The sequence below is a fragment of the Ursus arctos genome, unplaced genomic scaffold, assembly GCF_023065955.2.
Source record: "Ursus arctos isolate Adak ecotype North America unplaced genomic scaffold, UrsArc2.0 scaffold_6, whole genome shotgun sequence".
Taxonomy (NCBI): Eukaryota; Metazoa; Chordata; class Mammalia; order Carnivora; family Ursidae; genus Ursus; species Ursus arctos.
Window position 1 is genome coordinate 55,065,589 of NW_026623078.1, and position 144,179 is coordinate 55,209,767.

At 37.5% G+C, this 144,179-nt stretch overlaps 1 protein-coding gene and 1 long non-coding RNA gene across 3 annotated transcripts; one reads left to right on the forward strand and one right to left on the reverse strand.

The window, feature by feature from the left end:
* Nucleotides 1-3,522: 3,522 nt before the first annotated feature.
* LRP12 (LDL receptor related protein 12) lies at nt 3,523-75,653 on the reverse strand. Of its 2 annotated transcripts, XM_026495584.4 has the most exons (7): nt 75,461-75,653; nt 41,086-41,142; nt 22,605-22,740; nt 13,969-14,171; nt 11,166-12,270; nt 9,492-9,624; nt 3,523-5,804 (listed from the first exon to the last, which is right to left on the reverse strand). In XM_026495584.4, the coding sequence occupies exons 1-7, from the start codon at nt 75,537-75,539 to the stop codon at nt 4,938-4,940; spliced, it is 2,580 nt and encodes an 859-aa protein (XP_026351369.1). In that variant the 5' UTR covers nt 75,540-75,653; the 3' UTR covers nt 3,523-4,937. The 2 variants fall into 2 exon arrangements, with proteins under 2 accessions (XP_026351369.1, XP_044238589.1); XM_044382654.3 differs by lacking the exon at nt 41,086-41,142 and having other exon boundaries at nt 75,461-75,648.
* Nucleotides 75,654-75,783: 130 nt separating this feature from the next.
* Nucleotides 75,784-78,814, forward strand: LOC130542893 (uncharacterized). The gene is made up of 2 exons (XR_008957765.1): nt 75,784-76,479; nt 77,285-78,814. It is a non-coding gene; the product is annotated as an uncharacterized LOC130542893 (long non-coding RNA).
* The last annotated feature ends 65,365 nt before the right edge of the window (nt 78,815-144,179 follow it).

Consider the following 144,179-nt stretch of genomic DNA (forward strand, 5'->3'; position numbering starts at 1 on the left):
AAGAATGACTTTTTAAAAAAAAACCTGTAATATCACATAATGGTTAAACCATGTACGCATATATGGTTTATTAGATACAAATACATATTTCATTAAAGTTGAAAACATTCTTGATTAGTCAGCTATGTCTGCTACTTCCTTTTTATTTTTATTATTTATTTTAGTTACTTCCTTTCTAAAGATTCCTTCCAGTTCTAAAATTTTGTGAATTTTACTGCCTCATTCTACCTTGAATGTTGACGACCTTAGAAAAAAATGTAATCAGCCAACATTCAACCCATGCCAATATCCACAAGCAATTTGTAATTTGTATGCTATTTCTGAACAAGGGTGCACTTATTCTGAGAACCAGGCTTTTTCTCTACTGCCTGCTTCTCTTAATGCTGTCATCTTCTCCCTCCCTTGAAGTTCAGGAGCAAGGCTGTGAAGGAACGAGCAAGCAGCTAGAAAGGAGCAGCGGGTAAACTCTTATAAACATCACTGGGTTTGTGGTAGGTACTCAACGAATACCTAGCATATTGAATGTACAGTACTCTTCTTACCCTGTCTTGCCCATTTATTTCCAGCTTAACAGGAGATGATGGTGGTTAGCAGTGGTAGACTAAAACCTCAATAGCTTGTAGAAAGACTCCCCTTCATCCTATGCTTATGGTCTCAGTCCTGGCTGATAACATGAGGGCTGGGGCCTAAGGCAGGGCTGGGGTCCACAGAACCCTAACACAGCCTCTTTGGTTTCTAGTCTCTTCCAAACTAATTCTGGAGCTCTGATAGACTGAGACAAGACAAAGTACTGTGGAGAAGATCTAAACAACATGATAAATTAGTAATATCTACTAAGATCTGTATCCTGTAAACAGAGAATACACTTTTTAAAAAAGTGTTGCTGGAACATTTAAAAAATTGAGAAGGTACAATAAACTCAAATCTCCCCAAATAATACACATAACATTTTCTGATCTTGATGCCATAAAAATGAAAATTAATGTTAAGAATCAGAAAACAAAACTACTCACACCAAAAATCCCATTATCTGAGAGAAAAAAAGCAAAGAAAAGAAAAAAGGAAAAAACTTTCCTCTGTAAAATAACTTTTGGATTAAAGAGGAAATAAATACTGAAACTTCACAACACCTAGAATATAAAAGTAATGGCAACACTAATATATCTAACTGATTCAGCTTAAGCAGTGCTTAAAATTAAGTCTATATCTTAAATCTCATATTAATAATTAGGAAATAAAAATGAATGAATGAAGTTCTAACTCAAGGAGTTAGGGGAAAAAAACAGCAAATGAACTAAGAAAAGCAAAAAGTAGGAAATTTATTAAAGTGAAAGTCAGTTAAGTGGAAAACAGAAGAATTATAGGAGAGACATTCAAAACATACCACTCTGGAAGAAACAAACAAATAATGTTTTAAAAGGTCAACTGTTAGCTATCTTAATTAAGAAAATAAAGGAGCAAACATAATACACAAGTGAGAGCCATATGCACAAAGAGATAACTCTGCTCAACTCTAGGCAACTAAATTTGAAAATCTGGGTGAAATGGATGACTTATGATCTCAGCTAAGATAGAAAAACTACACAGACCAATTACCACAGAAGATACTGACAAAGTTGTCAAAGAGCTCCTTGCCAAACATCCATCAGACCCAGGTAATCTCACTGAAATTTTAAGGAACGTTCATTCCATTGCAATTTAAACTGTTCCAGAGCAAAGGAAAAGAAGGAAAGTTTGTGAATTCTCCAGCATAAAACAACTAGACCTCATAAAGACAACACACACACGCGTGCGCACACACACACACACAAACTATAGACTCATCTCATTGATGGATACAGCTGCAAATATCCGAAATAAAATATAATCTACCAATATATTAAAAAAATACACATGGTCAAGTAGTTTATTTCAGGAATGAAAGAATGGTTCAAAATTACAAGTATATTAATAAAATTCATATTAAAATATCAAAGGAGAAAAATCGTATGATCATCTCCATAGTGATAAGGCATGTGATAAGATTCAACATGCATTCTTGTTTTTTTTTTTTAAAACATAGGGATCAATGGATACTCCTTAACATGGTTAACTATATATTTAACATGATTCTAGAAGTACTAGACAGTGCAATTAAAATGTAAAGACGTATGCAAACTGAAGATATAATTGTGTAACTGGAAAACGCGAAAGAATTAAATAATATTACTAACTATAAGAGATTGGCAGTCTGGTAGCTGGGTAGAAAATTAATTAACAGAATGGACTCCCTTAATATTGGTATCAAATCCAATGAGATTCCAAAGATTAAACTCTTGAGAATGTATAAGAGCTCTATAAAGTGAAATGTGAAACATGTCTGAAGGAAATGACAATAAAAAAAGGCTTGAACAAATGGGCACCATTTTTTGATAGGCACCATGATTAAGAAGCTTTAACATGATAGATGTCAAATTTTCCTAGGTTAATCTGTAAAATTAAAACTGTCCCCCCGCCCAAAGTACTGATGGATTTGTTTTGTGAAACTCAGTAGGTGAATTCTAAAGTTCAAATAGAAAAATAAGCAAGAATGTATGAAATATTTAAACGTTAGTTATTAACGGTGTAGGACTAGTATAAAAAAAGAAGGTAGATCAATTGAAGAGGAGTCTAGAAATATATCCAAGAGATATGTAAATTATCATATGATAAAAGGGTCATTTCAAATAGTAAGGAAAGAATGAATTATTTAATAAAGAGCTTCAGGATAAAATTAACTGGGAGAAAAATGGAGCCTTAAAATCAGGATAGACTGTGATTTAAATGGGAAAAATCAAGTAACAGAAATACCCAACTTTAGTTTTAATATTCCAACTCAAATAGATACATTTTTCCCTTAAAAAAAGGTGCAAAAAAAGTATGCATAGTATGTTACATTTGTATTACCATATATGGCATTTATATATATGGATACATTTATGTATCTACCTGGTATCTATCTCTGGAGGGGTATACAGAATCTGGTATGGTACTTATCTCTTTGGAAAGGAACTAAAGGATGGGTGTCAGGGATAGGGGAGAGACTTACTTTTTACTGTTTGAACTAGGAAGATGTATTAGCTACTTAAAAAAAGAAATTAAGACGCATGTCAAAAAACAAAACCAAGAAATGTATATAATATAGTATATTATTAGTAGGACCTAAACAAGATTAATTAGGTAATGCAAATTCTGCCAGGAAAATATTCTATAGGGGTCTGAAAAGCATCTGAAAATCATATAAAAAGAGAACCGATTGAGTTATTGCATCTTCTAAGAAACATTAAGAAGCAGCGTTTTCTAAGGCAAATTTATTCAGTTCCTTAGGAAGTTTTACCCTCGATTGCTGGTGTAACCTACTGTTTTACTACAAAGTGGTTAAAGAAGACTATCCGCCCTTTTTCCTCTAGACACACTGCATATCTTACAGCTTGAATCTGTTATCTGTACTAAAATGCAACAAAAATAAAGAGCAACTCTGATTTAAAAAGTACCTCAAGGCAATACAAAAAAAGTGATTTTAATTTTTGATACATATTAAAACATTTCAGTCAGTTCTTCCTGACAGCATAACACGACAAATACACAAGACCTCAAACATGCTTTAAAATGACATTCGGCAAAGTATTGGAAATTTAATAAATAGCAATAATCACACACAAATACATTTTTCATACTCAATCATTAAGCTACTAAAACAGACAGCTAAGGAATAAATAAACAAGAACTGACAATAAAAAAATATGTGGGGTTTGCAATTCATTCTACTTAAAAAAGGGGGTGGATCTGAATGATTTCTTAATTTGCTTTTCGACATGTAGCACGATCCCCCCCATGAATAAAATATATTGAAAATCACTCTTACAATAATGCAGTCTTTAAATACGACAAATAAATATGAAACCAGCAAAGCAATTTCAAGTTGTAATAAAAATGCCCCCCCCCCAAGCTATGGAAATATATAGTCATTGTGATAGCAAATGACAGTATTTAAAGTGATAGTGCTTGTGCACTAAACTCATCTGTGACCTTGATATGATTTTAGTGCAAATCCCTAGGGTCCAATACAAGCATAACCCTGTACCAGGGAAGGACATTACCAGTTGGAACTTATCTTGTACAATTTTTGTACATATTTTATAAAGTTCAAGATTTAATGCATAGTAGAGTATCTTCATCTGTTTAATTCTGTCCCTAAATAGAGATGAAAAAAAGAAATGACTTGGGATTTTTACCATTTGGCTTGTACCATATTAGAGTATTAAAGTCAACATTAGAAAATCTATAAAAGTTTTGTTTTTGCCATTAATTTATCTAACTCTACCTAAATTTCACATCACTGAATGTTAAACGTAAGAGAAAAATTTTTAGACAAGGTTTTTCCCTTTGACAAGTGCATGTTATGATGAAATCCAATAATATTTAGATAAATGTTACATAAATAAACACACAGGTGAATATAAGGGGCCTTTTTTTGTACATTAACAACCCTAACATCTGGTATATTAAGTTGCAAGATGTATTGGCAAAAAGCATAAAGGGTTCAATTAAAAGAAGGTATTATTTTGTACAAACAAATGTTTTAACATAGGAGAGAGAAACTGACAGTTGAATGAGTTTCAGCAGCCATACTTCTACCGTGAACTACAGTACCAGGATAAAAACAATTAGAAACAAACGGAAGAACATTATTGAACAATATGAATACATAATGCAATTTTAGCTGCTAAAATAGTAAACTCTAAAGTTCATAGAGTTACAAGTTGTTTAATTTAACCATGCAGGCTAAGATATGATAATAAGAAATCACCCTGCATCTTTTTTGTTTTTAAATTAAAACGAGTTTAATTGTGAAGTTACAAAACAACGAATGGATATTGCTCCAACTCATACACAATCTCCCTCGCTGCGATTCGTACCTAACAAAGTAACAAAGCCTCGTCATCACTCGTCTCCTGTTTCAGTGTTGCTTCCAAGCAACTGTCCGGTATCTGGGCAGTGTGGACAATACCACAGCGCTCACAGGGGCCGTCTCGATTACTTGGCCTTACTCCAGGGTTTGTGGCGCTGTATGGCTGTCTAAACCCTTGTCCTTGATCTGAGGCAAGATCGAGAAGAGGTCTGGAGCAGTCGTTCACATCAAAGTCTGAAGTTCCATCAGAAACTGGAATCAGCATTTCGACATCATCATCTTCTTCTCTTCCATGTGCCCCATTATCAAGCTGTCTCAAAGGACTCTGGTTCTGATTTACGGAGCTGGATCGTCCTAACGTAAAACGTACCCAGCGCAGCCCCTGAGTCATTCGACTGAGTGCGCTTGTGAGCTGGTGACGAGCCGGACTCACACCCGGGGGCTCCACACTTGTCGCATCCCTTCCGTTCTCTGTGTGGCCACCTCGCGTACTCGGAGTTGAGGAACTTCCACTGGCTCCCACTGTTGCTTCTACTGCTGTCGTGGGAGGGACTTTCTGGGGCAAAGGAGCTGCAACCCCCCCAGATGCTCCTGCCGTATCTCTTCTCTCATTTTCTGTGTCTGTGTCGTCGGACTCCACGGAAAACAAACTTCTGTGGGTATGATTTCTTTCAGGTTCTCTGCTGGTACTCTGACTGGGGACAACCTCATCCCCATCTGCTGAGACCAAAGCCAATGACCCCGAATGACGTGATCTTGCAAAGTTAAAAATACGATTCCAAATGTTGCTGGATCTGCCTGCCATCGGAAGCCTGATTGAAGTAAATCCAAGCTGAGATCGTACTGCTAGCCTCAGGTTTTCCAAAACAGAAGCCTACAAAAAATAAGAAAAGATCTTAAGATAGCTAACGATGAAGTATGAAAATAAAAAACACCCTCTGAATAAGAATGTGTTGTGGTTAAAGATGCTATTATTGATTGTTAGGGTCCACGAAGGATGAAGTAAATTCTCTCATCTATACAGGTTCACCCTACTACAGAATCTAATCTGTAACTTATACCATTGTTCACCTGCTTTAGATTTTCTGGACACTTCACTTTAAAATGATGTTCAGTATCAATTACAACAACTATTTCATTTTAAAACTGCCCACTGTAATCCAATCTAAAAGCGTACCGAAGCTGAAAAATAAAATTATTTGATACTTCTCTAGCTAGGAATGGAAACTAGGCCCTTCATCTGTTTTATGCTTTTTTTTTTTTTAAAAACATAGAACAAGTGAGATTTGATTTACAAAACTGAAACTTTCTAAAACATGTGAAAGTTACATTTCACAGTTGGTTCTCAAGGATTTGCTGAATGAATGGACAATGAAGATTGATTTTTATTGTCATAAATAAAATTATTAATTAATTTGTAATACAGCAGAGGAAACGAGCTAAAAACCTTAATTTGCTTATAGCAGTACACAATGGTAGTTGAGACATTTGGACTCTTCTCAGTCTTTAAAGTTTTATCTTCTACAGCTTAGCGTTAAGCATAAATTATCATATCCTTGTTCTTTGAAAATTTACTTTTTCCTAGATGAATACATTTATGGATTATTTTTAGGACATACAACATTTATTTAAAACAGTCTTTAGGCTCCATCTAGTGGTTATAAAAAGGAGCATTCAAACTTGGAACAGACACAGTTTTCAGTTGTGGCATTTGGTATTTAAAACACAGTATTTCCAGGAAAGAATGGTAAGTTGATGTACTCCCTTTTCAATGATGATATAAATTCCCTCTGCCAAAATGAATAGCTCCTGCCTTTACTCTCACAGAAGAAATGAGGGAAAGGAAAGATGTGATAGCATGTGCTCTTTATCTTTCTTCAAGATGGGTATTAAGTTTACTTGTAAAACATAAACTCAGTAATATAATTCAGAGAAAGCAAGGAAACTACTTTCATAGGAATATTTAATAACCTAGCCTTAGTAAAGCACAGATTGTCAATAAGAAATCTGAATATCAGCATCACAGATTTGCTATACAAATGAGTCAAGATGTTCCACCAAGTACCTAATTATAAACTGAAAAACAAAATGGTTCATATCCTTAAGGAACTTCTCCATAGATGTGGTCCTCACCATTCGGCATCTGAGTTCTAAGGCTTTTGTGTGAGCACCAAGTTAATCCAGCCACGAACAGAAGGCTCTGCAGCTAAGCTTCCCTTCTATGCAGCTATCTCCCATCAAGATCCACAATGCCGACTTTCACATTACAGTCAGTCATAGCGAGGTGAAGCTCTCTACCTAGTTATAAGTCTGTTTAATTAAAATTAATTTAACATTAGATTCTATAAGGGGATCTCATGAATGTTTTAGGAATAATTTTATATACTTCCTCAGTTTATGATGCAGAAGAAAGCATTCTTTAGAATACATTTCTATTTTTGAATGGGATAGTAATTTAGAATATTGTTTTTCTTTTTAAAAATTCTTATGAAAATTTGAGAATTTGTTACCAAAAGTTTTAAACTTGAAAGTTTAACCTCATAAACTGAATAAAATCCACCTTACAATTCATAAACGTACTTTTAAAACTTTGTTGAAGTAGAATTCCCTCCTAAGGGTAACATAAACCTAAAGGATGGTGTAGTATGTAGTAAAGAATTAAACCGTACCGCAGTGAGGTCTGACTTTTGCCCTCTACTTCTGGGATGTGATCTCTAAGCTCTTACAATGTCTTCTATGACAGGGGTGTCCCTGCCTGGGGCCTTGGGGCAGCCAGATACAGAGAACACTGTGTCTGAGGGGGAGACTGGAAGCCACACCAGCAATGTGATGCAGGGTGGGTGCTCTGGGTCAGCGCTATCAGTCAAACTCTGCAGGGGCTGGGGACTGAGATCAGCCACATGTACAGTCATCATTCCTATGTGATGGAGCCCCAGTAAAAACTCTGGAGGCCAAGTCCTGGGTGAGCTTCCCTCCTTGGCAATATTCTGTGCACACTGTCATACACCTGTGTTGAGAGAGTAACACTGTCTTGACTTTATGGGGAGAGGAGAACTAGAAGATCTGTGTTTGCTACCCTCTTGAACCCTGTTCTATGTGTCTTTTCCTTTGGCTGATTTAATCTAGGTCCTTCCTTGTAATAAACCATAACCATGAGTATAATAGCTTTTAATGGGTTCTGAGTCCATGCAGTGAATTGTCAAAACTGAAAATCATTTTGGGAACCCCTGAACTTATAATTTCTATAAAGATCAGAGCTGCCTTATGTAGACTGTGCTTCCTCTAACTAGACAATTGGCTAAACTCTTGAAGGCAGCCTTAGGGTAAAGGGGTGGTGGGTGGCAGATGGTGGAGTGGGTGGGTGGGTGGAATTAACCACTTTTTGAGTTCCTATCTAAAAAGAAACCTTCCACATGGCAGGGTCAATAGACTATAGCTTTTTCCTATTTTGGACACAAAATTCCAACCAGTGGAACTTCTGAATTGTTTACTAACAAAGTAACAATCCAGAGAAATGTTTTTAAAACTATAAATTCTCACCAAATATTTCCTAAAAGTCAAATAAAGGTGACAGACTGTAATCAGTAATCTTATTTACCAGAAATTAGATCACTGGGAAAACAATGTTTATCAAGTTTTATAAATATTTCTGGATGAATTTACATTTTTAAATGTATACATCCTTATGCCTTTATTTTTTAAAGATTTTATTTATTTTATTTTATTTTATTTTATTTTATTTTATTTTATTTCTTTAAAGTAGGCTCCAAGCCCAGCATGGAGCACAATGTGGGGCTTAAACTTATGACCCTGAGATCAAGACCTGAGCTGAGATCAAGAGTTGGACACTTAACTGACTGAGCCACCCACCCAGTCGTTCTTGAAAAAGAAATTTTTTAAAAAGTGCTAATAGAAATTTAAAGAATTCAGAAACATTAATAAAGAATGAGTTACTATTTAAAGAAATGATATGAATTCTTAAACACTATAAAATCTAGCTGTGAAGAAGTTTTCCCTCAAGTCAGGTGGAAATGTTAACTTCATTGCAATTACTTTTATCATTAACTAGTTAACCAGCATGTTACTAATATGTAACCAGTTACTATTTAAAATACTATGAATTCTGAAACACTATAAAATCTAGCTATGAAGTTTTCCCTCAAAGTCAGGTGGAAATGTTACTTAGTTGCAATTGCTTTTACTTATTAACTAGTTAATCTAGCATGTTACTAATATATTACTAGCATACTAATTTTAACATTCATTCTTAATCTTTTAGATGTTTAGTTCAAATAGAAAATAACTTACCAAACTTGACTTCTGAATTTTAATACGCCAAATGATCCTAAACAGTAAAATGCTTAAGAATCACATAACTAAATCAGAAGAATGAAAAACTGATTTTGTAGCATTTGTTAAAATACAACGAAACAATTAAAATTTCAAATCCTCCATATATTTAATCCTTGACTTGACTGCAAAAATTATGACAAAGGTCCTTTATCATATATACAAATATAGAATTCATTTTATGAGACAGAAATCATAAACTGCAACATACCTGATTAGGTGAACAAACAGGAAAATCTTCAACTGGTGGAATTAAACCCTGAGCAATCAATTGTCCATAAGAGGGAGGAGCTTCTCTTCTTAGCAATTCTGCTTCCACTCTTGACAACTGTGTTTCAAATGACCTTTGAGAGAAAACAGGGTGATAAAAAGGGTTCAAAAAAAAAAAAAAAGGCAAGACAAACTAATGATTTTTGAATCAAGAATTAAAACAATCTGAACCTTAATATATTTGACCATTTTTAAAGCTTAGTCAACCAACATTTATTGAATATCTATACCATTCCTACACTGAGAATACCAAGATGAAGAAGACAGTCTGTCCTCATGGGGCTTTATATTAGAAGCCTGGATCACTAAGTTCTAATGAATTAGAAATCCCCATAAGAGGTAAAGGTATGAGATTTTTAAACCCCTAAGAACATAAGGGGCTTTGGATTTTAGGTGGAAGTAATCATCCAGTTCAACACATTTAGTTTACAGATGAGGAAAAGAGTGAAATGAGTTGCTAATGTACTTTCTTGCATAGCTTGTTCCTAAACTCAAGACCTCGGACTCTTCATTAAGCTCTTACGCTGCAATGTAGTAAAAAATCTTCTGGCCATTTATACTTGCCCAAAGACAAGATGCAGCATGATTACATTGATTCTGTGCATCTATTAGCTTAGTTGTCTGGGACATGAAGTTCCTTGTTGAATCTATTATTTGTAACTCTCCTGGAATGTAGGGTCACTGTCTCCACGACAGCCTCCTAAGGGACCTCTCTCTGCCATCAGCTTCTCCCAGGTCCAGTCTATCCTGCACCACGTGGAAGAAAACCTTCCTGCAGGTCACCCTTTAATACTTAACCATTTCTTACGTAACTGAGAACTCTGACACATGGCTCTTATGGTCCTCCACAACACGACACTAGCCCATGTCCCAAGCTTCACCTTTCAGCCCTTCATATGTACCTTAGGCTCTAGACATCCTGAACTATGTGCTACTTTTCCAAACAATGCTGGGGATTCCTACTTCTATGCATTTTCCCAGGCTAATTTTTTCAACTACAAGACCTTTTTCCTGTCTACATTCTGCTTACAGATTTCAAATGGCACTTCTTCAATAAAAGCCCTTCCATAATCCCCTCATCAAATTAGGCATCTTTTGACTTTTATACCACTTTGTTTTATAGTTCTTACAGCATTTGTATTTTCGTCATCTTATTCCACCCACCAATGACTTCCTCCTAACTCTAAAGTGCCTGCGAAATTATGCCTTATTCATTTTCTACTCATCTGTATAGTGCTTTGAACATAGTAGGTTCTCAAATATTTGCAACTGTCGAATTCCTATTTATAAAAACACGGGTTAAAACATTACAACTGAGAACTGCAGCTTGCAAAGTTCCTATAAAACAGATTAATCTGAAAACAGAAACTGGCAAATACAGATTGCCTTTTCTCACCTCATAACTCTAAGTATTTATTAGTTTTTAAAATGTGTTTAGCCTCTTGGGTCTTAATCTTTTCACACTAATTTCATAAATCATGAAAGACAGTTATCTATTTCCAAAAATGGTATAAAACCAAAGTCTAACACTGATGACGCTAAAGTTCTGCTGCAAACACTGGGACCATGTGTATTGCAGAAGGCACAACCACTACAGTTTTGTCTTGATACTGACCTTCGTTCAAACATTCTCAGAGAATAGAGCTTACAGGTACATCCCAGGGCAATGACCAGTAACAGGCCACAGATAAGGCTCCCTATGACGGCTGCAGTTATGACTCTCGTCGGCACAATGACAGGGCAATTCTCCTCATCGCTGCCGTCACCGCAGTCATCCTGAGAATCACACACCCAGCTTTCAAACACACAACGATTGTTTTTACAGTGAAAATTTCCTGGCTGGCAAAAAAAGCAGTTTTTTTCATCTGAGCCGTTTGGGCAATGATTCTGGTAGTTGCAGCGATCAGAACGAGGATAACAGACACCGTTTCGGGAACAGGGGAATTCTTCCTTCTGGCACATGGTGCAGTTTATTTCATCCCTTCCGTTTGGGCAATGCCAATACCCATCACAGCGCTGCTGTTCTGTGTAACACCCCCAGTTACCCCCACAGGGTATTTCCCAAGGCAAACAGAAGCCATCTACTTGGTAAGTGGCATTAAATCCCCTTGCAGCGTTCACTTTGTCAGCGCAAAAATGGACCCTGATCTGCCCGGAAGAAGAAACAACCGTAAGAGGTGCATGAGAATCAAAAGCCGTTAAGACACGCAAAAGCTTGTGTGGATTCTCCTCTAACCCATCGTATATTTTGACGTAATCGCCATAACCAGTACCATCGAGTTTAAAGTCGGTGAAGCGTAAAATGACTTTACGATGATCACCAGTGTCTATTAACCAGGTGCAGTTGCTTCCAGGAGGATAGAAATCCGGGTAATTGGGAGAATTGAAAGTACCGTAGAAATATTTTAGCCACTGCCCACAGGTCGGCATGTCACAGTCGATCTCGTCTCCGAGGTCCAGGCAGTCAATGTTGCCATCGCATTTCAGAGATTCGGGGAGACACGTGTAAACCTTGGTGAACCGAGACAGACACTGGAACTGGTTGTAGGCACAGGGCTGAAAGGAAGCGGATGTCGGGGGGTCGGCTTCTCGGGCGCAGACCTCCTCGTCAGAGCCGTCTCCGCACTCGTCCATGCTGTTGCATTTCCAGGCTTCAGGTATACACTTGCCATTGCCACAGCGGAACTGATCGCAAGCACAGTTGGGTTCTTCGGATTTCCCTGGGAGGGCGTGGGGAGGACGGAGATGGAGAGGCAGGGAGAAAAAAAACCATACTCTTTAAAAGATACAGAACAGCAAGTGGTATTTTTATAATAAACATTAAGCCCAAGCGATAGGGGTTTAAAAAAATCTTATTTTAAAAAACAGATTAGGTTCTAATGGCAAATTAATATTGGCTCAACACATTAATATTGGCTCAAGAATTCGATTTATTAAACACCTATTGCTTGTTCCATGAAGACCTTTGTATTTTGACCTAAAGCAAAGAGAACACAAACCGGGGTTGCCAGAAGGGAGGTAGGTGGGGGGGATGGGATGGAATAATGGGTGATGGGTATCAAGGAGGGTAATTGCTGTGATGAGCACTGGGTGTTGTATGTAAGTGATAATTCACTAAATTCTCCTCCTAAACCCAATATTATGCTGTGTGTTACTGGAATTGAAATAAAATCATGGAAAAAACAAAAGGGAGGAGAACAGTTCTGCTTTTGTAGAGAGCTGTTTTACTGCAGAACATTTAGTAATCTAAGATACATGAGCCAATAGACGATATTGCCTAAAATTTTTAAATAGTTTACTGTATAAACATCATTAGAATGACAGACGTATTGAAATAAAGAAAAATTCACCCACAAAAATCACCTTTCCAAATCAATTCTTTTCATATTTTTTGTGTTCTTTTCTAGTTCGTTTTTATATATACAATATTTTGCTATATGTGTCATATAGCATACACTATTTTGTAATCCTATTATATAGACCCAAATTTCTGCTAAGCTTATAAGATTAGCTTTATATACAGTTGATAATATTTCATGTGATCATAACACAACACTTCCATTTTGTAATTCTACTGTTTAACACAAATGCAAAACACTGCATGAATCTGAGCTAAAGATATACATTTACTCATCAAAATAGTAGGGGGAAAGAGAGAAAAAACTTGAAATGCCTATAGAATTCCAATTATTGTAGTGTACCATCCTAAATATATATCAATGATGAGGTAGGGGAAGAAAATCAAACATGAGATCCTTACGGTCCCCAAAACGAACAATGTTTATGACAATACTTCTCCACTAACAACTTACTTATTGGTAAAGAGGTGACAGAGAATGTGCTTCAGAAGCTAAATAAGTATTACAAAGAAAAAGCAGTGTATTTGTTGAAAAGACGATGACAAATTTTAGAAGATGTAAAATGATTTTCAACAAAAGTATATAAAATTCTAATACTCTGAGTTATTCACATATGTATAATCTGGTCACACTTTTTGAAAGAAAAGATTCAGAATAGTAAAAGAAGACTTCTGATACTACAAACCATGGAGTGAAACGGAATGTCTTTTCTGCGAAGCTGTAAAGACAATGGTCATTCAGACACACAGAAACACATTCTGAGGCAACTTTCAGGTTCTCAGTAAACACCCGAGGGAAAAAATGTTACTTTTAAAATAAGCGTATTTAAATATTTAAAAAGAAAGTTGACCTTAGTTTATAAAATTGATCATTTTATTAGAATGTACAAAACACCTTTTTGAGACTGTGCCCTAGGGCACCTGAGCCTTCTTCAATCTCAATAGCCTTGAGGCTTAGTCAAAATTAAATGGGTATTGTTTTAGAAGACTAGCCCCAAACTGACTTGGTATATACTACAGAATTCTGCTCATTGTCTTTCTTCTTTTTTTGAAAACACACCTGAAAAATATGCCAGTCTGAAACCCTTTCTAGAGATACTGTCATCGGAATGGAACCTGATCCAGACGTGGTCTTGGGAAGAAATATATGGTGGTGGAACTGTCGAACCACAAGCTCTGTAACTTTCAATGTTCTTATATGTTTCTATCGTCAACCAGTCCAAACTGCATCTTCTGGACCCTTGAATATCAAAATCCTGAAAACTAGAAATAAAAAGTCAGAAAAGGCTATTAATAAGGGTAATTTTAGAAAAAAATTTTCAGAATAATACAATATAACTGAGGACTTTATTGTAAGCCTCCATATTCGCTGATTCTCCTGGGTTTTCCAGGCATACTGTCATCAGCAAACAATAACACTGTTTCTATGTTTCTAATGTTTATACCTCTTTCCCAGATTCTCAAACAATACTTCTTAAGTAATACCAGATTCCAAAATAATGCTAAAAAAACCCTAGGTAATAGTTGGCACCTTGTTTCTTTTTCTTCTGTTTGTGTGTGTTTAGGAAGGACTACTTCTAAATCAGAATATCCTAATTGTCCTGTATTTGAACTAGAAACACCACTCCATAATCTGATAAACTGAAGTACACACAGAGAATGTCAGTCTCCTCTTAGATTAGACTGCTTCATTTTCTTGCTTAGTGAAAAGTTTACAGCTTACATTTTCAGGTGAGCAAATAGCACAAATCCAAGGAAAGTAACAAAAAGTAAAAACAAACAAAAAATCTTTATCAGTGAAAAATCCCTAAGATTGGGAATACTTTTTTTTTTTTTTAACAGAAGTTACGTTATAGTCAAAGACTATCTTGTCGTTCACAAAATATGGGCATGCAAAAAGGGCAAAAAAGTCAAAAGCACATATAAAATTAACTACTGCTATGAAAAAAGAGAAACTAAAGCACTATTTTCCAATAACATGTCTCCACCAAGCAGGGAATATCTGACTTTATCTCCATGCCTCTGCCTCAAATTGTGAAAATGAAATTAATTATTCAAGGATTTTTACATCAGGATATTTCCTGTTTAAATAGTCTGAGTAACTATAAGAAAAACTGACAGATAATCTGATTGTTACCAGTTTTTCACTATTCTGAACAATGCTTTAAAGAACTCTTGTATGTATCTCTGCATGAGCAAATATTTCTATAGGACAAATTTTTCTAGAAGTAGAATTGCTAGGCAAAAGACAAAATTCCACTTTAAATTTGACAGACACTGACAGAAATATTTATACTAACTAATTTCCATTGAGTTTTATGAAAGAACCTTATACTCCATGACTCTGGAAAATTGGGATATTCTGTTTTTTAAAAAAACTTTTACCAACTATTTTGCAATTCCTTATTTACGGAGATTGAAACACTTTTTCCTATGTTTACTTCTTATGTTTATTTCTTTTCCTATGAATTGCTTTGTTCTATCATCCTTCATCAGAAATTTTTCTTATTCACTTAAAAATTCTCTATGTAGTAAAAACATGTACCTATTTAGGGGTCTGTCTATAATGCAAGATATAGGTACAGATATCTGTACCCACATTCTCTCCAATAGCTGATGTCAGTCATTGGTTGGCACGAACTGACATCTCTCACTGGGTTTTATGTGCACTTTCCTGAAGACTAATGATGTTGAACATCTTTTCATGTGCTTATTGGCCATTCTTACATCTGTGAAGTGTATGTTCAAGTCTTTTGCCCATTTAAAAAATTGAGTTGTTTCTCAAGTTATTCAATGTTCTCAGAGACAGGTCAAGATTTTTACACCTACTTGGTTTTATCATGCATGGAACATTCTCGTCTGGTCATCCTGCACTTGTGGAGGTTTGGTTCAGCTTTGCCCTTAGTCTTAGGTGAATTCTTAATTTTAGGACATTGTGTTTACTTATAATGTATGACATTTCTGTGGCTTCCATAAAATCCCAGGGAATTTACCAAGCTCCTCAAACTCAGCAGGTTTCAGACTCCAAACGCTGCCTCAGCCACAGGGCACAGCTGCTGAAATCCTGGAGTAGCTTTTTCTACCAGGTTTCTTAGTGTCTCTTAAGCATGCACAGTTCAGAAAAGAGCAAAGAATTTGAGAATGCAGATGTAAGGGCTTCCTACATTGGGGCTCTCTCCTTTCCAGGACTTGCCTTTTCAATTTCCAGCTACTCTGACAGGCTCAACACCACCGTGATACCACCTCAAGCCCACGAGACTGTGGTGGTCTGTCTGTTTGAGTTCCAGTTACTCCGCTCTGCCTGGGGAGCTAACAGGAAGCAAATGTATCTCACCAGTGTGGGTCCTTTCTTTCAAGGGTTTAGTTCCCTTTAGCTTCTGCCATTTCTATTTACTTTCTAGAACCTTTGAATAGTTTTAAAAAAATTTTTATCCAAAGTTGATCATTATTTATGGGTGGGCTAGTCAGACTCAGCTAAGGAATCCCTTAATACACTTTTACCCACTAAAATGTTTAAGATTGAGGAAAGCAGGATCCTTGCCCAGAACAAAAGAAATGATCAATCAATATCTATTCATGTATACACTCTTGGATTTGGTTTGCTAATATTTCATTTAGGATTATTAAAATACATTTAAAAGTAAAATTAGGTTTCAGGTTTTCTTTTTTTATGATTCATCGTAGTTTATAGAACAAAGATGCTGATCACATACCTGTGCCCTGTGCCTGTTTAAAGTATAGATCTAGGGTAGAAATTTTCAATTTCTTCATGTTTTTTGGTTTAATCAGCTTTCCCTAAACTTTTGAGCCACCTTTGATAATTTAAATTTTTGTAGAAATCATTTTATTATTAAGATAAAATTTTACTATCAAGGTAAAATTTGTTACAAAGCTGAAACAGTACTTTCTTACACTAAAAATTTTTTTCATATCTGTGGGCTTTATATTTGCCTGGATTTTCTATAGAGATGAGCATAGTATTAGCAAACATGGAGAGTTTCATCTCTTCCTTCCCATTTTTCCTATTACTCATTTCTATTTATTGTCTTTTTGCATTGACTCAGGGTTTCTAGTATAAGCAGTGAAAGCATGCATCCTCATCCTCGTCCTTGGTACTAAAATTAACTTCAATATTAAGTTTGATTGAAACACTTTTTAACAGATACCTTTTATCAAGTTAAGGAATTCCTTATCTATTCATTTAGTAACACCTGCCTAAACTATTTGGTTTTAGAATTTTTATCTGAATGTTGATTCAATTTCTTTAGTGAAGAATCAATTCTTGAATCAATTTTGGTAATGTACAATTTCTAGAAAATGGTCCAATTTATCTAATTGTATAACAGTGTTACCATAAACTATTCATAATATTCCCTTATGACTTTAGAAGCCTCTATTATTGTATTTATAATTTTAGACACTTTTGCTCATTCTTACTTGTACCTTTTCTCTTTTTTCTTCAGTCTTGCTTTGAGACTTGTTTATTTTCCCGAGGTTTCCAGTTTGTTTGTTTTATTGAATCTTATTGTTTATTCCCTCTATTTAATTATTTTCTGGTCTTATCTTACTGTAATGGGCACCTGGGTGGCTCAGTCAGTTAAGTGTCTGCCTTCGGCTCCAGTCATGATCTCTGGGTCCTGGGATCCAGCCCTGTGTTGGGCTCCCTGCTCAGTAGGGAGTCTGCTTCTTTCTCTCTCTCCCTCTGCCCCACCCCACTGCTCATTCTCTGTCTCTCAAATAAATAAATAAAATCTTAAAAAAATTTACCCTGTAGTTTTCCTTCTATACTTTTAAGAAAATGCTGAGCTTGTTTATTTCCCATTCTGCTTATTTTTAAGTCAAGGCATTCAAGCTGTAAATTTTTCGCTAAGTAGTCCATCAATGTGTTCCAACAGATTTAATAAGTTAATACTTTCATTATGGTTATTTTCAAAATATTTCATGAGTTCCAGTGTGATTTTCAGCATTAGTGCAGGAGTTTTTTAGGCATATGCTTTCAAACATATGGGTTTTGTTGTTATTTCCCCCCAGTTTTTTATTGTGGTTTCTAATTTAACTGCATTGTGGTCAGAGAACACAATCTGAATAATGCAAAGTCTTAGAAATGGAATTCAGAATTCCTCTGTGTTTAATACATAATTTTTTTGTAAATATTCCATATGTTTTTGAAAACAATGCATATTCTCTATTCACTGAATATAAACATATATAGTGTTCCTACTGGATCAAGCTTGTTAATTTTTATCAAATCTTCTATCTTTACTATTTTTGTTTAATCTATTGAATTCTGATTAAAGGTATGTTTATTAACTTCCACTAACTGGATCAAACTTGGTAATTCTTCATATTCTGCTGCTTTGCATGTATTTTAGGCTTTGTTATGAGGTACACAAAATTTACCATGATTCCATCTTCCTAGTGGATTATTTCATTTGTTACTAATATTTTGTGTCTTAAGCTAAATTACATCTACTGTTAATCTTCCTACACTAGCTTTCTCTATATCAGTATTTCCAAAGCTTATCTTTTTCTATCACCCCTTCCTAAGCTGTGTTTGTTTTAGGTATGTTCTTAGAAGCCCTTTATAGGAGGGTCACACCAATCAACAAACCAATAAACCTGATCAGACTGTCTTTAAAAGGTTAAATGAATTTTTTATTGAACACCCCTTCTATTGAGGGAGATGTTTCATTTTCCTCCTTTCCTGTGTTCTTTTGTATTCATAGGTTTTTTTTTAAATTTCTTTTACTTTACCAGATACTCAAGATTGCTATCTATTTTTTCAGTAGTTATCTTTAGATGTTGTAATTCAAATACTAAAACATACTTTTGTTCTAATTAAGGCCAAGTAAGAGTATTCGGTGTTTCTATTCTCTTTTCAAATTCTCAGATTTGGTGGAAAAATTTACAACCTTATTTTCACTAATCTCTAACTGAAATTTGGCATTTCACTTATAAATATAAACAACAAACCATGATAGTATTTACAGTACCTGTCACTCTGTCGTCAGCAGAAATCACAGATAATTACATTTCAGTTTAAATATCTAGAATAACTATTTACACTCAAAATCACCTTGAAATTACAGTAGCTGTTAGAATCATCACTTACTAATAGGTTAATAGCATATATTACTATATTACAAACTTGTAAAAATGTTCCGATAGCTATACCTCAATATAATTGGTTCCCTTTGTAATAATATGTAGTATGACTTATGAGTTTAAAAACATTTAGAAAAGAATCTATACATGTCACTAACTACCAAAGTGTTCACAGCATAAAAAAGGTTAAGGAAAAAAATCCTGATGCACTTGTGATGAGCAGTGGGTGATGTGAAGAATTGTTGAATCACTATATTGTACACCTGAAACTAATATAACACTGTATGTTAACTATACTAGAATTAAAATAAACAAAAACAAAACAGTGAGGGTTATCATGTCTGGAGTAAATTTGTGTTTGGATTTTGTTGGCTGTTTCTGTTAGTATTAATATTTTCCATACATTCTGGAAATAATGCTCATTCTGTAGAAGCTTTTCTGGTTTTCTCTCTCTCCTTTTAACCCACTCTCTTTCTGTATTCTCCTGTCTGTGTTTTGTAGCTACGTCCACCTGCGTCCATTCCAGAACAATCTTAATATGGTGGTTCAGAGGATTACAGATCCTGTTGTGGAGTCAGTAGGTAGCCTGGTTAAATTCCTCTTTGTAAGGGTATGTCCTCCCACCTCTCTAAGTTTTCAGCCCCATACAAGTTCAGGCAGTGGTTAGTGATTAATGCAAGTTTTCTTCAGTCTTCTTTTTTTTTTTAAATTAAAAACAAAATTTTTAATTTTTATTTAAATTTAATTAACATATAGTGTATTACTAGTTTCAGAGACAGAGCTCAGTGATTCATCAGTCTTATATAATACCAGTACTCATTACATCATGTGCCCTCCTTAATGTCCATCACCCAGTTACCTTATCTCCCCCCCCCCAAGCCTTCTTTCTTGAGCAAAACACCCTGACTCTAGTCCTTGGCTTCAAGCAGGGAATTAAAATCCAATCCTCTATCTCTTCTTGTTAAGATGGCCTTTGTTGATTTTGGTAAGTTTCAAGGGAGAGGAGTAAGGTAAAAATGCCTTCATGTTACCTCTTTAATCAGTTTTATAAGGAGAGCTCTAAGTACTACTTATACATTGTTCATATAACTTTAGTTTCCCTTTTTTATCAGATTTTAATTTTATTTTAAACTCAGGAATGAATGTTTTCTTTTTATCAAAATGCTTTAATTTTTTAAAAGATATTTATTTATTTATTTATTTATTTATTTATTTGACAGAGAGAGAGAGAGCGAGAGCACGCACAAGTAGGCAGAGGGGCAAGCACAGGGTGACAAAGAAGCAAGCTCCCCACTGAGCAGAGAGCCCGATGCAGGGGTTGATCCCAGAACCCTGGGATCATGGCCTGAGCTGAAGGCAGATGCTTAACTAACTCAGCTACCCAAGTGCCCTATCAAAATGCTTTAAAGCGTCTGTCTATTCTAGATAATCATATACTTTTTCTTTGACTTGTTAATATAGTAAATTAATTTAGAATTTTCTAATAGTGACTCACTTTTATGTCTAAATGAGCTGCATTTGATCATGGTATAAATTTCTTTTGAACAATTTAAGATTACACCAATATTCACAAGTGAAACTTGACTGTGTGTGTGTGTGTATGTGATCTTTTTAAGGTTTGGTATTAAATGATAATGATTTCAGTAAGAACTAGGACAATTGCTTTCTGATCTCATTAGGCTGTATAAATCCAAATTCATTAACCTCTTCTGGAATTTAGGAAATTTTCCTTTAAATATATGGCTTATCTCTAATTTTGTTCTGCATTTCAGTACTGTGCTTGGTTTTAGTGTTTCTTTGTAAAATCTCAAGGGTCCAACACATGATCAGAACCAAATGGCAGTATTTCACGTAGCCTCCTCCGTGCTGGGAAGAATTTCCAAGTTTTATGGAACTGAGCTGGTAGGTGGCAAATTTAATTTTGGGGTTGGATTTTTAGGTTAAAGATAAAAATCTCCAAAAACTCTAGTTTTATGTTGAAAGAAATCCAGTACATGGAATCCCACGGTAAAATGCTATTTTGTAAACATGTTTATACTTAGTCGTATTATAAGTAACAGAAAATAGGCACATTGTCCAGGTTCCAACACTGGCACTGTTGCAGAAGGATAATCTTAATGGCACATGCTACCAATCCATCAGGCAAGAGAATCACACTTCTCAGAGAGAACAGTTTCTATTCAAGCTCAGCTTCAGCGTTCCAGAAGAAGTGGCCTGGGGCAGAAGGGACCAGAGCAAAACAAACCAGATGGCCCCTGTTTTATGGCTTCCACAGAAAAAAGGGGGACTGAACACAGCTGTGCTTCTCCAGAGACACTGGTTGTCTCATTAGTTAAGGGATATAAATAAGGAAGATGGATGAAATAGATGAAGGGGATTAAGAGGTACAAACTTCCAGTTGTAAAATAAATAAGTCACAGAGATGAAAAGTACAGCATAGGGAACATAGTCAATATATTACAGTAACATCATATGGTGACAGATGGTGACTACCTTATCATGGTGAGTACTGAATAATGTAGAGAATTGTTGATCAGTATGTTGTGTGCCTGAACTAACATCACACTGTACGTTAATTATATTTCAAAAACCCCCGCAAAAGTAGGCTAAACTTACAATCTTATTTTTAAAAAATGTAAGAAGGGATTTGAGTCTGTGATCTGCCAGGTCTCTTCTAAATCTAAAATCCCATACTTTTTACCTATAAAAATGTTACTAATGAAAGAATGTTGAAGATGCCTTTGTGCTGTTGCAGACACTGCCTCTGAGATAGGCATGACTTTCTGATTTGTGTTTCAGTTCCCACTACAGCTCTTTGTTGAGGCACAGTATTTTTTTCTTTTTCTTTCCTTCAGGCAAATTTTTTTTCTAATAGCCTTGACATAACTTCCTTAAGCGAGAGCGTTATCTAGTTCCACTGAATCTTTTCTCCTTAGCATCTTATTCCCATAGTGCTTTTCCGCAATTTTAAATGTTTTTAAAATGAATCTAATCTTTCTTATTTATATTTATTAGAATCTTAAACTTTTGTTTATTTCTCCTAGGAATCTCTTTTATTTTGTATTCTTAACAAAAGTTCTTTTGTTTCAAAGTTATATAAAAAAGAGATTTTTCTAGACACATTATCAGCTTGTTTCAAGTTTTATATACATATATATACACAGGTAAACACTACAATCATGTTTTAGCTTGTTAAGACAGAGGACTCTACTAATGAGACTAAGGTTATGGGCTAGATCTCCAAGTGATTAGTGAGTTTTGTTTATTTGTCCCACAGCCAAAGATTATACCTTTGATCCTAATAAGCTATTTTGCAAATGTGCACCTTTTGTTAAAAAGGTGATCTAGAAGAATATGGATGGCTCAGTGGAAATCCATTACCACCATCAGAAAATATTCAAAACACATGCCCTTACAGTAAGGCAAAGGATGGGCCATTATTCCCACCCTTAATATGGTACTGGTAACTATAGCTTATTACATTTTTAGAAAATTGTCTTTTTATATAACTGCATGCTGAGTGATGATACCTGGAAACTGAATTTATATCTTGTGATATTATACAGTAATTCAGAAAGGTATCAGCATTACCTTATAGTAATGATTTCCCCTGGGTTTGCCCGTATGAACCAGCTGCAGTTGATTTTGGCAGGATATTCGGAAGGCCAGCCTGGGCTTGTGATTATACCACTTGGTGCTCGAATTTGTTCTGGAGTCTCTCCACAAGCTGGAAGAAGCCAAAGCAATCCTAGCTAATTATTATACTTCAAGACAAAGCAGTAAGTCAGTGTTTACTTAAAAAAAAAACAAAAAACCCCACACTTCAGACATCAAATCATATACAATAAAATATGCTATCATCAACCTTAAAGATCTTTTATTACTCTAGTAAGATATTTTATTTTCTTCCCTTTTAGTCAAAGTATTTCTAATTAAGTTCATATTTTGGGGAGGCACAGAAGTTTTCAAATTAAGTTTACAAACTGAATAACAGTTTAAGAGTCAGGATTACTGATTCAGCTACCTTTTTTCTTTTAAATTCTACCTTTTTATCTTTTTCTTTTAAAATCTACCTTTTTATCTTTTAAATTCATTTTCTTTATTATAAACTAACTATAAAGCTCAACGTTTACTGAATTACTGTGTTTAGATCTTTAAGAGTACCATTTTGGTTTTTGGACACTTTAAATTAAAAGACTATTATATAAATAGTCTTCTGAACAAAATAATGAAGGGAAAGCACATATAAACGCAATAGTAAAATGATGGATTGTTACGAAGTTAGCAGATGACTGGATAAAGACAGCAAAGCACTATACTTCAAAATTACTGCAAAGTAGTTCTTTAATTTATTGTTAATATTTCTAAATTTTATTACAGGGAGATAAATGATTCCTAAATTATTTTAAAAATACAGGCTTGAAAAGGTGACTAAAATATCATTATGTGATTAGATATCTGAATATCATGAAGAAATACAGAACCAGCTTAAACTACTACCAACACTTTCCTGGTTCATTCTCCTTGCATTATCTTGAACTCTCAGAGTGAAACAGTTCACATCTTACCTATCCAGAGGTCAGCAGATAATGTGACAATTTATTCTCCCTCAATTTAAAAAAATAGTCATTGGGCTACAAAAAAAACACAGGATGAATGTTTTAAGCTTTCAGTAAAATTTAAAACCTTAGAACCTCTTATTTGATGTAATTTCAACATATTAGATTATTTGATTTTTAAAATAACAGCAGATTAGAAGCAGCAAATTAGAAGTGAGGAGAATAGCTGCCAGGAATACAGAGACAGTTCTCAGAAGTGATGGGGGCAATTTTCAGAGAAAAAAAAAAAAAAAGTATGTGCTGAACTTAAAAACCATGACAGCTCAGAACATGTATAATACTGCCTATTTTCCAAAAGGCAAGAGAAGACCCTCCTTTCATAATAATTAGTAGTCATACCTAGCTAAAAGAGTTACTGAGTGAATACATGAATCCTTGCATGCAAAGTGCTTGGTGTAATATGTGGCCTGAACTTCAATGCTTTTTGAGTTCTGCTGTTAGCTTAAAAATTAGTTCACCCAATTTGTAGATAGGCAAGTATCCCTATTACAATTATAATTTGTAAAAATGGCCTTTTTTTTTTTGATAACAGAGGTTACAGTCCATTCAATTAAGGTTAGAATGCTAAGAAGTGTACTACACAATTTTACACAGTTTTTATCTATAATGATCAAAATAAAGCTAGCTGTATTGCTGAGTCAATCCTTATTTCTATAGAATAACCCATTCCCCGAAGAAAAAATGCAATCCAGGTTTTAAAAGCACACTTTACTGAAGAAAAAATGTTCATGCCTAAAATGGGTCTACCCTGGAATTAGGTAGGGTACATTGCACCAAAGGGATCTTGTATTCAATCACTTTTAGAAAACAGACTCACAGAATACAAGGAGGTAATATATCAAGAACCTACTACACTTCTTATTGCCCACTCAGAGTCAAGGCTTCCAAATTTGTTTTGGTTACATTTCATTAAGAGTAAAATTTCTCGGGGCGCCTGGGTGGCACAGCGGTTAATCGTCTGCCTTCGGCTCAGGGCGTGATCCCGGCATTATGGGATCGAGTCCCACATCAGGCTCTTCCGCTATGAGCCTGCTTCTTCCTCTCCCACTCCCCCTGCTTGTGTTCCCTCTCTCGCTGGCTGTCTTTCTCTGTCGAATAAACAAATAAAATATTTAAAAAAAAAAAAAAAAGTAAAATTTCTCTTACAAAAAATTTTTTAAAATTTTGATAAATGATACTTTAGAAAAAGACAAAATTTACCTAAATGTGAGCTTATCGACAATGAAGTGCCAGAGGTTTGCTTTTAACTTTGCTCTAATGAGTTATCCTCATAATAAAGAAAAGAGATCTTTTTCTTTCTTCGTTATCTCTTCCCAAAGCATTCGGGAGTAGTACACGAAAGCAAAAACCAGGTAGGAATAACTTACGGCAAAGCAGACAATTTTTAGCCTTTAAATAAATGGATAGAATAGTTATAGGGGAAAAGCTAGGAAGAATTTCATTAGGTTTTATTAGGTTTTGTTTTAAATTTCTCCCCCCTGAATACCTGAGAAACCCATAGGTGGTGCTCTTATACCAAAAACTAAGTATGTTACGCTCTGATACGGATGCTCAAAAATACTATTGTGAATATTTTATTTTCATACAACTGCCCAAGGATAAGATACACCACCCATAAATAAGAATGGATATTTTAAGATTTAGTATTTTACATTCCTAATTCAATAAGTACTTTAAAAACAAAAGGATAGTATCATGTTTCTCCCTTAATTGGTTATGAACACGTATTTTGATTTAATTTTGCACATTTGCAACATGACTGAGTTAGGCATTTAGTTTCAAATCCAGCCGGTGGCTTTTTATCAACACATTTTTGCATGTGCAATACATTGGGCATGTAGATAAATATACTCTAGAACAACCATAACTTCTTCCTTTCTCTACATAAGAAAGAGTAAATTCAAATGCCAAAAGAGTAAGATTAACATTAGAAACCATTAAGAAAATTTTCTGTCCCTTTTCGGTTAAGAATTTGCATATATCTATATATCTGGGTAGATTTGGAATCTTAAGATCTAGATGCTATCTGTCCTACCTGCCATTTACTGGCTTTGTCATAGTGTAAACTACTAAACCCCTTTGGGTCTTGGCTTCCTTACATGTTAAAATAAGAAGCTGCTATTTGAATACCTCTAAGGTCTATTTTAGCCCTAAATCATGCCCACCCCCATCTCCCATCATCAAGATATATTTCTACTACATTTCTGATGGCTCGTCAGGATGGACTCATAAATTTTTCCTTATTTTCTCACTTTTCATTTTCTCTTTGGCCTACTGAAACCAGACTTCCAATTCTTAACTCCATAAAAACCTTGCTAGCAGGCAAAACCATCCTTGATCTCACTGCTGAATGGAAGGGATGCTCAGTCCCCATCCTACTTGATCTCTCTGGAGTATCTGAGAGGGATTTGTTTTTTCTTGATACTCTACCTTGACTTTGCTGACATCACGTCTGGCTCACCTTCTACCTCTGACTGTTCTGTGTCAGTTCTCTAGTTCTAGATCCTCCTCTTCAGCCGGCTTCTGGAAGGCTGGTGTTCGCAGTTCATTCCCAAGCCTTCTGCTCTCCTCACTCACTACAGAAGGTCTCACTACATCCTACAATTTCAATATGATCTACAGTTCATGGGTTTAAGATCTCTAACCCAGAGATTTTGCATAGTCAAATTCCCAATGGACGTTCCAACCTCAAATTCAACATGATCCGACAGTGTATTTCCCCAATCTTCCTTTTTATCCTATATTCTGAATCTTTATTGTCTTAGGCATCAGCTGGTTAAAGGAATAATCATTTTACCTAATTCAAATACAAAGGAAATTTAATATTACAGGCGATTCAAGGATTTCTAAGCATAGGAAATAAATCAGGACTTAACAGCGACTACAACTAGCAATTTCCAAATCAAACACTGAGACTGCTTTTATCACCTGTTACGCCTGCTTTATCTCCCAACATCTATCCCAATCTTCCAACTGACTTTCTCTGAGTCCTCTATTTTTTGTTATTTCAGTGTCTTCTAATGATTTCCCATTCTTAACTCATTGTAACCCTACAGAGCTCAAGTACTTACCATCAACTGTAATTTCAATTTTTCTTAGTTTCCTATATTGTTATTCATTTTATATCTTTTTATATGAAAGATTTGTGGTGAGTTATTGTTATAATCAATGATAACACTTAAGCCTCCATCCCTCACTTGTAAATAGGGATTAAAAGACTACCTACCACCTAGTGTTACAAAGGTTAAATACAACTATTATGGTAAACGACTTAGCACACTGCTTGGATTACAATAAACTGTCCATAAATAACACCACATGATATACCAAGCCAGACTGGTTTGTAGTAATGTCTGGAATGCTGTATTGAGATGTGTTCAGACTAAGTGGGAAAGAGCCAGTGACTATTCATTTAATATGTACCGGGCACCATTATGCTGTGGAAAGAATGAGAAATTATGCCACCAATTAACTCGTTATCTGACATGGGCAGAAGCCAGGGTAAGGATAAGGTTGTGGGATACCCACAAAACAATGCTTTAGGAAATGAATCTCTTTTTGTTTTGAACTAAACTGTTTATATAATTCTACTAGTCTGAACCTCATCCTTCTAGACTTTGACTATACACCCAATTTGTGATATACCAAACCTGACATTCTTTTACCTACATTTATTCTACCCATTCCTTCTCTATTGTGGATACATAATTAGTTTAGCTACATACAGTATGATTAATTCTCCAGTGAGAATTAGGTTATACATAACTGGCAGATAGAGAAATCTTGTCAGTATAATGCAAAGTTGTGAACAATTTTATTTTTGGCATGTAAATGATTTGAATAATCCAAAAGCAGGAGATTTCACAGCTTAAGAAAAAATACAAAAACCCTATAGGATGGCCTTCCTTTATTGTCGAGTGGTTACCTTACTAGCTTAAAGAACTGCTTGACTTTCCTCTATATTAATTTATCTTGGGAAGTCACGAGTACAGATGGGGATGTGAAGTCATTTCTCTGCCATAAAAACAAAACAAAACATTTTAATAAAGGGTATAATTCAGAGATAATACATATATCATCATCATCATTATTTTTTAAGATTTTTCCTTTTAGGGGTGCCTGGGTGGCTCAGTTGGTTAAGTGTGTGACACTTGGTTTCAGCTCAGGTCATGATCTCAGAATTGTGAGCTCTATGCGTTACGCTCTATGCTCAGTGGGGAGTTGGTTTAAGATTCTCTCCCTCTACTCCTCAGCTCACATGCACAGGCTCTCTCTCTAAAATACATAAATAAATCTTAAAAAATAAAATCTTTTAAAAATTTTTATTTTTAAGTAATCTCTACACCCAGTGTGGGGCTCGAATTCACAATCCTGAGATCGAGAGTGGCATGCTCCAGCAACTGGGTCAGTCAGGTGCCTTGAATTATATTTTTATTTTTGATTAAATTATTCTCCATTAGAAGCAAATGTCTTCAAGGAGTAAGTATGAAGCCCAGAAGATAAGAGATGCAAAGTCTGGACTGATTCTAGGTATAAATGTCAGGGGTACTTAACTGTGTTAGCATTTGGACTGCTATTTTGTCAGGGCTATCCTTACAAAGTTACATAGTTGTAAGTGAACTGTACCAATACGACTTTTCTCATAAGCCTTGTTAGTTTAGTGTTTAATTTTGCAGATTGTGAGATTTTCCAGAAATGATTATATTTTAGTCTTTGCTCATTTTGCCTCCTTAATAGACCTCTTAACAACCAGTATCAACTTTTGGTTCTTGGAATACAAACATCTACAAAAAATATATCTACCTAATTTACTCAGGTCAGTATCTTTACATATAAACAAGCATTCAAGTATTTTGGATGATGATAATCCATTATTTCTACTTTTGATAAATTTCCCATAACTCCAGAAACAGAAACTCCCAAGTTAAGGAGGGTCCAAATGTTCATTCAAAAGACAGCAACTTTCCACTTGGACAACATCTTCTCCATACAATTATGTAGTGATTAGGTTATCTGATTAGCTCTAAAAAGCCTATTTAATTCATAGTGGTTCTAAGAGGACAACTGGAATGAAAAAAAAAATGAAAGAAAATGGCATTATTAGAATGCTAGTGGTTAAGCTATACTCAAAGGCTAAACTAAACATATGCAATTTTGAACTTATCCTGTTTGTTATCAGTTAAGACAGGGAGAATTAACTGAGGAATAAACAGGTAGAGATCCTCTGCTGGTGTTCTCAGTAAGATTTTGATGTTAGGTTTCAGGTTTAGAATGCAAAGATCTCACTGCGTAGTTTAGAAAACAGCAAAACTGAGAAATACTCAAGACTTCTACATGTTTAACCGGATACTAATTCAATAATCTCAAAGAAAAGCAAAGAACTATGGCTTTAAACTAGATTAATGCACCATAACTATCAAATTTAAAGAAATCATTTAAAAAATAGGAAGTGTTCAAACAACCTCTATTTCACACGTGGCAGAAGGGAGGAGAGAATGACTTCAAAATAATGTCAAAGAAACTGCCCTTCGATCTGAGATTTCATGGTTTCAAAGACTGAGAAAAAAAAGAGGCAGGCAAGGAAACTTATGATTAGAACTGAACTACCTGTAAAATGGAAACAAAAATGACGATTTCCTGTTCTACAGATGACGAGCTGGACTTCCTTTCAAAACTGACAAGAGTTGACACTTTATGACTACAAGGAGTTTAGACTAAAAGTGACACGGAATCTTTGTGCCTTTGGTTTTAATAAGCCACAAAACTAGATGCAAAGAAAAATCAATGATGCTTTACTGACCACTGAAGTACATAAAATACATATGAAAGGCACCTGAAAAGAGCATGTAGAGAATTCATGCTCTCATGGAAATCACAGTTTTGTAATAATGATATGTTATTCACTTAATCCAAGAGATATATAAACAGTTACAAGAACATACAAGACAATACAGTCCTGAACAACATAATACCCTTTAAAGTAATTATAAACAATGCATCATATGGGCATATTAGGTATTATTAAACAGACACAAAGACCCACACATACAAAAAGCCTGCATTATATAAGTATAGAACAGGGAGGGCTTACCTGACTATTAACACAGCATTTCTTTCACAAAACAGAAGTAGGCAGAGCCAGAGTAAAGAAAGAGCACATTCCAAATCAGAAAAATTTAATGACCTAATTCCATAGACAGCAGTCAAGCCAACATAGGCTACTATGAAAAAAGTGATGTGATGCAAAGAAAGCAACTGGTGAGGCACAGAGGTCAGCTAAGAAGCCTGTCTAACCTGTAAAATTTTACTTCATGGAAATCTCACTATCTAACAAGAGCAAGAGCATGTTCAGTCCGTTTATAAGCAAAGGACGGCATTTATAGTCAGTGGTGGTCATTTTCATTTGGCTGTCTCATTTTTCAGAGTATGGTGTTTATAAAATTAACTCCATTATGGCTACAAAAGCAATTCCAAATGTTGAAAACACTAGCAAGAAGAAATTAATTCTAATGGAAATAGATGTACTTAAAAAAAAATGCCATCTCCTAGATAAAGAAGCAGTAGCAAACGGTGACTACTGAATGGCCACATAGGAGGCAAGAAAGAAGATTCTAAAGGCTGACGAGGAAATCACACGATATATGGAAAAGACTGCCTGCACGAGCAATACCAGGCATTGAGACTTGGAAAATTAGGATATGCAGACAGATGATTAGCATGAAAACCAGACTCCTACCGGTCCAGTTAATTTAGGAGAAGGGCAGCAGTTTGAAACTTAAAGGTTAAGTGTGGTGCACAAGGCTGAAGATGAGATTCTTGCTGCAAGTCACAGGTTTATGGCTTGTGAGTTGAAGGACCATGCATACAATCAAAGTATGGAGTGTGTGGTCAGGCCTGTGGATCCCATGACTAATGATAATGTTGCTGCCTGTCAGGTACTTCCTTCCTTTCTTCCTTTCTTCTTTTCTTTTTAAAGATTTATTTATTTTAAAGAGAGGGAGAGAGAGAGAGAGACTCTCAAGCAGACTCTGCACTGAGCACAGAGCCCAATGTGGGGCTCGATCTCATGACCCTGAGGTCATGACGTGAGCTGAAATCAAGAGCTGGATGCTTACCCGACTGAGCCACCCCAGCACCTCTCAGGCATTTCCTTTTAATTCCTAGTATTATTTAATTCTTAGTACTATTTAATTCTCTTTTTCTTTATTCCTATTTAATAGATAAGGAAAAAAATGGAGGCACAGAGAAATCAATTTTCTTAAGATCATAAAAAGCTAGTAAGTGTCACAACTGGGATTTGAACCCAGGCAATAGGCTTCCCAGGCTGCAGCCCTAGCCACTAAGACACACTACTGCCCAAGAGAGCTCCCTATGACACTTGGAATAATTATCAAGAAGACGGAGCTGCCGCAACAGAATTTCAGTAAAGATAAAAGTAGTTTATTTTGGAAAAATTTCTCTTAGTCCTGTATTAACACAGAGAGTAAAGGTTTTAAAACTTCTAAAGACTGATTCCTATTTGCTACCAATCCAGGTAGTGACTGAGGCAGGACTAATCTTCTTAGTTTTTTTGGAAGAGTATTTTAGGACCTACCTTTAATAAGATAAATGTACATACAGGAGTTAATTATAGGTAAGATGTTGAGGGCATGGGGTAGAATAGCAGCAATAAGGGGATGTAGTGAAGGCTGAGGAGGTATTTCAAAGGAAAGAGGAACAGAGAAGGGGAGAAGCAGGGAAGGCCGGAGGATTAACAGAAGATGATAATATTCTTAATGTTAGACGGCCAGAGTTTAGAAAGCAAGCATGTTGTGTACGAAGTCTGTGGGCCACTGAGAACACCAGGCAAGTCTCAAGTGAGCATCAGAATCCAAAGATAAATGAAGTTCAAGAGTGGCCCTCTGTCAGACTGTCCTCTATGACACAGCTAAGCCCTGGCAACCTCCATAGGAAACAAAAGAAGCCCATCGTTAGCCCGTCGTTAGGAAGAAACAACTTCAGTTTGAAAGTTATCTTCTTGCAACTTGACTGGGTTTGTTGCCCATCCCACTGTCTTGACTTCTTTGACCTATCGTTGCTCAGACTCCTTGAATACCTGGTATCTGAGCTGAGCTCTCACACGGTATAAATGTCAGAACAGCCAGCATACTGAGGGTGCTGGAAGGAGACAGAGATTGGACATGGGTAGTATTCCCTCAGATTTACTCCACATTTCATTCTAATTTTTTTCAGAAAGTCAGAAAACTGAACTTCCCCTTTTACAGAAACAATTACTAACACTCTAACAGCAATATTTACTAGTTTAAGATGGGAAGGTTTTAAATTGTTATTTAAAAGGTAAGATCAGTACAAGCCAAAAAATTTATATTAAATCCATCACTCACATTCAGGACTCTCATTATTTTCAAACCTATTACTAGAAATCACACATTTCTACTTTGAGCAGGAAATCCTACATCTAGCTGCTTATAATTAAATGAATATTCCTTTGCATTAGCACAGATACTTAAGAATGAATGCAGCAATGTATTTATTCCTATTATTTTAAATGTTTTTTGAGGACCAAAATATTTCATGTGGTCTTTAGCTCTAATCAAGGCAGGTAACTCCTTAGTTTCTTGAGGGTCAATAAAGTCCAGAACAAACAAACAAATAATGATCAAGGGCTACATGGCAGTAAAATAAAATATATTTTTAAAAAAGTCAAAAGAGGCATAAAGTATAGAAAAAGGAGAAAAAACAGAAAAAAAACCCATGCCAGGGTCATAGCACAATATGAATAAGATAAGAGTACCCTTAATAGAACCATCCAAGCAGCTTTATCCTAAAATTTCTAAGTAGTAAGAGTAATTCTGAATTTTGCCAGCAAAGCCTAAGATAAGGTAAATGGTGGAAGATTCAACCTTTTATACCTTTTTTTAAGGGCATAAAAGGGCAATTTTTTCCTGTAAGGGCATAAAAACTATTGATATGGTACGTATATTTCCCAATTTTAAGTACTATAGAAGACTAAAATGCTAAGCAAGCTACTATTTCTATTTCCTGAATGGGAAAAAATATTCATTTTGAAGTTTACTGTGATTCTTACTAGAAAAATAGAAAAGGCAAAGCAGAAATCAGCACCTAAGCAAACATAAATTTGCCTTGGTGCTCATGATTTTCTAAGCCATTTTTATCAGCTTTGACATAGTTTTTTTTTTTTTTAGCATACACACATCTTTTTCCAGGAGTGTTCTCATCTTAGTGTCTTGTCAAGAGTGATACCCAGGAATAAACATACTATCCAGACTGTGTTTAAAAGAGGAGTAAAGAAGAGCTTCGGGGATGCCTGGGTGGCTCGGTCAGTTAAGTGTCTGCCTTAGGCTCAGGTCATGATCCCAGGGTCCTGGGACTGAGCCCCGCATCAGGCTCTCCGCTCAGCAGGGAGTCTGCTTCTCCCTCTCCCTCTGCACCTCTCCCCACTTGTGCTCTTTCTCTCTCAAGTAAGTAAAATCTTAAAAAAAAAAAAAAAAAGAACATCTACTTTGTTCTGGATACTGTATTTCCAGCACTGCAGTTTAAGATCAAATCTGCTCTAACCGACACAGAGCTATTAGTCAAGTGAAATCCAAAGTCCACTCTGCTCATCTGCCAAGTGACTGGCTTTTGCACAACAGCTGCACAGTACATACAATTCAAATTCAGGCCTTAGCAAAATCACAGCTAACATGCTATCACACTTTGAAGAATTGTTCTCAAAGTAGAAAGAATTATTCTCCAAAGTTACAGCATAGAAAAGAAAATGTCAAATGTTTGAATGCAACGTGTTATACCTTCACTGGATCTGGCCCACTCACTCGAGTGGGTGAGTTTCCCTTCCACCATCTAAGCATCACACACTGCTGTCACGTTACAACCTGTCCTGTCGATGGTCCTGGTGTTCACACTTACTGTTCTGACGCTGAATTTATTTACTGCTTCTTATAATAATGTAATATATTATACTATATAATAATCTTGCTATAAATACGCAATTGTTCAATAAAGACTTGATAATACATGAAATATTATGATTATATAACACAGAACTATGCTTCACATAAAATATATTATTGTATAATAAAACACTGTAAGTAATATTTAATTATATACTATGTAATGCTACATATAAAAGTACAATACATAAAATTATAACACTACCATTACTTTCTTTTCTGAAAGCTTCAGGGAGTGCTCTACTCCAGAAGCTTAAGTGTCTCATAAATAAACTCTCTGATCACAGGCAATGCCTTTAAAAATTCATAGAATCTTAAACTATGTGTATTATTTTTTAAAAAACTTACTCTGTCTTGTATTCTCTACTCTATTCATTTGAAGGACAGTTTCTTGGCTTCACATTAAGTTCTACTTTTTTATATTTTGAAATCCTAAAAACCCTAATGGGTTCAGTATTACCTAAAATATAATAAACTTTATTCCCTTTCTTCCTTTAGAACATGGGTAAAAGACACACCATGTAATACTGGTCAAAAGAACTGGTGAAATTCTCTTTAGTAAGTTTAGTAGGAGGTCCAGTATTTGACTGAATAATTGAAAATAATATTAAAATCACATAGGAAAGGTACAAAGGACCACTTATACCTGCTGCTTTATTCATGCAAATTCTCTATATTTAAAAAATAATTGTAAACTGCTATAAAATAATTATAGTTTAGGCTTTACTTCCTTTCAGAAGATCTGAAAATTCTAGGATAATAAAAGTGTTATCAGACTGGATGATCTTCCAGGGAAACTTCAAAATGCCACATTATAGTATTTAGACCTAAAATAGTGGCTTAAAACAAAAGCTACTTTACTATAGTGCTCTACACTAATGCAAAATATTACTAATTAATTTGTAAGCAAAATAATTGCAATTTAGAAAATAATACATCCTAACTAAAAAGGCCACAACTAATAATTATTTGTTTAAAACTTTATAGGATCAGCAGTGTGCTAGGCCTTTGAGTACTAAAATACAAACTGTAAAATGCAAATACACAAACACAAAGGTGATGACTTTTTTTTTAAAGATTTATTTATTTATTTATTTATTTAACGGGGGGGGGGGGACGTGCACAACTGGGGGAGCAGTAGAGGAGAGGGAGAAGCAGGTTTCCCACTGAGCAGGGAGCCCGATTCAGGGCTCGATCCCAAGACCCTGGGATTATGGCCTAAGCTGAAGGCAGATGCTTAACCGACTGAGCCATCCAGGCGCTCCAATGACTTTTTTTTTTTTTGAAGATTATTTATTTTAGACAGAGAGAGCGCACGTGCATGGGCAAGTGGAGAGAGGGACAGAGGGAGAGAATCTCAAGCAGACTCCCAGCTGAGCAGGAAGCCCAACCTGGGGCATGATCCCAGGACCCATGAGATCATGACCCTGAGATCACAACCTGAGCTGAAACCATGAGTCAGAAGCTTAACTGACTGAGCCACCCAGGCGCCCTGGTGATGACTTTAATAGAATAAAAATTCTGACAAGACAAAGGGAGAACAATACTTAGAAACTACTTGAAGTACATTTTATATACTCTGCTAATTCAGTTAATATAAACAAGGATTAAGAAAGAAACTTCCTAACTTGATATTCTCTTTCTTAGCTCCCAGAAATGTGGCTTTGCCTGACAAAAAATTCCACATTAAATATAAAGTAGACTCAAGATCAAGCTAACCTCGCTATAGGTGTTATAAGGTAGGAACATTGAGAAGCTACATCACTGATGAATTGGGAAAAACATGTTAATTCTCATATGTAAAAGCTTTCTATTTGAGAAAGCAGCAAGATCCAACATCTGTTCCTATTAGCAAGCAGAAAATCTTTAAATTTCAGGGTAGTTTTGCCTAACTATAAAAGAAAGCCAATCTCATTCTCTTATTCTTTGCAATGTCACAACTCTAGACCATGAATAAAAAAGAGAAGTAAACAATTACATTTCTGAACAGTCTGGGGAAAATAAAAGGTTGGGACTTTAATAGAAACATAGTAAGAGAAAAGTTAAATGAGAAAAACATGATCATACCCAAGGAACGTGTTCTCACTCACTGCAGATAGCTGTGTAAACTGGTACAATCCTTTTTGAAAGCAATCTGTCAAAAGGTTCCTAAATTAAATTATTTATGACCTTTGATAGAGTAATTTCCACTTCTAGAAATTTATGCAAAAAAAAAAATCTTAGAAATAAAAAAAGGCTAGATATGTATTAATATGTCCCTTGTAACATGACTGAGACTAGGGAGAACCCATTGGAAACAACCCATTGATATGTTTAAGAACACTACAACATAGCCACTGAATGGAAACTTTATACAGGCATTAAAATACTGGTTATGAAAAAAATGTAGTCTATAAAATGTTAAATAGAGAGCGCAGAAGACAAAATTAGTTATAATTTAAATGCTTATACAATTATTTTTAAGGTATGCAGAGAAAAAGGACAAATAGATTATTATTATGAATTATATTAATAATGCAGGGTTAATGGGTAACTTTCCTAATCTTTTTGCTCTTTTTCCATGTTTTCTAAATGTTTAGTGAACGCTGTATAATAAATAAATAAAATTTGTGAAACAAATGAAAACCTTGATTTGAAAGTAATTAATAGGGAGTGCATAATCAAAATATTTCTAGAATTATAGATTCAAGTAAGTATCACAGATCATACAGTAAATTCAGTTTAAAGTAGATAAATTTAAAAAGTCAAATAGATTTGTTTAATTTATGCAAAGGTCTTGTTATAAATCAATCTAACCTAAAAAACGTCTCATTCTATGCAGCAGATGAGCAGTAACTTAGGTGTTTTAAAAGTTTAGACATTTAAAAAACATGAGACATTTGATTTAGACACTTTTTATAAAGAATGTTAAAATAGCCTTCCTACTCTCTCAACATGCACAATTAAATTACTTGGCAGTTTCTAGGATATAATTTCAAGATTTTCACATATTATTAGTTTTACAAAAATACCATTTGTCTTTTCTCCTTTATTGTATATATGAAAGCAGATTTAAAATTCGAAACAATGGAAAGTTCTAAATAAAAAACATATAGAAAGTAAAATTTTATCCAATAATTTTCCGTTTTAAAATCATCCAATATATACTTTTTGATAAGTTACGTTTTCTTTTTCTTTTTTTTTTTTTTAAAGATTTTATTTATTTATTTGACAGAGACAGCCAGCGAGAGAGGGAACACAAGCAGGGGGAGTGGGAGAGGAAGAGGCAGGCTCCTAGCGGAGGAGCCTGATGTGGGGCTCGATCCCAGAACGCCAGGATCACGCCCTGAGCCGAAGGCAGACGCTTAACGACTGCGCCACCCAGGCTCCCCAATAAGTTACGTTTTCTTATGCCAAAACCTGTAGCATAAGAACCAGCGAAAGGATTAAAACTTAACTCTTTCGGTAAAGACTGGAGGAGAAGGAGGACAAAAATGAATAGATTAGAAATAGAAATAAATTATCCTGAGCATAAAAGTCAAAAATATATTATCAATCAGAAATAATTCCCATAATTCACATGAATTCTCAGAATTCATATGAATAAATAAAACTAAGTACTTGGTGCTATTCATAATAAAATAAGAAAAATTAATACTGTCATTTACTACTCACTAAATACTGTAAATAGGCCTTTAAAAAATTCATCATCTTACTTAATATGCTTATTACTCATCATAAGATTTACCACATTAAGACAACATTAGAGGTACAGGTTGTACATCTCTATTTTCTCCATCAAATAAGTTCCTCGAGACAAGAATATTTTACTCATTGCTTATTCCCACCCTTCTTGGCATAAGGTCCACATCAGGTGCTTAACGCGTGCTAAGTGAATTTACTTCATTACAGATAGGGGGACTATATATTCTGCACTGTCCAGGACAGTCCTGGTTTTGTTGTAGTGCCAGAACAATTACAGTGTACCCTTTCACTTTGAAAGTGTCCCTGATCGGACAATAAACTACCTGGAAACACTAACTGTAGACAAGTTAGGATTATTTCTAAAATTGTCGGTACAATTTCCAAAATGCACCAAATGACTGGACAAGAGCACTGAGCACTGTCAGAGAGAGTCGCAGAGGTAAAAAGAGAGCAGGTGAGGAGCAGAAGCCACTTCTGCTGCTTGCTGGTCTCAAGAGAAAGCAAGTACTACATTTAGAGATTCTTCCAAAGGCTAGTTCTCCATTTAGATCAGCCCCCAAGGGGCTCGCATTTCAACTGGGGATGCACAGAATTCAGAGGGCTCCTACTGTATCCAGCATTACATGTTCTACAGCTGCATACTGTAACACCACCACAATGAATCTGTATATCTGAAAACACCTTTTGAGACTGTATCTATTTATTTTTTTAATGGTATAATTGGAATAGATTTCATATTATTCTTCTCCCTCCACAGAAGAAAGATTTTATAAGAATAACCTTCAGGAAAAAACAATAAGCCATAATTAAGGTTTCACTGACCTCTGAAATTAAGCATTTTATTGATGAATAAACATTTAATTAAAATATACGTTTTGTTATGGGCTGAACTGTGTGTGTCATTCCCAAAACTCCTATGTTAAAGTCCTAACCTCTTGTACCTCAGGATGTGACTGGATTTGGGGTCAGAGTCTTGAAAAAGGTAATTAAATTAAAATGAGGTCATATGGGTGGGACGTACTGACTGGTCCAATATGACTGGTGTCCTTATAAGAAGAGACTGGCACACAGAGACACACAAGGAAGACCTGTGAAGATACAGGGAGAAGACTGCCACCTGCAAGTCAAAGAGATACCTCAGAAGAAACCAGCTCTATCAACACACTGATCTCAGATTTTAGCCTCCAGACTTGTGAGAAAATAAACCTCTGTTAAGTCACCTGGTTTATGGTGCTTTGTTATGGCAACCCTAGCAAAGAATGCACATTTCTAAACATATGTCTGAAATGCAGAAGTAGAAAATCAAGATTAAAGAAAATAAACAGGATTAATATATTATATATTAATATATTATACATATTCTGCTAAATTTTTAAACTGAATTTTTTTTCAAATAGGAATCTATTTAACGGTAATTTTGACATTTAACAAACAGCAAAACTTAGTAGTTTTGTAGTCTAATTTCAAGCAAACATAAAAATTAAGAAGAATCTAATCTTGATGAGTTGAAGCAAAATTCCAAATTTAATACTAAATCTGTCCAAATTGTCATAACTCTCATACTCCATATAAACCTGCATAACTCAGAACACCCTTATTTTGTAAATTACTAAGGCATAAATAAAAAATGATGCATGGTTAAAAAAAATCCATCCCAAGGGCAAGAAAGGCCAACTGGGTTTTTATGTAACAGAGAGCAAAACGTTGACTAAAACGGTTTCAGATTCTACTCAAAACTAACTTTGAACTACAAATTATTGAATTTTGGTATAGTAGCGAAGAAGAATACTCACAATCATCTGAAAAGGCTACTAAAATACTCCTCCTTTTTTCAATTACGCATTAGTGTGGGACTAAATTGTCTTCATATATGTCAAACAAAATAACATATTACAAAAGACTGAATGCAGAAACAGATGTGAGAATCCAGCCATGTTCTTTTAAGCCATTCTTTAAAGACTGCAAAATTATAAAACAATGCCATTCTTCTTACTGATGGTTTTGTTTTGGAAAATTCATTTGTTAAAAATTATTTTATTGATGTAAACATGCAATAGATTCATCACTGTTATTTGCAAATAATACATTTTAGAACAATTTCTCAGTTTTAATTTCAAATATAGTGTCAGAAGCTATAACCTACATAAAAAAAATTCTTTGAAGTCCTTCTTATGAACTGAATTGGGTCCTCCCTCAAACTTATTTGTTGAAGCCCAATGTTATTGTATTTGGAAATAGGGGCTTTAAGGAGGTAAGTGAAGTTAAGTGAAGTCATAAGGGTAGGATCGAATCCTATAGGACTTAGTGTCCTTACAAGAAGGGTAAGAGACAGCAGGAACCTCTGCACACAGATGAAAGGCCATGTAAGGACACAGCAAGAAGGTGGCCCTTTGCAACCCAGGAAGAGAGATCTCACCAGAAACCAGCCCTGCTGGCACCTTGGTCTTGAACTTCTGGCCTCCTGAACTATGAGAAAATAAATATAACTGTTATGTATGCCACTCAGCCTATGGTATTTTGTTATGGAAGCCCAAGTAGATTAACATGGTCCTCAATATTTTAAAAGCTTAAAAGGGGTCCTTAGACTAAAATTTTTGAAAATCACTGAATTAGACAATATCATTTGATTATGTAAGTTAAAATGTTTGTACACAATCTTCTTACATCATAGTGACAACCTGGAAAAATAATCGTAATTCTCATTAGTTATTCAAGATTTAGAAAAAGGGAAAAAATTAAGGTTATCTTTCAAATAAGCTTATTTTTGCTTGATGTGTAGAATCACAAAACTAGAACAGAAGAGAACAGTGAGACAAACTGTGAAAGGGTCTAGGTGGGCTACGAAGGTACTTACTTCCATTTTCAGAAAACCACATCTGTCAGTGTGTTTGGCTGTGCAAATTAACTCTTAGAAGTTTTGTTAAGTCTATTAACTTTCTGAATACAAAGTCAGGCATAAAACAAGAGGAAACTCAGTTTTGCTTCACACGAGGAAAAAATAACCAAAGTACAAAATGACACGAAGAAATGAATCAATCAGTAGACTGATAAATGCACAAAGTGTAATTTTTTTAACCACATAAAACTTATCAAGACTAAAGGGAAATAACAACGTAATGGTAAGAAACTCTATTTCAGTATATGCAAAAATAAAAGATTTTGCTCCCCTAAGTAGTTATAGTTGATACAGCAAAAATGGAAACAAAGCTATGGAAGGCATTTTAAGAATGAAAATTATAATAGTTACAGGCATTTACATAATTATTAGGTTATAAATGCTTAGATGAGTGGAAAAAATGCATTTACTTCAAGTTTCTGAATTTCATGGATACAAATATGTATGTTTTTTAAATAACAAATTGTGCACTCAAGAACAATTTTATATATAGTACTCAAATCAAAAAATCAAGCAAAATGCTTAATTTCTAAGGCTCTAATACTAGAAATAGCATTCAAAATTACATTTTAATAAATTTCACTTCATAGAACTTTGTGAGAAGAGAAAGTACTAATTCAACTTGAGTTAACTTTTTTTTTTTTTTGGTTCGATGTTTGTATGAAAAAAATAATTATGCCGTCTGTTTGGAAGAGTATAATCAATCCTCGGGCATGCAAGTATCAATTTTATCTTATGAGAATTTCTCCATGTTCCAGTTACTTCATTCCTTATTACATGCTGCAAAAAGCAGTAATAATTTTTATAGCCAAATATCACTTTGTAAGATACCAGGTGGCTTTCAATATTTACCATATAAGTCATGCATGAAATTTAAACATTACAAAAAAATGACTTACCAGTTGACACTCCTGAAATATGCACATTTTCAGAACGTTCTGCAAGAGCACCATTTCCTAAAATTAAACATAATAATAAACTAATTTCCAAGATAAAATTTATAAAAGTTTTTCAGATTCTACCTTTAAAAGAAAAACTACATACAGCTACTTCATAATATTCAGAAACTAAAGTCTCTTATGACAACCTTCAAAACAATACAATAAAGCCCCAAATTATAGTAGTAGCAGAGATAACAAAACATTTTGGAAATCACAACAATGCAGTGTAATATATATGAAGATCAAATATATAGATCTGATTAATATCAGAAAAAAATTTGTTTCAAAAAAGAACTCCGAACTATTATTAGAAAAGAGAGAATCTCATAATTTTTTTTTTTTTTTAAAGAGGGAGAGTGTGTGTGGGAGCAGGGGGTGGGGCAGAGGGAGAGGGACCAGAATTTCAAGCAGGCTCCTCATCTAGCACAGAGCCTGGGGTGGGGCTTGATCTCATAACCTTGAGATCGTGACCTGAGCCGAAACTGAAGAGTCAGGTGCTTAATCAACTGAGCCACTCAGGGGCCTAGAGAATCACATACTTCTTAAAAACAGCATACCACTAAGAGCGTGCTGAATCAGTCCACAATGTGGTTACTGCTTAAGGGTTGTACATGTTGGTACTTGCTTAATCAGTCCACAATGTGGTTACTGCTTAAGGGTTATAAATGTTGGTACTTAAAACAAATAATGTCTTGCATTGTCTTCTAAGTCTTTCAACCTCTTCTCATCAACAACTCTAATAGTCTCAAGAGTAGGGACAGAATTATATTCTATTTTGGTATCTGCCAATTTCCTATACCTCTTACCACAAAGTTGGGGGCACATGGAAACATGAAAATAACAGAAATTTAAGTTACCAAGGGTCACCTCAAACTCCCACTTAAAGTGCTGAGGATATTTACTCCTTCAATTAATGTGAACAGTGTCCCTTCAGGTATTCTTTCTTTTCTTGTACAAACTGCTCATCTTTAGTTGTAAACTGTCTCCCTCCAATCATTGGGTGGGTTTGGCATTAAAACAGCTCAGGAATCCAGCTGGCAGAGAAAGAATTCTTGCAGTGGGGCAGGGGAGGAAGCTAGGTCTGGAGAAGCTTAGAGTGCTATGGCAGGCTTGTCTTTGATGGTTGCAAGAGCAGAGACAATAGCAAGCAAAGTTAAGGAACAACTTGTCTCTTACAACCATCACACTTCCATGACTGCTTGATTACTGTACAGCACACCCCTCCCCAATGCACTAGGCTCTAGGAAAGCAGAATCTGTGTTTACTTGGCTCACCCTTGCATGCACAGTTCCTAGACCAGGGCAGGTGCTCGGAAGAGCTGATGAATGAATAAATGAGGGAGGTCATGATGATGATGTCAAATCATGCCAATTAAGCACTTGATACAGTGCGTGGCACATAGCACTGGACAGTTATTAACTTTTCTAACTTTGTAAAATATGTTATTACCAAAGAAAAAAATAATAGTCATAAAACAACCTTTTAGTTCAACCACAGCCGTAGCCGTCAAAATGAAAACAAATGTTTCTCTCCATTAAAAATGATACAGTGGAAATGGTGACACAGGTGTAAGCTGTATTTCGTACATAAGTCGATTATTGTTATTTAAGTATTGTGCATTAATACTACAGAAGCCACAATTTATTTTTCCCAGCAATGTTAAATGCTATAGACATAGAATTGAAACTAGAAACCCCCACCTATTTCTGTAACACATACAACTTACAAAAATTGGTAGCATAAATAAAATGATGTAAAAACAGATTCAATAAAACAACTAACAAGATTTGCCACAAGGCGGTATAAACTGCCAAAAGTTTTGCTACTCAACAAGCAGACCAACAGTACCGGAGTCATCAGGAACTTATTAGAAATGCAGTCTCAGGCCCCACCCCAGATTATTGAATCAGAATGTACATTTTAACAAGATGCTTCCCCTACTCCCAGAGATTTGTATGCACATTAACATTTGACTAGCATTGGCTTAAACCTTTTACTTGTATATTAGACACAACCACAAATTACAGTTGTGTAATCTGTGACTCTAAGGTTTATAATATTCTTCAAGTAGCATATTAAATTATCCTCAGGTAAGTTTTAATATCAAACACATTTCATCCATTGATTTTTTTTTTTAATTCAGTAGATAGATTAAGGATAGTCAGAAGGAAAAAAATAACATAATGTAGAATTTAAGACTGAACTCTGGACTGGATTGCCAGGATTCTAATACCAGCTCCACTACTTACTTGCTATACAATTTAGGTCAAGTTTCCTAATTGTGTCTTAATTTCATCTCTAAAATGGAGACTATCTACCTTATAGTGCTTAGTAAAATTCACTAAAATAGAAAAAAAAATAGAATTTAATCTAAATCTCTATCAGCATGCAAACGAATAAACTAATATAGCCTTATAATAAAATATTCAACACACTGAATTCTGTATGTACTAACTTGGAAAGACATGCACTTTGAGTTACATGTTTCAGAGTAATATTAAAATATGATCTGATTAGAAATATGATCGAATTTTAACTTTAAAATGATGTATGCATAGTTAAATGCATATATTTATATAAGCACATGATATACATATATATAAATAAATATAATATATATATAGAGAGAAGAGTCTAAGGGTATATACATATTGTAGAAGAAAACCTCTGGAACTGGAATTAGAGAGGAACACCTGGTTTCTACACTTCAGCACTGACTGAATTTTTTTACAACACATGTGGATTTCTTCAAAAATTTTATTAATATTACTAAAAAAAATAGTTGAAGAGAATATAGTTCATTTCCCACTATTCTTTTTCCCCCTCACCATTCTAAATAAACAGAAGTCTGATATAGTGTGAAACAGTATAAAACATAATTTCATAAACGTAATATTAATGATTTTAAAAACTTTATAAACAATATCTGAAAACATAAAACACAATATTGCTTGTTTCCCATACATTTACTCTACCTCAAAAAAGATCCGATTTAGAAGTTAAAAAATCAATGATAATTTCTGTTAACATCAAACAACTATCCCCTTCCTTCCTTTTTTTTTTTAAAAAGATTTTATTTATTTGACAGAGAGAGAGCCAGCCAGCGAGAGAGGGAACACAAGCAGGGGGAGTGGGAGAGGAAGAAGCAGGCTCCCAGCGGAGCAGGGAGCCCTGAGCCGAAGGCAGATGCTTAACGACTGAGCCACCCAGGTGTCCCAACAATCCCCTTTCTTATAATAAGTATCAGATGAAGTTAAGTGAGTTACTTTATGTATACTGCCATTCCAAAAAGTATTTTTACAAAGATGACAGTTATATAGCAAAATTATTTCAATATTGTAAGCAGACTGTTCCCCTAAATCAAATTACATTCTCCCGAATGCCCCTCATCCAGCCCCCAAGAGAAGAAAATCCCACACATATGAGAATGTACACATATCATGTCCTTACTGTAAGTACAGCGTTCAAATGCAGCCATGCTAGATAGTCTTGCAGGAGTCCCCTTTAGAGTAACATGTATTGGGAAAACATATAGTCTGGTAAAACATTAATCTATGACTATACATTAGTAGCTGATGAATTAATGGATCAGCAAATTAAGTAGAACTCCTAAAAAAACAGTTTTCAAGTAAGAAAAAGTTTTAATTATCACCTAAATCAGGAAAAATGCATTACAACTTAAATTTTTTTTAGTCCCACTAACCAAATACCAAAGGTGGTCAATCTCCCCCATTTATTTTATTATTTTTCTTTCCAAAACGCAAGATGGTTTTCAGTTTTTGACTGCAACCAAATGAGAGAGAAAGAATCTTCCAAAAGAGATACTATTTTAGAAAAGAGGCCACATAGAATGGTGATCAGACTCTGGCACCAGACTCCGCGGAATCATCCCCAGCTCTACTACTTATTTAGTCATGAACCTTAATTAAACTACTTCTCCTAAGATATGGTTTACTCACCTGAATAATCAGGATCTCATCATTAAGAGAATGCCTAAATTTATGGACTGCATCCCTATTACTTTGTAACATTCTGTTTATTTGTTCTTTTTATTTGAGAACTGAAGTTCTTAAAAAATAGCTAATAAATACAGCGAAGATTCGATAAATACGTGCCAGCCAAATCCAAAGTGCTTTACAAGCCTTCCCTCAGCTTACGCTTATAAGAACAGTTCATTTTAGAAACAAGAAAACCAAAAACTTCTAGCAATTTAGTTATTTTTTCAAAAAGCTAGTAATTGGATGAATTGAAAATTCAAACCCACAGACACTAAGAAGTTTGTGTTCCTTACTTTTTTAAAAGAATTCAGATTGAATATATTTCTTGTTTACAAAAGCTATTAATAGTTTTCAGAGTTCAAGGCCACTTGCCACAGCCATTACAATTTGTAAGTGGGAAAGTCATTGGTTTAGAAGTTAATGAGCAGCATTTACAATTACTTATGTACTCAGCATCCTACAATCTCATTTTCTATGTGCCGTGAGAACAGTTATCACACATCAATACATATCTACACACAAAAGCAAACGTCATTTCTGTTTTGCTACTATACTAAAGGGAAAAGTCCAAAATCCTAATAGGGCTTGCCAGACTCTCCACACTCTAGTTCTTCCTAACTAATTCAAAAGCTCCATCTCTTGTGACCCACTTTTCTACTCTATTTCTTCTTTCCAGATACAATGGATTTCTTAGAAAAGTGTCAGCTGTCTCTCTTGTCTTTAGACTTTCCTATAATATTATTTCTTAGAGAGTTATCTCCTGATTTCCCCGTCCTGGGTTAGATCATTCTGTTATAGGCTCTTATAGTATCCAATACTGTCGCTTTTTGAAAATTTACCACACTTGTGTTATCTGTGTCATGTATTTCCCACCAGATCTTAATCTTGGCAGCAGGGTTTGGGGGGTGGTGTGATGGCGTGATGGGACATAGCCTGGGTTTGTTTTGCGCGTTACTACCACAGAACATAACACATAACGGGAAATACTTAGTCCATATCTGCTCAAATAAATGAATGGGAGGTCGGTACATAAGTAAGAGGCATAGTCCTTGTCCCAAAGAGTTGACAATCTATTGAGAAAATAATGAAAAATACATGAAACAGAAGCAAGCATTAAAAAATCAAAGTAAAATTAGCAAGCTTCTTATTCAGGTGGGAAGCCCTAGACTTTTCTACTAAAAATAGGAACGGAAGACAGGGGTACCCACTATAGTTATTACTATTAGCTAATGCAATTAGATCAATTATAAACATAAAAATTGGAAAAAAGGAGGTAAAACTGCATCTATCTGTAGATAATATAATTGTTTATCTATTTGGAAAACTGAAAACAGTCAACAGAAAAATAATTTAAGCAATATGAAAAATTAGTAATGTAGCAAGATATATAGTATACAGAAGTCAAAAAACCTTTGTGATTACAAACAAAAATCAACCAGAAGATAGACACCCATTTTAGTAGCACAAAAAATGATATTTAAGAACTCTGACACAGAACTCCTGCTGTTGTTCATGACAGAGTGATTGGTAATGGATCAGTAATTCTGCTATGAACTTAAAAAGTTGGAAAAAACATGTGAAAAAAATTCAGACCGCGGACAACAGGCAGTATAAGACTACGACTTCTGAGAGAAGTGAGAGAGATTAAGATGAGCCCCATTATTGCACTAGCTTTCTCCTGGAGATTTTCTGAACACTGGTACATTTCAGGAGAACCTAACTTCATTGTTACAGTGTCCAGACCAATTTTTCTAAATTGTGCAAAGGGTATAAGACAACTTGTTGGGCCCTTGTAGAAGTTAATAAGCATTTGTCTCCAACATTTCTACTAGTTTATCAACCAGAAAAGGAAATAGTTCCTCTAACCTTGTTCTTAGCAAATCCATATGACTTACAGATTTATTTCCTCTCCTATATGTTCTTCTATATCCTCCTATGTGCTACTGTCTATTTATAATCTTCCCTAGAGCACTATCAGTAGTTGCTGGTTTATGAAATTCTCATCCTTCTCACTCCCTGGTTTGGAAAATCAAAATTGCATTTCCTGTTTCCAGTCTTCTGACCTTTCTTTCCTTCTCTCATTCCTTGGAAGTATTTTAATATCTAAATCAGAACTCTTTTTCTACAATAATATTTTTTTATTATATTATGTTAGTCACCATATAGTACATCCCTGGTTTGTGATGTAAAGTTCCATGATTCATTAGTTGCATATAACACCCAGGGCACCATGCAATACGTGCCCTCCTTACTACCCATCATCAGAACTCTTAGAGTTGTTTAGAATGCCTGAATGGACTCCTACAATCTTTGCACCTGTGGCCTTCAAGAAGATTTTCAAAAATGGCTACTCTTAACCTTTTGGTTTGAAGAGCTTATGTTGACAGCAGAGACATAAACATTACCAGTAGTAACTATCTGCCCAAGCAATAGCTCTCCATACCCTTCTGTTAATTCTTTATCCTACAAATAAATGTTTCAAAGACCATTTTATTTTTCTTGGTATTTTTGCTCAACTCAATCCTGAATTTTCTCTACATTAGTAATATTTACAATCTATTCTTCGTTAAATATCCTTTCTATCTTGGGAATATGTTCTTCATTAGTCTGAAGTCATTGAGCAACCACTTAATTTCTTTAGATTTCTTCACCATTTCTTTTGGGATTGTTTGGAATTTTAATAACCAGAAATTATTTCTGAGATCTTAATAACCTCCCTGGACTATGTATCTTCCCAGATTTTCATGTTGTGAAGTCATATTAATATTTTTCTAAATTACTTTAGAAACTTTAGGTGTCAAGCTCTGATTGTGCCCAATCTCATCTTTTTTTTTTTTTTTTAAGATTTTATTTATTTATTCGACAGAGATAGAGAAAGCCAGCGAGAGAGGGAACACAAGCAGGGGGAGTGGGAGAGGAAGAAGCAGGCTCATAGCAGAGGAGCCTGATGTGGGGCTCGATCCCGTAACGCCGGGATCACGCCCTGAGCCGAAGGCAGACGCTTAACCGCTGTGCCACCCAGGCGCCCTTTTTTTTTCTTTTTAAGTAAACTTCACTGCTAACGTGGGACTCAAATTCATGACCCAAGATCAAGAGTCGCATGTTCTACTGACTGAGCCAGACAGGTGCGCCACTGTCCCCCCCCCTTTTTTTTAAATTAAAAAAAAAAAAAAAGCCATTACAACATAGTTTTCTTTTGGTCTGGTCAAAGTAAGGTATAGACTAGCACACTGTTTTAAAACTGAACTGTGTCACCCAAAATTCATATGTTAAAGCCCCAACCCCAATGTGACAAGGGAGATAACTATGGTTAAAAGAAGTCATAAAGTGGGGACCTAATCTAATAAGACTGATTTCCTGAAGAGATATAAGGAATCTCTCCGTCTGTACATATAAGAGGTCATGTGAGGACACAATGAAAAAGACACTGAAAGCGAGGAAGAGAAACCTCATCAGAAACCAACACTAATGGCACCTTGATCTTAGCCTTCTAACCTTCCAGAGCTGTGAGAAAATAAATTTGTGTTAAGCCCCCCAGTCTGTTGTGTTTTGTTATGTCAGCCCAAGCAGACTAATATACACACTTTTCCCAAATATTTGCTAGACCAAGATGTTTGTGAATTTCTTCAAAGTGTATGAAAAATTCAGTATATTCTTCTCAAGAGAGGCTCTGTAGTGTCTAACAAATACCTATAATGAGATATTTCATGGGAAAAAAGCTTAAGAAACTCCTGGGAGATTGAGGTATTTTTCTGCTTTCTTTAATTACTTGTATTTTGAAAGTATTACATCAATCTTTTTAATTGCAGCCATTCTTTATAGATTTAATAGTCTTTTATGAACTGGCCTGAACCTACCTGCCCCTTAAAATAAGAGTAACAATCATTTATAGCATTACTTTTTAGAAGAATATACTTTCTAATTTTCAAACCACTTTCTTCACAGACATTTGGGAGTTTGATGTTTCTATATGTTTAGACTTCTGTAGTATTATGTTAGTAAGGTTTTATGTTTGAAATATCTTCAAATAAGGGTATAACAACAATGAACTATTAGTCAAAGTACAAATACCAAAGTTCTCAGTATTCATAGAATGAATCAATCCCTTCAAGAACATGCAATATGGTTATGAATCCTACTGTTGAGAATCTCAGTGACACTGTTCATACAAATGGAAATAATTTTCTTTATTCTAAAATAGCTTGAACCACTCTGGTAGCAACTCACAAAATACACCAGAAAGGAACCCTAAAGACTATATTGAGTTTAAAGGTTCCTAGCTGTGACTCCTGTGGTTCACAAGAATCAATATGAAAATTTGAAGGAATTAAGAACTCCAGGAAAAAAAAAAAAAACAAAAGAGAAGAAATTATAGGCCTATACTTCTTATAAGAGACTGAGATATATCCATATACCATAAAATTCACCTTTTTAAAGTGGTTTTTAGTATGTTCAAAAGTTGTGCAACCATTACCATTATCACATGCCTGACTGTTTTCCTTACCCCAAAAAAGAAGCTTATACCTATTAGCAGTTATTCCTCTTTTCTGTCCTCCTCTAGTCCCTAACAACAACTAGTTTCTGGCTCTATCTCTATGGGTTTGCTTATTCCGGACGTTTAATAAAAATGGGATCATACAATATGTGATCTTATGTGTCTGGCTTTTTTCACTTAGCTTAATGTTTTCATGGTTCATCCCTATTGTACCATGAATCAATACGGCACTCCATTTTATGGTCAAGTACTATTCTATTGTAGGGATAAACCACGTTTGCTTATCCACTCATCAGCTGACAAACATCTGGGTTGTTTCCATTTTTTTGTGAATAATGAAGCTATAAATATCTGTGTACAGGGGCGCCCGGGTGGCACAGTGGTTAAGCGTCTGCCTTCGGCTCAGGGCGTGATCCTGGCGTTGTGGGTTCGAGCCCCGCATCAGGCTCTTCCGCAATGAGCCTGCTTCTTCCTCTCCCACTCCCCCTGCTTGTGTTCCCTCTCTCACTGGCTGTCTCTATCTCTGTCAAATAAATAAATAAAATCTTTAAAAAAAAAAAAAGTTATGTTTATAAAAAAAAATATCTGTGTACAAGTTTTTGTGTGGACATACATTTTTAGTTCTTGAGTATACACACAGAATGGAATTGCTTAGTCTTCTGGTAACTCTACATTTCCCTTTATGAGGAAATGCCAAATTGTTTTCCAAATGGCTGTACACTCCCACCAGCAATGTGTAAGAGTTCCAATTTCTCTACACCTTCACCAATACTTGTTACAGCCTATCTTTCTATCTTAGGTATCCTTATGGGCATGACATGGTATCACTGTGGTTTTGATGTGCATTTCCTTAATTTAGAGTAATGATGTTGAGGCTCTTTTTGTGTGGTTACAGTTTTTGTATATTCGTTGGAGAAATGTCTACTTCATAATTGACTGGATTTGTCTTTTGTTTTTGTTGAGTTGTAAGAATTCTTTATATATTGTGGATATTAACTTCTTATCAGATATATGATTTGCAAATATTTTCTCCCATTCTGTAGTTTGACTTTTCCCTTTCTTGATAGTGTCCTTTGAAGCACAATGTTGTTGTTTTTTATTTGAACCAGTCCAATTCACCTATTTCTAATTTTGTTGCTTGTGCTTTGCTGTCACAGCTAAGCATCCATTTCCTAATCCAAGGTCACAAAGATGTACTCCTATGTTTTCTTCTAAGAGTTTTATAGTTTTAGCACTTATATTTGGTCGTTGGTCCATTTGGAGTTAAGTGTTGTATGCAGTTGAGGAAGGGGTCAAATTTCACTCTTTTGCATATGATTAACCAGTTGTCTCATCGCAATTTGATGAAAAGACTACTCTTACCCTACTGAATTAACCTGGCACTCTTGCTGAAAATCAACTGACTATAAATGTAAGCTTTTATATCTGGACTCTTAATTCTGTTTCACGGATCTGTCTATTCCTATATCAGTATCATATTGTCTTCATCTGGAAACTTTGCTGTAAGTTTTGAAATCAGGAAACAGGATTCCTCCAAATTTGTTCTTCTTTAAGATTGTTTTTATTATTCTGGATTCCTTGAATTTCTACATGAATTTTAGGATCAGCTTGTCAATTCCTTCAAAGAGAACTGAGATTTTGATAAGGATTGGGTTAAATCTATAGATTAACTTGGGGAGTGTTAACATTAATTATTAACAAATATTACATCAAATACATAAATATGGGATGTCTTTCCATTTTTAGGACATCTTTAATTTCTAGCCACAACATTTTGTAGTTTCAGAGTTGTATTATTAAATTTATTAAATATTTTATTATTTTTCATGCTTTTTTTTAAGATTATATTTTTAAGTAATCCCTACACCTAACGTGGGGCTCAAACTCAAATCCTGAGTGACTTGTTTTACCAACTGAGCCAGCCAGGCACCTCTCATTCTATTGTTAATGGAATTATTTTCTTAACTTGATTTTCAGTTGTTCACTTTTAGTATATAGTAACACATTTTTTTTCTTGTATCCTGCAACCTTGCTGAACTTGTTTATTAGCTCTAATAGGCTTTTTGTAAATTCCTTGGAACTTTTTTACGTACAAGTACGTCAAATCTATAAACTAAGGTAGTTTTAATTCTCCTCTTCCAATTAAGATGCCTTTTTTCCTTGCCTAACTGCCCTGCCTAGAACCTCTAATACAATGCTGATTAAAGAAGTGAGAGTGGACATCCTTGTCTTGCTCTTGATCATAGAGAGAAAGCTTTTAGTCTTTCAACATTAAGTATGATGTTAGCTACGTATTTTTCATAGATATCATTTATTAGGCTGAGGAAGTTCCCTTCTATTCCTAGTTTATTGAGTGTTTCTATTATGAAATGGTATCGGCTATTGTCAAATGTCTTCCCTGTGTCTACTGAGATTTCCCTGTGGTTTCTGTCCCTTATTCTATCAATACGGTGTATTACACTGCTTGATTTTCCTGTGTTGAACCTCACATTCCTGGGAAGGATTCCATCTGGTCATAGTTTATAATCTTATTTACATATTGCTGGATTTGGTTGCTAGTATTGGGTAGAGGACTTTTGCATCTATATAAATAAGGGAAATTAGTAGTTTTCTTTCTCTAGTATTAGGGTAATACTGGCCTCATAGAATGAGCTGGGAAGAGTGTGTATACACACATGCACACACTGGGTGCTACTATGTATTTTACTCTCATTTAAGGAAACACCAATATATTGTTTTTACTTCTAATTTTTTCCTTGGTTTATTAAATTTCATAGCTTATTACTCAATGGTAGGTGATTAGCTTGTTGATTACATTATAACAATTCTGAAAAGTGACTAGTGGCCTGCTTTACTCAATGTACCAGGCACGGTACCCAAATAGATAAATCCAGTAAGTACATGGTAAGCTTAGCACAACAGAAAAGTGAAACAGACAAATAAAGGTAGTTCATTCTTTCTTGTTTCTCAACAGGCAAAATCTGCAAAGTGGGAGCCTATGACTGGGGCTGCAAAGGAACACTAGGAGATAAACATGCTGGAAACCCCTGATGTCAACTCTTATTTTAAGTTGATGGAACTGAAGTAGAGAGAGAAGGGAAAGGCAGTTATCTTTGTTTTTTTAAATTGGCTTTGTTGAGGCTTAATTTACATGCAAAAAAGTTCATTAATTCCAAGTATACGGTTTGATGAGTTCTAACAAATGCACACAGTTCTGCAACCACCACTACAATCAAGACACACATTTCCATCACCCAAACAAGCTCTCTGGGCCCCTCTGCAGTCAATTCCCTTTCCACACTCCTCAAGTCAGACAACTATTGATCATAGACAGTCAACATTTATGCACTGTACTGAACTCCTGAGGTTATTACTTTAATCTTCTTCCTAGAATAGATACTGTTATCCCATGTTATGGATGAGGAAACTGACTCAGATTAAGTAAAGTATGCAAGATTCTTTAGCTAGTTAAGTGGGAGGGATATGCTCAAATCAAGATCTACCTAATTCCAACACTGAAAATAGAGTTTTCACTTAAAAACAATAAATATCTTGGCTTCCCATGAAAACATTTTAGTATCTGTTTACATGTATCCGTGCATGTAAACCTACTGAGCTGATCTCTTTTAGGACACATTTTTTCCTTAGGTGACCGAGTGCCCCATGACTTTCTATTGTCATTCTGACACTGAAACCCCACCCTCTTAGTTCATTTGTGTTACTTTCTTGGTCTTTGTTAGAATTTGAATTTGTGACCTCTGGTGTACTTTGTGAGTCCAAGTTACAGTGTAAAAAAATGTATGGAAGAATACAAAATAAACTGCTACCACTGTTACTCTACCCCTTTACCCCCATCTCCAAGACAGAAAGGAGGACAGAAATGATTAGCTTTTGTTCTGATACATTTCTTTGTTTGACTTATTAAAGTATATATTACTTCTGCAAATTAATTCATGTGGATTGAATATTAAGTACTGGAATACTACCTTCTGACAAAAATTAACACAACATAAAACTACATAGCTACTCAGTTTCAAGTTTTTCTTTATAACGTTATAATTAAGAAATGATTACAGGTGATGCCTTTTTTCTTAATATTATTGACAAAATGGTACAAGAACTATCATTTAATATAAATACTGAAGCATATACATTACCTTCTCCTATAGCAACAGGTCACTTTCAAAAACGTTCTTATACATGAGATTTAACGATGAGAAGAGTAATGTATGGCTGCAGCTTTCCTATTCTTGCTGACATCATGGATAACACTATGTTATTTACCCACAGACCAAAGCAAACAAATAGAAACAGTGTTGGGAATGATAATAACAACAAAGATAAATGATTTTTAATTGTCAGACTGCAGGAAAATAGCCCTTTAGAGGTAGAAATATAAAGAAAGCAGAATTTAAAAATCAGTAACCATTTACATTTTTAAAGTATACTTCTGACAATGCTTAAAAGAAATTACTAAATTGTTAAAATCATAGTATCTTTTAAAAATTTAAGTTTTTCTTGACATTAACTTCATGTTTTTCTTTTCATTTTTTTTTTCCATCAAATATACATACTGTTGTCTTTTTCTTACCTTTATTATTTATGCAAGATGAGACAGTAAGTACTTCGCTTTTATTTCTGGTAATATCAATGATCAGAGAACATGACATTATGAATGGTTTTTCATTAAGCAGGAAGGTAATTCTCAAGTTTATCAGAGGCTCCATCCTAGGAGTTGAGGACACTGTCTAAAATCAGTCTGGATCTTGGAGTCGTTCATTAGTCCCCCTCTTTTCCTTCCCTTCAGATCTTTCCTCTCTCTGGTTCCTTTGTCTCCTCTTGATGACATATGTATGTATTCAGGTCTTCCTCATTCATAAATGAAAACCTTTTTCTTGTTAGTGCACCTCCCCATTTCTTATCTTAGTCTTTCTTTTCTCAGCCAAACCTTGTGAAAGAAGAATTTACACTCACTAATGGAGCTTCCTTACCTATCATTTGGTCAAGCCCTTCCTCAATCCAGCTTTTACCCCAGCACATTTCTGAAACTCAAGGCAAAGATTACCAATGACCCACCTATCAAACATTTTATCCTCAAAAATATGAACTCTGAATCCAGTTTTCTGTTAGTCGGAGAAAATCACATAACTATGAGGAACAGTGTCACTATAAATTCATAATTTCAACTCATCTGGATATTCAATGTTGAGAACATAACCTTCTTTTTAATAATAATTTTTTATTGTGTTATGTTAGTCACCATACAGTACATCCTTAGTTTTTGATGTAGTGTTCCATGATTCATTATTTGTGTATAACACCCAGTGCTCCATGCAATACGTGCCCTCCTTGATACCCATCACCGGCCTATCCCAATCCCCCACCCCCCTTCCCTCTGAAGCCCTCAGTTTGTTTCCCAGAGTCCATAGTCTCTCGTGGTTCATTCCCCCTTCTGTTTACCCCCCCTTCATTCTTCCCTTCCTTCTCCTACCGATCTCCCTGCTATTTCTTATGTTCCATAAATGAGTGAAACCATATAATTGTCTTTCTCTGCTTGACTTATTTCACTTAGCATAATCTCCTCCAGTCCTGTCCATGTTCCTGCAAATGTTGAGTAATCATTCTTTCTGATGGCTGAGTAATATTCCATTGTATATATGGACCACACATTCGTCTGTTGAAGGACATCTCGGCTCCTTCCACAATTTAGCTATTGTGGACTATGCTGCTATGAACATTGGGGTGCATATGGCCCTCCTCTTCACTACGTCTGTATCTTTGGGGTAAACACCCAGTAGTGCAATTGCTGGATCATAGGTCAATTTTTAACTTTTTAAGGGACCTCCACACTGTTTTCCAAAGTGGCCGTACCAACTTGCATTCCCATCAACAGTGTAAGAGGGATCTCCTTTCTCCACATTCTCTCCAACATTTGTTGTTTCTTGCCTTGTCAATTTTTGCCATTCTAACTGGCGTAAGGTGGTATCTCAATGTGGTTTTGATTTGAATTTCCCTGATGGCTAATGATTTTGAACATTTTTTCATGTGTCTGTTAGCCATTTGTATGGAACATATCCTTTAAATAAAGCCTTATCTATCTCTACCTTCAATTCCCTCAATAACTACGAGTCCGTCATTATTCTTTTTGAGCCTCTAAACTGCCTCAACCAGTACTCTCTGTAAATCATCTCCCTTGCCAACCATTCAGAGGTCTTTTGGCATATTCTCCTCTCTCGTTCTAGAAACTCCTTCTTTTCAGCATACACGTTTAAAGGTGTAGGTCTTCCATGTTGATAAATCTCAAATTTCTACTCCTAATCAGAATCTTTCTCTTGAGCTGCAAATATTTACCTGATATTCACCACCTCCACAACATTCACTGAGCACTCACCTTATGCCAGTCACTGCGGCTGGTGTTTTTCATACACTATTACTAATCCTTGCAGACTTCTTGTAAAATAGATACTATCCCCATTTCACATGCGGAGAAACTGAGAATTAAAGATGTTAAGAGAATTGCTCAAGGCCACACAACTAGTAAGGATCTAGGCAGATTTGTCTAGCTCAAAGCCCATACTCCTGAAATAACGACAGTAACAACTAATATGAGAAGTACTATTTGCCAGATGATCGTCTAAGCCATTTCCATGCTTCAGTACATTTAATCTTCATAATCACCCTATAAAGGAGCTGCTATTATTATTTCCATCCTAAAAATTGTCTTTTAACTTCCTATTGAACAGGAATTCAGTATTACCTTAATGTTACCTAGATATTTCAGACTCATGTCAGAAACTGAATTCCTTTTATCTACCCAGTCTGCTCCTCTTCCTATACTCTTTACCTTGGTGAATGACACCAGCATCTTCCAGCTGTCCACATAAAAACCTGGAAGTCATTCCAGATTTCTTCTTTACCATCCCCTTCTGCTCATGCACTATATATTAAGTTTCTTGATTCTTCCCAATCTTGCAATTTCCTTCCTTAATGTTACTGATATTTCTTTCCTGTTTTACTGTATTAAATAATAAGCTCCACAAAGCCAGAAACATAGAAGAGTGCCTAGTCCACAGTAGACATCTGATAAATACAACTGACTCTTGAATAACACAGGTTGCAGTGCACCTATACATGGATTGGGGGGGGATAAATACAGTACAGTACTGTATTTGTATTTTCTCTTCCTTGTGATTTTCTTAATAACATTTTCTTTTCTCTAGCTTACTTGATTTTAAGAATATAGTATATGATACATATAAGGTACAAAATATGTTAACTATGTTATCAGTAAGGCTTCCAGTCAACAATAGGCTATTAGTGGCTAATACTTTGGGGAGTCAAAAGTTATACATAGATTTTTGGCTGTGAGGGGGTCAGCATCCCTAACCTCTTTATTATTCAAGGGTCAACTGTATTTGCTGAATGCATGATTAAATGACTTAGTTTGCAAACTTCCTACTTTTGGTCCATTTTTCACAATGCTACTAGAGACCTTTTTTAAAGGCATAACTGATATTAATCTTCAGCTTATAAAACTGAAACTGGTTCAAATCCTTATATGTAGTAAGAGCCTCTAGGGCCCACTGTAATCTGGCTCTTCTCTTATCTCTTGACCCTTAACTTTTACTACTCCTTGTCTGCTTTTACCTCATACATACATACTCTGGTTCTGACACACTGCCAAAGTACAGTTTCTGAAACTATGATATTTTTGAACACGATGTTCTCTCCCCCTGAAACAGTCCAGTGCACTGCCACCAGTTACTCGCCTAACTCTTCAATTTGCCTTAGGAAACAGATCTCTATCAATCGCAGGATGAGTTAGGAGTCCCTTCTGATGTTCTCACAGTAAGTCACGTCCCTACTGAGTTATGGGCATATTACCTCCACGGTCCTTATCATCTTGTATTGGGTTATTAACTGTGCATCTTCCATATCAAATTTCGAGTGTCTTACGAGCAAAGAAAATCTCCCCCTTTCTTCTCTCTTTTTCTCATTTTCAGTCTTTCTCCCTGCCTTCTTATTCCCCAACAACTATCTTCCAGTTTCTGTCTGACACAGAGTTAGATCTCAGTAAATGCTTGTTGGTTTAGTGAATCAAAATTATCAGATTTTGAAATTAAGCATGAAACACTCTCTGTATAATTAAAAATTTGGTTTCATGTTACAGTTTGCTCAGATGCTAACAGGAAAGAAGAGGACGGAGGAACATAAATAGGAAGAGGAGCCATTAAGGGGGAAGCAAGATTTCAGATCCAATTGTTCACTGGGATTATGGGCTTTAGAGAGCTATCCCTTATCACTGCCCTTCAGTATATAAAATATTTGGTAAATGACTGTTTAAAGCTCAGGAGCAGCTTCAGTCTTCAGACTGCAAGGGACTCGACTCTGCATTACCTTTAGCAACTTGTTGTGGGGGGCTCGGGGGAGACACCAAAGGCTTGATGCTTTACATTTCTGATCATCAGTGACTCATGGGTTCTTAATAGCTTATAGCTCATCAATCTAATGAATATGTTTAAAGAATTCTTTTTTCTCTGAGCAAATGGCTAGCTCTTTACTTAACTCTATAAAAGCTCATCTCATAACCTACTCTTTCACAGAATCTTAATATAGTGCCTTGCTGTTTATTCTGTCAATGTGGCATTTCCCTACAGAAGTATCATGCATGAAGTTGAGGATTATCCTTTTCACATAACTATAAAAAATTACGCAGCATAAACATACCTATCTCTGATATATTGGTATGTTTCACCAAGTGAACAAAGAGAAAAAATATTTATCTACCTAGGATGTATTAGTGGCTATACTATGTACTTTCACAAATTTTAATTCACTTAATCATCAGAACATGTATTTGAGGTATTACCTCTAGTTTACAAATGAAGAAACTAAATTTTGGAAAGAATAAATAACTCGCTTAAGGTGATATAGTTATGAAGTCGTACCCAAACCAAGGTCTGTCTTATTATAAAGATGATGCATTTAACTACCCCCACTTTATTTTTCAAAATATAAATGGGTCATATTTTGGATAATAATTTTGTCATGCACAAAGCATTTTCCTAATACACATCCTGTATTTTTAAAACAATGTCAGGAGTAATTGATATTCCTATTTTATGGCCCAGGAAGTTGAGACTCAGCATTTAAGTGACAGGACTAAAATCTCATAGCTACTGAGGAGCAGAATGATGTATGGAATACCAGCCTCTTCTCCCACTAAGACCAGAAGATGTAGATTCATACTTGGTAGATGTTCCTCGTTAATGATGTTTAAATACAGTGGAACAGAAGACCAAGGATGTGCATACATTGACAAGGATTCCAAGAGATGAGGGAATTCTAAAAAGCTAGGTCAGTAATAGTTAAAAGCAACAGAGAAGGCAATACTAAAATCTACTACAGCTAGTATACGATGATACGATGATACAGTGCCAAGGATATGAGCCTTGATATCAGAATCTTGAGTTTGACTTTTCTACCTTTGCTACTTATTTTCTTTTGTGTGTTTGTGTGGAGTATGTTAAAATACATCACACGTATCATTTCACCTCTATATGCATCTTCAATATGCATCTCTAAAAATATAGACAGACATTCTGTCACCCAGCTTCAATGCTACTACTTTAACAAAACTAATAATTCTTGGTATCATTCATTTTTTATTTTTACTTTTTTTAAAGATTTTATTTATTATTTGACAGAGAGAGAGACAGCCAGCCAGAGAGGAAACACAAGCAGGGGGAGTGGGAGAGGAAGAAGCAGGCTCCCAGCGGAGCAGGGAGCCTAATGTGGGGCTCCATCCCAGGACCCTGGGATCACGCCCTCAGCTGAAGGCAGACGCTTAACGACTGAGCCACCCAGGTGCCCCTCTTGGTATTATTTAATCTAGTCAGGCCGTAATCAGATTTTCCTGATTGTCTCACAAATGTCTTTTTACAGTTGAAGCAGGATCCAAAGTCTCAATGTTTCATCTGGTGTATTTAAGTCCCTCTTAATCTAGAGTGATACTCCCTTATTTTCCATAGCAAACTGGTTTCAGAAACTAGATCAGTTGTCCTTTAAGGGGCTGCTATTCTGTGGTGTCACTTCCTTTTGGTGTCACTTAACTTTGCTCATCTAGCTCAAGGATTGGCAAGCTTTTTCTGTAAAAGGGCCAGGTAGTAAATATTTTAGGCTTTGTGGGTCACACAGTGGCTGTTGCAACTACTCAACTCTGACACTGTGGCATGAAAGCAACCATAGACAATACTTAAATACACCAGACTGGTTGTATTTGAACACTATGAAAAAACAAAAGAACACGAAACAAAAAACAGGCAGCAGGCTGGTTTTAGCTCGAAGGCCATGGTTCCCAAGCCCTGCTGTAGAAGGCTGATTTGACACAGGTTCAACATTTTTGGCTGGCCTACTTCAGAGCTTGTGCTGTATGCTTTATAGGTATCACATTAGGAGGCACAGACTATCTGCCTGCCCTACTTTTCATGAGACTGAGATTAATCAATAGGTATAGAGAGGGCAACCTGATTTCTCCATTGCAAACTTCCCATATAACCATCTAATAGTTTCACTTACTGATGATTATAACCTGAATATTTCATTAGGAGTTGCAGAATGATTTTCGAATCCTGCTATTCTTTATACATTCACTACCCGAAATTCTGCAACAAATTTTCTCAACAAATGTTATTTGCTTACTTTGAAACATAATTCACACAGAAAAATAAAAAAATACATATATTCATTAATATATAAAGCATAAAATATATATGCAACATTTAAAGCAATGACTAGCATATGGTAAGCCCTCAATAAAATTAGGTGTTATTTTTATTTTTGACAGATTTGAAAATACTCCAACTTTTGACCCAGTAATTCTACTTTTATGACTTAACCACAAGAAAATAATAAAAAAATTAAGATAAATATTATAGAAGCATGTCTATTACAGTATTTATAAATGTGAACAAAAACTGCAGACAATCAAATGTTCAACATTCTGGAAACAGTTTATGAGGAAAAGTGATACGGAAAAATGCCCCAAATCTATGTCAAGTAATACCAATAAACCTATCAGCCAAGGACTCCCATCTCTACTAGTCAGGCACGAATGCTCATTTCATTGCACCCTAACTACATGTTGATTTTTCTGTCTTTACTGAATATTTTGAACACTTAACAGAAGTTGATTCTTACATATTTACTAAGCTAGTACGTGATATTTACTTGGGATTTCTTTGTAAAATTAATTTTTGTTTCTATTAGCCATCCAATTACCTTTTCTCTAAGCTCTTTTTTGTCCATCTTCTGAGGAAGGAAGAAAATGAACATTTTATGTAGAAAGGATTTGCTTAAGTTATTTAATAGGCTCATAACAAACTTTGAGGGTAGGGAGCATAAAATCCAATAATCCAGCATCTTGCCATTTAGAAATCTCAATTAATAGCAAACCAAAATTAATTCAGAAAACACTAGTGATCTGGTATCTGTGGCTCATCTATCAGGACCACAAACAGATGAGTTCCAGTAATGAATTTAAAAGAGCAAATGTATAATTAATCAGTTTGCATATAAGCTACATTGAGTTTAGGGAGGTCTGTTAAGTAAAACTATGAAGAAGCAGTAGAGCATAATGGTTAAGAGCATGGATTATAGAGCGAAACTATCTAGGTTGAAATCCTAGCTCTTCTACTTACTGATTATGAACTTCGCTAAAATACATAGCTTCTCTGTGTCTCAAGTTCCTTATCTATCAAATGACAGTATAATAGTATCCAGGCTGATAAGGTTGTTATGAGAAGAAAGTGACTGTGTGTGTATACGCATACACATATACACATATATATACACAGATACACAGCGATTAGAACACTTCGCAGCACATAGTAACTGCTACATGCTTGCTATTGACAGAAAAATGAGTTTATAAATCAGTCTGTCTCTTGCTATTTCATATAGCATAGCTTACTATTCAAATACTATATTGTATTGCAACTATTTAAAAATATTTCTACTTTGGGGCGCCTGGGTGGCACAGTGGTTAGGCGTCTGCCTTCGGCTCAGGGCGTGATCCCGGCGTTATGGGATCGAGCCCCACATCAGGCTCCTCCGCTATGAGCCTGCTTCTTCCTCTCCCATTCCCCCTGCTTGTGTTCCCTCTCTCTCTGGCTGTCTCTATCTCTGTCGAATAAATAAATTTAAAAAAAATCTAAAAAAAAAATTAAAAATATTTCTACTTTAATAACCCATGCACAATTTGGGTGATCAAGATATGACTTTTTAAAAAGTGACCCTGATGATGTATCAGATATAATTTTTTTTTAAAAAGGGAAACAATCAATATAGATCACATATACCACAACTTCATAGAGGTTTCTAATCTTCTACAGCAGTGCTTCTCAAACACGAATATGAAAGAAATCACCTGTGACTCTTGTTAAAATGGAGATTTAATTCAGTACCTGGGGCAAGGCCTGAGATTCTACATTCTGAACAAGTTCCCAGGTAGTACCAATGCAGCTGGTTCACGAATGGCACTATCAGGGGTCATGAATGAGTTTTAAGGGGTTCTGGGATCACACGATATCATATACGAAATTCTCTGTGAATGTGCTTATGTGGATTATTTTCTGAGGAAAGGACCCACAGTTCTTATCATAATCTCAGAGGTGGGGGTGTGAGTAGGGGAAAGGGAAGGTAGAGAGTAAGAGAATTCACAGGAGAGGTGAAAAAGACACATGTCAGTTCCACAGCTAATTGAAAAAAAACCCCAAGTCGTCATTACTAAAAAGGAAAACCATTTGTAAAGACAAATATTTTATATTTTGTACAACAGACAATTATCACTTAGAAGATTATATGAAGAATCACAACCATTCTAAATTATAGACAATTACATTGTAGACAATTATAACTTAGAAGATTAAAGAATCTTTAAATTCGAGAATAAAAGCACAGGGATATAAAACTCTAAGAAATAAAAAAGATAAGGCCAAGATATGTAATATTCACTTAAGAGGAGTTCTAAAAGTAGAGAACTCATAGGATAATGTAGTTAAAATACACATACATACATATGCACACATATACATAACATATACAACATGTACATAAAACTATCTTTCCAACACACATCTAGATATGTTCAGATAAAATCACAACCAAATACCAAACAGTAATAATGACTGAAGATACACACATAAACACATATTGGTGAAAACTGTAAACTCCAAAAGGAAATTATTACAAGCTTCTAAAGGAACAAAGGAATGAGAATCAAAATGGCAACTTAAAGTTACAAATGATAAAGTAATTCTGGATAGAATTCTGAACAGAAAATACTGAAACCTGGAATGCCCTCCCCCACCCCTGCCAAACCATTATTTAAGTGTGAAGACAAAATAAAGAAACATTTTCAGCTGTGTACACCTAAATACACACACACGCACACACACACACACACACACACACACACACCCAATACATATTTCTTAGGGAGACAGAGAATGCAATTCAAGAATGTACTTTAGCAAAATTAAAAAAAATATCAAACTAATTTAAGACTTCAAGGAAAAGAATATGGGACAAAGAAAATGATAAGGGAGGGGGAGAAGAAAATTTAAGAAATCAAAATAATTGTTAAGAATGGTGATGCAAATTTTAATGTAATTAATTTGGGGAAATATTTAAACACCTCCTTTTTCTGGCTTTCTTCTGTAAAATTTCAAACATGCACAAAATAGAACAGAATAGTACATTCTCATGTATCATTCTCCCATATATCTGATAAGGGGTTAATATCCACAATATATAAAGAACTCTTACAACTCAACAACAAAAAGATAATTCAACCAATTAAGAAATGGCAAAGGAATTGAACAGACATTCACAAATGGCCAATAATGAAAAAAAAAAAAAAACCCTCAAGATCACTTCTCATTAGAAAAATCCAAAAAAAACCTGTAATAAAATGCCACTTCATACCTGCAGGGATGCCTGTAATAAAAAGATGGCCAATAACAAGCATTGGTGAAGATGTAGAGAAACTGGAACTCTTACACATTGCTGGTAAGACTGTAAAATTGTACATCCATTTGGAAAACAATATGGCACTTCCTTAGAAAGGTAAATGTAGAATTACCAAAAGATCCAGCAATTCCACTCTATGCATATACTCAAGAGAACGAAAAATGTCCATGCAAAAACATGTACACAAATATTCATAGCTGCATTAGTCATAAAAAGTGGAAAAGACCCAAATGATTGTCAAGTGATGAGCAGATAAACAAAATGTGGTTTATCCATACAATGAAATACTATTTGACTATAAAAAGGAATGAAGTATTGGTTCATGGTAGAACATGGATGAATAATGAAAACAAACTATATGAAAGAAGTCAGACATATAAGATCACATATTGTATGATTCCATTTATATGAAATGTCCACAACAGGCAAATCTTTAGTGACACTAAGCTAATCAGTGGTTGTGGAGGAGGGGTGGGGGGGCGGGGAGGAAAAGCGGTGGTGATTGTTAATGCGTACAGGGTTTCTGTCTGGTGAAACTATTCTAGAATTAGATAGTGGTAATAGTTGGGATAACTCCGTAAACATACAAAAAACAACTGAATTATGCACTTAAAAAGGTTGGATTTCATTATATAAACTTGTTATTTAAAAAACCAAAATAGACCTATGCAAATATGACCACTTAATCTTTGACAAAGGTGCAAAGGAAGTTCAATTGAAAAAGGACAGTCTTTTATTTATTTTTTTTTTTTAAAGATTTTTATTTATTTATTTGACAGAGATAGAGATAGCCAGCGAGAGAGGGAACACAAGCAGGGGGAGTGGGAGAGGAAGAAGCAGGCTCATAGCAGAGGAGCCTGATGTGGGGCTCGATCCCAGAACGCCGGGATCACGCCCTGAGCTGAAGGCAGACGCTCAACGACTGAGCCACCCAGGCGCCCCGAAAAAGGACAGTCTTTTAAACAAATGGTATTGGAACTGGTTTTCATATGCAAAAATGGAGCCTCTTCTTAAAATTTACACCTTATAAAAACCAAACTCAAAATGGATCTTACATCTAAATGTGTAACATAAAAATAAAACTTTTAGAAAAAAAAAGAAAATCTTCATGATCTGGGGTTAGATGAAGAGTTTTAGAAATGACACCAAAACACAATTCATAAATAAAAAACTGATAAACTGAATTTCACCAATTAAAAAACTTTTGCTTTGCCTTCCATGCTTCAGATGTGAATCTATCTCTATTATGGTATCTAACTGGCTTATTTAAGGCCCATTCATAGGAAGGGATCTACTTCTTATAGGCTCATCTCTATTATAATCTTGCTAAGTGAAACAAAGTTTAACCACACTAGGAATGAAACATTTCTCCTGCCAGCAGGACAAAGCTATTAACTGTTGCTTTCCTATTATACAGTTCATAAACACTCTCCTTTCCTAATCTTAAAAAGCGGAATAATCAGAATTAAAATAATAAAATCTTTTACATTGACCACTGAAATCAACGAAAACAAAAAAGTTTACAAATCCATCTAAAAGTATTAATAGATTAGGGATTAGATCTGATAATCAGGCAGGAAGAGAGTTCAGTTTACAGGAGAGAAAAAGAAAAGGAGTGGAGGGAGAAAGAAATTTAGGGCTGATATCTATTGATCTCATAAATATGAACACAAAGTCTAAAAAAAATTACTAAATGTATTCCAGCAGATTAAAAGAAAATACACCATTACCAACTTGTTATGGCCTATTACATAAATGTAAAAATAGTTCAACATTAGGAATCACATGAATGTAGTTTACTCCATTCATGGATAAAGGAATTCACTTATTCAGGTATTATCCGGCATTATGCTAGGTTATGTTTCACCTATATACCTCTGGCCCTCATTAACACCTTATGATCATCTTGGAAATGAAAAAACTTATGTGACAAAATTCAATACCTATTCTCAAAAACTTATTAATATAGAAATTGAAAATCTTTAATTTGATTAAAAATAACGGAAACCTATAGCAAATATCACACTTAAAAAAAAAAGAAAAAGAAAGAGAAAAATGGGGTCTGGAAGCATTAAATTTAAGACTTAATAGATATCAACAACTGCAGAATATAGACCTTATCTAGATCCTGATTCAGTGTCTAAAACCATATTCATGTTGTTATATATATGTACATGGCTGGGTATTGATGGTAAATTAGGAACTGTTAATGTTTCAAGTGCGATAATGGTATTGAGGTTTTGTCTTTTTTTTTTTTTTTTTAAAGATTTTATTTATTTATTCGACAGAGATAGAAACAGCCAGCGAGAGAGGGAACACAAGCATGGGGAGTGGGAGAGGAAGAAGCAGGCTCATAGCGGAGGAGCCTGATGTGGGGCTCGATCCCATAATGCCGGTATCACGCCCTGAGCCGAAGGCAGACGCTCAACCGCTGTGCCACCCAGGCGCCCCTGAGGTTTTTTTTTTTTTTTTAAGTCCTCACATCTTAAAGATACATAGCAAAATATGAATAAATTAGATGTCTGGGATTTGCTTCAAAATCATTTGTGTTTAGGGAGTGAGTACAAGTCTAGATAAAACAAGGCTGGCCATTTAATGATAATTTGTTGAATTTGGATATTGGGTTTACCAGGTTAATTACACTAGTTTCTCTATTTCTGGATATGTTTGGAATTTTCCAAAGTACAAAGTTTTAAAACTGTTCTTTTTTTTTTTTTTTTTTTTAAGATTTTATTTATTTATGTGACAGAGAGACAGCCAGCGAGAGAGGGAACACAAGCAGGTGAGTGGGAGAGGAAGAAGCAGGCTCTCAGCGGAGGAGCCCGATGTGGGACTCGATCCCTGAACGCCGGGATCACGCCCTGAGCCGAAGGCAGCCGCCTAACGACAGCGCTACCCAGGCGCCCCTAAAACTGTTCTTAATTATCAAATCCAAAGGCCAAAAAAAAAAAAAAAAAAAATCAAAGAACAAAAGCAAAAAGCCAAACACTAGAGAAAACATAAATAATCAGAAAACCTTCTATAGATACTATTATCGAACAGTGTTCTATTTTTTAAAAAAATTTATTAATTTTTAATTGAGACATATACACAATTGCACTAACTGAAAGTTTACAGTTCAATGAGCAATCACTAGAAAACTCCATTATCTGTGTAAACTACTACTTAGGTCAAGAAATAGCATAGGACCAGAAGCCCAAAAGTTACCCTGGTAAACAATCCTCTCAATCACAACCTCCCCTGCTTCCTGCCAACAGGCAACAACTCACCTTGTATTCTAACTTCTTAGATTGTAACCATATAGAACCTTCTAATTTTGTGTCTGACTTCTTTTGCTCAACATGTGAAATCTACCCATGCTCCTGGCACCAGCAGTTGGTTCTTTTTCATTACTTCATAAGCAAGTTATTCTCAAAATTGGTCAGTGGATTCCTGGGAATCTCCAAGACTCTTTGAGAGTTTAACAGAATAAAGTTCATCAAGGTTTCAGATTCCATGTTGCAACTAAACTTAAAAAAAATGCCTACTTGTCAAGTTCTGGTGCAGCATCAAAGAATATTCACAGTTATCTGAAAAGGCTATTAAAATATTTCTCCCTTTATAATAACACATCTATGTGGGGCAAGATTTCTTCCTATACTTCAACGAAAATGTGTCACAACAGACATGAGAAATCAGTTAACTTCTATTAAGCCAGACATTAATTTGCAAAAATGTAGAGTAGTGCCACTCTTCTCACTAATTTTTGTTTGTTTGGGAAAATATAGGTGTCATTTTACATATTTTTATTTAATGTATGCTATTTATGGTGACACATAATGGCTTTCTTACTGTCATTTTAAATTTAATTGTGGAGTCCTGAGACCTAAAAGTTTGAAGACTGCTGCTGTGCAGTTTTCCCTTATGCTAACACACTATAATCAATTTAGCAATTCTACTGAGGATGGACAGAGGGGCTGTTTTTCATCTGGGACGATAACAAATAAGGATACTACGTATAATCTTGTACATGTCTTTTGGCACACATTATTATATCCACCTCTGTTGAGTTTATACCTTGGAGTAGAACTGCTAGATCACAGGGCATGTTTATATTCAACTTTAATAGATACTGTTTTCCAAAGTGGCTATTAAGCATTTGAAATGTGGTTAGTCTAATTAAGATGACTATAGGTGTAATATTTATACCGGATTTTGAAGACTTAATAATATGAAAAATATTGTAGAATACCTCAGTAATTATTTTCTATTGATTAAATGTCAAAATGACAGTATTTTAGATATATAATATTGAATTTAATTATTTATATTAATGACACCTGTCTCTTTTTAATATGGCAACTAGAAAATTTAAAACTATGTATATGACTTACATTTGAGGCTCACATTCTGTATCTCGGACAGTGCTGTTGCACTGGGAAATAGAAATAAAACAGGCCAATACCAACACTGTATATAAGAAGTCTGAGATGCTCCTGAGAAGGGCACCTTTTAAGGAAGACTGCCCAAAGGAGATAACATCTAAAGGAAGGCCAAAGGAGGGTAGGGGAGTGGTAAAGGGAAATAACAAGAGACAAGAAGGGAAAAACTAGCCAGACCATAAGGGCCTAGTGAGTTATGCCTATATTTTAGGAACAGGGAACTACTGTTGGGTTTTAAGCAAGAAAATTACATAATTATATCTGTACTTTAGAAAAGCCACTCTGGCTGCTGCTATGTATATAACTGAATCTGGACAAGACTAGAGTGAAGATTAGTTGGGAGCTGTTACAATAATGTAGACAAAAAAAAAAAAAAACCAACACAAAAAACGATGGGTCTCTATGCAAAAAAGAACAGCAGTAGAGAGACAGCCTTAGGCAAAATCACTGCTCTCGAATTCAGCTTCCACTATACTTACCTCACAGATACTCCGAGGATTTAAGCAAGGCATTTCTTGTAAAGGTGTTCTGTATCCTAAGTCTTGGTAAAAGGTTCTAGTGTCACTAGAACAGGCATTGATTCAAGAAATTGAATTCTATTTCAGAATATACCGGATACAAAGATTCATCTTTTCTCCAACTTACTAACCTAAAACCTAAACAATGCTTTAATAATCAATGAAATTAAGTCAGATAAGAAAAGGCTTTCTTTCTTACTTATGTTTAAAAGGTAAATCCCAACTACTAAACATGGTACTGTGCTCCATTTAATCATTTCAATATTAAAACATTAGTACCATTCCCCATTTCTCTGAAAGTGGAAATGTAAGTGAATTAAAGGTAGATATCAAGTTACTCTCACTCAGTGGTATGAATGTGAGTGTAAATTTCGCGGTTTCAGGATCTTCTACAGTTGTATCTTCTGTAAATAAACTATGCAATCCAGGGAAATAAAGGTAAAAAGGTCATTTACTTTTTACAAAATTTTTTGAAACTTTCTAAACTACCAATACATCCTATCTTCTTCCAAGATATAAAGCAATCTTTAATTGACCACTTAATATAAAGCACCTAACTTGGGCAAAAAGGTTCTTAAATCTTCTATTCTAACCTTTGCTTCTTGCCTGAAATACTCTTAAAACACTGTAGAAAGTTATGTTCTATACTTATTTCATTGACAAAAATGACAGTCCTTAGACCTGACTTCTCCACAGGACACTTGTTAAGCTCCTCCCCCTTATAACTGAAATCCTCATTCTTTCTTGTTATGTGTTATACAGCTGTTCACCACAATATGCCTTCTTGTATTGAGTATTCTTAGCTTCCCTTTTCTAGCTTAAATAACAGAAACTTAAATTCCTAAGGGTCTAAACTCCTCCACTGAATTATAGAAACAAAATCACCCTCAATCTCTCCTCCCTCCTTGTCACTCTCACCTGATCCCATGTCCTACTACTTTAGGAAATCTCCATCTTCCCACCCTGAAACTTTTAACAGACCTAAGTACACTGGCATCAATATTTTCTTCCTTTCCTGTTGTGACAAGAGAGGAAGCATCCCTTTCTTTCCCATCAAAAAGGCCATCCATACTCTTCTATCTGCACTATTACTACCATGGTCCAAGGTCCCCTGTCCCTCACCTGGATCACAGCCAAAACCTGATCATCCCATATCTGCTCTTGTCTACTTCACAACAATCCTCCACAGAGTGGGCAAAAGTGACTGTTTTCAAACCATAAATCATATGATATGCACTTAAACGTCTTCCATAGTTACACTCAAATCTAAACTCTTTACCATGGTTTCCAAAGCCCTGAGTTCCTGCCTAAGATTCTAAGCTCACCTTGCCACTCTCCTGTGTGACCACTGTGCTGCAGCTACACTGGTTTTATTCATTTACCTGTGACACCAGCTCTTCCACATCAGCACTTTCCTGGCTCTGGGTCTTTCACATGTGGTTCCCAAGCACAAGGCCCTCTTTTCCCAATCATAATATGGTTAGCCATCCTTTAGGTCTTACAAATGACTCTACAAAGAAGTCTTCTTCTAATTACCCTGTGTCTGTTATTCACTATCTCTGCCCCTTATCAGTATCTTATTATACTTATTTACTAGACTGTCAACCTTATGAGGGCAGAAACTATGTTCATCAGGTTGTTGGGCCTTACACAGTGCCAGATAAAAGCAAGTGCTCAACAAACATTTGCTAACATTTGCTAACTCACTAATGAGTGAGTGAAGAGATAGGATTGGTTGCAATCCTGGCTCTACTACTTCCTAGTGGCTTGATCTTAGATAAGTCACAACCTTTCTGAGCTTCAATTTTCTCTTCTACAGAAAAATGACAAATACCTTACAGGACTGCCAAATGAGACCTACGAAAGATGAATTGGCAATGAAGAAAGACCAAGTGCAGTATCTGAACTTAATTTAATAAATGTTACAAACTTAATTTAATAAATGTTAGTTTCCTTCCCTTCCTTCTATAGCTTAGACAGTGAGGATTCCTTAGGCTAATTCAGTATTGAAACTAAAAATATAGAGATAGGTCTATATATACACCCATTGTTGCACATAGGTAAAAAGACTGATGACATGCATCTGAACGGATAGATTGGTAACTTGTATTTACACGATCTAATCCTACGCTTTAGAAAATGGGAATAAGTAGTGTACATCTATCCCTCACTCCTCCCCTAAAAAAACGGTGGGGGAGGGTAAGGAGAAAAAGAGAAGAACCTGGAGGGAAAGGTAACCTTAGAAATTAGAGATCATTAACTCAACTTCAATTCCCAAATTTAGAACAACCTTCATTTACCTATAAAGACTTGCAGCAAGAACAAGATTAAAACTCATTCTAAAATAAAAACATTTTCTGTTCGCTTAAATCTATATAAATCTCATCTATATTTACCCCCTTTTACCTTTCATTTTTTTAACTGTAACAGTATTGATAAAAGAAAAAAAAAAAAAAAAAACCTCAACTACAAAAACACCTCAGATCAGAAACACAAAAAGGTTTCACTGTTCTCTTAATTTCTTGATAAGCTTTAAATTGTCTAACCACGAAAGTCAGTCTTTTCTTTCCATTCTCTTTAACTGCTGTTCACTTTTCAGCCTGACTTCACTTTTATGTTTTTGTCAGAGATTTTACTTTCTAGGAACCTTCTAAATGCTTTACCATACATCATTCAAAGCTCCTCCATATTCTTCCTAGAACACAGCTAGCCCTCTGAAAGTGGTCATTTAACACTTTCTGCCTGCTTAGAATTTTATAGAATGTGCTGTGTACCATCATATTGTCCCCAGGATATGGATATAATTTAGATTCTAAACCCAAGGAAGGGTTTATGTTAAGCAATTAATTCAGTTTTATTCAACATATTTTATGTAATCAAGCTTGACTTTTTTAGAAGTAATTGGAATCTAGTTTAGATTTTTTTCTCATGTTCCAGTTATTTCTACAACCTTTCTAAAATTGGAACTTCTGGTCTATGCTTAAACTGGAAATTCATAAAATTCTGCTGAATGTTCCATAAAATTCATGGGAAAAGACTTACCCATTAGATATAAAATGCAAGAATAAAAACAATATTTTATGTTACCACAATCTCTAGAACAGTACTGTGTATAGCAAAGACTTTTGACTATAATTAGCTGAATACCAGTTTAAGGAAGAATTTTATCACAGGCCAGTCAGTGTATGCCAGGAAGAGTTCTTACTGCTATCAAATGCTCTGGCAGCAAGTGGCCAGAAACCAACCATCTGCAACTCTCCAAGGTTATTGTAAAATGATATACAAATACCACAAACATTTCAAATTACATTTTAAGGTCTCATCTGGGGCTGTGTTTTCCAAATTAAGAACTGCAATTTATTAGTGGGTCCAAAATTAATAAGTCCAACCACCAAATGAAGAGAGGAAGGGTGAAAGAAGGAGGAATAAATAGAATATAAAATGTTGGAGAGCATCACAGGTAGTAAGAGTATTATTTCATAATCTTTGTTTTGTTCTGTATACTGGGAGTAACATAAAATGTATTTTCAGGGTGGGTTTCCGTAAAAAAAAAAAGTTAGAAAGCAATGATCTGGGCGACAAAGAGAAGTGGAAAATATAAAGTAATGGAACTGTTATGATTACCAAATTATAGGTTGAGAGATGAGCCAACCAACAGCTTCTGTTGACTAGGAGACAGTTTTGGAAACCTCCATGCACTTGCAAAAGCCAGACATCCCTACGCAAGATCTGAAGAAGCACCTTCTCTTATAGCAGGCCTACAACAATGCCCAGCAAAGCTCATAGTTGCTCCCGCTAATGTTTTTATCTCTTCAAACTCCCAACAGCAGACGTCAACTTTTACTTTCTACTAACTCTTAGGCACATTCAATAGTTAAGTTACAGCAGCTAAGATATAGCAGCTCTTGAAAGATAATTACTGGTTCTCGAACAACTACTTCCAGAATATATTAATGATATTTCATATCAGAAGTTAGTCTTTCAAATAAAGCTTTGACATTCAGAAAAGTAATGTAGAAATGTAACTGTCACACTATTCCACTAAAATGGTCACCTTTAAGAGTCACGTACATAGACCACTAAAATGGCCATGTGAAGAGAATAAACACCAAAATAAAGAGAATCTTTTAAAAAGATGTTATGAATTGTTTCAAAGATTCACAGCAAAACTTGGAGCCATTTAATACTGCCATTAATGGATTGAGTCATCCTGTGAAGAGTTAATATTGGAACTGCCTAAATATTGGCCAACCTGTGTTTTTTCACTGAGTCTATGAACACTTGGTTGTTGTTTCTTAATTTTATTTATTTATTTGAGAGAGAGAGCGTGTGGGAGTGCGTGCAAGCCCAAACGCGGTGGTGGTGGGGGAGCAGAGGGAGAGGGACAAACAGACTCTGCCCTAAGCACAGAGCCCAATATGGGGCTTGATCCCCTGACCCTGACATCATGACCTGAGCTGAAATCAAGAGTCTGAAGTTTAACTCACTAAGCCACCCAGGCACCCCTGAATACTCAGTTGTTTTAACAATGATTTCCAATTATTCCTGAAGCCACTTTAAAAAAACAAAACAAACCACTTTTTGATGTATCAGGGACAGTTTCATAAATTACAGCTAATATCTGTCCTACAGGTCCAAGGTGATGGATATTTCTCAGGATGCATCCACTACTCCACACAACTAGTGCATATTCAGATTAAACAAACCCCACTACTGTTAAAGAAGCACATCCCCCATATTATTGTTACAGCTTTTTTTTTTTTTTCCTCTCTCATATAAACCCACATTTGGCTGGAGAGACAGAAGAGGACAAAAGTGCAGCTATAAAGAGAATTTCCCCAGTTGCAGGGTGAAGGGTATCTTTAATCTCTGCTCACATAGTTTAATGTTCTGCCTGGCTCACTACCTCCTTTTTTCTTATACTTTGAAACTTGCTGTGGCTTGAGACATCAACCCTGGCACAATTACTTGCTAGTTTTATAACATGGTCCCCCCACTGTTGGAAAAGGAGTTTCATTCTTTGCCTACTAACAATTCCTCACTGAAGACAAATTCCAAAAAGATAAATCTTTGATAAGCACCTACCAGAAAGTCGTTTTGTGTACAAGTACAAAAAATGTACCAAGACAAATTACAGGGTTCACAGCCCCTTATCCTTGGAGGCAAAAAGACTTTTAGTTCAAACACTAATGACACAGGTTTTAATGAAAGAGCTAAAAGAGCTCATTTATTTATCCATTCTGATCAGACATCGCTAAGATTCAATTTTGACTATAGCAGAGGGCAAAGCAGGACACTTCTAATCACCCTAGATTAAAGATGCCTTCTTGCTTTCTTCTCTCTTCTGGGCCATTACACCAAACCTAGAGCAGAACTATACCCACCTTCAGGCTAGAATAAACAACATAATAGCTTATTGATCTCTGGTGTAGACCCAAACCCACAAGTCATCAGGCAAGTAGAGATCACAGCGACTTGATGCAACTAACACTCAAAAGTCACGCACAGGGTTTTCTGATCACACACAAGCATACCATTGGCAATTATTACATCAAATGTGGACCAAACCTTCCCCCACCCCAAACAAACAAAAATAATAATATGTTAACCAGGTCACGCAGCAAGCAATACCTTTTGAATCACACTGAAAAACTATTTTTTGGTTGTCAGTAAATGTTAATTTATGTTCATTAAATTCATTTACTGTAATTTCTCAGGTTTTAAAAGTTACCATCATTCAATTCCACAGATAAATGCTTTCAAAAGAGGTAATACTTGCTGGTGAATTACGTGTTGACTTAACTCCATCACCACACCATTAGTGGAGTGAGTGCTTGTGGCAAATGACTTAGACATTTTCTAAGTGAAATCTCCAAAGAACGGTAACTTCTAATTATTTCCTTCTGAAGATATAAAAACACCATTCTAAAAAGTAAAGGTTAACTGTGTTCATTGAAACACCTTTTTCAATGCGTTTCACTGATAAACTAAGAACTGTGAAGTCAGAAGCAGAACTCAAGTCTCAAGCAATGAACGCTCTAATTAATTCCATTTAGCTCTAATTCAGACCCTGATGTAATATAAAGCTTAGTCCTCACACACAGGCTTCAGCCGTCTCTTAACCTCAAAGGAGTATATGCAACGCAATCCACAGACTGTACTGAAGCAACAGTGACAACATTAGCGGCCAATGATGGATGAAATGACAAATGAACTAGGAGTCAGGGCAGACATCTACGCCCTAAGGGAGAGACTGAGGTGGGGCTGGAAACTATTTTCTGGCCTTCTCCCGCGTGCTGCTTCTGGGGAAGGGACAGGATCCAGCACGCCCGGGATCGAAAGAGCCTCGGCCTCCGAGGTGCAGGAGTGGGAAGAGAGCAGCGGGCTGCTTTTTCAGGGAGTGGGGAAGATGGGGGATTGGTACGGTGGGAATTTCACTAGGGAGAGAACTTCCTGACCCCTGAAGGGTCAGGGGTGGCAGGACCGTCCCGACAGCGGCGAGGGCGACCTCCTCTTCCTTCTCACACAGTCATACATCTTTGTGTGTGTGGATTGTGCAAGGGGCCCTCCGGCCCAGGTCGGGAAGTCCGCCCGCCACCCCCCTCGCTTCACCGGGACTCCCTCCGGCCGGGACGCCCAAACCCCTCTCAGACAATCCCGAGGGTCTGGAGGTGGTGAGTGGACGAAAGCATCTTCGTGTGGGGACACCCTCGGGGCATCCACCCCTCGCCGGGTCTTTGTCCCGCCAGCGGCGGGGGTCTCTCCCCGGTTCTCGCGGTTCTCGCGGGGAACCCCTGTCCTGGAGGCCTCGGGGCCCAGGGTCGCCCCAGCTTTGTTCGGTCAGCGGGGCGCAGGGACGCGGACACTTACCGTACACTCCGGCGAGGAAAAGCAAGACCAACGCAGACCTCCACCGCGGAGACTCTTTTGTGCTCCAGCGACTGGCCATAACCACGGCAGATGGAGGGAGCGAGGAGGAGATGGAGGAGGAGGAGGAGCTGGGGCCAGACGCCGCCGCCACCGAGCCCCCGGCTGCTCCCTGCGCGCTCCGCGGCCGCGGGAGGGGGAGGGGAGGGGCCGCCGCCGCCGCCGCCCGCCCGCGCTCCCTCCCTCTGGCCCTCCCTCAGCAGCGCGCCAGCTCCCACCCCGGGCGGCGCGAGAGCCCTACGCGGGGCGGCCCTCCCGGAGGCAGGGGCAGGTCGAGCGCTCACGGGCGCGAGGCGAGGGGGCGGCGGAAGCGCGACTCCGACCTCGCACCGCACAGGCTAGCCGGCGCCGCCAGACGGAGCGCGAGCCGGGATCCGCGCTCATCCGTGCGATCGGCAATCATCTGGCCCGCCTGCCTTGGTTCCCGCCCCGCGCTCCGCCGGACTTTCCCAGTCTCGGGGCCGGTTTCCCCGCGACTGGAGCCGAGGAGTAAGGCAGTGCCAATCGATGAGCGAGCACGCGAACACCGGCCGCGAGGTTCCCGAGAGCTGGGGAGCTGGGTACGCAGCGTACCTCCGCTGCAGTCCGAGGCCTCCGCGATGCCCCTGCGGGTGGTGTGAGGACAAGTTGGGAGGCTGTGGTGGCTGTGCTTGCGGGGAAAGTGGGTGAACGGAGGCTAGGAACTTGGGAGATCCTCTCCCTTACCCCCGCATGCCTCCGCTTAAAATCGGGACGGAGCTAGGGGTGGGTGGGTGCCAGTTAGTGCTGTCGTCGTCGGGCCGGCCAGGGTGCACGCGTGCCAAGATTCTGGTGCTGGACACCCAAGCTCAAGGTGCCTGGCTTCAGTCCAGCAAGGCTAGAGTGCGGTGCTCTTCCAGTCTGGCGTGGAAGCCGCGGGAGGCAGTTTGACATCCCAAGGGCTGCGGGGAGCGGAGGAGCGGTGGGAAATCCGCCTGGGTGAGGTACTGGTGCTGGGGGGACGTCTTTCTGCGCTTCCTAATTTCCCTAAGCACCTTTCCCCGATCGCCGGAAGTGCGGCTCCTCCTTCCTTTAGCACTCCGTAGCACTTTCTAAATACTTTTGTAGTGACATCGGCACGCCTGACCTTCCTCCGTGTATTTTTAAAGTGTTTGTCTACACGTCTTATCTCCCTTACTGGATTTATCACTGGCCTTTACATGCACTCTCCTGGCTATTCATTGAAGACCTACAATGCACTATGCTGTCCCATTGACACAGGTTATCTCTTCTTAATCCCTAACAACCTTGTGAGATAAACATAATTGTCCACATTTTATAAACAAGAAAATGAGACTCGGGTTAAATTACCCATAACGATATAGCAAATAAATGGTTTGAAACCATTTTTCTAATTCCAAATTCAAGCCTGCTTCCCCTATATCACAATTAACTCTGTAGCACAATGCTTAATGCCTAATAGATAAACGTTAAATTTTAAGATACACTTTTTGGAAGGTACATTTAGGCTTTACCTCTATCCCCTACCGATTTGTACCGTTTAAGATTTTTTCCCCAGGAAATGGTATTTCAAAAGATAAAAAGTTTATTAACAAACAATAGAAAATCCAATAATTAATACATTTTGTATCAGCTGACATAAAGAAAAAACAAAAACCAACCAAACTCCAAAAAATGTTTTCTGTTCTTATTGGAGAGGAAGGAGCAGCTTCATTGTTTTTCATTAAACAACCTGCAGTTGTCTTACCTACTTATATGATCCTAGACTCTATTTTCTTGTTTCTTCAGATCTCTTTCTGGAAATTGTGCTGCTATGATGACTGTGCTTAGGACAAGCCACAAGCGACATGAAGAGAATTTAGACTGCATCTTCCCCTCTCCACTTTTAGTACCATTCAAGGAACACTATCCCCCAGACGTGATATACAGTGTCATCAGTCCCGTGACACCCCTCCCACCCCTACACTTGGTCATCCACCCAGACCTGTCTTCTGGGACTTATCAAGTTTTCAAACTGGTCTTAAGGTCCATTTGAAAACACTCAATATTTGGCGAGGACTCCAAAGAGCTTTGGTTTATGTAGATCATATCTAGGGATATTTACCATTTACAAATTAAAAGAAAAATTTAAAATATTTGTAAATTGATTTAAAATAAAAAATTCATTACAAGTTAACTCTTTTTCCAAAACAAAACAAAAAAATGGTGAAATGTGTGGCATTGTTTCCATCTTTGTAAATCTCCTTGATGTCTGGCCTAATAGAGGACAGCTGGATTTTCATATCTGCTTCTGCATCCAATCTGTTGCAATATGTTGTTTTGGTTGAAGTATATGAGGAAAATTCAGACTCACACAGATATACCATTGGCAAAGGGAAGATCTCATGTACCTCCCCAGGGTTCTTAGAGAAAACTTTGAGAATGTTGATCTAGGTGTCTATCTTAATACCTTCAAAACCTAAGTGTTTTGTTTCTCATTGCAAAGAATTAATAAATACCCATTCTAAGATGTTAGAGACTGAGTGCTTCAAAGTACACCAGCCAGATATTTATGGTTCATGAAGGAACATTTTTATTTGTACAGAATCTAATTCTGATAGAATATCAGACATTTGGTAAGCAACACAGGGCAGAATAGTTATTCAATATTACCCCTCTTCTTACCTAATCCATCTAACCGGGCATCTTAATGTCTACTGGGCTGATATGTCAAAAACTCATATACAAAAAAGCACTTAGAAATCTATAAAAACTGTAGAAATTGGTAAGTATTGTTAACAGTTCTATTGCAGTTGGACTGCTGGTTTGGCTTGGCCAGGGTTCTGATCTGCACCCCATAGAGCATAGAGGGTGCTCCTGAGACTCATATGGTTCTTAATCTGGGTCCCTGGATCCACGGACGGGCTTCAAGCAGTCTCTTAACCTTCCTGAAATTGTACTAAAATTTTGCGCTCATATCTTTTTATAGGCAGAAGTTTCCTTATATTCAGGAGATTCTTAAAGGGCTGTGTCAACCATTAAAAAAAGTTTAAGACAAATTGAATGAAACAACTATTTGAGTTGCCTCTTAATTGCTTTCCCAGTGGTTCTCAGACTCCTCAAAAACATGCATTCAGGAGTGAGGAAGTGCATGGATCGTTTCTTTTTCCCTTGACATATTCTGAAAAGGGCCACAATCCTTTATTTTATGGAGACATGCCCTTAAATAATCCTTCTGTTTTGATTTTAAACTTCCTTTTCCTCCTTGTTCGGTTATCACCATATATAATGGTTTAATTTTTACTTTTGTCACCAATAAAAATTCCTTCCTTCCTGGTGTAGACCCTGCTCCATTTAGTAGCATTTGAAAATCTCATCAACACTGAGGTTAGACTGGGAATTTAAGTCTACCACTCTGAGCATCATCTTTTATTGGAAAGAAAATTGATGATAGTGGATTTTCTGCTTGGCATGTTGCCAGCAAAGCTAAATCTTTTAACTCCTCCTCAAAGGAATATTATGTTTAAAAAAGAAAAACAAACTTGATAAACACATATAACTAAAAGGGAAAGAAAAATTTTTCAACTTGAAGTTAAATAAATGAGATATCTTTACAAGCAAATTGTAATTTCCATTGGAGTTGTGTAATATAGGATAGCAAATGAGATCCATCAATCTAGGCAACTTCTCTACCAGTTCCCAAGCACATTTATTGTGGTTATTATTTATTATGTTCTGTGCTCTGACAGCATACCCAGCATTGTACCAAGTAGTCAAAGGCATCATCCTGGCTGTAAATTAAAGAGCCCCATTCCACACAGATTTAGTTTTGCCCTCATGAACCCAACTTCTTAATTGCAAAACCCAACTGTAGAGCGTACATGAATTTCTAGTGCTGACAACATCTATCTCTTGTGGACATATGTAACAGTTGTCCCTACCAAGAAAAAGGTAGGGAAGGGGGAATTAGCTACAGAGGTTGGTACTTACAGATACTCAGAGCATTTTTGTTGTTTAACTGCTAGGTTTCCAAATGTACTTCCCTGTGTTTTTTTAAGTTCTTCCTATGATTGACTGAGGTCGTAAACTGGAAATGCCTGTGGAATGGAATCTTATCCCCTAGGAGCCCACCAGAAGTGAATTTGGCAATTGTGATGGCAACCCAATGGCTCTTTGTTGCCTAATTTCAGACGTATGTAACTTATTTGTTTGTACTTTGCCCAAGTCCAAAAAGGATTTTCAATCCCCCAGTGTATTTGTAGTAGACTATAGTTGTTAAAAGTATATGTCTTAAGATTTAACAGAGCTGAGTTAACTTTGGTCTAGTAACCTAGCCTTTTATACCTCTTATTCCCACCTGCAAAATCAGGGGGGAAATGGGGTGTCATTAAATTGTGTACATGCCTTAAATGGGATAATAATAATTGCTAATATATATTGAGTGCTTACACCAAATGCTACACATTTGGTCCCCAAAGAATCCTGTGATGTTGATATTATTATTATCCCTGTTTTTCAAATGAGTAAACAGGCACAAGGAAGTTAGTAATGTTCTCAAAGATCACACAGGTAGTAAACGATCAGCATTTAAACTCAGGCCCTTTAACTCCAGAGCGCACACTCTTAATCGTTCTACCATGTTGTATGTAAAGCACTTAATACAATGCCAGGCATTTAGTTGTTACTCAATAAATGGCAGCTACTATTATTAGACATATAAGTGACAGAAAAAAAATGCTCATTCTCCAATATCATACAATTTAAAATAAAATCTATAGAGTTAGTCTTTGTCTTCCTTTTATTTCCCGGAAATAGCTGATACTACCTTTAGTTTGGTTTAACTTAGACATAAGCCTCATCTGCATTTCTTTTTAAAAAGAAAAGTCATTCTTAAAAGTTTTATTTCCTTGAATCTTAGAAAACATCAAGTATCAGTTAGATGAAGCATAAGTCTGGCTTTTGATGCTTGTACTAATTTTTTTTTCAGTGACCTTGTAGTCATTATTTATAGTTTCCTTTGAAGATCAGAGAACCTTAGGTTGCTTATTGCCCTAATCTTTAGGAAAGATCTATGACAGATTTTTCTGATCCCAAAGAATACATCAAATCATATGAAACTGCTCAGTTATCAGGCCATGAAAACAGAGGTCATTTCTACTAAAGAATAGATTACTCCAGCTTCATCATGAAAAGAATATTCTCCTTGGAAATACCCAGGCGGGTTTGCATTTTGAATATGTACCAGCTGTGATGGAAAAGAACAGTCTAATCCTTTCGATTCCTGTAGTCCACTGCCTCGCTTGCACAGCAGGGGACGTGCAAGAAATAGTGTCAAAAAGCATTTCAATATAAAAATTTTATTCTCATACTCAACAAAATGAATTAAGTAACTGAAGATAAGCATTATGTCAGTTGGTTCTAGTCACCAGGTCACTTAACTCCAGTCACCAAAACTTTTTTTCCGGGTTATTAGTAGTTCTGCTTAAGTACAGACACTCCTGACATGGAGACCCCAATTTATAAATTCTCATCTGTGCAAAATTTCATGAAGTACTTTTAGCCCTTTCAATGTGGGACTTAAGAGTAATTACTGGCAATTAGCAAGTAGAGAACTAGCTCCATGGAAGCTGTCTCTGCTGGCCTGTGAATGAGAATGAGGACACAGTCCACAAGCAGGTTGTGCTGACTGTGCTGCCTCTGGATCCCATCCCCAGCAGCACTAACCTGCAGTACTCCAGGGACTAGGGTATGTAGGCAGGAGACTCCTTAGGACATTTTGCCCTTTTTTTTCTTTCCTGTGGCCTCACACAGGCAGAGGAGAGAGAGCCAGGCTGCCTACTATGCACATCTATTCTTTCCCACCCTCTTCCTCTCTCTCTATTCGGTGGATGATGTCTTCCAGGAAGTCTGTTCTCAATGTTGGTCACCCTCATCATAGCAGTTCACCTGTTCCCTCGGGAGACTCCTTCCAGTACCAGCTTTGAACCTGTTCTGGCAAGCCACCTCATGGGCACTGCTCATTAACTCAGAAAGAGCATGTTAAGAATTGAGGCATGGACCAATCTCTGAAGATGGGAGAAATACTTTGAATTCACTAATGCCATCTATGGCCTATGGACTGCTGTGCATTTGCTAATCTGAAGAGTAGAACTAGCATATTGAGATTCTCCCATCTTCACTGTGGGAGGTGGAAAAAGAAGGGAAAAGAAAGGTCCCGTGAGACAGGGACTTTGGTCTCTTTTGTTCACTACTGTATCCTCAACCCCTAGAGGAAGGCCCATCTCCCAGTAAATGCTCAGTAAACATGTGTTGAATGAATGAATAAATAAGTTGAAGAATGAAATACAATAAACCTCACTGCAGGATGAAGCCCATATCACCTTGTGTGCCAATGTTCAAGATACAACTCAAGGTTTTGAGGTTTTGAAAAACTATTCTGGTGTTGAAGCCATAGTTTTGCGCAATCTTGTTGCCAGTGTTTAATATTTCTGGTATACCACAGGTTAAATGGGTTGTTAATGGCCTCAACTGGCCTTATAATATCTGTAAGTTGGGCACTACTAATTTTGCTAATTATTAAACAGGACCTTTGTTCTCCAACCCAGCAGACATCCTCAGAAAAGAAGGCTTTTCAAAACCTTCTTCTTCAGAAAGCTGTAAGCTAACACCTTGCTTCAGGTGTGCAGATTCCAATTCTATTGTCTATGAAGTTAAGCTGAGTTAATCAGTCTAAGTGATGAAATCAATGCCCAGTGTGAAGTCAGGATCAGAGGGCAGAGAAGGGAACCAGATGGCCAGACCTTCGCAGTATGCATTCAAGATTTGTTCAAGAGATTATGAATTTCTGGGTCCTTAGTCACTCCCGTATTAAAATGTAAGTACAGGGGTGGCTGGCTGGCTCAGTGGATAGAGCTGTGACTCTTGATCTCAGGGTTGTGAGTTCGAGCTCCACATTGGGTGTTGAGATTACTTAGAAAAATAAAATAAAATCTTTAAAATGTAAATACACAGAGTACTTTCCAACTTCCAAATTCCAAACTAAGTTATCTTTATTATTTATCATTTGCTATTTTCAATATTCTCTCCACTAATATGAATTTGCTAAAGTTGATTATTCAGCAAAATAAAATCAATTCTCTAAGAATTAACTAGAATATTGTTGGGATTTTCATAATAAGTCACTTCATATTTTTGAATACTTGAGATATTCTAAAGATTGTGGAATGTCTAAGTTCACTCAATCACCTGATGGGGGAGGTTCTACTCTGTCAGGTTAGTCATTGTATATACAAAGAGGCTTATAATCTAGTAGGGAAACAGATATACCAATAAATATAAGCAACCCTCATTCATTAAGCAAGTATTTACTGAGCACCTAATATGTGCCAGTCATTTTTCCAGATGCTGGGACTGCTCAGTGTACAAACATGGTACCTGCCACAGAGAGGTACACACACAGAAGATACTCCACAAGGGAGAGTTAGAGAAGTCCTCACAGAGGAAAAATACTCGATTGAGGAAGAAAGTAGGAGATTGACAATAAAAAAGGAGGTAGGCCAGGGGTGACAGAAAAATATTCCAGGCAAAAAAATATCAAGTAGAAATGGGAGAGGAGAGTAGGGTGTGATATGGGAATGTAAGCAGTTTGGTACTGCTGACATAAAACTGTGTGTGTGTGTGTGTGTGTGTGTGTGTGTGTGTGTTGGGGATAGGCAAGAAATAAACATATAATCATAAATTATATCATAAAGGGTCTTAGATGACATTCCTGTATGTGTAGATTTTTTTCTGTAAAAATGCAGAAGATGGGGAGTCTTGAAAGAACTGTGAGCAGAGGAGTCACGTTCCACTTCTGATGGAGGCTGGAATGGGATGGGGAGGGAATCTGGAGACAAGTCAGGAGGATATTACAGCAGTGAGGAATGAGGTGGACTGGTGAGTGCTCACTGGCAGGAGGAATGGAGAGGAGTTAACACAGTCAATAGTTGTTTGTAAGGAGAGAATCTATGATTCCCAGATTTGTAGTTTGAGCACCTGGATGGTAGCATTTTTCCCATGATAAGGAATATGGGAGAGGGAGCAAGGTGGGGAGAAGAGGACAAAGAAAACGGTGAGCATAACTTTGGGCCAGCACGTTCAGGTGGAGAAGTCCAACACACAGATGGATATACTCTATGTCCCAGAGGAGAAAAATGGGCTCAAGATAGAAAACTACCAGCACTGATAGGATTATTTTTAGAGAGGTTGAGTTTTCCCATAGAGAATATGAAAAGCATCAGTATTTCAGGGAATAGAGGTAGTAGAGGGAAAACAAATGGCCAGAGGGTAGGAGCAGATGCAGAAAAGCCTGATGTCACAGAAACCAAGCACAGAAAATGTTAAGAATAAAGGAGAGGCAAAGAGTGTCAATGCCAAAGAGAGCAAATAATAAAAGATCAAGATGTGACGAGAAATGAATAGAACTGGCTGCAAGAAAGTCTAACATACATATCTGAAGGCTTCCACAGGCCTTTAATTTAGATCAAAGTTGAATTCTTGGTGACCCATATATTCTTTTCTTACTTCATCAAGCATTTTAGCATTTCCCTGCCTCAGACTGTTATGTCACAGTATTATCCATTTAGAATTTAAACTTAAGAATCTCCAAGTTCAGCATGGGCCCCGGACGCAATGCTGAAGGACATAATTTGTCATCCTCATCCAATATTTCCTTATTTCGTTATTTCCCCTCTTCCTTCCCAGCCTTGTTCACATTCTCTTCCACTGACCTCAGACGCCTGACGTGTTCATGCTTTCTGACCCTCACCTTTTCTGCGTCAGAAACTATTCTCAGGAAAGACCTTCATAAGCGAATCCATCTTGAAGCCAAAATACGGCTTCTCTGTCAGGAGTACAAGGGAGAAAACGCTAAACATCTGTAGCAGACATTTCAGGGTGGAATGTCAGTGGATGGGGGAGAGATTTGTGGCCAGGGAAGTTTTCCCAATGCCCCTCTCAGGTGACCTCTTACCACAAGGCAATCCTTGCCTGAGGTAGAAGATACAGCTGGGCAAGAATGCCTAATTTTTCCTCCTGGAACCGTACTAAACCTTTAGAAGACTTAAAGGTCACAAACATTTATTATATCAGTAATGTTCTTTTTGGAAATTATGTTTTTGGCTGATAGTATTTCGATGTACTTAGTTGCTAACATAATAGCCAAAGAACACATATCCTTTATCTTGTTTAATGCCAATTACCCTGTCACTATTTTGCTCGGAGCTATTGGAATAACTTCAAATGTGGTTTGGGACAGACAAGTTCAACTCTACAGAGCCCTGTATCCATGTCCACTGAATCAGCTGTTTCCTGTTGAATTTTTAAAAGCAATATTAATGACTGACTTTTGTGCAGCCAAGTTGCTTGATCATGCTTTTAATTTAATTCAGTTGTTAGGGAAAGGGAAACAATCTCATTAATCATTCTTTAAGGTTCGGTTTATGCGTGTGGTACAGATATTGCATTTCCTGCAACAGTCTCTGCTCAAGTTCTTGGCTTGGAAATAAGGAGTAGCTCAGTGAGTGAAAAATTCTATTGTTCTGAACTTCGTTTCTAAAAGCAAAGGTAAATGATAAGAGGATTTGCCTATTCTGATATGCAATGGAAAACCAGATTCACTTTTTCTCAGTGTATCATTTAAAATGTGTTATGCTTTCATGGATGTGTTTGTATCTCATGTAAATTAGTTCTGCTCTTAATCCTCTATTTACACTTAAGCCTCAGGGAACAAGGTTCCTAATAAACACATTGTGTAAAAATATTCCTTTAGCAAAAGAGAGGAGGAAGTGGACCAGCCCAAACATAGCCTCACCAGCAAAGGTCCAGTACCAGAGGCATGTGTGGGTCCTGGCCAGAAAGCTCAGTGGCAAGCTCCCGGGGGCCGGAAGCAGGAGATTAGCAATGTCTTCCATTTAGATTCAATTGTGTTGTGTAAGAAACACAGAAGGAAAATCTTTAGCACATCCCTTAATGGTCTGACTAGAATAAACTGGGTGAACGAATAACAACTATAGTGTTTAAGGAAAAGTACTCTCTAAGAAACAGAAGCATTGCTCAAAGATGAGAAAGTTATCATCAGAAAAGAGAGCTAGGCATAGAAATGTCAGAATAAAAATAATCTACTCAGGACCTGGTGAGATTTTATTTTCTCTGAGGTGCTGTCAAGGACCATTAAATAGGAGAGGCATTTATAGAATCATAAGACTGTCAGAGCTGAAAGGGTCGTTTCTAGTCCAGTCTCCTAATTTTACAGGTGAGAAAACTCAGGCCCATTTGTACAGGGTGTTAGTACTCTGTGAATTCTGCTAGAGGACAGGCATTTGGGGGGCAATGGGGACCTAGAAGTAGACCTCATACTTGGGTGGAGGTAGGGGAGGAAAGAGGAACTGGCTTCCAAAAGGGAAGCTCAGTCTCATGGAAAAAGCATGGTATATGAAGGGTACAGCAACTGAGAGAAGGTCTTATTCTGGACAAGTAGGCTCAGCTGGAAGGGCTGGGACGGCAGGAGTACTCTGGCAGGTGCACAGCACGCAGCTGCTCCTGGGAGGCCAGCAGTTTGGGACTGGAAAATCCAAGCAGGTAGTATAGCCTGAGCAGGCAACTTGGGACTTAGTTTTTCATCCTCAGTTCAGAGGCTGGCGTCTCATCCCTGCCCTGGAAAGAAGGGAAGTCGAAAAAGAGCAAAACAGGGCTCCAATATCAGAAAGATAACTAGGGTGCTAGTTAGGCTACAAATACATAATCAGCATCAAATGAGACTGGATGTTCAAGAGGGGTATTTTGCAGAGATTCCTAGTACCAGGGCACAGGGCGAGAGCTGATGGAAGCAATGTAGACAAAAGGTGTGTTCCAAAATTAAATGCTTGTGTTCCAAATGGTGTGTTCCAACCCCCTAAGTTCCTCTTAATAATTTTTTTTTTTTAAAACAAACTCTGGTATGTGGAAATCCATGGTTCCAGCTATGAGGAGAAGAGGGCTTCAAGTCTCAGGAAAATACATTTCATCACTTCTAACATTGCAGACCCAACTTCATTTAGAACACTTTTGTGCATTATCCGGTTACTTTTTGCCCTTAATTGATGAACCCAGTCTAGGGATTTTACTTTCGCAATTCTCAAATATAACTGATATTATTAGCAACATAAGGATGGAGAAATAGAAGAAAATTTGTCCTTTCCTTCCTTGTTAATAATACTGATTGTTCTCATGTATGAATTTAACAATAGAACTTTGAATCGTGGCTCTTGCTTTTGTTTCCAGCAAAAAGAGAAAAGTGAAGAGCAATATAATTGGAATAGCATGCAAAATTTCAAGTGAGTGGAATACTCTGTGTTGGTTAAGAATTAATATTACTTAGTTCAGCATTTACTGAGATCTTACCATGTGAAGGAGCTTTGAACTGAAGATTAATGTGGTGTAATAGTTAATGTGATATGTCAACTTCCCTAGGTTACGGTGCCAAAATACTTGGTCAAACATAAGCCTAGATGTTGCCATGAGGGTATTTTTTTGTATGTAATTAATATTTAAATCAGTAAACTTGGACTAAAGCAAATTCTCCTCTATAATGTTGGAGAGCCTTGTCCGATCAGTTGAAGGCTTTAAGAGGAAAGACTGAGATTTCTTGAGAAAGGAATTTTCCAAAGACTGCAACATTAGAAACCCTGCCTGAGTTTTCAACCTGCTGCCCGATGGAATTTGGATAACAGTTCTTGCCTGAAATTTTAGCCTATAGGCCTGCTCTACAGATTTTGGATCTGCCAGCCCCCACAATCACATTTAAGCAATTGTCTTAAAATAAGTATCGGGCTAGCTAGCCAGCTATCCTATTAATTCACTTTCTCTGGAGAACCTTGACTAATACACATAGCCCATTCTTACACTGACAGTCAATCAAATGCAGAAAAATCTTGAATATCTCAGGTAGCTTGGTCTGGTTAGGCAAGCAGGATTTGCATTTTTTAAAAGTATTGCCAGGAAAACAACACATCTCAATACATTGTACTTCAAATTCCCATGCCAAGACTTGATGAGTTTTGCCCAAATTTGACTCACCATAAATCTTGCATCTGATGAATCTCTGCCATTTTTCCTTGTAGGGGTTCTCCAAACCAAGCTTTAGTGGGGACATGTGAAAATGTCTGTGAGGTCATGGCAGAAAGGAGAATTTGAAAATTCAAAGGGCACTTTGATGAGCAGCCTAGTTCATCATGGATTAACTGTTGCCAAGCACTTATTTTTAAAAAATGTCAAGTTAAGCCATTGATTTATTGTTTGTCGTCAATCATAAAACTTTTATTTAAACCAGGGACTTAAAAACAATCCTTTTCCACTCATATTTATATGATTTCTTAAAAGTTGAAGCAACCTAAAAGGATCTCTAATTTAGCTTACTGGGTTTGCAAATGAGGTACAAAAAAATTAAATGACCTTGAATAGTGATTTATTTTCAACCAGCAGTTGGAGTGAATTTTTAAAAACACATCAGATCATGTCACACCTACTCAATAATATCCAAGGACTTCTCAACTCACTCTGAGAAAAAGCTGAAGTTTTTTCCAATTATTCAAGCCATTACTTGATCTCTATCTTCTCTCCATGCCCCTTGGTTCCCGCTTTGACCTCATCTCCTTCCTGGCTCCATTGTCTTCCTGGCTCAGTCTGCTCCAACCAGTCACGCCAGCTACTTTGATGTTCCTTGAACAGACCAATGACTCTCCCACCTCAGGACAGAGATGAGCACTGTAAATAAAATGTTCAGAAGGGCTCGTTCATGCAGAAAAGGTGTACATTTTTGGTATAATCCAGATGGTAGGCAATTAGGGAGGTGGCAGGAGCATGTTCAGAATCAGGGAAGTCTATCAACAGATTTTGAAGACCTCAATTGTAGGAAAACTGAACAAGGAACCTTAGTTTCTCTATCTAACAAAGTTAGGCAAGATCATTCATTCAGCAAGCATACGGAGCACTTACGATGTGTCAAATGTTTTAGGCTCTGGGCATAAAGCAGTAAATAAAGAGGACCCCAGTTCCTGTTCTTATGGAATGTATATTTTAGTGGAAGAGAACACACAATAAAACAGATGAGTAAATATGAGATTTGATGTCATGATAAATGTTATAAGGAATAATAAATCGGAAAGAAGGGTGAGATAAGGATTGTGTTGGAGAAGGTCATCAAGAGAACATGACAGTTGACCTGAGAGCTGGACCTGGGCAGTCAGAGGCTCCTCACCCCCTCCCCTTCCCCATCCTTGGAATATACATTTTGGCTACTATTCCCACACTAGCAGCCCTTCCAAAGACACAGCATTGAGAGAGTAAGGTGTGTTGAGATCATCTGGACTGAATATATGACTGAACCCAGTAAAGACCTCTATATAAACTTCCTTGTCTTGCTGCGGACCAAGACAAACCTCACATATAAGTTCCCTTGCCACCTACCATCAAGAGTGGTCTGTTTCTCCCTTTGATTTCTCCTTGGCCTCCATGTACAGGGGCCTCATTTCAGATTTCACCCAGGAAGCTCTTGAGGTCACAAGACAACAGATTATCAAGATCTGGGAGTGAGGAAGAGGAAATTTCAACTTTATACAGTGAAAGTCCAATTGAGAAGGTGATATTTCAGCCAAGACTGAAAAGAGGAGAGGGTGAGCCACATGGATATCTGAGGGAAGAGTGAAGAGGGGTGGGTCCTGAGGCTCAGTGAAATTACCAAGGAACTGAGGAAAAATAAGGAAGAGAGGGCCTCTTGGCCTTGGGATCCTTCTCATTTTGGAAATGAAGAGGAATCAACAACAGGAAGTTGAGAAGGAGCAGCCAATGGAAGAAAACCAGGAGGATGTCAGTATTCTAAAAACCAAGAGAAAGAGTTTCAAGTTGGAGAAAACAATGAACTGACAAAAGCTGCTAGTCCGTCAAGTAAAATGATGACTGAGCATTGACCATTAGAATTACAGCAGGAAGGTCTTTGATGACCTTGACAAGATTAGATTCAAAAGAAAGGTAGGGATGAAAAGCAGAAGGGAATGGATCTAAAAAGAATAGAAAGAGAGGAATGGGAGACAGTGAGTGCAGACAACACTTTTGAGGAACTTTGTTGTAAAGGGGAAGAGAGAATTGAGATATGAGGTGAAAGGGGAAGTGGAATTAGAGGGGTCTTTAAAATTTATTTTTTAAGATGGAAAAAGTGACAGTATACTTGTATGCTGTTGCCACTGAGCCCAAAGAGATGCGGGGAGCTTGATGAGGCAAGAGAGAGGGGGAGAATTTCTGGAGTAAGGGAGAGGTGATAGGGACAATGGGTGAGTGGAGGGGTTGCTCTCAGACAGGAGTACAAGGGAGGAAAGCAGCGCATATGAGCTAATAGCGGATAGGTGGGTAGGTTGTGGGGTCGGAGCTTGAAGAACTTCTCTTCTTGTTACTTCTATTTTCTCAGTGAAATAGGAAACAAGATCCTCAACTGACGGAGGACACATTTTCCAGCCTATTGGAGTTCTTGACTTATTTGTGGCAGGGAGTGAGGATGAGGCCTTCTATTGAGGAAGGAAATGCATGATTGAGATAAGTAGAGATAGGGATCTGAATTGGTTGGTTTTAAACAAAATTACATGTGTCCTAATCATGGACTGCTGGCTGGGTATATTAGTCATGGTTCTCCAGAATAACAGAATCACCACTCTCCACAGAGGAAGAGAGAGAGAGAGATTTTAAGCAATGGCTCATGTGATTATGGGAACTGGCATGTCTGAAAGTCTATCTACAAGGCAGGCTGGCAGGCTGGAAATCCAAGGAGAGTTGATATTGCAGCTTGAGTCCAAAGACAGTCCAGAGGCAGAATTTCCTCATCCTGGAGGAACTTCATCATTGCTCTTAAGGCCTTCAACTGATTGGATGAGGCCCACCCACAGTATGAAGAGTAATCTGCTTTACTGAAAGTCTGCTGTTTTAAATGTTCATTTTATCTAAAAAAAATACTTTCACAGCAATGTCTAGACTGGTGTTTGACCCAATATCTGGACACATGCCTAACCAAGTTGACACATGACAGTAGTATAGTCTGAGTTAACCAAATTAACCATCCTTGGTAAACTATATTTACCAAATTAGCCATCACAGTGGTATAGTCTGAAGAAATGAGAATCAGTGTGACAAGGACAGGGAATGGAGGAGAGAGGGCAGATGATATGGAGGCAGCAATGGGGAGCAAGGAGGACACCCACACCATATTCAGTTTGACTCAGCACTGGATCCATTAGCTACCTAACTAGAGAGTTTTACTGTTCCCATAGAAATTGGACTGGTTCTAGAATCAGGAACCAAGGTAACCCAGCAGGTAGGCATCACATGGTCTTCAACTGTTAGAGCCAGCTAGGGCACGATTGCGGTGGTCATTGACATTCTAGCCAATTTGCTAGATATATTTACCTAATAAAGCACTTTATCTCACTTCTTTTCATACTATAAAACATTAAATAAGATATATACCATGGAAAAGAACAAAATAATCCTCTATGCTTATTTTTATTCAATATGTATTTTTGTATTTTCCCTACTTCCTGTTTTTAAAATATAAAATTTGTTTTAGAAAAGTGTCATGTGATAATGAATACTGGGCATTTGATTTTAATAATAGCAACAATGATTATGAGCAGTTTTTCCTACATCACCATGAATTCTATCATGTGCTGATTGATGGGTCATTTCTAAAGTGAGGTCCTGTTCCACCAACTTTACTATGGCAAAGAGGACTGGATATCTCACTATATAATCTCCATTCTAGCCTAGCGTGTCAGACTAGGCCAATCAGAAGTTAGCATCCTGACTTTTTGGAATTATGTTATGCTACATATATATTTCCCTTTTTAGCTCTGGATAGTGAATAGATTTGTTATGAATATGGTGAAGGCTACCCATTGACTAAGTCTGATTTTCTTAGAAAGAAATCTGTGTATAACTTACCAGTCGCTTTTGGCAAACCTACCAAGCAGGCAACAGTAGCTGTGAGTTCAATGACCTTTCTCTTCATTTTGTGAATTTTGCTGACACATTCATTATTTTGTTATGGTCACAGATTTGTTCCATTTCACTGTTGTTATTGTTGTTTTTTCTGTTTCTTTATTATTAAATTTTATTTATTTATTTATTTATTTATTTATTTATTTATTTAGAGATGGAGGAGGAGGGAGAAAGAGAATCTTAAGCGGGTGCCACAACCAACACACTGCCTGACCTGGGACTCGATTTCACAACCTTGAGATCATGACCTGAACCGAAATCAAGAGTCAGACACTTAACCAACTGAGCCACCCAGGCGCTCCCCTGTTTCTTTAGAATATGCTTTCTTCTCACTCTTTCTGGTAAAGATTGAGACAGGGATTTCACATATCTCTGATATTACTAATATCTTATAAATGCTATTTGAGTAATGATATATTTTGCAAATTACTTTTATTTAATCTCATAATAAGCACTGCATCTTGAATACTCACTCTACTCTTCATGCATGCTCTTGTTAATACTCGTAATTTTGGATTTTACAGTAGAGTAACCAGTGCTTGGGGGGGTGCCTTAGGTAAGATATCACAGCCAATAAATGGAAGGGCATGATTTGAACTTAAGTTTGTTGAACTATGGAGCCCTTTTCTCTTTCTACCCTGTCATATTGCATATACTGTTCATTTCATCTTTTCAGGAATCACAAGAGTTGATATTTTTTGAACAGTTACCATGTACCTGTTTTATACATTTGGCATGTATTACCTCATTTAATTTTAAACCGGCCTTAAGAGGTGGGTAGTATGACTACCTTTATTTTGTAAAAGAGGAAGTAGAGGCACAGAGAGGTTAAGTAATATGCCCATTCAAACAACTAGTACTGGTGGACATTGGACGTAAAGGAGATGTTGATATTATTCCCATTTTACAGATGAGGAAAGTGAGAGTCAGAGATATCAAAAATGCTCCTGTTTCCAAAGGTGGCAAATTTACAAAATTTACCAAATTCTGTCCAGATTTCATGGCTTTAATAGGAGCAATATAAAAATTCCTTTTAAAAAAGTACGGTTCTGGAGGGCTCTTGGAAGTTGTGAGAGCTATGTGATAAGAATGCTAAGCATTTACCGTATAGAAAACTTCAGCAAAGTGAAGGCAAGTAAGGGGTGCAGAGGAAACATTAAGAGCACGGAAGAACCGTCTCACACCATGAAGGGTAACTGTGGACCATTGAGAAAAAGTGATAAAAGAGAGTCCAGCCAAGCGTGCAGAAATCAGAAATTGGATTGCTCTTTGGAAACAAATGCCACTAGCAATTGCAGAGATATTTTTTAGTCTGAAATAAGTATAACCCTTTAAGTCCACATCTTTCTTGTTCTCCTTTCTCTGTGTTTAACAGGCAAATCACTTTGGTCAGTGAATTTCAACATTTGAAATGCAAACAATCATGACTTCATCAAGGTAATGTTATGAAGTTTGTAACCCCAAATTTAAGAACCTAAGAGAGTCTGTTTCCGAACTCCAAATTCTTCTTAGCTTTTTCTTTTTAGAGATAGGTACAACAATTCAGTATAGCTATTTACGAACAACAATCAGCTTCAGCAATAAAAAAAAAAATTTATCATTCAGGCAGGACTTGATCTCAGTCCTCATTATCTGGGTAACGTGCTACAATTTCCAGCAGCCATGGAAATTTGCAACCATTCATGCACCTGTCATACGGAACAATCACAACAAAATAAGACAAAGGAAAAATAACAAATTTCTACTCTTATGGGAGTTCAGATTTCAATATTAAAACTCTCTAAATATTATAAGCGATTTTTTTTAAAAAAGGAATTCGTCAGTCTGGTAAAATATTAATGCAGTTGAAGGATTCTGTGTTGCTACATGTATATCTAGTATTCTTGAGTGACAATATATATAACATGGAATGTATTTTAAAATCTCCGATCCTGCAGTTTCTATGTGGAATCAATTATTTGAAATCCTAAATACAAACATGACAAAAGTGAACAAAGTTCTTCTTGCTGATCTCTTCTAAGTTCCTTCAAAATGCATGTACATGTCTTTTGTGTAAGTACGACAAAATTCTAAATGTTGTTTTGTTTCCTTATGTGGTTCTTATGATAGGACATTTATTTTTAGTAAGATTATTCATCCTGTAAATGTTTCTCTTTGTTTTATCAAATATGCTAATAAAATAGATTTTATGTGTGATTTTTTTGTGTGTGTATTTATAGGAAACAAAGCACAGCTACTACTGCATCAGCATGTTAGTAAGAAAGGTGTTGGAATTGATCCATTCTGGATATTTAGAAGTTTAAGAAACAGTATGTAAGAACTTCATTAAGCCCCTGATGAAACATCATATCCCAACTCTTCAGAGCATGAGGAAGATCAGCGCTGGAATTCTAAGAGTTCAAGGTCAAGTGGAGGAAGAGAGGTCCATTGAGGATGCTGAGAAGATGTATCCAGAGAGAGTGCCAGAGCTTATCATCATGGAGAAGGTTATCCTTAAAACGTTCCTGGAAAGTGAGCAAATGCTCTATCAGTAAATAGGAACTAAGATGCTCCAGGAAAAAAAAAGTGGGTGAGCAGACACAAAAATACAGAAGTGGGGTGTGGAGCAGAAACTTTGGTTTGAGGAAAAAAATCTGACAGTAACACGGTGAATGGATAAAACGGGTGTTAGATGGGAGGCAGAGAGAGCCTGAGAATACTATTTCTATGGAATTGAATAAGGCAGTAGCCACAAGGATGGAAAGAAGGAAACAGTTTGGAGAAATAATTTTGCAAAGTAGAATCACCAGGATCTGGATTAGAATAAAGAACAGGGAGGAGTCTAAGATGATCCCCAGGTTCCTGATTTGGATGACTGGATTCATGGCGGGCCATTCACTGAGATGGGGAAAGTTCAGAAGAGGAGCACATACAGACTGGAGAGGGCTTTGAGCTGTCTGTGAGTAACTTAAGCAATGCAATAAATACTCTGAACCACAGGAGACAGGTCTGATGTAGAGACATAGATTTGGGTGTTACTAACATATGTTACTAGGCCTCTAGCTGTTGAAGCTATGCAACTGATAAGATCACAAAGAGGAATGTTAATATCGGAAAGCAGTAGAGAGGTCATTCTTGGTAATTACCAACATTAGAGGACTGGGAAGGAAGGGGATCTGGAAAAAAACCCACCAAGATGAAGTGAAAAGATTAGTGGCATGGGACTCAAGAGAGCTCTTTTCCGTTAACCAAGGAAGAGTTGTTCCAAGCAGGACAATGTCAAACATGGTCAGGTGATTCAGAGAGTTCAAGATGTTGAATAAAAAGAGAGCAGTGGGTTAGGATGTCAACAATGACCTTTGCCAGAGCAGTGTGTCAGGGGAGTAGAAAGAGCAGAATCTTGACTATAGTTCACTGAAGAGTCAATAAGGGAAGAAAGACTATTCATTGGAGTAGCTTGCTGAGAGGGACAAGAGTTGCTAGTGGGGAATTAAAAGCCAGAGAGTGTGTATTTTTAAAAAGAGGAACTTGAGCTTGTCTAGGCCTCTTAATGGAACGAGAGGGTAAGATGTTGAAATCCCAGGAGAAGAAATAACTTTTATAGCAAGTTACCAGAGGAGATGGGAAGAAATAGATTCAGGAACCTAGGTAGAGAGTCTAAAACAACATATCTTCTTTAGAGAATTTGGGGAAGGAGTGAGATTTGGCACAACTCCAGTTCTTCCCAACCTCCCCCAAAGCATGCTGCAAAGCATTCTGGTCCACATTTTCCTTATTGTTTTATTAGCGTATGCTGAATCATTGGAGTGTTTTCTTCAGGTTTTTATTCTTCCCAATATTTAATCAAATGATATGAAATTAATGATGTTTAATCAAATAAACAAAAAATATTTGTTTATTAGTTATGTTTTCATGTTTTTTATTTTTTTTGACGATGCAGTCTTTCTGGCACAAGCATTTGCAAATTAAGGGTTATTAAATCCACAAGAATTGAAAAACCCTGATTGCCAGCCCTAATTATCAGCTTTAATTCTTTCAGTTGTGTGAGTGTTGGTGTCATAAGGCCATTCCCAAATGTCTGTTTCCAGACTTTCTTATGCTATAGCTTCAAGAACTACAAAACTGAAGCTCCTCTCCTTATGTAATTTGCTCTGACATTTTCCTGAAAATCAAACCCTTAGTTTCTAGTTACTTATAGTCTCTCTCTCCTTTCTTTCCTCTCTCTCTCCCTTTCTTTCTCTCCTCACCTCCCTCTTCCCTTCCTTCCTTCCTTCCTTCCTTCCTTCCTTCCTTCCTTCCCAAGTCACAGATTTCTCTCCTTTATATGTTGTAAATAATCCTATAATCAATATACCAATGCTAATTTATTCTTTCAGACCCTCAGCATTTCTTGCTTTAACTGAGGCAACAATCCCATTGGTACAGCTGCCACAAATCTTAATCCTCTTTGATCAACCTGCCATATGCTCCACCAGCATTACTTCTTTTAACACTTTATTTATTTATTTTAAGATTTTATTTTTAAGAGATCTCTATGCTCAAAGTGGAGCTCGAGCTCACAACCCAGAGATCAAGAATGGCATTCTCTGCCAACTGAGCAAGCCAGGCGACCCATTTCTTTAAACACTTTAAAAAATACTTATCTGCAACATGGTAAAATTGTATGGCCTTGGTAATAATAGTTTTAGAGGAGTGGTAGAAGTTTTCACTGTTGGAAGAGACAGGGTTAATAAATCTTCTTACTCCCTTACTTTATGGAGACCAAATGCATTTGAAGATTTTTTACAATCTGTCTCCAACTTACTTTTTAGGACTTGACCACCTACACTGTATCTTATCTTTTCCACATAGGTCTTTAACTGAAAATCTACACTTGCTATGGGAAAGCAGTTTCTTTTCCCAGAACATTCCATGTTCTCTCATCCTCATGTCTCATTTTCCTGAAATGCCTCCCTTCTTTTTTCCACATTAAAAATCCCTCCTACTCATTCTTTTTTAAAAATAATTTTTGTGTTTATTTTTGTTTATTTTAAACATTTTTAAAATTTTAAATTAAAAAAGAAACCCTCCTACGTATTCTTTAGGGCACGGTTTAAATATCTTCTCTGTGCTCCCATAATCTACTGTTGTAATTTTCATCCGATTATGTTGTTACAGGAATTGCCAGTTGTCATTTCAAAGAATGTGAAATAGGGTTAGGAGAAGGGATTCTTGTGCTTTCTACCCCGCCTTATGCTCACAATAAAAACTTTTGCTGACTCCATTTGAAGGAAGAGAGGGGTTATCTCAGGTTTCCATTGTGGTTGTTTACTTGTCTACTTCTCTTGCTATGTCTGAGAGAAGCTTAATGGCTGGATCTGTGTCTTACTAATTTTTATATTCCCAGGACTTTGCTCATAGAAGATACAAACAGATGTAGAATTAGTAACATTTAACCACATAAACAGGTGATCCCTAAAGATGAGCTTTGTTCATGTAAGGCCAAAGAGGAAGAGGAAGAGCCGAGTAGATTACTATCTCTAATAAGCAAGGCTGTATAGTTATATTTTGAAAGTTGCAGTGAGATGTTTAGTAATATGTGGAAATGAGTGGTTTCTCACACTAGTCAAAGCTCACTACTGACCTAATTTTCATTGACGTGCATGTGGTTTCAGGGCTCACGAGTCAAATACAGCTCAGCAGTTTGTGGAACTTGGAGAGTCAGACTCTGGGTCTGGGGATGCCTGGGTGGCTCAGTCAGTCAAACATCTGCCTTTGGTTCGGGTCATGATCTCAGGATCCTGGGATCGATTTCCTCATTGGATCCTTGCTCAGCAAGGTGCCTGCTTCTCCCTCTGCCTGCCACTTCCCCCGCTTGTGCTCACTCTCTCTCTCTGACAAATAAATAAAATCTTAAAAAAAAAAAATCATCGTAGTTAAAAAAAAAATAGACTCTGGGTCTGTTCAGATTACTCTGAGAAGAACCACTCTTTGACTCATATATTTTAAAGTCTTTAAAAATATTCCACTTAGCTGGGGCGCCTGGGTGGCACAGTGGTTAAGCGTCTGCCTCTGGCTCAGGGCGTGATCCCGGCGTTATGGGATCGAGCCCCACAACAGGCTCCTCTGCTATGAGCCTACTTCTTCCTCTCCCACTCCCCCTGCTTGTGTTCCCTCTCTCGCTGGCTGTCTCTATCTCTGCTGAATAAATAAATAAAATCTTTAAAAAAAAATAAAAATATTCCACTTAGCAAGTGTGTGTGTGTGTGTGTGTGTGTGTGTGTGTGTGTGTACATGCAGGGGGCCAGAGGGGGGTGGTGGTGCTAGCAATAATTTTGTTCACTAAAAGAAGATTGGCGACAATTCCTGGACATAGTTTTTTAACTGGCAGAATAAAAACTACTCTACATAACACAGACACTAAATAGACAAAAGTGGTCTTTATTTTTAGTTATTCCTTAGAATTATTAATAATAGCTCTATTTATAAACACTTTATACACCTTCTACTGTAGAGAGAGCTCTGGAGTAAATTTGTATTAAAAGAATATGAAATTGAAAAGTTATTGAAAGATTAAAAAAGTAAAGAGACACCTCAACAAAATAAGTAATATGGATGGGATGAGACCTACCATTCTGAAAAATTTCAAAATGTAGGATTTAAAACTGTATGATACTGACATTAATGGTAGATGGTAGGATCAGAGAAACACAGAGAAACACAATGTAGAGATTAGAAACAGATACCATTATATATAAGAATGCAATAAATAACAAAAGAGGCATTACAAAGCAGTGGGGGAACAAGCTGGTTATTCAGGAAATGATGCAACAATTGGCATTGTTGTATTGTGAAAGCAATCAATTTAATTATTCACTGCTCAGCATATACAAAAGTAAATTTCAGGCAGATAGAAGATTTAAGAGTCAACCCACAGATAATCTAAAAGAAAATAGAATTAGCTTCTTATCTGGGTTCTAGAAAGGGAGACCTTCCTAAGTTTAGAAGCAAAACAAAGCACCAAGGAAAAAATAAAAAAACTTTGTCTTATTCCTTCGGATAAAAGTTTTGCACAGTCCCTTTAAAAAAAACAAAAACCTAAATCCAACCTAAATAAACTGGCAAGCAATAGAGTAAGAAAAGTATTTTTAGCAAATTTAAGAGACAAAATATCTTTAGTATAGGAAGAATATATACAAAACTCTCTTAAGAAATTAACTTCACACACACACCAAAGAAATAAAACTGATAAATGTGGCAAAATATTTGTCTTCATTAGCAACCAAAGAAATGTAAATTAAAACAAGATTGAAGTACTATTTCTTGCATATCAAATTAGTATACGTTAGAATTAATGAAAGTATTTAGTGATAAAGAGGGTATGGTGAATAGACATTCCCTTACATTATTGGTGTGTATATAAAATGTTTTTGGAGATCAATTTAGTAATCTTCATCAAGCCCAAAAAGATGATCATGTATTTTGACCCATAATTCTGCTTCTAGGAATCTATCCAAAGGAATTAATTGCTGTTTTGGAGTAAGTCATGGGGATAAAAGGTACAGCATTGGGAATATAGTCAATGATATTGTAAAAGCGTTTGTATGGTGACAGATGGTAGCTGCACTCGTGGTGAGCACAGCATAACAAATACAGTTGTTGAATCACTATGTTGTACACCCGAAATGAAGGTAACATTATGTGTCAACTATGCTTCAATTTAAAAAATGGTCTAATTAGAAAATAGAGTCCGGGGTGCCTGGGTGGCTCAGTCGGTTAAGCATCTGCCTTGGGCTCCGGTCATATCCCAGGGTCCTGGGATCCAGCCCTTTGTCCAGCTCCCTGCTCAGTGGAGAGCCTGTTTTTCCCTCTCCCTCTGCTTCTCTCCCCCCCCACCGCAGCTCGTGCTCTCTCTCTCACTCTTGCTCTATCTCAAAGAAATCAATAAAATCTTAAAAAAAGAGTCCAAGTTTTGTGATATATAAAAAAACAAAGGAATTAATTGCTAAAGCCAAACTCAAAACAATCCTTATTGTTTGAGAAAAAGATACGTATTAGTATTTGTATTTGTATTATATATGTATATTATATACATACTGTATATATATTATTATATATGTATATATAGTATTATATATGTATATATAGTATTATATATGTATATTGTATTATATATGTATATATTGTATTATATATGTATATTGTATTATATATGTATCTATGTATTCGTATATTGTATTGTATATGTGTGTATATATTGTATTACATATGTGTATTATATATATAACAAATACTATGTTATATAGTATTTGTATTAATATATGTGGCTGCTATAACAAATGACCACAAACGCGGTGGCTTAAAACAACAGAAATTATTCTCTCACGGTTTGGCAGGCTGGAAGTCCAAAGTTGTTATCACTGCGCTGAAATCAAGGTGTCAGCAAGGCTGGGCTCCCTCTGAAGTCTCTAGCGGAAGATCCGTTCCTCACCTCTTGCAACTTCTGGCAGCTGCTAGTATCCCTTGGCTTGTGGCTGCATCACTCAAAGCTCTCCGTCTGTGGTCACATGGCTTTTTCTCTTCCGTCCATAGGCAAATCTCCCTTTACACCTCTCTTATAAGGCCTTTTGTGATTGCATTCAGGGCTCACCTGGATAATCCAGGATAATCTCCCCACCTCAAGATCTTCCACTGATTGGCATTTGGGGACACCCCTTTTTCCCCCTAAGGTAACATTGACAGATTCCAGGGATTAAGACTTGGTTGTCTTTGGGGGATATTTTTTACCACCACAATGTACATGCATCAGCCCCGACAAATATTTGTGCAAGACACTGTACGAGGTATGGGAGAGGCAACAGTGGGCCAGGTGATTGTACCTGGTCTCAGGGAGTGTACAGTTTGGTGGGAAAGCCAGATAGTAAATCAGCGATTGCAGTCTGCCATGAGGAGAAAACCCTGGTTTTGAAGGTGTCAGGGAAGGGAGGCAACACCATACCATTTGCAGCTTGGACGATGAGTGGGAGTTGGAAAAGGGGTGGCGTGGGAGGAAGGAAGTTAACCATACTTCTGTACTTTCTATGTACCTTAAAATACAACATATTTTAGATTTCCTTATGCACACTGTGCTTTCTTAATTTTTAGCTGTTGGTTTGTCTTTGGGCCTTTACATGCACTATTATTACGTCATGGAACACTAGCTAACTCTTCTCAACCTCTAGGTTTCTCCCAAGTGCTTGTGTTTCCATAGCACTTTCTGTTTCCCCTGCCACAACCTTGATCCCGATTCCAGCTGCCTACTTCCCTGGGCATATCCTCCACTCATTGTTACCCCAGAGAGATCCTGGTTATGCCCATCTTGGTCACTGTTGCAGTCCTAGCTTCCTACCTCTTAGCGCAGTACCTGGCACATAGTTGATGCCGGGAAGTACTTGTTGAGTGAGTGAGTGAGTGAGTGAGTGAGTGAATAAACACAAGTGCTGGGAAACTTCCAGCTGGGCAGGCTTCACTTACCAATCCTCCTTCTTTCATTGGATGTCTCTTAAGCACGCATCTATCAAGGTAGGCTAAGCACTATACTTGACATATGTCAGGTAGATGCAGGTTCAAGATTTGCTTTTATTCTTAATTCTGTGTGACTATGTGTCAACTAACATCCCTTGGCCTCATTTTTGTTTTTGTTCTTTGGTCCATGAAATTCAGAGCTTAGATTAAAGTATATCTAAGAGGGGCGCCTGGGTGGCTCAGTCGGTTGAGTGTCGGACTCTTGGTTTCCCCTCAGGTCATGATCTCAGGACGGGTACCCCACCCCCCACCCGGCACAGGCTCTGAGCTCAGCAGGGAGTGTGCTTGGGATTCATTCCCTCTTCCTCTCCTCTCTCTGTCTCCTTCTGCCCCTCCCCCCTTGCATAAGGCACCTGGGCATGTGCTTTCTCTCAAATAAGTAAATAAATAAAATCTTAAAAAAAAAAAAGTACATCTAAGGTCTCTTTCTGCCTGCATTTCCATGCTTCCTGCCATTTCCCAGTCAAATTATTTCTTTGTTCATGCATCTTTCTCTTTTTGGGAAGCCTTTTGTCCTCTTGTCTCCTCTGGAGAACTCCCAATAACTCCCTATGTCAGGGCTCCAACATCTGCTGCTCCCACTTCTCCCCTGAAGCTGGCAGGACTCCTCACTTTTCTTTGCAAGCATCACTGTTATAGGATGTACCACACTGTATGTAATTGCTCATGTGTTTTCTATCTCAGTCCCCTCCCCACCCCTTCACCTTCAACTAGGATGGCAGTTCCATGAAGCAGGTATGATGTTTCCATAGAAATGTGTCAAATCTATCTCCCTATTCCTCAGTGCAGTTCCAGCATCACCTAACAGGGAGTGCAATTGGATTAATTCTTTTTTCTGTTCTCCCATCTTACATATGCACATTTTAGAATATAAGGTAAGAGGAAGTGAAGAGTGTCATTAATATCCTGGCAAGTCAGTGGCAACTGGGTACCAGCAAGTTCGGTCCAAATGGTTATTCTGGGTAAATATATAATTTTTAATATCTTATAAGCAGTAGATGAACTTGGCTGAATTGCTCAGAGCAAGGAAGAGACATAGCTTACCTCATAAGAGGAAGAGACGGGTATTAACCTTTTTGAGCTACCTGGATCCATTTAGTAATTTACTTATAGCAAATTGCTTAAATAGAACCTTAGTGGCCTAGAAAGTTAGCACATCTGCCTAAAAGTAAGCAATTTATTCTTCTCTCAGTTTTAGGATTAGTCCTTAATGGCCTCTTTAAATCTTAATGACTTCCTCAGAGTGTGGAATGGTGTAGTCTTTTATGGTATTCTAACTTAAGCATTTCAAATCAAGTCACATATATTTATTGAGCTCTATGCAAAGCATGGTGCTTAGCTGTGGGGCGTACAAAGATGAATAAGATATAGTTGTTGTCATGAGAGTACTATCTCATTGGGAACACAAGGCAGATGTGTGATATATTAAATAATAATACATGATTTAAATACAATTCAAGAAACTCTTTAAAAAAGTTTTCATGAGGTGGTAAGTCATTAATTGGCAGATTAATTATTCAGACTACATATAGTAGGCATTCCAGAAAGTGGGGAGAACCTTTGGATAATGTAAGGCTTTATGAAAAAGAAAGCATTTTAGTTAAGCCTTCAGAAGTGTCTGGGAAGGGAGAAGGGGACATAAGTGTGAATGATCTGTTACCTGGTGGGACAGGTAACTTTATCAGGAAGTAGTGGGTAGTTGCTTGTTTTAGTCCATTTGGGCTGCTAGAACGAAATACAGCACACTAGGTAGCTTATAGCCAACAGAAATTCACTTCTCACGTTTCTGGAGGCTGGATACTCTGAGGCTGGGATGCCAAGAGTTGGGTGAGGGTCTTCTTCTGGGTTGTGGACTTCTCACGTTGTTGTGAGATACATGGGTTGTATCATCTTCAAATGGTAGATAGGGGTGAGGGAGCTCTCTTGGGCATCTCTCTTTTGTAAGGTTATTAATCTCATTCATGAGGGTTCACTTCCCAAAGCCCCACCTCCAAATACCATCACATTGGGCATTAAGATTTCAACATATTGATTTTGGGGAACACAAATATTCAGACCACACTGTGGATCAAACACCAAGATGAGACAGGGAAGTTGCAGGGAGGGAGTTAGTTTGTGATATAGCATCTAGAGGGAAACAGACAACATATGACATGGTCTCGGCAAAAAGTCAGTATTAAGGGAGCCAGCATAAAGGAGAAAGATGCAAAGATAATCCATTGTACATAGATGCTAGTTAATTACAGCAACAATGACGGACAGCAGCAACAACAATGGAGTCAACAATAATTAACGATTTTTGGGTGCTTGCTAAGTGCCAGGCACATATTCATTATCTCTTAATTCTTTAATCCTCACTACTTTGTAGATTAGTTACATTATAATTCCCATTTTATGGATGAGGGTATTGAGACATCGATCCACAAGTAGGTGGTACTTACCAGTCAAATGGCATAGCAAAGTCTGTCCACAAATAGCCCTGGTATCTGGCCAAAGCCCATCTTGGCAGACTCCCAGCCCCATGAGGATCTGAGAATTAGGCTGTTAGGAGATGGGTTAGCACACAAGGACCTTTAATCTGGCCTGAATCACCCATTTATTGTGTACCCATGAGCCCACGGATTTAAGTCACAACTACCCAGTGGTGTTTGTGCCATTTGACCTGAAATTGCCCAGGACTTTCTTACTTGGACTCTATTTCTGCCTATTCTATCCTTCTACCTCTGACTCTGCCTTGATTGCTGCCTCCAGGTTCTGCACTGGTCTTTGGACTTGCTCTCTCCAGTCTTAAACGTGTTTACCAGTAGACTTTGTTGGACTGTCTCCAGCAGGAAGTTCTAGTTTCCATTCTACCCCCCAAATTCAGTCTTGTGGGACCCAGCACTGTCCTCCCTCAATATTCCACATAGGCCAACACTAGGTCTCCCTCCTCACTATTCCCGAAGAGCGGGATATGGTGTGTGGGGATATGGGTGGGTTCAGAAGTGAAAAATATTTGCTCTGTGTTTGGAAATCAATGAGTTCAGCTGCAGCAAGAGTTCTTCGAGGGAACAGAGGAAGACAAGCTTGGCACAGTCTATTGAGATCAAGATGGGAAGGGCCTTTTATCTAGAAATACTTGAAATGTAGCATTTCTACCAGTAAAATGTAATGGGAAGATAATTATAAAACCAATACAGCAATGTATTTTAGATGCTCGAACTCTGGGCTATTATTTGCAAAATTCAAGTTACGCATGAGATCTATATTAGGTAGATTTTTCTTTCCAAGTTCAAGGGATGTTTACAACCCTAGGTTATCTTACTGTTTCTTAAGGGGCGATTCATTGGAATATCAGGCTTAGATATACAAAATGAAGAGTCCAAGGTCATGCCCTTGATCTACTAGACCAGAAGCTTCTTGGATTTGGAGATAGTAGACTTTTGTTTCACATCTCAAGTGATTGTTGTGCACACTGAATTTCTAATGAAAGGAAGACCAATAAACACCATAGCCACACAATCAGACTTCACAGAATACTAAGAACTTTTGTGATTCAGTGTGATTCTGGTGATAGCTTTTGTCTCTTTAGCAGTATTGTTGCTTATCTTAATAGCTCACCATTATGACTGCTTTTTTACTCTCAGTCACAATCTCTTTAGCTCTTACAACTAGCGTTCTCTACTCTCCTACTTGCTGCCTCCTCATTTTCGCTTAGTCATGGTTTCTACTGTCGTAACAGCTTCTACTGCCTCATGGCTTATGCTCCCTACCTTCTCTCTGGATTTCAGTCTGCTCTACCTACTTTCTCAATGGATAATCGTGTCACTGTCCAGACAAAAGTTGGTGCACAAGGTCTTGAATCAGAGGTTAGCGGATCTCTGCACAAGATAATGCTCATAGTTTCAGTTGTTCTTATTTTTGATCTTCATGAATAATTTTAAGATTTGCAGGATTATAGAAGAAATAAAACTGTGATTTATATTTTCCAAGTTATGTAATTAAAATCTCATATTCCAGCATGTTTCCCCATCTTCCTCTAATGCTACGTATGCCCTGCATTTAAAGTCTCCAAGAGAAATAATTTGACTTATGCAGTTAGTCACCTTCCCAAGTAGAGTAGCTGGGCTGGCAGAGCTCTCATGCTATTTCTCATGATCTGGCCTGCCTTCAGTCAGGCACTCAGCCTTGTCCCAATTAACTGTGGCCAGGGTAGTAAGGTCATATGGTCAGCTCTCCTTGAAAAGAAGACACGAGGAACCAGTCAAGAACTTAGAGCATAGAGCATAGAACTTAGAGACTTTCTGTTATGTGGCCCCATTAGAATTTGGTGATTTGGGACTTTTGGGATAGCCTATTGTGCTTTTGTTTTCTTTTTCTTTTGCCTACAATGAAAATACAGCCTAATTCATCCCTGCCTTCCTCAAGTATTTGGATTCACTTGGGGATGGCTCTGGAAACAAAAAGAGCTCATGGTCGGCTACCTCACTGGGTATTTGTCACTGTGACCTTACAGTAGAAATGCAAAGATAAGGGCTGAGCATATTCCAAGAGTCACACACTACTGCTTCTCTATTCAAGAGAGGCCAGATGCACCATAAAGATTCGTGAACCTTTATCCCAAGTGCTAGCTAAAAACAAAACAATAAAGGTGGTTGAGGGATTCCAGAGATATAAAAAAATCATAGACCTATAGCTTCTTCAGATCAGAGAATCAATTACATGCTAGGTTCCTTGAGAAACCATGCATTATTATTTATAGCAGGCATGTCAATGGATTATTATAGACTGTACTTAAAAAAAGAAGCCTTGATTTATAGGCACCTGTTTTTTCACAGTGGATATGAAATGCTGGTGTCCACTTGTGTTCTTGAGACTGGAAAATTATTCAACACGTCATGATGGCCATGTTACAGAAAAATCTAAATGAATAATTATTTTCCCAAACACTGGCTGTTAAACATATTACACGGAGCATGAAACTCTTATTCAAAAAGCATTGCTCCTTGCAAAGAGGAGATTCAAAGTTTATACTCTGTAAAGTCTTTTCTACTGGCGTTATTGTGAATATTTATGATATACAGGAAGTTCCCAACTATTCACTCAACAAATATTTATCAAGAGTCTATTATGTTCCAGACATTATGTGCCAGTCATGGGCAAGATAAAGTCCTTCTCTGATGGAGTTTACTTCCCAGTGGAGAAGAGCAGAAACAAGTAAGATGATTTCAGATGGTGCAAAGTGGCTTAAAGAAAATAAATTAGAGTAATGGTCTAATGAGTAAGGGAGTAGAGTACTTTAAATAGGACAGCTACCTTAACTAGAATAGCCAGGAAAGGATGCACAAAGAGATAAAATTTGAGTTGAGACCTGGAGGAAGAGCAAGAGGAACACTTCTTTAATGCTGGTGAAAGTGTCTATTAATACAACACTTTGTTATAATCTAGGCAAAGTTGAAGACACATGCTCTGTGACTCAGAAATTCCTCTCCCAGGTGCCAAAAATTATGTACAAAGATTATCTATTTACATCCTTAGCAATCATGCTCACGTTTGTGCTAGCCTCACAGTTCTCAACACTCAGGGCATGGCATTGGGCTCTTTGTACACTCTGCTGTTGATTTACTGAAAAGTATATTGCTCCAAACACCTACAGTGTTTCACACTTTCATGGCCGCAAGCTCTAAACAACCCAAATGTCCACCCACAGGAGAATGCATAAATAAATTGTGTCCCCTTATACAACGGAACACTTTACAGCAATGGAAACCAATGAAAATGAATGAATTACGTCTACATACTCATCATGGATGAATCTTGCAAACACAATGTTAAATGAAAGACGACGGACACAAAGGAATGTGCGGTGTAGAGTTCCATCTCTGCAAAGCTCAGAAAGAAGGCAAAGCTAAACTCCAAGGTTTAGGGGACGCAAGCTTAGGTGGCAGAGAGGTGATTACTTTCTAGGTCAGGATAGTAATTACCTCTGGAGGAGAGGGGGTTAGCGCTTAGAAACAGAGGGGTGGGAAGCTTTTGGGGGCTGACGTGGTCTGTTGATTTGCAGAATAATGCCCTATCCTGATAGTCTGCATTGACCTGAATTATAGTTAGATAGCTCTTCCCTCTGCAGTACTTCTTTCAACTCACATTGTTATTTCATGCATGTAACTATTTGTTATAGTTCACAGAAGAAAAAAAATTCAAAAAAGCAAAATCCATGCATAAATGTGTACTACTTGTGCAAAAGAATGAAAACAAACCAAAGCTTACTATTCAATATATAAAAAATGAAAAGAATTATGAAGGTGCAATTTAAAAAAATATTAATGATATTTTTATGTTGTATTAATATGGTTAAATTATTAAATACATATATGATTTTTATCCACAACAGAAAGTCTTTTATTAATTTTATATTTGCTACTTTATTGCTGTTTGCCTGTGAAAGATGCTGAAAATTGATTTATTCTTACCTTAAACCATATCAGAAGGTGTTCTAGCTATGAGATTAACAACAGAAATAGAGACTAATATTTTGTATGATACCCTTTATGCTGAGAATGCCTTAAGGCACTTAGCAGAGTGAACACTGGTAGTGAATAACCTCGAGCAAATTTTGCCATTGTTATGTATTTAAAACTCTGTTCATATCAAATAAGGAAATGTTGGCAGGAATGGAAGGGTTTTGTTATTATTAATATTTATTTCCAAGCCTACTTGGGGTCTATATATAATAAAATACCATGCTGAAATAATAAAGGTCAACAATCATGAAAAAGATTTACCTGTCTACTTATCTACTTGGTAATGAGGCTCACATTTGTGCCAACATCACAATGCTTACTACTACGTGTCAGGAGTTGGGATGTATTATACAATGTTACCAACAACTATTGATTCCTAAATAACTTCATGCTTAATCCACTGTTCTGCATGAAATGCTTGTGAGGTGTACAGCGGTCTCATTACAAAGGAAGACTGTCCATGTTCTTTCTTTGCTCTACTATAAAATCTGTAATTTCTTTTTCATTTGTGCGTGCATATGCAGACGTGTCTTCACAAAAAAAATGTGCCGTATTATGAAATAGAGTTTATTACCCAAGTTGATAAAATCTATTAACAGCCCTTAGTTATATGTGTCTCTTTCTGGCACCTCAAACAGGGAGCCTGAAGGTTGCTACGACAAGGGTGAGCTCACCTGTATTAGGAGCCCAGGGATTGTCTAGGAGAGAAGGGACTGAGATGCTGTAACAGTCAATGTTACAAAAACTTATTGAGGCGGCCTAGCTGGTCCTGAGTAAGGCCCAGGGGCAGAGTAGGCATAAAAATGTCAATGATGAAATGATGAGGAAAATTACTATAGAAGTTAGAATGACTTAACACAGAGGATTGGCTTGGGTGGCAAGACAGATGGTTAAAGACCCACGAGTTTTCTAGGGTCTGTGAGGCAGTAGACATCGGAACCTCTCTATACCTACATCCAGGTAACAGACTTGGGTCCTGGGAAGGCGTCTGACTGGCTGAATCTGAGAACTGCGGTGCAGGGAAGTCAGGCCAGAGAAGGGTCTTCCTGCCTCACTCTAAGAACTAGTGCGGTTCGGCCAGTAGTCTCCACCGTGGTGATGGCTCAGGCCAGCTCTCCTACTTCGGGATGGATCAGCAAGGCTTTATGTCCTTAGAGAAGCAACAGCAGAAACAAATGGAAAATTTCTTCAGACTCGCTTGGGAAGCAGTTTCTCCAAGTACAGACTTCCACAAAACAACAGCATTAGAGTCACCTGCAAACTGGACAGAAATGCATGTTGTTAGGTCCCACTCTAGACCTATCGAATCAAAGTCTCTGAGGAAGCATTTTGTGTTTCAGCAAGTCCTCCAGGTCACCCTGGAAGCATCCAGGGTCTAACAACAGGGCGAGAACCACCAGGAGCGGCCCTTTCCGTCTTTATGGGTGGTGACTATGAATTCTGGTACCGGTGACAGCATCAGCAATCAGTGAGACTAGGGGCCAATGCGCTGTTTCAGTGATGCGGACAAAGCAGCATTGTGCCAGCTTCTGGAGAATCCCCACCTTCATTATTGCGGGGTTTCTATCACTGAAGGGAGTTCTGGCTTCTGTTTGATTTGAGAATAGATCAGTTGCAACTTTGGATTCTAGAAAGCAGTCTCAGGGCTTTTTGAACATCCAGGGAAGGGGGATCCAGGAAGAGGAGAGACTGAAATCTTTCTAATCTCTAGTGAGGAGTTTTTGTTGCTGTATGGTGCGGAACCGGGGGCTGTCTTTTGCACCTCCATCTATAAGGGGGGGATATCCTAGTTACGCAGAGGTATTTTTATTTATTAATTTACACTTTCATTCAGTTTTGTTTAAGATGCTAAAACTTGAAACATTTTTATTGATTAATTCAAGGACCAGCATCCTGACTTATGGTATTCCTGACTTCATGTTGGCATCTGTAAGATGGCCTTCCCTTTAGTAGATGGTAGCGAGGAAGAAATCAGTGCTCCTTTCTGGAAGCAGCCATTTGCAAGGTTATGACAAAGTACTCAGCGGAGCTATGCTGCCTTTATTCTCTCAGGAAAATAGAACTAAAGTGAACATCACCCTCAGGAAGAAAACTTAGTACTCGTTACAAGAAAGATGACAGGTCATGCTTATCTATGGCTTATGTTATAAGAGTTAACATCTTAAAAAATGCAAAATAGTGTGAGAACATGATTAAGATTTAACATAAAACAGTGCAGAGCTGAGACTGGAGAAGATTGAGAAAAAAAGTATTTATGGAAGGCCTCCTCTGTCTTGGTTTTTAAATACTTTGCAATTTCTTTATTCTTAAAGAAGATTGAAGAAAAAATGAATTCTCGTACCTTTATGAAAAAGACACATCTGATGTTAAAGAACGTTGTTATGGCTAAGCTCAGCACCACCATTTTATGTTTTACATTCTTATTAATTTCTTTCATTTCCCCCCAGCTGAGGAATACATTACATCATCTCCATATTAAAAGACGGCAGGAAGCTATAGATTCTCTGCAAAGTTTTGAAACTGTGGAAACAGCCATTCTCATGAATCGATGGTGCGTAAAATGATCACGAGCTGTAAAATCGTACTTTAATGGTTCTTAGCATATAAATGAGAGCAGAATTTGTTCTAAGTAAGTTATTGCTACATAGGCACTTCTTCAGGGAGGTTGTTGGATTCTCTGACTATGTATGATTGGCTATATGTTATGGTGTGAAATAAGTTAATAGTGTATTTCTTTATCCAGTCAAAGTCTAGATGGTCTCACAAATAGTTAGTATTATTGACTTTTTTCAGAATCATCAACACCCAGGAGAGCATCATGAATAATTCTGATTTGAAATGTGGTGGGATCCCAAATCTAGCAAACTTCAGAATAAATGAAAAGCTTTTCATATGTGCATGAAAATGTCTCCTATCCCTGGAGATGTTCATTTTATAGGCCTAGGAAGGAAACTGAGAATTTGAATTAAAAAATATTTCTATTATTTCTATTATTAATCAGGCTTGACCACCAATGAAGTACTCTATCTATCTATCTATCTATCTATCTATCTATCTATCTATCTAATCATCTATCAATCTATCATCTATCTACCACCTATCATCTATTCATAACTTTGTAGATTACCAAAGTCTGTATTCAATGAGCCTCACAAAACCTTTTGAGGCAAGTAGGTAAATTTAAGACCTAAAGCTCAAAGAGGGTCTCAAGTTGAGGTTCTCTTGGTCTGTGATTTGTGGGAGTAACATTCAAACCCAGATCCTCTCGTTTGAGAGCTTTTTTCCTGTGTCACATGGGGCTATAACAACGTTTTGCCACTAGTTAAATGTGATCTTTCTCCTTCAGGAGGGTATAAACAACGAACGTCTTGAAGCTGGGAGGAGTGGGAAGAGATGGGAAAGGGAAGTCACTAGTTTCTTTCCTTCCAGAATAACCTAAGCATTCAGTGAGGTGATAACAAAAACATACAGTAGTTATGTTTATACTAGGGGTTCTTTACCTGGTGGATGCGAGAATCCCAGAAGATACATATATGGGTTTCAGAGGGTCTGTAAACCTTTCAAAATTATATGTAAAATTTTGTATTTATGTGTGGTTGAAACATTTGATTTTTTTGGTACTCTAGTATGCTGTATTCACATTCTTTTAATAATAGCATCACCCTGATTGGTTTTTGGAGTATAAGTTCTTCTTTATTGGATACACTCTGGTAGGCTAGTAATAAAGGTGCCCACACATCTCCAGCCCAGGTCTAGGCATAGAACCCATGTTAAGCTAATTAAAATGGTCACTTTCGGAATTTAAATCATGAATGCAGTAATACAAGACTGAAATCATCTTGGGTTTATCCATTCTAGCAGAGGTGCCCCAGACAATTCCAATAACTGGGACCTTTTAGAATTGCATGATTCCTATTTTTTAAGTCAGTTTATCAGCTTCCCCCCTGTATCTGTAACTCCCTCATATGCTTTCACAAATTATTTTTGCTTAATCAAAGTGGTCTGTGGCTTGCAAACAAAAAGCTCTAGTGACTGTGTAACTTTTTTCTGGGGAGAAGGTTTAAAACTTTTACTAGATCTTCGGTCAGTCAGTGACCACAAGAATGTTAAGCATTCTTGGTCTGGAGCAAATGGGAAGGGATTTGGCATTGTTCTAGGAGCAGGTAATGATGGGGAGAGGGCTGGAGTGTGCTCTCTATAGAATTTGAGTGGTGGGAGCAAAACCTCATTGTACCCGTTCCTGCTTCTGAGTTGCATTTCCATTTTAGGGGTGAATCCAGTTTGTCCTAAAGTGGAGCAGTCCTTTGTGGAGTCCTTTTGCTCTCTTCACATCTCCTCTCCCCTCCTCATCTCATGTTGACACATGAATGAATCTATTTTCTTTCCTTCCTAGTATGAGAAGTACTTATCTAAATTACTATTTCTCCAAATGTGGTTGGGGCTCACCCCCATCAGAATTACATAGGGTCATGAAAAATCTATATTCCTGGGTCTTTCCTCCTGCTACCAATGGATGAACTGGCCTTGTCACCATGGAAGGCAATTCTTCCACTTGTGTACTGGGTCTTGTCCCTTCTATCCCACCCAAGGACTTCGCCTCACAATTATCCCTGGAATCTCCTACATCAACAAACTCTCTCTGTCTAATAGACCATGCCTTTCAGTATACGAACATGTTGTATTATCTCTTACAATAATCTTACAATAATCTCTAGACGCCTTGTTCCCAGGTAGCTACTGACCTGTATCTCTGCTTCCCTTTTTAGGAAAACCCCTTGAAAAAACTCTGTATGCTTTCTCTTCTCACTCTTTCCTTAGACGACTTTAATCAGGCTTTTGTTCCCGTTACTCCAAGAAACTAATCTTTTTAGGATTACTAATGTTATTAACAACCTCAGTCTTGTCAAACCCAATGGTCAATTCTTACCTTCCCGGCAGCCTTTCACCCTGGTTGATCACTTTCTTAGCCTTGAAAATCTTCCTTCGCTATTTTTAGGGACAACGTCCTGACTTGGTTTTTCTCCTACTGCACTGGTTTATTTTCCTTTGTTTCCCCCTCTTTTCCTTATTTATAAACTGTGGAGAACCAGAGGGCTTGTTTCCCTGCTGTCTCAATCTATTGTCACTTCCTAGGTGAACATTTTCACTATTGAGTCCCTTTGATCTTTTCCCTGAATGCCATCTTTAATATTTGATTCCCATTCAACATCTCCACTTGAATATCTAATACACACTTCAACCTTAATTTTTCTATCTATGTCTTCTCTTAAAATGCTCCTTCCCCAGGGTACCCTTATTCAAGTCAATGGCACCACCAAGCATTTAACTGCATGGGTTCAAAATCTTAGAGTCATCTTGACCTTTCTCTTTTTTTACATACCCCATAGCCAACCCATCAGCAAATCCTATTGGTTTATCTTATAAAAGCTCTAGGATCCAATAACTTTTCATCCATAACACTCATCCCCAGCCACCAGTAGTCCAGATTACTGAAATAGCTTCCTGACTGGTCTCTTTGCTCCCCCCATTCTATCTTCTGCCAATTTCCCACATAATGACTTGGATGGTAATTTTAAAAGGTATATCAGATCAGATAATCTCCTACTCAGAATCTTATAGTAGTTTCTATTATATTTAAAATAAAATCTGAACTCCCTATCATGGTTTATGATGCCCCATGATCTGTCTGTGCCTATGTCTGACCTTATCTTCAACCACACTTCTCATTCACTCTGCTCTAGTCTTATGGGCTTTCTTGTGGTTCTTGGAACACGTCAAGATTTTTCCTATTTAAGAGACTTACCCTTACTGTTCTTTTTGCCTAGAATGCCATCCCTCCCAGATCTCCAAGTTTAAATCAGATCTCCCACCCGATGTCATCTCTCAGAGAAGCCTTCCCTGACTGACCTATCTGATTAGTCCTCCCAGGCTTCTTTTTTTTTTTTTTTAAGATTTTATTTATTTATTTGACAGAGAGAGAGACAGCCAGTGATAGAGGGAACACAAGCAGGGCGAGTGGGAGAGGAAGAATCAGGGCTCGATCCCAGGACCCCGGGATCATGCCCTGAGCTGAAGGCAGATGCTTAACGACTGAGCCACCCAGGCGCCCCTAGTCTTCCCAGGCTTCTAACATGCTCCTGGTGTTCTAGTTCTTCACCTAAGTAATGGACACAGAGATTGTTACTTATAAAATATATGTTACATCATAAACTTATTGTTTTTAATTGATGTTATATTTCATAGTAAAAAGAGATTATTAAATGGAAGGGAGGCAACTATCAGAGAATTATTTAAAAAAATTTCTCCAGAGCTGATGGCCATCTCCAGAGCTTTCCTCCAGATTGGAGGAGCCCAAGGAGATATCAGCCCAATGGGTGAAAAAAGACCCACACTAAGACACATCATCCAGCTGCAGGGTGGAGGATGGAATGGAGTGGCTGTGAAGAGATGAGATAGGAATAATTAGAGAGAGGGGGCGGGACCTTGGACCAAAGTCTTTGGGTTGGAATGCTTTCCAGAACTTTTCTGCTTTTCAGTGATCTCTTAATTCCTATCTTGACTCTCAGTCAGCTTTTCCACAGCAGCCGTTAAAAACTTTCCTTTCAACCCAGGTTCCCCGGGTGTCTTCCCAGTTTTTCATCAACGCCCAAGGGCAATACCTTCTACTGAAGTGAGGAAACCAAGGGTAGGTGACACTGTTGGGTATTTAGGTTTGTAAGTTCCATTATCCAATCTCCTTGCAAAGCTGTGCGAATTTCAAATATTCCTCATATTATAAGGTAGATAAGTCTTCATTTCTAAAATCTTTTCACTCTTGGTTCTGTTGATACCTCACCATCCCTTAGACCCAAACTAACACATTATTTCATCCCTGCTTAATCTTTCCTTAAAGCACTTATCGCAATCTGAAATTATATTATTTATTTCATACTTGCATTTCTATACCACTAAAAAGACTGTAAACCGTGAGACAGCAGTGTCTTTGTCTCCTTCCCTGCTTTGTCCCTCCCTCCTAGAACTGTGACTGGCATATAATAGATGTCCAATAAATATTTGTTAAATGAATAGATGAATCTTAGGATCTCTGCATGATTGTGTTCAAATATTTCCTATCATTTTCTTCTTAAGAAGTAGCATAAAAAAGGGGGGCAAAATTTAGTCATTTTCATCTCTCAAGGGACTTTCACTTTCTGTTTCACACGTATGGTGTTTTACTGTTTTTTCTTTACATGTGTTACATTTATTTTTTTTTAAAGATTTTTTATTTATTTATTCGACAGAGATAGAGACAGCCAGCGAGAGAGGGAACACAAGCAGGGGGAGTGGGAGAGGAAGAAGCAGGCTCATAGCGGAAGAGCCTGATGTGGGGCTTGATCCCAGATCACCGGGATCATGCCCTGAGCCGAAGGCAGACGCCCAACTGCTGTGCCACCCAGGCGCCCCACATGTGTTACATTTATAATAAACAATAAAGACACTTCCATTTAAGATAAATATCACTCGGTACTCCATACCTACTTAGAAAGTTTATTTTCCTTTAATAGCACTTCATCGTCTGAAATTACATCATGTATTTATTTGTTTTTTGTCTGTCTCCCTGTCTAGAATGTCAGCGCCATAAGGGCAAAGACTTTGTCTTGTCCATGGTTGTGTCCCTTGTGTCTAGACGAGCACACAGAATTGGCACCTGGAATCGGCACACAACAGGCACTAGGATAAAATTTCATTCTCAATCTCAAACTTACTACTGAATCAGATTTTCTGTGATGGTATGAGGGGAAATTTTTAATAAACCACCATAGATAATTCTTATGAACTTTAAAATTTGAGAACCAATTGTCAAAATGATCACTACCAGATCAATAAATATAGGGCCACCAAGTATTGCTGAATTTAAGGAATAGTTTGTTTCTTTTCTTTGAACCCAGATCACCTATTTGAAGAACAGACTGAGAAACTGGGGAACTTAAGAAAGGGTAAGAAGTGGTTTCTTATCTCCCAATAGTCCTATCAAAACCAAGTAGAAGTAACAGCTCCCTTCAGCTTTTTCTTAATATTTATAACTAGTGTGTTCACTTTTTTTGCTCTTCTATTGAGAATTAAAAGAAAAACAACAACTGTTGGGTTTTTAGGTAATGTCAATTATACTAGTCTAACCTACTTGCAAACTGTGTGAATTCAAATAGTCCTCATCTTACAAAGTAGACGTGTAAAGTATATCATACCTGGACAGAAACAAATCTTGTTAGGAGAAAATTCTGTTAGGGAAGCTTCTTACCTAGTTTCGTCCCCTCTGGATCCCTGGTAACTATATACATCGTAGCCAGAGGCATTACTTATCACCTTTGTGAGGTGATAAAAAGATTATTTTGAGAATTATTTAACTCATAGTCTACAGTGACAACTACTTGCTATACATAAATATTTCCTCAAAGCGAAAAGTTTCTGCTGCCAGGCTTCAGATTCTTCTCACTTTGGAAATTGAATTAGCCCTTCTTCCTTAGGGAACAGTATTGGATTCTCTTCTTACTGTCCCTTAGATGTTTACTTCTTGAGAGGAACCCTTCTGACTTATCTCAGTATCTGCTTATGTATTTATCTTTCAGTCAAAGTCTCTCAAGAACTGAATGTCTATCAGAGGAAATGGCAAAGAGGTTTTGCTCCTTTTCAATGTATTCTAGAACTTGTTGGTTATGGTTATATTTTGCCACTTTCTGCTTGATGCACCAAAATGAAAATGGATATCCCTTGCGTTGGTCAAAACCACAAAAGGGATTGGGAGAGTTCTAAAATATGTCTGCAAATTCTTTGACACTTCTCTCCTCAAGAGGTGGATGCTAATTCCTCTGCCCTTGCGTACGGAGTGGCCATAGGGGCTCACTTCTAAAGGATAGAATGTGGTGGAAGGGACATTATGTGAATAACAAGGCTGGGTTAGAATAGGCCTGACTTTCTCTCTTGGAACTCTTACTTTGGAATCCAGCACCATGTTCAGAGGAAGTTCAGGCTGCACGAAGAGGCCCAGCTGACAGCTCCTACCGAGATCCCAATCAACAGTCAGCAAAAAGCACCAGACATAAGTGAGGAGGTTTTTGAGGTGTCACTACCCTCAGCCACTGTTTGACTGCAAGAGATACGGGGACTACAGTTGGCTAGCTGAATCTGGCTAACCCACAGAACCACAAGAGATAATAATGATGAGGGCTGTTATGGTCTGACACCACGAAATCTGGGGTGGTTCGTGATCTAGCAATAGATAACCAGGAAAGCCATGATACTCTGTTGGTAAAGCTTCGGTTTGTGCTGGGCTTCTAATCCTTTTACTCTGTTAAGCCTGTACCTTTTTCCTCCTTGAAGTTTATGATGCAAAATGCTGACCCCTGTTGAATAATGTTTTTAGAGAATCGCGTTTTAGGCCTGACAGAGAATTAGGGACCAAAGGAGACAACAGAGTGGCACCATGTTTCAATATAAAAAGAAGTGACTTAGGAGCTGCAGAGAATTAAGTGAGCAGAGAGCTCTGGGAAAAATGGTAGAGGAGGGAGAGGTGGTTACTGGACTGAGAGCCTTGTCCCAGCAGGTGGTTTCTCCCCTCCTTCTCCTCTCATTCCAATCCAGTGTCCTCCCTATAGCCTGAATAATTTTTCTAAAGCACCAGTCCCATCACTTACCCACTTAAAAGCCTTCACTGCTCCCTGATGCATTTTCAGTATAAAAGCCAAGCTCCTTTCCCTGGCACACAAGGATCTTTATGAAGCCCTGCCCATGCCGCCACCTGTCTCTGCCGCCTCAGGATCCTTCCCACCCTCCTTCCACTCTGTGGTTCAGTTACAGCCATCAGAACAGCAGCTTCCCCGCATGTAACATTGTACTTGTTCTTCCTCTTCCCTGGAATGCCTCTCTCCATCTTTCTTCCATAGTCAATTCCTAGTCATCCTTCAAGTCCAGCCTCAATGTTGGCATCTTCAGTGTTGGGGGCATTACATACACATTCTGTGTATTCTTTAGGCCCCTGTGGTTTACCTCTGTCCTAGGACTTTCAGCCTCAGATTCTCCTTGTCCATCTCCTTATCAGGCTGGGAGCTCCTTGGAGCCAGGGTTGTGTCTATCTGAATCCCAGAGTCCATCTGCCCAGTAAGTGGCTATGGTAAGCACCCACATCTTTCCGTATGAATGGATTATAGCAAGACAGTAAGGCCGGGGGAAGGATGGAGAATGGTAAGCTATTTTTTCTAGTAACTAGGAGGAAAGATTCATTGTTATAAATAACACTTGCAATGACTACTTTAAAGTTTAGAATAAAGTGAGTGGGTCTTAGACATGGGTCTAAGCTGGGAAATTGCCTTGGGGTTAACTCTACATGGGAGCAGGATGAGGAAATCAAGTAATTGCAAAATAAACTTTATCATGGTAAACTGACAGAATACGTTCTTTGTACCTACAAGTTATTTTTCTTTTCTCTTCTTCCATGTTATGTTGCACAGAGCATATCTTCTGAATGTGAATTTAACTAATTTAGTCTGTATCCCATACACTCGTGTGCGGGTAATTTTGTGAAATGATAGAGCTAGTGGTGTGTTAGAGATGGTCGTCCGGGCTCGTAAGAGCCAACTGTTAATTTTTCAGGAGTTTTGCAAGTCAGTTATTAGACACAGTTTGAAATTGGCCAGGGTGGGGGTATTTACATCACATAAACCCACAAGTGCTACAGGTCACACACCTCTTCTCCCCCTACACCCAGCTGCTTGTTAAACATTTACTAGTTCATCAATGGATGCAGTTCTGTTTTGCTCAGTAGTATTTTTGTGCTCAAAGACTGTACAAACTATTATGTTCTTCATAACCGTATGAGAAATGAAAGATGACCTACTGGAATCTGCCACGTACGTAGGCAGGTGCCTGAAAGAACTAGACAGTTTCCCTAGGATATGGCCAAAACTCGAGACTTTCAAGTATAATAGAAATATCATCCTGGCGTTGTGTCACACACACAGGTATTCTATGTTGTCAATTTGGGGGGCACTATCTACTGAGATGACTGAAAAGGAGAAAGAGCTATGTTTTTCTGAAGTGGAATTTTTGTCACTACTGTTACCAAAACAATGCATTCTTTGTCTCTTAAAAAAAAAATCTGTGGGAGGTAGGGGCGCCTTGGTGGCTCAGTCAATTAAATATCTGACTCTGGTTTTGGCTCAGGTCATGATCTCAGGGTCCTGGTATCGAGCCCCGAGTCAGGCTCTGCACTCAGTACAGAGTCTGCCAGAGATTATCTCCCTCCTCACTCTCACTCTGCCCCTCCCTCTGCTCCCACTCTCACTTCCTCTCTAAAATAAATAAATAAAATCTTTTAAAAAAATCTATAGGGAAAGGCTAAATGATTCATATGTTACCTTATGATTAAAATACTCACTCCTTCTACAAATATTCACTGAATGCTGTGATATATACAAGAGGTTACCGTGGTAAATACGACACAGACCAGCCCTCATGGAGCTCAGTCAAACTGGGGAAACAGTCAGCAAAAAACTACCTAAACTGTATATCTGTTATGAAGAAACTCAGAGCGAAGAGGAGAAAGTAAATGTGTTGCTAATAAAGCTTCAGCTTCAGGATACAGTCTCCATTCCCCATGGACAGGGAAAGACCCTCAGGGGAAGTGGACTTTGGCATGTTTTAAAAACTAAAGGGGGGCCCAAGTGTCTAGCCTATTAGATGAAACAGAAACTGGCACAGTGTGAGTCTGGGGAGTTAAGGAAGGACAAGCTCATGGAGGCCCTTCCAGAAAGTTAAAGATTTTGGACTTTCTCCTAAAAATAACGGGAGGCCCTTACAAGGTTTGAAGCTGAGGAGTGACACATTTTAAAAGATTGCTTTGAACTGCTGTGTGGAAAATGGATTGGTGGGGGGGGGGCAGGGAACATAAAACATAATGAAAGATGGTCCTGTTGTGCATTGAGAGAGCAAGGGGTTGTCTAGGAGAATGCTAGTGGGATTATTATTATGAGGCCACTTACACTGGATGTCCTTTTTAATGACCTGGAAGAAGTGATAAAAATAATTTGATTACTCTTGCAGGCAATAATAGGGAATTACCCATAAAAGTGGGAAAAGACATAATTTTTAAAGCTCTAGAAAAACCATAACTAGTTAAGAAATAAAACCTTATGAATAGTGAAAATCTGTGTGCACATACATACAGTATCTAAGAATTCGTCAGATCTCCTGGAACAAGGCGTTATGAACAACAGCACATCTTGTCCAATGTTGTTTTGATTCTAAGAGCTCTATATTGTTTGGTTCAGCAAAGCAGTTATTTCCAGTGAGTTCCTAGTGCTTTTAAATTCCGCTTCTGCCAGAATGATTACCAACAATCTATTTAAAGAGCTTGTAAGAGGATGGCCAACCATGTTAAAAATTGGAGATAGCTTCACTCCTGCCATGAAAGAATCAAAGAATTCTCTAATACCATAATCAACGGGAAGCTCTAGAAACAAGATACCATCAAGAATCTACACAGACAGAAAGTAAAAATAATTATTGAATAACCTAATTGGCCTTGAAAGTCTTATATAATGTTTGTTGCTTCTTCTCACAGATGAAGCATGAAAGGGCGATAAAATGCAACAATGGAATGTACAGGTCATGAAAGTGTGAATGTTCAGCTTTCATTATGTCTGCTGAAGATGAAACTATCCAAATGAAAAATCCACTTTAAATTGTTATGGGAACAAGCGTTAATTTAAGTTATATCCGTGGAGAACATTCTGTTCAGTCCCTCAAATGAAAGATCATTTACCTTCTGTTACATAAGTTTAAGTCGTACTGACTATAAACTGGCTGCTTTTTGTCTTAATTCCACTTATCAAATCAAACAGAGCAGATGGTCATCTTAATGCAGCCCATTTCATCCAGCGTCACCAACAAATAACAACACGGCTAGTTTGGCATATAGGGAAATTAATGTGCTGATGACTAGTCATTAGGTTTGCAAGCACAGTTTATTAATTTTGATTTTTACGATTATTACATTTGTTACTGGGAGAATAAGGTAATTGTCATGGTGAACAGTATCCATCTCATCCTCACCCAAACTAAAAATATTAGTGCTGATACATTTTCTTTTGCTTAAGTAGAAAAATGTAACATTGGGAATTAAAAAAAAAAAAACAGGTCATGTCTAAGTGATATAAAACAATTGATAACAAGTGATATAAAAGCAATTTGTGATGTTGATGGTTTGTATGTGATACAGTGAGATTAGATGCTTGATTAGAAATGTGTCTAATCCTGCACGGTCGTGTGATTTACAATCAGACGGAGCTGGGTGAAAGACTTTTCAAATGCTGTAGGGAATTGGCCTCTCTGAAAAATCGTTTCCTTCAGGCTTTGTAGATGGGAGGCCGTGAAACTACAAATAGTGTCCCTCCACGAGTTGGCTGCCCAGGACCCAGGCTGGTTTAAGCCAGCAAGTGAGGTGGTGTCATGGCTTTGGTCCTGTGGGGGTACTTTTCAGGTAGTACTTGGTCTGAATTCTTTACACAACTTGGGTATGGTGTGTGAAGGAATAAAGGAGGGAGAAATGCAGAGAGAGGGAGGAAAGACAGGGCGAGGGGAAAGACTTTCTAGATAACATGCAGCCGTAGCAACAGTAGACAACTTTGGAGCGTGAATACTGGAGGCAAGTGAAGCCACTTTAAATCCCATATTGTCTGGAAGAAGTAGTAGCAGATAGAAAGATATATAGGTAAAGCTATGAAAATATCAGAGATAGTAAACTGAAATGTACACAGGAGCCAAGCAATAACATAAATGTAAACAGAGACCAGGAGGGTCCTATAAAAGTGTGAAGCAGGCTGCGAGTTAAGATATTGGTGTCTTTATTGCCACCAAGCATAATACCCATCAAGTTAGGATGCTTTTTAAGATACAATTTGAGCTAAAAGAAAAAGATGGCCCTATAAAACCCACCAAGGTTGATTTGTGACCCCTAAGATACTGTGCTGAGTTTCAACTTGAGCAATTGCATGCAGTGAGAGAATTTTCAACAATGACTGTAAAAGCCCTAAAACCAGAAATTGTTCCTTCTAATGGAGGCAAGCAAGATAAAAGAAGAATATATCAGAATCATATTTTAAAAGCATGCGTGGCTAAAGGATTTTTTTCCCCCAGTAAGTTCCAAGTGTGGAGCGATTGGAGTTAATACCAAAAGTTTATTTTATGTTATTTATCCTGTGTGTGTGTGTGTGTGTGTGTGTGTGTGTGTGTGTGTGTGTGTGGTATATATTGCCTGAGTTAGCACTTTACTAAACTTTTCACGGTTCATTTCTTAACACAGAATCAGTCATTGTCAACTTAGCTCTTTTTTGTGTAGTGTTACATTTCCGAGTTTAGTTCATTCCCCATCATCTATGATTGGAATTCTTATAATTTTGCTCTTATCAGTTTTCTGTGTGTGTGTGTGTGTGTGTGTGTGTGTGTGCGTGTGTGTGTTTACCTACAGTTTCCACTTCCCTTAACATACCATTTCCAGGTACTTCCTTAGGGAGAGTCTAGTACTGAGCCAGTTGAGAGTTCCATCAAGGGGCCAGTGGTGGGAACAGAGTATGAGAAGACAAAACCAACAGACTCGCCTGCCAAAGGTGGTTTAGAAGTGGAGGAAATAAATAGGCATGTTGAAATCTGAGTCCACTGGGGAATGTGGGGAGATAAATATTGGAGCATCCATATACCAAGGCCAAAGGGCCAAAGATAGGTTCAAAGCTGGGGGATGAGTGAAGAATTTGGAGTTGGGTAGAGCTAGGTCAGGGTGAGATCAGGCGAAGAACATACAATGACAGTCCATGGGCCATGTCTTTGGTCAATGGGTACCTGAATGGTGGTTGGAGTGTCAGTCTGGGGCTGGGACAGGTTATATGTTGTTCTCTTCACTGTTGTTAAAGGAGATTTTCTAAAACATGCTTAGGTTTCTGTTCAAACCCCACTACTTGCTGTAATGCTCTTCAGTGTGGAGTCACATCATTTTGGGGTGTTGCAATCAACAAGGTGTGTGCTCTCACATTTAGATGTGTCTCATGTAATTTGTTGCTTATAATAAAGTGCTGGAGTTTGTGCAACATTTTTTTTCAATATGAATTAGAGCAGATTGACTCTCCAATTCATATTTTGTTAGTTTCTCTTGCATTTGGGGGTGTTCTCTTGAATGGAAATGAAAGGTACAGTGTTACAAGTAGGTCTTGAAAAATTACGTATAACCCGAGGTCTATCTTGGATATGCTAAAATCCTTTGTGAGCACATTTCCTAATGTGCTGATAGTTATTACTAAAACATGATTATGAATTATTCTGGTGCTGGGCTTCATCAACCTGTGGTGTGTCTATAGGTGTGTGTTGTAAATGAAATGCTATCTGCCCTGTCTCTCCTGGAGAAAAACATGTTGAAATCTGCCAGCAAAATCCAAGCTTGATAGTTTGTACTGTCCTGTACAGCCTCATCATTCTCTCCCCTCATCAAATGCTGTAGATTCACGTCTCCATGCTTTCCCTTGCCCTTCCTTTACCTAGAATGACTAATCCTGGGCTGCTCTATTGTCTAATTCCAGAAAGGACCATTTATGTTGTATTCTTGACTTGTCCTTCCAGAAGTGGAGGGAGATAGCATTAACACAGGTGAACTGTGTCCCTAAAATTGTACTAGAATGTATTTTTCATTATGGTTCATTTTATGTAATTTCTTTTAAAAGAAAAAATATACATATTTCTTTTAAAAATTTGCTATTGAAGTCCTCTTCCAAAATCATCATATTAATCATATGTGATTACCTAACTTTTGAAATAAATGTTTTTAAATTTTAGAAAATATAGTGATATACCCTTGTCATGTTTCCATTCCCAATCCTCACCATCTGAGGTTGTCAGTGAAAACAACCTGAAGCAAAATATATAATATATAATATATATATTTTTTGCTTCAGGTTGTTTATATATATTATATATATAATATATATATGCATATATATAATATATATATGTATATATATAATATATATGCATATATAATATATATATGTATATATATAATATATATGTATATATATAATATATATGTGTATATATAATATATATGTATATATATAATATATATGTATATATATAATATATATATATTTCCAATGACTTTTTACAAACTCATATTAATATCTAAATATGAGTATTTATATCTATAGCTACACCTATATCTGTGGCCATTGTTTATTTTTCCCAAAATGAGATCCTATAATATGATTTCTCTACAATATCCTAGACTTTGCTGTAGCTCAGTGTTTATAAATATAACTCATTCTTTTGAAGGGATGCCTTTAAAGTCCCTTGGACAGCGCTGAGAGTTAAGTGTTAGGATGACCAATCACCAGAGGCCAAAGTGCCAAGGATAGGCTCAAAGGAGGGGATGAGCAGGAATTTAGAGCTGGGTAGAGTTCGGTCAGGGTGAGATTAGACGAAGAACAATCAGGGATGGCCCGTGGCTTCTGTGTCCTGGTCAGTGGGTGTGTGTGATGATTGCAGGGTTGAGCTGGTCTAAGGGACCAGATGTTCCTGCAGCTTAATAATTATCGATATAGCTCATTCTTTTAAAGGGCTGCATTCTTATCCTGAATGTGCTCTGATTTATTCAGCTCTTCCCCTATGTTGGCTGTTGGGTTTGCCAACTTCCCCAGTGCTGTAACAAATATCCTTGTTTATACCCTTAGGCTCTGCAGCTCTTGTCTCTGTAGAGTCCCAGAAGCAGGGCTGAGGGGTTAAAGGCCTTGTGTCAATCAAATTTCTTTCTTTTGCTAGGCTACTCTCCAGAGTAGCTGCAGCAGTTCTCTCCTCTTGGATGTTTTCTCGATAACGGAATATACTTTTAAATTACATAGGTCACAATCTTATCTTTTTGCACTGGCATTCACACTTTACATTTGTAGATCAAAAGCCTAAAGTTGAAGCTTTTTACTATAAAGAAAACCTCAAGACCTTTTCTTTTTTCTTCTGTTGACAAACATATCCATTAAGCCAACAGAGGATTATAGTGAGCACATTGGAACTGGGTAAAGGTTCATTTCATTAACTTCAGCAAGATAGGAGGGACTGGGAGATATTAGAGTCTGGAGAGCCCACCCAGGTGGGGGTGAACAGGAGAAGAAATCCAGCTACAAGTTCTAGGAGAACACCTGGTACAGATCCTAAGTCATGGAATGAGAAGTCTCACAGAATAATAGTAGTCAGACCAAGTGGCACCAGAGAGGCCCCAGGCTGAGCCCAAGAAGAGGGAATTCAGAAGCAGAGGATATTTGGAGACCCAGGAAAGCAGTAAGCAGGTGGTTAGCATTGGGCACAAGTGTTAGAAAGAAGCAAGGACCCAGTCACAGCAAGGGCAGCAGGGAAGCAAGAATCCCTGGGAGAGGCTCAGGTTTTCTAGGTCACATGGACCTACTTTCAAATTCTGGCCCTGATGCTGACCAATTCTGTGACTTGGAATAAATTGTTTTATCTTCACGGTCTCAGTTTCTTTGCCTGTATTGTGTGGCAAGGTCTTGGCTTACTGGGTAGCACGTGCAATATACATATACAACGTTTGTTGGCATTTTAAAGACTGAGTTTTTCCTGTGACAAAGGGTACATTAGCAAGTGGTGTGTGAAATGAAGTGACAGTTGTAAATCCAGTCTCCAGGATGCCATGAATACCTTGTCTTCCTAAGTAGCAGTCCAGCTGTCCCATTAGAACTGGAACTATATCTAAATCTTTGTCCGCATTTCCAGGAGCCTCCTGCCAAGTGATCTCTTGGGTGTTTGGTTAGAAAAACTATAGGAAACCCGAGGCTGCCATTTGCCCGACTTCAAGTAACACCAGTGCCCGGAATGCCCTGATATGGGGTTAAATTCCTGGATTACCCCTTCTTGGATATCTATTTTAAGCCACCCTCTCCCACTAGTACCTAGTTCTGGCCTGTTGACTATTTTCATAAACTCTCAAAATGCTACCCAATCAAGCATACCTGAGTTATGACCCAGGCCAGGAAGGAGGCCAGAGCCAAAACCAGACTCCGATGTTGAATCCAGAGTGTTGAACCCATACCCCCGGAAACTCTTTTGCCTAATGATGTGTTTGGTCCTCAGGTAGGAAGTGGTTGAGTGTGTCACTTAGGGGGCCACAGACATTGGGAATCATTCAGAGCTTGGCATTATCAAAGTTTATAACTGGGCGTTTATTGCCTGAAAGTTATACCAAGTACTTCTTGAACTGGTTAGACTAAGTTGACCCTAATGTCCTGAGAGCAAGAAGGTACTTCTCAGGAAAGTATTTTATGAATTTCTATTGCTTGTTAACAACAAACAAACAAACAAAATCAATGGCATGACAACAATAAAAGTAAGAACCAGGCAGTGCACATACTTGCTATTTTTGTCTGCGAAAAATCCATTTTCCTCTCTAAAAAACTATCCTGATTTCCTTTTGGAACCCCCCTCTTACTTCCACCGTAAGTCCACTGGATGAGCAGGTGACCCAAGTCTAGGCAATTGGCATATTTCTGTTGTCAGTCGCTGCACTTAATTCAATAGTGAGCTGATCCAGTGATATTCAATCCCAAGACTTTTGCCGGAACTATGAGGAAGGAAACATTCCCCTTCTGCTATGGTTACGTTAACTGGTAGAACATAAACCTGGAGGTGCTGATGGTCATCTTGCCAAGATAAGGGAAGAACCTTTTAGCCAAACTATGCCTGAAGTCACACTGCCTCTGGACTATTTTAGTGACACGGAACATTAAATGTATTGTTTTGCTTAAGCCAATTTCTGTTGTATTTCTGTCACTTGCCATCAGAAGATTTCTGACTAATTTTGATGGGTTCCTGAAATTTTCAAAGTCCAAAACTAAACCCAATACTGTTGAGCTGAAGGCTCCTCTAAATTGCTAAAAAGCCAAATAACAAATATGAGGAATGAATGTAGTTCCTGTGCACAATTGAGACAAAAAGAATTCTGAGCTAAAAACATCACAATATTCCTTTCAAGATTTAAAATGATACGCTACGTAGCAAAAAGAAGATTGCAATCTTCAGTGTTTTATTATTACCCTTGAGCATTGAAGATAAGTGCTGTAAATTCATCTGAGATCAGATGGTTAACCAGATTATTTATAGTCCCTTCCAGTTCTTTATTCAACACTACCTGTGTAGACAATGGGGTAGACAGTGGTGGCCATAGTGTCATCAAGTGGGGAGGATTGAAAGGGAGCCATAGACAATATGAGTAGTGTGACACTGTACACTATCCATAGATTTTGGAGCCAGACACCATGGATTTGAATTCTGGCTAAATGATCTAGGAAATTTTTCTTAACCTCTCAGCATTTCGGTTTTGTCGTTTGTAAAATGGAGATAGCAATACTTATTCCACTGTTAAAGACCAAGTGAAATACTGTATATAAATCTAAAGTACTTGATGCGTGGAATTCCAGTTTTTGTCGTAAAGATAGGAAAGTGACTTATAAATAAAGTAACTTTATAAATAAAGATTTGGAAATTACCTGTTATGTTTTTATGTAAATGACTCCCTCATTCAAACCTGGAACAAAACTTTTTGTTACATCTCTTGCACATGAGACTCCTCTTCTGCCCAAATAGGTACATTTTTAGTAGTGACCAGAGTTTAGATTTATTTGAGCAAAATAAATGGTAACAATGGGAAAGTGTTATTTATCAAAGACTAATTGTGAAAAAATGCATAACTCTGACTCAGGTTGAGAACACAACCATTTAAAATGCAGACACTAAGACCAGTGGAAAGAAAGCTAAAGCATTTGTAATGCATAATGTTGAAATGGTATACGCTATATCGATTCCACTATTGAGTGGCTGTTTTGCTTTTTGATAAGCTCACTGTTTTTAAAGCTTTTGTAATGTGAATTATAGATGATACCAAAATATTTGCTAGGCCCCAGATAGCACTTTTTCTTTTCATTTGATTTTTATTTTTGTTGTAAATGCATGTTTTGATGATGCTAAAACCGGACATCTTTGTCGATGGTGCTGTTAGTTTTATTAAGTAGTAGTCTGGGCTGGCTCTCATTTACAGTTGTTGAATGTTAAACAGCATTGAAAAATGTTAAGTTGTTAGATAACTGACTAGTTGTCTCAAAGCTCCTCTGGGAGGCTGAGAATTAACCAGGCTTCTTATTCCCTTTTTCACACTCCAGAGGGAATATGCTAATTCACTATTAACTTTACAGCAACGGTGTAACATGTCACTTCTCCTAATTCACAATTCACTCAGGAACTCATGCACAAGCGCTGTGTTAGCTGATTTCATTCTGTCTGGAATCTGCATCCTGAAGCATTGCCCTCCCGACCTCAGATGCATGATACCTAACACAGAAGAGGGGCTCGAGGATGGTTGTGGAATGAATGAATGAAAAATTACTATGGCCATTCTCTGTCATAATGTTTCTGCTCACAAAACATCCAAATCGATGGAATCTGAAGGCGATGGAAAGTGATGTTGTATATGGGAAAACATGAATCCAGGCCTGTTAGTTTTGCTAGTAAGGCCCTTTGATGTATCTTTCAGGAACAAGTCCTGTGAGACTCTGTGATTCAGGGACACGGTGCTTTTCCTGGATGTGAGATATCAAGACCCTCCTGGGACTTGCATTCTTTTTTCCGGAGGCTTGATCTCGCTGTCTTTTAAATTTTTTAATTAAAAAATTAAAAAAAAATTTTTCCCATTCTTTCCTGACCCTCTGATGCTCATCTGATTTCTTTTTTCTTGGTTCTTGCATTTTTGTTAATATAAAGATCTCAGATATTTAAGCTTCTAGGAAAAAAAAATCCCACACAGAAATATAAAAAACCATCACTCTGAGTTTCTTTTAGGTCTATTCAAAGCCACACAAATTTTGTCATTTTTTTCAGGTGGATTGGAAACATAGGCTCTGGAGATAGCTACCATTGCTGAGCAACTTCCTGTAGGCTAGGTATTTTGCATACATTTTCTCTTTTAATCCTCATCACACGCCCACGGAACACCTTGAGGCATTGTTATTGCCATCTACAGGCAAGAATACAGAGGTTTACAGATGTAAAAGTGCTTTCCACTCAAGGGCAGTATTTTGGTCTTTAACACAAATGGAAGGAAATACAAGATAGAGTGCTACATCTGGACAAAATACTTTGCAACTGGATACATCATTATAGTTAACTTTCCATCTGTGATATGATTCATTATGAATATAGTTAAATGCATTTGTTTTATAATCCTATAACTGTCTCTGAGCTACTCCGGAGTCTTATGTAGTGGTTTTTGTGAAATTTGATCTTTTAATGCTTACCTCCCCTTTCTTCCTACATCACCACTCACTTTCTAAAGCATTTGGGTCTCAGCTCGGTTGTTGTCCCTCAGATCTGCCTTCTGAGATGACTCCAACCCTCCCATTACTCTCTATCCCAACGTTCTTTTTCACTTCCTTCGTAACTTTTACTGTTATTCAAAATCATATTTTGGGGGCACCTGGGTGGCACAGTCTGTTAAGCCTGTTAAACCTGCCTTCGGCTCAGGTCATGCTCCAGGGTTATGGGATCGAGCCCCAGGTTGAACTCTCTGCTCAGCCGGGAGTCGGCTTCCCCCTCTCCCTCTACCCCTCCCCCTGCTTGTGCTCTCTCTCTCAGATAAATAAAATCTTTTTAAAAAGAGGCAAATTATATTTTAAAAAAATTTAGATGTATAGTTGACATACAATATTTTATTCATTTCAGGAGTACAACATAGTGACTCGACATTTATATACATTACAAAATGCTCACCATGATAAGAGTAGTTACCATCTGTCACCCTAGAAAGTTAATACAGTGTTATTGACTATATTCTCAAGTCAGATTTTTTATTCATTTGTACCCCTAACTGGAATGGGAGTTGCTTAGGAGAACTGTCTCTGTTTGTCTTATTCACCTCTGCATCCCCACTCCCTAGAACAGTGCCCGGATGAATTATCCCATATTCTTCAAGACGCAGACTAAGGTAAATGGCATGATGCTGACCCTTACATACTGGGATTGGCAAGGGCAAGATGCTGGTGGCTCCAGTCACAGATAGACAGAAGATAGATGGCAGCATCCCTTTGTGCCAGCTGCTGTGTTGTCCTTCCAGCTCAGCCCACTCAAGTGGGTATAATTAGCTTGTGTGTCTGTCTAACCAAGTGCCCAAGTCCCAACATGAAGAGATCTTTATCTAGGTCCCTACGGACATTGCTGGTTTGTGTGAAGCCAAGCAACCTCAGTAGTTACTCATAACTCCTGGGATTAAATCAACCTGAGCTACTCCTGGGGATTTCTGTTTCAATGTAGGATATTCGCACATTGCTTCGAAAATGACTTAACTTCTGGATCCCTGCAAATGACTGTACATACTGATCCAGAAAAAACCCCTACGATTCACCAGACATTCTGCTAATTATTTTAATACCATTTAATTTCATCTTCAAACACAATTAGAAGTAGATGCTATTATCCTCATTTTTCAGCTGAGGAAACTGAAGCTTGGAGTATGGGACTTGGCGAGGTCCCACAGCTTGTGGGGAAGAGGTGCAAACCACGCTGACTCTTCCCAAAGTTGATACTCACTGTCTAACTGGCGAAGATCAGACACCCCATTCTGATGCGACCTATAGCCCTCTGGGAAATCAGGTTTGTCTGCTATGAGGGAATACTCACAGCCTGAGATGCGCCTGAGGGACACTGCCGGAACTTGGTCTGGAAGCTCGGAAAAAAAGTCGAGTTTTGAATCATCATATTCAAGTCCTGAAAATTACGAGTCTTACCCAAGTCAATTTTTGAAAAGAGCTGATCTTAACTGATTATAACTTTGAATTATATACGTACTTTGGAGACAGACCAACTTGGGTTCAAAGCCCAACAGCCGTTTAACACTTGTGTAAACTTAGTCACTTTTTAATCTTCTGAAGTCTTTGTATGGGTTCTCATGCCTATCTCATCAAATTCCTGTAAGGAGAGCAGCTAATTCAGTGCCTGGTACAGAGGACGAGGGGCAAGGGATGATTTCCTTCACTTGAAGTATTATGCTTGGGAATTCTTTAAGTTGTGAAGTTTTATTTTTTCCTAAATTTGATGTTCTTCCAGGGTTCACATTAAAATATTTTTTCTATTCTTTTCATTTCTTGCTTCAGGTACAGTTTAAAATCCTAATTCATTTCCTAGGATTCGTGCACCATTGGTCTGGAAAATCTCTTGGCCATAGAGTGGCTGATATGTTCACTTTTTCTCTTCATTGAATCTTCTCAGCCTTCATCCCTGACCATAGTCTTTGTGTAATGGCTTACATTTCACCACTGTTAACCCTTCATAGATTGATGCCCCAGCTTCATTTGACATTATCCTTAAAAAATCCTTCTCAAACCATACTTCTGAAAAGTTGGGGCAAAAGGCTTTGAAAGAATGTTCTTAACACCTTAGGAAGTTGGGATTGGTGTTGAATCATTTTTATAGTTACGGTATAGAAACATCTGTGGTAAGAAGTAGAAATAGAAACATTCAGAGGCTTGGTCCTAGCTCAGTAATGAAAACAAGGGCCATTAATGTGGTTGGAGCATATAAATCTGAGAATGAAACTATTCAGATAAAAATAGCTGGCTCTCTAGGTCTAAGCAAGACAGGAAGCTACCTCCACCATGAGAAAGACAATGTGAATTATCTATAATATCTCCCTTGGAATAAGATTACTTTCTTTATACCTGAGAGTTGACATCTAATGAAATTATCCACAATTTTTGTTTCATTTTTAAGGCAAAACAAGTTGGATAGTTTCTCATTTGTCACAAATTCGGAACATGGGTGTAAAATTATGATGAACTTACTCTTGGGGCTCTTGGGTGGTTCGGTCTGTTGAGCATGCAAGTCAGTTTCTGCTCAGATCATGATCTCATGATTCCTGCGATCGACCCACACTCACTGGGGAATTTGTTTAAGATTTACTCCTCTTGCCCCTCCCCCTGCTCCCGTGCATTCTCTCTCTCTCTCTCTCTCTCTCTCAAATAAATAAATAAATCTTATAAAAAATAGATAAACTCACTCTTATTTTTACAAACTTTGGTCTTCCCTTGTCTTTGGAAGCTTGACTTGCAGGCCGTGTTTGTACTGCCCAACTCACTCCAGGTTCTCAGGAGTGCAACAGGCTGCTATGGGTGCTAGAGCCTGAGTACTCCAATCCCTCTGCACCTCGCGCTGCCTAAAGACATATCCCTCAGTCAGCTTTCCGCATTCTTATCTCAGGTGCTGTTATGGTTAGGACAGGTTCTGAGGCATCTGTGCGGGACTAGAACTACTGAAAAGTACTTATGATCTCCTTTGATCGGTGACGGGTAAGCATTATTATCTCCATTTTATAGATGAGGAAACAGAAGCACATAGATGCTGAGTAAATGACTCAGATGTTGAGTAAATAGGTCACATGGTTAGTAAGGTGCAAACTAACTGGAGTCAAACTCAGGGTGACCAGCTATCCCAGTTTTTTCAAGACTGAGGGGTTTCCGGGGCTGCAGGAGTTTCAGTGTTAAAATGAAGACAGTCACAGGCAAAACAGGACAGGTGGTCACTCTAGGTATCTGAATTAGAAACTCTATACTTTTCATCTGTTTTGCTTCAGACCATAAAATATTTAGCTCTCCCTAAAATATTTAGCCCACCATCTCCTCCGGTAGTCCTCCCTCACCCACTGCCCTGCCTTCTTCTCCTAGTTAAAGCAGCCAACTGCTCACCATTACATTCACTGTGAGACTCTCACTACAAATTGCAACCCATTTACCCTCTTTTGTGGGCCACAGGAAATCGAAAGGCTGTCAACTCAGTGTCTCTCTGGTTTCCTGGGCCTCTAACCCTATTGGATTTCCAGGCAGAGAATTGTTATTCTTCCTCCTGGTGACAACTGTGTTGAGAAATTCAACAATTGCCCTCATTTCAAAGATGAGGAGGTCTATACAGAGAAAGAAAACTAAAGGTTTCTGGGCATTTAAATCTCACTATCCTATTAACCTCAAATCATGTCAGGGATGCCTCAGCTGTGCTTGGCAATTTCTCTCAGCAGGGGAGGACCCTGATGGTGAAGGTCCCTGGCCAGGTTCTTCACGGCAAGAAGTCCTCCCTTTGGGCTCTACCTTTTGGTTGATCCTATTATCTGTGACAGCTTCAAGAGAGAGCAACTGCTTCTAGTGCCTTCTTTGGCTGATGGTAACAATCCAAACAGCGGCTTTTTAAAGATTTTGTTGGAGTCTTTTTTTTTTTTTAATTCCAGAAAGCACCGTGCTTCCCCTATAGCTCATAACTGAGTTTTATGCTTTGTAGGTGCTAGAGTCCTTATTAGGTCCTCTAGTGAAACCACGGTGCTTCACCATGTTCTAAGACAGTGTTTTTCACTGTGGACCTTTACTCATTAGTGGGATAAATCAGTGTCGTGGGTCAAGACCAGTCATTTTGAAAAAGAAATTTTAAAAGACCAGACTATTGTAGGATATAAAAATAAGAATACATTGTATGTAGAAAGGATTAATATTAGTTTATAGAGGCTTTGTGTCATTTTTTAATTTATGTGTGTGTGTGTGTATGCTTGCACATGTATAAACACAAACACACACATATGTAGGAAAGTATATACTTGGGATGAAAAATGTATGCCTTATTGAGTTAGATTACAATTATTAAAAATCATCCAGAAAGATTTTTAGAAAGACAGTCATCAAACTGTTTCTTAAGGCAGTAAAACATCACGAACCACCAAAATGTTCAACAAGGGGGAATTCTAAGCTCCACGCACATAATATCTTCAACATATCACTCCCGAGCTCAGCATTGGTGCCTTGAAGGTAGGTGGGTTTTCAATAAATGTTGATTATTATTGTTGCTGAGAGATTAAATGTGTTCTGAGGCACCACATGATAGAATTTAATGCAGTTACTAAAATTGTTTCCAATTATTTTGTAAACATATGAAAAATGCTCATAATATAATGTTAAGAGAAACTAATAAGTTTCATAAGCATAGATATATCATTGTATGTATGTGTATATGAAAAAGATTGTAAGGAAAAACACTAAAATGTTAACTATGCCTATTTCTGGTTAGTAAGATTATGGGTGATTTAAAAATTCTTCATTTTTTTTTAAAGATTTTTTTATTTTTATTTATTCGACAGAGATAGAGACAGCCAGCGAGAGAGGGAACACAAGCAGGGGGAGTGGGAGAGGAAGAAGCAGGCTCATAGCGGAGGAGCCTGATGTGGGGCTCAATCCCATAATGCCGGGATCACGCCCTGAGCCAAAGGCAGACGCTTAACTGCTGTGCCACCCAGGCGCCCCAAAAATTCTTCATTTTTAAATTTTTGTTTCCTATAGTGAACAGGTCTTACTTTTCTAATCTAAAAAAATTTATTCATTTGGCATTGCAGCAGATAAGCAAACTTACTCAAAACCACGTGGTATCATAGCTTTGACTGCCTGAGAGGTCTGTTCTCAGGGCCTCATGGTGAGGAAAATTTCCACTGACTCACCCTTGTTTGAGGGGAATCTGCCACACACACTGTACAGAAGGCTCTCTTAAGGGTATATCTACTTAGTCAACGAAACCGTATTAAACTCCTTTGTGGGAGCTCTTTAGTCAGGTTCAAGGGAGTCTGAGATGAATAGAGCACAGGCTCCCTTGCAGGACTTCACAGCCTCCTGGGGCAGAAAACAAGGAATAACTCATTCTTGTACTATATAATATTTGCTAAAGTAAAGATATGACACTGTACCCTAGGGGATGAGTTCTGAGCTCTTCACTCCTTTTTTGCAACATCTTAAGCTCCAATAATTTAAGGGCTTAGAAAACATTCTGCATTTCTCTTCCCGTGTTTTCTGCTGTTTGCCTATGGCCTGGGGAAAGCCTTGCAAATCAAGTCCCAGTAGCAAAAGTGGTCATCTCATACTCCCTCAGGTAGACAAGTTCACTAGAGGCCATAAAATACAGTGGTTAAGAACATTGGTCTGGGATTTAGCATAAGATGATGTGACTAATAATATCACTGTTCTATTACCTAGGCAAATCACTCAATTTATCCAAGTCTCATTTTTCATACTTGTATAATGGGATAAGGATATTCCATATATCCTTAGTGTTTGGGGATTAAAGCACTTGGCATGGTACCTGGCACACAGTTGGGCTCATGATATGACAGCAGTTGTGATTCTGGGTTCTAATGGTTCTAAGCTGTTGTCAGGGCCTGTGAGACTAAGTTGATGTGTCTCTTCTGAGCATTTACTACATATGACAAGCACTGAAAAAGCTCAAATTTCTTATCCATTACTTTACTTTTAAATAGTGTATGAATTTTACCTGACAGATTGTGTAGATTGATAGATTGAGAATGGAGAAATATATTAATTGAGAAACTCACAATTGCCAAAAAAATTTCCATATATATTTTAGGTAAGTCTCAAAAATTTTGGAAGAAGTTGACTAACCATGATTGTTTGCTTGCGGATGGCGGCCACCGAGAGGCAGTCATTTTGAGAAAGGAGGGACCATCACAGTAGATCACCAGTTCATTGTTTCCTTTGCTTCTCTTGGAAGATGCCATCTTCTGTCACTTCTCCACAATTCTGAATGTCTGTGTCTTTATAGCTCTGATCTGGGAAGACTAATGCTTATATACCTCGAGTTAGCAAACAAACAAAACCATATAATAATAACTTGTGGAAATCTTTGTTTTGTTTCATGCTTTAAACAGCTATGAATTTATGAGAGAGCGATGCTGACTCTTTCCACAAGTGTGTGTATTAATCAGAAGTTTTTCAGCTACAAGTGAAAAGTCCAGAGGTAGGTCAGCTTTGGGCACAGTGTGATCTGATAGACCAGATGACGCCCTCAGGAAGCCATCTCTTCACCTCTCTGAACTTTCTCCTGTGTTAACATCATCCCAAGGCACGGGGCAGAGAAGATGAGACGGAGCAACAGCTTCCAGCTTACACAGTCGTCCAGCGTGGCAGCTGCAGCTAAAAGTGGGCGATGTTTCCTGATCGCAAGTCTTTGGACTGACTTCTTTGGCACGGATTGGAGTCAGCAGGTGTGCTCACCCAGGAAAGGGGAGGTGTTATCCTACCTGATCCCCAAATGAGATTGGATAGTGCGCAGGCAAACACAAAAACAAATAAGCAACTTCCTCTCCTCCCAAGAGAAAACAAAAAATGAATGTTCTCTACATTATTAACTGAATATAGAATAATGGCACTCACCAAGGCACTCTCTTCCATTTATGATTTAACTCACCGACATATCTTCAATTGTTAATTCTATACCGATGACTCCCATACCTCTGTCTCCATACTGAACCTCTCACCTTGACTCCAGAGCCAAATATCCCACCACTTGTTTGACACCTCGAATTCAACATCGCAACCTCGCCTCACTCAGAAATAAATCTTTCTCACACGTACATAGACACACAGAACATTTAAGTGTGTGTGTGTGCACGTGTGCACGCACATGTGTGGAAGGGGGAGAGAGGGAGAGATGGTATGCATGAGTACTTGGTATTTTTAAAAGGACACTGTTGACATCAAGCTACTCAAACGAAAGAACATTTCCATATCAACTGATTCATTGGCAAAACAAAAAATTCACGACCAATGTGTGGGCTGATCAATGTGAACCTTTCACCAAAACAATCATTAAAGGCGTCATTATGGTTTCATGCTAATAAGCAATGAGAAACAATATGCTTTTCTGCTGGGTCTCCGTAAGAAAATCTGTTAATGTATTTTTGGGCTTTTGTTCAAACTGAATGTGTTGCCGATTCCTTTGAGAGGAAGGTTATTCAGTGTCACCCTGGCCTAACCTCCGGTATGTGAGTCTGTTGGCAAACCACAATGAGCTGGGAGAGAGAGAAATGCCAATTAGGACGGATGTATACTCCTGTTTTTATTCATCAACTTAAGAAACTGTCATGATTGTCCCAGTGTACTTATTTAGGTTGGTGAGTTTTAAGTTTTAAACACGAAGATGTCTTGTTTCCTGTGAATCATTATGAGTGTGGTTGCAGTGAGGGCAATACCAAGCTGTAGCCTCAGGAATAAAGGATGAATGGAAACTTCTGTGGTGACAGTCCTCTGTAAAAGTTGCAATTTTGAATGGAATTGTTTTGCACTCCTCTCATTTATTTAATTTCTCAAAATGCAAACTAAAAACGTATTTTTATAGGTGTTAAGCATTTCATCTTTTATTCTGTATTTTGTTACACTTTTGCCTAAAACTGGGTAAAGAAGGAGGAAAGACAATTTACCAGGATACAAGTGCTTCCTTTCCTTCAAAAACAGCATTGCCCAAGGTCAAACTCATCTTCCATCAAGACCAACTCTTTTCTCTTGCTTTCTTCTTTCTGTTCATAGCTTGATGATTTTTCAAATGTTTACCTCTGTCTCAGCACAGTGGTCTAATATTGATCGTGCTTTTGTTTGTGAGGATGTGATGTGAGAATTAATCATGTGTTTAAAATGGAAAGACATTCACTTCTTAATGTTTGAGCATTTTCACATTTAGGAAAATCCTGTCATTGGCAAGATATATGGTACTGGTATGATTTCGAGGCCCTTTGAGCTAAGGATGGTGAGGAAAAATAGTTGCTTCTACTCCTGGTTTGAGTTTGCAGAGGAAAAAGTTTTCATCGAGAACAATTCAAGTCCACAGGAAGAACTGTAGAGATTGAAAGTAGCATCATTTTTTTTTAATGTTTCTACTGCTTTTGTTTTAAAAGATGCTTCCAAGAATCAGGTGAAGAATAATTGCTGTTCATCTTTATAAATATATAGTGCTAATAGTATTGTAGTAAGAGGGCAGTTTCCCCTTCGTAATGGTTTTTAATATTGGTCTATTACATTCTCTAAGCACTTTCCTTGCAATGGTTTCATTTATTCCCCAGTTCTTTGGGCCATCAGGGGTTCCCGCTCTGGCTATAAAGCATGGTACTTAAATGTACACTGAGCCCTCTCTGTAGCTTCTCATCTCCTTTCTCCATGTGTTGTCATAGGCTTTCTCTTACTTATAAGCTTTTTTTTTTTTTTTTTGCCTGATGTTATTGCTGCTATCGCTGCTACAGAATTTTGCTGATGTTCGAAGTTATCATTGTCAGATCAGGAAAAGACATTGTTTGAATTTCAGCAGTTCAGATAGACTTCATATCCAAGTGATGTGATTATACCTAACTGTTTGATGAAAAATGTGGGTCATGACAAGGGACACAGCTTCAAGTTCAAGGAAGACCTGTGTGTATCACTTAATTTATGAGGAGTTCGGCAGCATCAGCCCCAAACGAGATTCTGGGGCAACCAAGGAGGTAGTGGCAGAACAGGTAAGTGCCCTCCTTTCCGTTAGCTGGGTAGCTGGCACTATATGACCCCAAGCCGGAAGATTTTCTTCACACCTGTTTGCAGGATTTTATGAGATCAGTCAGTGAAGTGGTTGGTGACCCATTTCACCACAGTGCTTAGATGGCTTCACATTTCGGTTCTTATTGACATGGTGCTGCTCGGTCTTTCATTATGTCATAGCTGCACAAATACAAGTTTTCCAAATGGTCTCCTTGCTTTCCAACTGACCCCTAATCAAATCCATGGTTTGTGTGGTTGACCAAGTTATCTTTGTAAAAAACATCAATTTATTAACATAATCATTCAAGATTCATTTAACTCTATAGAGCACCCCTGACATGAAGGCCCTTGTGACAAGTCTAGCGTGGGAGACAGACTTATACATGGAAAATTATGAGACAATGTGATATGTATTTCATCTGATTAAAATTTTTTCATGCTTCTCTACTGTTAATAAGAATAAATGTTTAAATTATCCCCCTAAAATAAAATATCACAATAGATTCACAATTTGAATCTATTCTAGTGACACAGCTTCATCTCCAGGACCTTCCCGCATGTGTACCCTGTGTGTCAACCACATAAAATGTGCTGATGTTCCCAGGACCTTCACCATTCCCTACAACTGGTGAATTCCTACATATTCTTCTAGATTTAGCTCAAGTGTCATTATCTTCTTTTTGACTCTGACTTCATCACTCCAAAGCAGTTAGTCATCCACTCCTTTGGGCTCTTGTGGAAAATTTTATATATCTCTTTTTTTCTCAAGACTTATACAATAGCTTATTTTATTATAATATTCACTAAATTGTGAGATTCTTGGAGGCAGGAAGTGTAAGTGTGTTTTATGCCTTCTATTTTCCCAGTGTTTAGTTCAATGACTGGCACAGACATGATGCACAATGTATTTCTTTGGAATGAGTAAATGAGTGAGTGAATGAACTATGAAGCCAGCATTTGAAGTTACCATTGGATTTGTTTTACAATCAACACTGTTGAAATACTCTCTACTGTTAAGCAATTATCTTCTGGTAGAACACCTGGTAGAAATCTATAAATATGTTGGCCAACAACTCAAAGTGATTAGTGCACCCAATTTACCGCAATTAGAAGGAGGACCACACTCCATAGAATTTAAAAGGTGCATTGATTACACACCTGTACAACATAAAAGGGATTATAACTACTGCAATAATCATGAAAACACATCACTCTTTCGCTAATTAGTTAAATAGGCCACTAACATTGGTATTTTATGAAAATAAAGTCAGATAAAAGTAAAAGGTGAAAAGCAGCCTCCAGAAAGTAGATTTGAGTAGAATCATCAAGACAAAGAATTTTTAAAGAAGATGTAATTTCACATACATACCCACTCACATCAATGCACTCATCGTCATATCATGTAAGGTATTTTTAGAGCTAACAGAGGAAGCTGGATTAGAGCAGGTCAAATTCCATGGAAAGAAATGTGCATACAGCTTCATTTTGGAGTGGAATCTTCATCAATGTAGTATAGTGGCTAAGAGCCTGAGTTCTGGAAGCAGGCTTCCTGGTTATGAGTCCCAGCTCTACCTCCTTTTGGCTACATAATATTAAGAAAGTTATATAACCTCTTTGTTTCTCAGTTACCTTATCTATAAAATGAGGATTATAATAACTATCTCACAGGATTGTTGAGAAGGTGTGAGATGGTAAGCTCTCAAAAATACTAGCTTTCATTACTATTCATCAGTTTCTTCTTTGGGCTCTTATCATATCCTATCTTTGCCACTTTTTAGCGTGTATTCTCACTGGGACTTGGTTCTGCCCTGGTTTCCATACTGTATATCTTTCATATGTTCTGTAAAGTTGCTACATCCAAGATAACGGCATTTTGTTTATCTAGGAAATGGTAATGATCATTGGTGGATGCAAGAGAAATGCCAAGACCATTAGTAACCAAAGTCATAAGATGATTGTATCCCTTTATTCTTATTGTTAGCTATATATTTCTCAGAAATCCTTTTTGTTGTCCACAAAGGCCGTGAATCAGCTATTATCACCGAATTTAGGGCTAAAATATGCACATTTAATTATAACTGAGTTAACAAAAGCTAAGTGCTGAGAAAAACTATTAGAAGTTTTTGTGTAATGATGATTATATTCCCAGACTCATAATTAGGATGGGATACAATAATTATTGTATTGATTAGAGCTATATACTGCTTTAGTTTGACAATCAGAGCCAAAGACATAGCAATCTTCCTTCAAATACATGAAAGGCCTGTTCTGTTGAATGACTCACTACAATATTTCAAATAATTTCTTTTATGATCAAACTTGAACAATAAATAACTATGTAGACGATAGAGTAGATAAAAATAAATTCAATTAACGAATGCCAACAAAACAAGGCATTGTCATATTAGGAAATATAAATTAAGATGTTTAGGTCTTAATACTCACTATTTTGATTTGAAGCATTGGACTGTTGACTATGTACTGCTAGTTTAGAAAGCTTTACTCTGTTTTAGATGTGCTATTTATACCCAACTTTAAATGGGCCATTTATGTAAAATTAGCAAAAAAAAAAAAAAAATGTCGGTAGAACTGATTTTAATGTGTTGCTAACTACTCACATTTCAAAATTATTTTCTATACTAACCTGTGACAAAAGATCCTAAAGGACTTCCTATTCAAGAATACCATGAGAGAGTGCGATTGGAGGATAAGATAAGGAGAGCCATATAGTGTTTTCTCTTTACAAGAATCAAGAATAAAAATACGCTTCACGTGGAACATTAAGTATCATCATAGTGACTGCTTCTTTGACCAACAGGAATCATCATAGACCAAAAGCTTTGTCAGTTGTGCCTTGAACGAAGTTATTGTTTTGTCAAAATCAAGTGAATGAACGAAAAAATAAGTGGATACATTTAAAGAACTAAGTTCGTAATATCTGTGCACAGCTCTATGGTTCCCTATTGAACAGGTCTCATACTGAGAAAGCAATCAATTAAGAGTTCCAGGTAAAGATGGAGGACTGAGCATACACATCTAAGTTTCAGTCCCTAAATTCCCACTTAATAACAATAAATGGATTTTTATGAGTTAGTTTTTGCAGCATAAGAAAATACTACAAAACGTAGTGGCTTAAAACAACACCTGTCTATTTAGCTCATGATTCTGAGATCAGTGCTGTGACCTGGGCTCAAAAAACTGATTTATCTGGTCTTAGTAGGTCTTCCTAAGTCGGCTGCAAGTCAAGTTCAGCTTTGCTCACCTTGGCTGGGCTTTCACATCTCTGGGGCCTCCACTGGGACCACAGGGCTGACTCAAGCTACCATCCTCTATCAGGCCAGATTGGGTTTGTTCATATGGAAAGGGAGGGGGTGACTAAAAAAGAAGGCGAGTGGAAATGTGTAAGCTCTCCTGAGGTTGACCTTTAGAACTGACACATTGTCACTTCTGCTTCATTTTATTGGCCCAAGCAAGTCACAAGTCCTGTCTAGATTTAAGGGATGGGAAAATTGGCTCCATTTCTTGATTGGAGGAGTAGCAAATTTATATTGCAAGAAGGATGAATATGAGGAGGAAAAATTAGAGGTATTTATAAAATCAATCGACCACAAAGGCACAAGGACAAAGAGAACAGAAGAGAAGAGAACAATAATGAAATTTTGGAAGCTGGAAAGAAAACACATGAGTCACAATTGACTTAAAGACATCCAAGAAAGCTGAATCCTAACCTGGCAGAAAGCCAAGAAGCAATTCAAGGTACTGGTATAATTCACGCATCTTCCAAAGTCTCAGGAATTGGTATGTCTGGTGTATATACTAAGCATTTGTGGAAGCAGAGGGTGGGCAGAGAAGGTAGAGATAAAAACAGGAGGATTCATAGAAATTCTCTATAAGAAGTACTGGGGCGCCTGGGTGGCACAGCGGTTGGGCATCTGCCTTGGGCTCAGGGCGTGATCCCGGAGTTCTGGGATCGAGCCCCGCGTCAGGCTCTTCCGCTATGAGCCTGCTTCTTCCTCTCCCACTCCCCCTGCTTGTGTTCCCTCTCTCGCTGGCTGTCTCTCTCTCTGTCGAATAAATAAAATCTTTAAAAAAAAAAAAAAAGAAAGAAATTCTCTTTAAGAAGTACTGTAGCTGGACGCTCCAAGCAGATTCGCTAGTCTTCCTACTCATTAATTGCCCCCTCTTCTACATCCTATCACAGAGAAAACAGGAGATTTACTTTATAAAGAGGGTAAAACCAAGGGTCCCTAGGCTTGTTGATACCTTAGGCACAACTGAGCACTGAGATGACATGGTAGACAAAATCATGGCCACCAAAGGTGACTACACCCCAGAACCCATGAATATATTAGGTTACAGGGAAAAAGGGAATTAAGACTACTGATCAACAGACTTTGAGATGGGAAGTTACCCTGGATGAGTTGGGCAGACCCAATGCATTCACAGTATCCTTGTAAGGGGAAGAGGGAGGCAGAAGAGGAAGGATCAGAGGTAGGCAGTTTGAGAAGGACCTGACTGTTGTTGGTTTTGAATATGGAGAAAGAGGGCACGAGCCAAGGAGTGTGGGTAGCCTCTAGAAGCCGGAAAGGGTAGATTTGGAAATGGATTCTCCCTAGAGGTTCCAAAAAAAAAACCTAGCCCTGCTGACACCTTGATTTTATTCCAGTGGAACCCTTTAAGATTCTGAACTCTAGAACTGTAAGGTAATCAATTTGTATTCTGTTAAGCCACTAAGTATGTGGCCATTTGTTAGACCAGCAATAGGAAACAAATACAGGTGCTTACTGAAAATGGAAGGACAGAGTAAGCATTTATGTATTAAATACTAAGACTCTTATTAGGCTTGGTCTGTACGGTTTCCAGAATGCTGGCAGCCAGGCATTTACCCTTTAGTCAGGAGCCTCAAGGATCTTCTCTGACCCGATCAGTCCAGACAGATTACTTAAGGATGCTGACATCTGGAATTGGCCATAGAATGGTTCAGTCAGATCACTCTACATTAAAGCCCACAGTTGAAAAGCACCGCCATGTGTCCAAGCTTACTAAAGTTTTGAGTGTCTCATTCCTAAGGCTGAATAGACACCTGAGGAGAACATGTAAAAAGAAATTTATAGAGCAAAACAAATAGAGTCTGAGGAATACAGAGGAAGCTTCTTGAGGAAATAGTATGAAGCAATGATGAAGAGAATAGTAAATAATTAAGCAAAGGTTGGTGGCAGGGGGTGGGAAGAGGTCATTCCGGTTAGAAAGAAGCACATGTTTAAATCCCTGAAGAGAACCACATCCGGGTGTGGTTTTGGTTTAGTTAGTCAGAATGACTAGAGCTTAGAGAATGAAAGAATAAGGAAGAAAGTGAAGCAAAAAAAGCGAAGGAATAGTGTGAAAGAATAAAGCATCAGAGTAGTCAAGGGCCAATTCAGGGCTTCTCTAAGCCCACAGTCTAATCACAAAGAAAACATTTATAGACATATAAATACACACATCCATGTCCATATACACACATTATACAAATACATAATACATACATATATATTTATGTAAATATCAACTTCTAACGAGTATTTGATATTCTTTATGTTTTCTGATGGACAGATAGGAGAAGATCATCAACTTTTTGCATATTGAACATGCGTGGGGAGGAGAGGTTGTAAGAATTGTTGATTCCTTTGTGTGTAATGGAGGCAAAGAGGGGCCCGGCCTTCACAGGAGGTAGTGGCAGAATCTAGGAATGAGATGTAGTCAGACTGACAGTTCTGTTTACTGTTCCCCAGGTCTCATGACTGTCACAGCTGATGAAAGACATGTGACATGTCTATTGACTATTGTATCTTTCCCCTTAATGTCATAGCTTGTGTCATACCCACCTACTCCCATGACTTATGACTAAGAAGCAAAAATTCAATCTCATAGCATTTCTGGAGCTGGATGACCCGGAAGTTTAGGCTTTTTGTTTGGACTGGCTTTGCTTTTTCCCTGAATTTTTTCAACCTTGGGAGCGTTGTATATACAGAGAAGGGAAAGGACCCCCTCTTTGGCAGCACTTATGATGGTGAGTTAAGCAAAAAAAACAGAACTTGCTTTTGCTAAATGAAAAAAGAACCTTTAAACTCATAAAAAGGGAATCTCTCTCTCTCTCTCTCTCTCTCTCTCACACACACACACACACACACACACACACACACA

Bases quoted from the DNA above. Each gene is read 5' to 3' on its own strand.
- LRP12 (XM_026495584.4), bottom strand. From the start codon at position 75,539: ATGGCCAGTCGCTGGAGCACAAAAGAGTCTCCGCGGTGGAGGTCTGCG. The intron at 14,172-22,604 runs GTAATGCTGATA...TTTTATTTCTAG, and splicing joins GGGGAAATCATTACTATAAG to TTTTCAGGATTTTGATATTC. The intron at 5,805-9,491 runs GTATGTTGCAGT...TATTTTTTGTAG, and splicing joins CTGTTTGTTCACCTAATCAG to GCTTCTGTTTTGGAAAACCT.